Raw genomic sequence first — 144179 nt, 5'->3', positions numbered from 1 at the left:
AGTATTAGCCCTTGCTTACATATTATTTGATAACTTGATAATAATAATATTGTCATTCCAACATGTAAAGCCTAGTTAAAATGAAAAGAAGGAGCACAGAAGCTCATAGAAAATGGAAGAGTTTGATGCGTTAATTTGTAAGAGGCCTGTAGATTTATTTAGGTCTATGTTTTTGTAGGTTTTTTTCTTTCAGTCAATTTACCTGAAAGTTTTGGTCAATGACTTCTGGATCAGTGACATTTATTGAAATGATAGATGGTATTGGGAAGCCAAGGAAAATGGAATACAGCATGAAACTTAAGCAAACAGTATAGAAATCAAAGGTTTTCTTGATGCCTTTATCAGTACAGCTCACTCAAATAACAATTACAAAGCTGTAATAATGCCATGAAACAAACCCATGTTACACAAAGTGATTATAAATCACTACTTGGTACAGAGCATTATTAAGATGACTGGATAAGATGCCCATGTATTGGCTTTCATTATTGTTAGCAGCAAAGGCCTGGATCAGAATTACCCCTATTACTGTAAGTCCCACAACAATGACAGCACGTGTCAGAAGCTGTAAACACATTTCAAAAGACATGACAGTTCTTGGATACAAGAGCTAAAGGCTAAAATAATGACGGGTTTGCTCACAACTCGCCATCTAATGCAAATGCTATGTGGTACCTGGGGCCAGCCTTGGGCACTGCCCCTCCCTGACCGAGCTGCAGAAGATGGCCTCCAAGCCCACTGGTCTATCTCATCACATTTCTTTTTCTTTCCTTTTTTTTGCCTTCAAATTTCTTATTTAGCTGAGATCAAATGTCTCCTAAGAAATATTTATATAAACCTTGCCATTGTATATGACCTTTCTGTTGAATCTTTTTTCTCTTTATTTCTTACAGTTCTTTTCCTTTCTGCTAATAGCGTATCTGATCATACATTGCCCATCCTGATTCTTGATATTTCCCTTCAGATTTACTCTCATGAAAAATAAAATGCATTCCTCTTTCTGAAGCTATCTCCACCTTCTGACTCTCTCTTTGTTCAGTGCCTTCCACACAAAAATCCCTCGAGTCCTGACTCCCCCAATGTCACCTATCCTTCTATATTCTCGTTTGCAGATCTGCATGTCAGCACAGACCTGCTATTTTCCAGTTCTGTCAACTTCATAGCACATGATCTTAATTTTCTGAGCAACTTACAAACAACTACTGTTCCCTTCATCCCATTGCTCATCATGTCTGTTCACTCTCCTTCTTAGGAAACTCCTAGATAAATTAATAAAGAATTGCATCTGAGTTTGGGAACACTACAGCCTTGTTTGCACACACAAAAAAGATCTCACTCTGTATTTTAAAATCACACTGGTATATTCCTGAAGATTCCTACACAGCTCTGTTGATTGTAGTACCTCTTGAACACTACATAAATTACCACACACCTTTACTTGACTGGATGCTTACTTTACATGCGTAAATCCTAAGTACCCTGCCACACAGTATCTTCATTCACAAGCACCCCACATGACATGATAGCTCCCTCAGAGAGCCAAGCCCTCATTCACAGGTTACCTGCACTTCCGCAGAGTGTACTCCCTGCAGGAAAGGCTTTCCCGTGTGTCAGGAGCCTGCTTGGAGGGAACATTACCCTCCACCCACTGAACAGTGTCCTTCCTCAGCATCATGGCTTGCACAAATCCCAGCTGATTTGCTGCATCATTTCAATGAGCAAAGATATATGGATATATACCTTCTAGACTCCAGGTCTCTTGCCTGAGTCCATTGAGCCACCAAGGGCTGGGCTCCATCCAGTCATTTCTGAAGGCAAAAGAATGTGGACAAGAAGCCATTGGACTGGAAGGGGGTCTCATGTCCCAAAACAGAGCTATAGCATGGAGAAGTTTTAAATGTAATCAACTTAACAGTGTGACCTTGAAGGCCTTTCAGGAAAGATACAAGCTCATAGCTTTTCAGCTGTCTTTTAAGTTGGATAAATAATACGTGTTTGTTTGAAATCAGATATGAATTTTGCAATATTCAGAAAAACATGTTTAACAATGGGGTTTTTTTCAATGTTAACCATCTCTGGTTTGTTTTTCTAGGCTGTATGTTTTATTTTCCCTCTTGTCGTCTTTGTTCTACAACCACACGGTCTGTCTGTAGGGTGGACTCAGGTCTCTTTATCCCAGATGTTTAGAAAAGACACAGACTACTAATGCATTTACACATAAAGTAAGCTTAAGAAACTTCGTGGTGCATGAGCTTCACCTTTGCTATTTCAAAGCTTCTGTCATTCCCCACAGTTACACATATTTCCAGCACTTATTTGGAAACCATGAGTTCTCACACAGGGGAAACCTCCTTTCTATGCCAATTAGCAGTGATCTGTTCATCCACATTATCTATGAGCTGTTTGGACATTTAAACTCTTATTGGTTTGCAGCATTTATGACTCAGGGATTTAGAGTACATCTTTGACAATAAGCGTTGTTAAATTCATAGGCACAGCAATGACTCAAAGTAAAGCTGGAAAAAGAACATTGCAGTAACTATATATACAGAATGCAATTGAATGGGAAATAGGAGATGCTACTTTGATAATGTTAAGCACTGGAGATTTATTCATTCTGGTTTTGTACGCAACAGACTTCATCATCTTCCAGAAACATATATAAAATTAATTTTTTAATGTTGTTCAAGTCATAATCATTTTAATGGCATTTTAATGCAGAAACACATGCTGTCTTTCCCTAATGTGTCTCATGTTTTACTAAGAATTGACATTTTTCTTCTAACTTAATTGCAGGTATCTAATTAATGTACAGAAATCTTCTATGCGTGCACTTAACGGTCACTTGTACTCTTTAAATTGATAAATCCTTCACATGCTCCACTATGCTGTCAAGTACATTAAAAGCATAGAAAAAATGTCCTTTCATGCTGTGACTTTGCTTAGTCAATGCTGACTTACTTCAATAGAAGTAATGACATAAACACAGGAGGCATCCTGCTCCCAACAACCCATACAGCGAGTGCAAGAGAATTTCCATACTCTCAAATTCTTACTCATATAGAAAAATAGCAGTTACACTCTTTACAAAGCAAATGAAAAAATATTCACCCAAACTGATCTCCACCAGAGCAAAAAGAGAATTTCCACAGATGAATTTTCCCCACTGAATTGTAAAATCAGCATGTTAAGATAATTCTAAGCTGCATAGCGTTTTATGATTCCAAGAACTGCATTCTGACTTGGATTTGTTTTGAAACATTATGCCAGAATTCAGAGCCTAAAGGTTTATAAAAGGGATGAGAATGCAGTAAAACTCAACTTCATTTTATTATTTTATCAGCTTAGCTTGACCTACAGAAATCATGCAAAGGGTTTCTATTAGACAGTTCTTCACTTGCTAAATAAATTGGACCAAAGATGATTTTCTTGACTGAGAAAATTCTCTCATGTTGACTAAAGAATTTCAGCTCTGTCTATAAATATTAATGTACTTAGTAATAAATTACACACATGAATGGCACTTTATTACTTGAAACTAAACTACTAAAAGCCTTATTTAGATTGCACAGAAAAAAATATAATGTAATTAAGGTCCGCTAAGCAAGGCCAACATACTAATACTACACATACTAAGTGTGTGAGCAAAATCTGGGCTAAATCCATATCTCTGCACTCACAAACAAGTGTTTTCCCACACCAAACTGCTTCAGCTATCAACACAGTATTCCTGCTGTCTCTTTTCCTCTTAAAAGGCATTTATTTTTGCTCACTCACCTGGACCTTTCATTCCTGCTTCTGATTTACAGTTTGTGAAAGGACTGTAAGAGGGAGTGCTGAAATAAGTGTGCTGAAAAGGATTCTGGGATCCATATGAAATCCAGAGATATCCACGCTGCATGGCAGAGAACAATCCCTGAGAATCTCTGTTCAGAAGAATGGAGGAGCTGGAGGACTGATGGAGAGAAATCTTAAAAAACCTGACAATATAAGTTCACTGCTGACTTTACTGTGAATGAGGAAAGCATTTTCAGCATCATTTCCATGCCTGTGTGGAAATGTGGCACCCTAAAATCCAGCAGCACAGACGGCTCTTTAAGCTCTCTCTCCAAGTAATTAACAGAGAGGGAATGTGTCTTATAAAAAAAGAATTACATTGCTGCAAGCAGACTTCCTTACTTTGACTATTAAAGTACATTTCAGCGTAATAGTTACTAAGTAAGCACGTCACCATCTGAAGGTACTGTGCTCCTGTGTACTTTTCTAGTTTCATATGAGTGAACAACACAGACAAAAACTATTTGCAATATCTTTTTTCTTGAGCAGCACAATGAAAGGTGCTCACTCTGCTCCAGACCTAGGCCTAGGGACATTTCTGAGCCTGCAAAATCTTCCTTGCCTGTGATGGACAGAAAGGAAGAATCCAAATTCACTCTCAGACATGCAGCTGAATTTGAAAGCTGAATTTAAAACAGAGTCTTAGAAGAAGAAAATATGTTTTCATTGATCAGAATTTAATTGAAAGTAGTGAAGAGCTGGAGTGTAAACAGATGCTCAGCTGAGTTTTTTTAAAAAAAGAGTCTTAAGTGTCTCATCTAGCAGGAACTCAGTCTTATTTTTATGTACTATCAAGTACCTGTCTGCATCTTTGGGCATCAAACTGCCTTAAAACACTGTCTGTGAGACCATCACTGTGAAGCATATTCCTTCAAGATGTCTTCATGTCCCACCCTTCAGGCCACAAAACCCCTTGATGTGAACTGGACTTTCAAGCTGTGGCTGACATAAGAGTGTTAAAAAATTGTATGTAATACTTTAGGTCATAACTGCTACGAATGGCCAAATATTCTACAAATACTTATTTGGGTCTGTGATAGATTGGAAAAGTTAGTTGTTATAAACCCCTAAAATAATTATTCCACTCCAGAAAATAGGATGTATGAAAAGGTTAAACAATTTAGCGTATTTTTGCACATGATAATGTCAAATTCCAGAAGAACATTTCCTCTGTACCAAGAAGTGTGCATATACCAGGTGAGAACAATTTACATAATAATTTTCAATAAAGACCACTCAAAAAACTTTATTGGTAATTGAATTGCACTGGGGCTCACTTGTACATCAGTGGAAACACTGCATTTTTATTTGTTCCTAAATTTTCACTTTTAAAGTTTTTGAATTGCCTGAAAATGCAATTAGATGATAAAAATGTGGGCAATGAAAAATGATAAAATAAAAATGTTCAAGAAGATGATATATCTATCAATATTCCAAAACAAAAATACTCACTGAGCCTGACAGACTTAGGTCGCAGACTCAGATTTCCTGTAGTAGAAAAACTGTAAGAAGAAAAAGAAATAGCATTTTTTCTTCCTTGTTTCTGACAGTTGCTTCTGTTGAATAGGTGATTTCATCTTTTCCTTACCCTGTTTGTAATTCTCAAACAATTGCCAAAGACATATTTTCACAACTATTCAAAGGCATCATTCAAGACTTGTTTACACAAAAATTGCCAGGGAAAATATTCACCTGAAATACAGTTCCTCTTTCTCTATGGTCAGTGTTACCCATCAGAAATACTGGGATTTTTTTTTATTTTTTTTTTTCAGTAGCAATTAATAGGAAATTGCCACCATCCATCATTTTTTATACAACTGATATTCATATCCACTAGGGAAATATATGAAAGACAAATACCCGAATTGCTGAAGGTTGATCTCAAGGTCAGACAAAATGATCCACAGGAAACATTTACAGGCAGCTGAAATTGCTTATAATTTGTCAGTAATCTTTTGGAGCAGTCTATTGTAGATAAGTTGTGTCTTGATAATTTGGAGTGGCCAACATGAGTTTTGATTCAAAGAGACAGGCTTTGAGTAGGTTAAATGAAAGAGAATGCATTTATGTAATCTTAAGCCTTCCAAGGCAGGGAGATCAGTGGTAGACATCTCCCAGTGGTGCTCTCTTACGCTGTGTGGGTTGATGCAGTAGTTTGATTTAATACCAGATTACAGAGCCATAACCTTGTACTTCTTTTTTGTTTACTGAACAACAACAACAAAAAACCCTAGTGATTTTAAAATATGTCATTTTTGTGTGTTTACAGAAGTCCTGTCAATAAAGCACATTTGAAACAAATATCTCAAAACCATATCAAAACTGTAAATTGGTTGTTCAAATATTTTTAATATACACTTTGAAAATGTCACTATTCCCCTTCTCAGATATGATGACCCACCACTGCAGACGTTTTGCATGCAAGAAATAAGACACTAAGTAAAACAGAACCATTGTATTGCTATAGCATTGAAAATTCAGGAACATAAACTCCAGGAAGAAAAATAAATATGTAATTTTTGTTGGGCTCCAGAGAGAAGCGATTTATGGATCAAATCACCAAGGGAGTCAAAAGAACAGTCAGAGCAAGTATTAATGTAGTGGAGCAGTCATCCAGTGTTAAGATTAAGGGAAGAGAACTAGAGGGCATTTTCATTTTTTTAATGTTAACATTTGTCAGCTATAAAGAAGGATAATATCAGATACAGTCAAAAAGATTCTGTGATTTTGGACACTACACCCTCAGCGCTTGGAATTAACCTTTCAAAATTCAGTCCTTTGGATTTCTTGTTTTGTTTTGTTTTTCTCCCAAATGCTTTCTTTCACCTTTATCTAACTGTGCCTAAATATTAGAGTACCGGGCACTTCCAGGCAGACATAGATGGGAATATAGAGGCAGTTATAAATTAACATATTTTTTTTTAGTCAGGAGAAATCTCTGAAAAATGCTGGAATTTATTCATATTCTTCTGCATAAGTGAGGCTGCATATGCTGAAGGAAATTAATCCCTGTGCAGTTTTCCTATAGATGCTTTTTACTCTGCATCTGAGTGAATTCCATCTGAAGAAGATGAAAAGAATGTGATAAATTGCCCCATTTCTCAACACTTTAATTTTTTGTTCATCTTGCTTAAAATTCAAAATTATTTTCTTCACACAATTTTTAATGCAGCACAGCCTTCTAGGAAAAATCTATATAGTTAACTTCTGAGAAAAAATATCTGTTCCTCTCACTGCCCTGGTAGCTGTTTTCTGCACCTCTGCTAGCTTCTACTGCCTCTTCTGGGAAATGGAAAGTAAAAATTATATGCCGGGTCTGGTGCCACCAGTGTCTTGTACAGCATCATTCACAATTTTTTGTTTATGCTGGAAATACCTCTATTACTGAATGTTACAATTGCATCTGTTCTATGTATTTCATTTGTTGGTTTACGTTACGCAGTTTTGGCAACTGAGAAACATCGTCTGGTAAAGTAATTTATTCAGTCCTTCCCTCAGGCATTTCCACACGAGGACTCCTAGTTCTCAGAGCTTGAAGTGCAAAAACTACCACTTCCGATTAATGAGTTTTACCCCGTTGCTATTATTCAAATACTGGGGATCTCCTGATGCTTTCTAGCACCTCTTACCTTTGCCAGCAGATTTCATCAGCCACCTCCTAGTCTTTGTGCCAAAGCCATTAGCAAAATTTTATGTCACATTGCTCCCAACACTGAACTGGTGGGGCTCCCATTGCTAATTTCCCTCCGGCCAATGCTTGCCTTTCATCAGCAGACTCTTGTCATCATTCCTAGATAGCTCCTTAGATATCTCATGATCTTTCCACTCTGCCTGCTCCAATGTTACTTATAGTTTTCCATACTATACCACATCAAACACTTTATTGCATTGATACTGCTGAGATCTCTCTCTTGGAAAAATTTGCTGTCGCAAAAAGGGAAAGATGCCAGTTTAGTCTGACATATATTTTCAGAAAATTTGCATTTCATTATGAACACATCTCTTCTCATTGCCATGGTATTAAATGAGTGTCTTCTGCAAAACTTTTTCCACAGCTGGAATAAAGCAAATTTTGAGCTGAGAAATACATGATAAGCCAGGTCATTTTATTTTACTTCTAAGTACAAAATGTGTGTTTTGTATTCTCCAGTCATAAAAAGCATGATATACATGTAAGGATAAAGAATGTAATAAAAAATAATGATGACATTCATTTTTATTTTGAAATTAAGTTTGTAAAGGCTGAGTTGGCCACTTTCTCACAAGTATAATGCAATTTCACCTCAGTATAAGCAACAACATTTATAGCTGCCCATACACTTCAACAAGAAAACAAGTACAAATTAAATGATGGGTAGGCCTTCCCTCATTAATGGTATGATTAAATTTTTTTGTAACTTAAATATTAGAAATTTGGCATGAAGATTAACAGATCTCCCATAGACCTGGTTACTCAAGGCACGGAACAGCTTTTATTTTTTACTCGTATGCTTACTGATTTTTTTTTTTAAATTCCATTATTATTTAGATGCTAATTTGCATGCTTCATGTTTGTGTTTTTTCTCCATTATTATGAAATATTTCTAGACCAATTGTTTTGAAGCATGATACAAAAAAACTCCCTTTCCCTCTAAGAGCTACAACAAAGCTATTCATTACTTATGTACTGTTGTAGTGCATTAATTGGGTTTATATTGTATTTCATTTTTATATTGGGTTTTGTAAGGTCTCTTTTGTACCAACCTGTTCCCCTGGAAAATGTATCACGAGGTTTGTCCCTGCTCAGCCCCGCCCATCCTCCCACACCGGAATGTAACCCAACTCTGTTCCACTCCCACCTTGTCCCTGATTGGATAGAGGCTTTTCCCTGCCTCAAGCCGCTTCCCCCTGGGAAAAAGCCCTGGGTGTGGCGGAGATTGTTCTCTCTTGCTCCGGGACCAGGACGGGGATAGGCTGAGCTCCAAACTCTGCAGGCACAGGACCCCTGACCAAAGCTGTGATTCCCCCCCGTCGACAAAGAGCAGACTCTTTCCTTTTGCCATCGGCGGACGCCTGTCCTCTCTAAAGAAAAAAAGGTTTGCAGCCTCTGGGTAGCTTTTAGGACCCTGGAAGGAAGACTCCTTCTGAAGTGGTTTCTCTCTGAAGCTAGCTGAAACGGAGCACGAGCTCTGAGGGGGAGAGAGAGCTGCTTCAATGTACTCTTTGTATAGAACACAGATGAGGCTGCCACAGCTCCATCAGATCCCTCTCTTCCTCTGCCTTTAGTTCCTCCTCTAAACAGCCTACAGTACATCTTGTGCTACCCCAAAGCACTCTTCCCCAGTATCCCCCAGTGAGTCCCAAACTGCTCAGCTGTGACCCCATGAGTCAGTAAGGGGCTCCAGGGATCCACTCCCCTTGTCTCACTGTGATGGATATCACACCTGGCCCATGAGATGATCACTCTTTGACAGCGCTGTTAAAGTTTGCCCCCCTAACAGACTTGAATTTGCACCTGAGCTTGTGTAGCAATGCCCCTTTTTGCCCTCGAAGACATAGTGGTAGGAAGAAAAGAGTACCCTTTCACAGACCGTGGTAGTTTGAGGAGTAAGAAAATGTTTCACCATACTTCTTCACATTCAAAGCGTGTACTCTAGCCGTAAGTGATTGCCCTCTGAGCCTAAAAGATCAACCCCAACTGAAAATTTTAGAGTAAACCAGAGACTGGTCTGAAGATGTTCTCTGTTTCCAGGCATGAAGGGATCTGATAACCTTTTTAATACCCCATGGCTTTGTTTCTGTCCTCCTCTTCCTTTGCCAGCTTACTCTATGTCTTCCTTTTCTGAAGACGTTATTTCTATTATGAAGACCAGAAAAGCAGATCTGACTACCTTAAATAAAGAAGTACTGTTCTCCAAATAGTCTGTCTATATCCCTCTGTGAGGGTGGTGAGGCACTTGAACCGGTTGCCATGGGAAATTGTGGATGTCCCACCCCTGGAAATGTTCTGGGCCAGGTTAGATGGAGTTTGAGCAACCTGGTCTAGTGGGAGGTGTCCCTGCCAAAGCAAGGGGGGCTGGAAGTGGGTGATCTTTATAGTTCCTTTCAGCCTCAAAGATTTTGTGGTTCTATGGTCTCTGCAACTTCAAGAAGCCCTTTAGTAGTTGTTCAGTGTCTAGGACGAAGCCATGAGCTCAGTTTGCATATTAACTTGCAGAATTTCCATCTGACTTCTGTGCCTGCTCCCCTAATAAATTTGGACACAGTTACATGCATTTGGTCCCACACATTTTCAGAGACAGATTCAAGCTATTACTTTGGGCAGGACCAGGGTTGAGTAAAAGGCTGAACAATGGGTGGAGAGATCAAGAAAGAGTGAGAGGGATTCAAAAGACTTTGAAAAACATTAGGAAATCTTACAAGAAGAGAAAAATATCAACCATTTTTTTAACCTACTTTTACATTTTATTTCCATCCATTTTAACTAGAAATTCTATTTCTTGGCAGAACAATTGGACAAAAGTAGGTCTTGTGTAAGTCTCCAGTGATGTTATAGTGAGTTATTGCACATCTGATTCTAACTTGGATAAAACTCAATGAAGTGCTAAATAAATCAGTGGTTTCTACTTCTTCCTAGTAATATTGTCATGGAGTCACTTTATAATTGTGATAAGACTTCAGTGGTGCCTGTCAGTGATCAAATAACAATTTATCTGGGGAATGCAGCCAGCCATCAATGTTTAGTCTGACCCACAGCAATATAAAAAAGGAGCAAGAATACCTTAACAAATCTCACCTTGTAAGGTTTTACCATCTGCATGGAGTACATTTAAGGCATAATTTCTGAATTCAAAACAGGAGAACAAAGAAAAGAAAGCAGTGACTTGGCCTGGCAGTGTTTAGATGAGATTTCCAAGGTGAGAGACAGTGTGTTTTCGTCATTCACCTTTGACCAGGACATGGACTTAGGTTGTGCATGACCATCTCTTTCCACCACTGCCCCCATTGATAAACAGGGAAAACCACACAGAAACTCCTGGGTAATTCTGAAGCCATAAGGTACCATCTCAGTAGTGAAAGAGAAGAGGATAAAGGGTGTCTCCTGAAGATATTTCACCTTTGATCTTGATTGTCATCTCTGCTGTGAGGGCTGTGGAACTGCAGGCACATAATGAAAGACATGCACATGAGATATGGAGGTCAAAATTCATAATTAATGAATCCAGACTGACCTTTAGCGCTTCTCTAAAAATTATGTAACCCCAAATAACTGAATAATTTTGGTAGATCAGACAGCTCCTAAAAAATTCTTAGACAAAATTAAGTAGTTTCCAAATAAAGAAAAAAATATACAAGCCATCACGTGAAAACATCAGAACCATGTAGTTTTAAAAAAACCAACCAAACAAACAAAAAAACAAAAACAAAACAAAACAAACCCCAACTTCATTAAAATAAAATTTAAGTATTTCTATATCTATTTTTTACCCTTCAGAAGAAGTTTTCAGTTAAGTGGTATTACAGTTCCTATTTTCCTGTTGATCAGTCTCTAAGACATGGATCTGACTATGCCTTCAGTGTTAGTGTACTTGTGCAAACTTTTACTTATTTTGCTAGATTTAGTTCTTTGCATACAACCCCAAGTATCTCAGCATCTCTATGAATCAGGATTTTGATATAAAATGAGATTAAGAATGATTTTCCATCTCTCAAGAGGCTTGCAAGGACAGTCACTCAACATACAAAAAAGCTAAGTATTATTAATATCAGTTAAGATGGTTAGAATGAAATACTGACATGAAAGAAAATTAAAGCTTCAGCTTCCATTCTGAACTTTTTTTTTTTTCCCTGAGTATAGAATATATTACTGGAATTAAAGTAAATAACATCAGAAAGTTGAGAAACAGACTGCACCATGAATTAGGATTATAAGTGTTTAAGTGATATTTTTAAGTTTTCCCCTGTCAGCGCAAAATACTTATGACTCCTAGTTAAAGCGCACCTCACATTTTTCTTCTGCTGTCTCAAAAATAAAATTATTCTAAACACTCATGTTCCAATACAGATGAGGTTAAAAAGAATAGAATTAGTTAAAAATATCTTTGGTTTGAGCAACAAAAGTAAGAATATATACCCTGCCAATAAAAATGTCTTGGTATTCTCTTTGGCTAAACAAATGGCACATCTCTTCTGACTGACTGTTGTCAATTACTTTGCACATACCAATCCTGACAAAACATGATACACCATAACATTTTATTTCTTAAGTGCTATCCAAATTTTGAGTGTTAATTGTTGCTGCACTAGCTAGCATTTCTTCATGTATTTGAGTTAATGCATTAATATTTCAAATCATGAAATGACAGGACTCTGTTTCTGTCTTTTATAATTGGTACACTGTTGTTTCCAAACAGTGCCTTTTATATGAAGCACTATTTCATACAAACTGACAACTTGATCACTGTGATGCTGAAATATTAACTTATATTTTGGCAGGATGACATTTCTTGTGACATACATGCATTGTGTTTATTTTGATTTTATTCCTAATCCAAGAAAAGTGCAGTGCAGTTCTCTTACCAGAGGAAAAAATAATATGTTTCATTGAAAGGATGTTTCCTAGAGATTTTATTTAAGAAATAACGTACTAAAATTGCCCATTACCTCCAAGCATGAACATTTGGCTTAGAAAGATAATTTATAAAATAGCTGGAATTTCCTTTAAAATATTATTACAAGAATTATTATTATAATTATAGACAGTATTGTTTCCTTTGACTAAAGCTGACTAGAGGTAAGGTGATCAATACTGATGCTATTTTCTTTGATGCAGTTGAATATGCTGCTGAGCAAGTACTTGTACCAAGTATTGCTATGCTATTCATTCTGAAAATTATGTCTGGAGATCTGATTGCCCTTGTTGGCAGATTAACAATTCCATAGCATAACTGCAACCATCACAATCTACCTTGCCAAAACCAATGCAGGTCACCTGCTTTATTTCTTCTGTTGAGTATCTTCTGGGTATTAACTGAGGACTGTAAAGTAAGGCAAAAAATCCATAGATTGTAACTTTCCAAAGAAATTGTCCTTGCCTTAAATGAAGAATTTATTATAAAAGTTTGTTATAAAAGTTTCACGTAGACCATACACACAGTTATCTAAGATATTGTTTTTATGTTGCATTAAGGGTCTTAGTAACAACCACAAAATTAGTCTGACCAAGATAAATGTGAATCTATAGTAATTTTGTAGGCTAACAGGCTACAATCCTGAAAGCACATAGCTTCCATTAGTGCCACTCAAACTAGGACAATATTGCAAATTGAGCTATTCAATAGAGAGATAAATAGATGGGTTTATACAAGAATAAGCAGCTTCTGCCCTTCTAGTTTACAATTTGGGTAATAATACTCACAAGTAACCTTGAAGCCCATTCTAACTACCTGAGCTGACTGAGAAAATAGAGCTGTCCTTCCCAGCCCTTAACAGCAAACCCTTACCAATTGTGGCTCAGTAAATGAGAAGAATCTCCATTTTCCTCTGTGCTTTGACAATTCATAAGCAGACAACAGGTTTGCACTACTAAAATGAACCCTTAGACTATCCTATATTTTATATCAGCTATTTTATAAATTTTGTATGATTCCACAATCATTACTTTGCCTTGGTTTTAAACAAATAGATCATTTACTGAGACACTATTTAAATTACAAAATCTGTCCAAAACACACCCAATGCATAGCTCCTCCAAACAGTGCATGGCCTGCCAGTATTTGCTGAGGCAGAAAACAAGGTCCTCCTTGTGCCGTGCCTTGCTTCCAGCCACCTACAGCTGCAAATTCCCTAAAAAGAGATGTGAATACTCTAGTCCCATGGAGTGTTATACTCCCTAATAACAGGTGCTGACAAAAGAGGTTCCACTTAAACACTGCCGTGGATTACACCACCCATCCCTCCATGAAAAGCTGTTGGAAAATATGCCACAGATGCTGATAATTGTTCATTAAGCTGTCAGCTACTCCTCCTATGCAGCTATCAATTTTGCCTCTCTCGAAGAATTGAGAATGGAAAAAAGGAGGCAGTGTTAAAAGTAACAACAGGAAAAAGCAAAGCTGTATTATTGCTGAGCAAATATTTCACAAGGAATTATTTACCTGACCTGTTAACCTCCAATTCTGTTTGTGCGGTATCTGCAAGCAAACAAAAGGCTTTTTCTCAATCAACTACATTTGTTGCTCAAAATTAACCAGCCACATTTTGAGACTACATTTTGTTTAACTGCAGATCAAACACAGAAAGTCGTTTGCAATTATTCTCTGTTTAATAACCTCTATTTTGTCAATGTTGGCTAGTCATCACTTATTAAATAAATCATGTGTCATTGTCTGCTTCCCTATTACACACAGCCAAATTTGGTGCAAATATTTGCATGTGGAAATTTCAGAATTGTTTTAATTGCATTTGTGTCAGTGTTTTCTCATTAACAGGTCTAATGGAAAATCAGTGCAGAAGAGGTTCAAGAATGGCTGGTGCAAAACCCATTTAAAATGTGAAAGAAAACTTGTGGGGCAAAAGTAGCAGTCTAGTTCCACCTTCTATATTATCATGGCTAAATTTCAAAAAAATATAATAGCAAAACAGCAGACACCTGTAATTTAATGCCCAATATGTTTTAGACACACAGCAGGACATGCCAGTCCATAGTATATTCATGAGTATATTTTATGCTACAAGACTCCAGCCTTAAAATTTTTTCCTTTCTTGGAGAGAAACATCTTGCACATAGTTCAAACCTATGAAACAAGTATGCTAAAACAACCAGGCTACAGCCTTTAAGAATGTATAAAGAGGGTGCCAAAACCAGAGAGAAGGGTGAACTTGCATTGCTTTTTTAATTTTGGTTGCTTTGGAAGAGGAAGATACCTGATTTCACACACCACGTGTACACTTGAAATAATTGCTGTCCTGCTGGGGGACTTGTCTACTGCATGGTGTACATTATTTATTAAGAATGATTTCTCTCTCTCTAGTAATTATTAAAACCACAATATTTGTTACCAGAGGCTATACATTTGTCATATTTATATTAATTCATGCTTTACAAGGAAAATGTAATATCTGATACAGCATTTTAGTTCTTTATTGGCAATGGTTATCGTAAAATTATTTACACTTTCAAAGTACCTAAAAAGAACACATCATTACTGAAGTAAAACTTAAAAACAAAACACATTTAAAATATATCACAGATGAATTTCTGTGTAACACCAAAAGCAAAATGTGTTTAAGTCTTACAAGGGATGAATTTTCCTAGAAATCAAGCTGTTGGCATGAATATGCCTATGTGAAGAGGAGCAACTTGTCTTGTTTTTCGCAGTATTGCACACAAATCTGAGCCATCCTACTTGAAAGGTTTGCAAAATTTATTACCTAAAGATACTCAAAATGTTGGCAGTTCTTGAGGTGATGAATCCAAGTGTAAGAAAAGACTTTTATGGAAAAATCATTCTGGGTGACAGGGAGTGACCTCATCTCATATACACTCTGCATTTTCCATTCTGCTGAGAACAGATCATCAAGACAGGCTAACTGAAATAATCAAAGTATTAGCAGGGCTAAATATCATACCATTCCTGCTAATGCCTTCCACAGGTCAGCTCTAAACAAAGATGAGTCATGCAACCACAAGCATTTATTCTACAGTTCTGCCAAACCATAGATGGTTTTCTGTGGATGATCCTACAAAATACCCTTTTTTATTTCTTTAGTACTTCATTAGATTTGACACATTCCAGGTGATTGTCTTGCACAGAACTTAAGTTAACCTTTCTGCAACACAAGAAGGAAATTCAAGGAAAGGAAATGCATTTGGAAACGTGATGTAATTCACCCATCAAAGCGTCTGGAGCAGCTGAAATTTGCATATTCTGATGAAGAACAGGTATAACTGTTCCCTGTAGGCAATGGGGGTGCTGTCATCAATTCCTTTCACTGAAGTACTGCTGCCTGTATTTGTTGCCCTCCTTCATCCCTCCTACATGGGGTTTATGCAATGATTACTCAGCATTATAACTCAACCTGATGGTTAGTGGGAATATGCATACTGTGCAAGTGCTATGAAGCTTAGATTTGCAGATCCTGGTGAGTCAGCTGGCCCTCAGCTGGAGCTGCTGCCAGTTTAACATTATTTAGATGTATGCTTAGCAGCTTCTCCTGATGTTTCTCATAATGTATGTTTTAGCATTTTCTCATCTGTTTCTCATAATGTGAAATAATGTGTCTGACTAAACTAATAAGAGATTGTGGAGGATGCTGAACACAATCTGCCTGCCCTGACTCTCCTCCCACACATCACCATCTTTTCATTCAGCTTACTTTTGAGCAGGTGAAAAAAAAAAAAAAAAAAAAAAAAAGTATGAAATTAAAAATAAATTAAAACATTTGAATGAATGGTATGTCCAGTGTTCTTCAGTAACATTGCATATGTCTGGTAGCCAGTTATACATTTAGCTGGACTCACCAACCTATGAAATTGCTACATTTAGTGACATATATCCACTGCATCTTCCTTTTACAGTGTGTCCTCTCTGTCTCATACACCGAAATCAAATGTCTGCGCTCTGTGGGGAGCACAGCTGGCACCAGGAGACTACTGCATGGCTGCAGACTTTTCCTCATACAGCTGTAATCACACAAGTGGCCTACCCGGTGCAAATTCTTTGGTTCATGTAGTTCCTCCCCTGTCTGCCTGTACAACATCAAGCTCCTCTACTTTCCCACGTGAGTAAACCGCTACATGGAAAGAAAAGACTGAGCACTGGATGACAATACCTTCCTTTTGATTCTATATTTACTACTCAGTTGTGTTACAGGGGTCAAGGCTTGGAAATGGCACTTCAATATTTTCTTAAAGTGGTATGGTGTGATAACAACTTTTACAACACTGTGATTAAGCATTTTGATTTCAGTTGCTTGTGCTGCCTGTTCTTTCAACTTGTAAGGTGGTCAAATAGGGGGTTGTTCAGTTGTGCAATTTAATTCACTGTTCAGAAATCTCTTCCCCTGGCTGACCAAAAATAGGACACTGCCAATTCTCACTCAGGGCTGAGAAACATTGCTGAAGTCCAAATGTGATTGGACACTGGGAGTTTGAAAAAGCTGCACACTTTGCAGCATTCACATTGTTCTTAAGGTAGAAAAATACTGAAAAGACAAAAGGAGACAAAAAGACAAATGACAGAAATAATTGGGAATAGGATACAATAATTATTTGCATGCTGCAGAAAGGAAAAGAACAAAGAAAGGAAAGAAAACACCTAAGAAGAATAAACAACAACTCTGAATCTTTTGAAGATTGCCCATCACTAACTCAGGACAGATTTGTTTTTAATGACCACAACTTCAAGCAATGCCAAAAACTTTAAGGCCAGGCAAAGGTAGTCACATAAACCAGTACTGACTTTGACATTTTCATCTGTCAGAGGAGATGGCAGGGATATGGTTGTAAGTGTTCATATAAGGATATGGTTGTAAGTATTTGTATTAAGGGCACAACTTCCTTGGAAGAGGGTGATTTTAGTGCAGTGGAGTCTGCATGTGCCATCTCTACTTCTCTGGTCTTTTGTACATCTTGCATAGAAATCTTCACATAGGTTTTAAGGGTCATTTGGAGGGAAGAACCCTAACTCTGGTATCTACCTAAACTTGTGCAAAAATGCCTAAATTGCTGCATAATATGTGTTCTGCCAAGTTTTAAACCCAATGGGAACCAATGTCCCCTTTCTGAAGGAGGGTAGTAACAGGCAAAGTGGTACACAAGGTAAGGATCTGCCAGCTGGAATGTTGGTGACAGTCATCACTGTCATCATCATCACCACATTTAAAGTCCCTGATGTCTGAAGAGTGATACATAAAACCAAATTCTGTTCTATTTCTGTATCATTGGTATTACCATTAAGGAGAGTTCTTAAATGACCTGCACTTAACTGCATGATTAAAAATTATCTCCTAGCAGATAAAATGCAGGGTTTAAGTCTGGCAATACAAAGATGAGTTTTGTCCATTGAAGTGGTCAAATCTTAAATATCTATAAAACTGACAAACTTAGAGGCACTGTGAACACAAGCTTTAAAAACTAGATCAAAGTAACAAAAGTGGTTGGAAAAAGTCAGTCTTTCTCTTCTTGCAATGGTTCATCCCTAGAGTTGACAACCAGATTTCATTAATTCCTGGAGAACAAGAAACACACAGCTGGCAAAAATTCATATTTGAATCAGCCGTCAGAGACTCTTAGAAAAGTATCTTGCAGAGGTGTCCTTACTTCGGTGTTTGTAGGGCAAAGTTGTAGCTCACAAAGATTACTGGGTCTATGAGTACAGGAAAAGCACAGCAAATGTGCGAGCTGAAAAAGATTTTGTCTTCCTAAATTACGTACAGACAACAATCAAATTCTTGTTGCATAAGGTAAACCACTAGGGCTTGTGTTAGGGCTTTTTCTGTTCTAAAGGGTTTGCTTTTTTGTTAAAATAAGACTGAAAATTTTCTTTTTTTAAAGATAAGAATGACTTCCCCACTTTACATAGCATAGATTTTATAACTAGTAATCAAATGGTATTCATTTACAGTGATGGCAATATACTATGGTCCCACAAAGTATTATAATGTTGTGGTAATATTGAAACGGATTTCTACCTTGTTAAATGAAACATTTTGATTTTTCAAAACAGAATTTTGGTTCACAGAATGACTTTCTAATGAAACATTTCAAATTTCCACAGTCCATAAAAATTTGAATTAAAACCAAGTTCTGAAATTATGATCTTCTGGTGGAAGGAAATTTGTTTGGGGTTTTTTTTCTGTAAAAGGGAAAAGCCTTAATCACCACAAGTCACCAAGCAGCTGCTTAGCTTATATTAGTTTGACAGCTCAAAAAAACCCCATCTGCAGTCCCACTTCTTTCTTACACCAAAGAGGGAGCTGTGAAAGCTCATCATGTTGATAAATTTTCTGACCTGATTCTTATCCTGCCTCTGTCACTGACCCTCATATGGTAACTCGGCACTAAACCATGCACTAAAACAGGCTGCAGTCCTACAGCAAGAGGTCTCTCAAGGACTGTAGTAAGTGACAATTTGGGGCATAATTTGTATTACAGATTTGGCAACCCTTGTAGTCAGATAGATCTTGTGTGTGCAATTATGTTTGCAGTCTTGCATAATACAGTTTTCCTTGTAATTGTCAGGTTATTAGCTCAGGGTTTTAATTTTGCTTTCTCCCAATTATTTGCATGCTTCTTAATTGGAAATCATTAGCATATGTAAATACTCAATTTCCATGGTGTTTTGCAGCATGAGCTCATTGTGTTGAATTAATTTGCTAGCTAAATAGCCCTAAATGTTAAAAGAAGATAAATGTGTACATACGGTGTATGAATATACATCTAAATATACAGGAAGATTGTACACAATATCTTTTGTGCATTGTTTAAAATGAGTTAAATGGAACCTGTCTATGTTCAATACTTTGTAAATATATTAACTTTGTTATGTAATTGACTATTGGAATCCCATTCATACACACAAAGGATGATATCTAAATTGCTTCCTTTTCAACAGAACTAAATTACTTTCATATTGTAACATATATTATTGTTTGGCAGCTGAAGAAGATACTTAACAAGTCAACATTTACCAAAGGTCAACACAGATGCCTCCCATTCAGAACTGAGTGAAAAACTACTGTAAAAACATGAAATCTTGATTGAAATAGGACTTTCTAAAGGAAACCACAACAGAATGGTTTAGCTAATGCCTCTTAGAGCTGATAGATTAGTTTTATTTTCTTTTAATAGAATGTGTGATTCATTCTGGCAATTCAAAGTAACAAAAAAACCAGCTGTATTAGCCAGGTTTTTTTGGTTAAACTTGTTCCCCATCATTAGCATTACATGCAGTAGACTTTCTGGTTACAGGCTGTTTTTTACAGGTCCAGATAAGTTAGGACTCAAAGTGCTCTGTCAGTGTGTGACTTGCATGTGACACCAGAGTGCAGCTGATCTGCAGAAAGGGCATGAAAATATAAATGGAAATGTTTGAGAAATTCACTGGTTGACTTTGCATAAGGAAAATGCTGTAAGAGCTGTAAGAGCTGTAGTTTATGAGTCTTCTGGTGATGCAGATGATTAAGACTGTTACCAGAAAAGTATCGCTCACAGATGTTTACATGGACAAACGCTCCAACACATCAACGGGAGAGGAGAGGAGAGGAGAGGAGAGGAGAGGAGAGGAGAGGAGAGGAGAGGAGAGGAGAGGAGAGGAGAGGAGAGGAGAGGAGAGGAGAGGAGAGGAGAGGAGAGGAGAGGAGAGGAGAGGAGAGGAGAGGAGAGGAGAGGAGAGGAGAGGAGAGGAGAGGAGAGGAGAGGAGAGGAGAGGAGAGGAGAGGAGAGGAGAGGAGAGGGTAAAGAAATTAAGATGTCCACTCTGTTACTACTAATCCATTTGGCTTTATGGAAAAAACTGGTTTTTGAGGAGACTTTCCTCTAATCCTAGCCTCAGAAATTGTTTGGCTGTATTGGTGATTTAGAGGTAGTCTCTCTGTAATTTGTATACTCTGATGAAACTCAACTGCTCTTGGCTGAGGTTTTCATCCATCAAAATTTGTTTAGCTAGAATGGAAACTGACCGCATCATTTTTTTCCCTGTAAAACAGTGGCAGTATGATTACATTTACAGTTCATCCAGCTTCCCACACACTCTTTGAGGAGTGCAAGAAAAGCTATTGAATCCTGACATCTCTAACATTCTGGGGAATGGTACCTACTGGTTTAATACGTTAGGTTTATTTCATGATATGCTTTCTGTCGGAAGTACACCTATGCCATAACTGCTTAAAGAGCAATGGTATTTAAAGGTCTACCTCATAAAACTTCTCCATATATTTTGCATTAACCTTTAAAAGTTTCTCCTACCCACCTGAGTTATTCATCCTTGTTGCAGCCTAGTTGTTTGCCAGATCTAGTCAGACAAAAGTTTTTCACAATTCTCCTAACAGAGTCTAAGAAAAATAAAGCAAATTTAAAAAAAAAAAAAAATTAAAGATCATTTTTTATTATTTCCTGACAAAACTATCCTCATCAGGATGGTGCTGGCATGTGCTACAAAATTTAAAGCAATTGCTTTATAATAAATAGTGTAGGAAATTTGCCATGTTGTGATGTTTCAAGGTACAGAACCTCTAGTCCCTATTTGCCAACATTCCAGAAATAAGGCATGAGAAAAAAATTCTTTAATATATTTATTTATTTTTAGACAGATAAATGTCACATTGTTCTATTAATCCTTCAGAATGTGAATAAAGCATTTCCACAGGTTTTTGGTTGGCTGGTTTTTTGTTGGTTTTCGTGTGTGTGTGTGTGTTTTGTTTGTTTGTTTTTTGGTTTTTGTTTTTTGGGGGTTTTTTGTTTTGTTTTTTGCTATTTCACTAGACAATGCTTATTAACTTATGCATTTCCCTCTTGCACATTCAACTAGCTTAATTTGGTAAGATAATGTTTTAAAGATTCTTCAAAGTTTTTTACTCTTGGCCTTCTTTCCTCTGAACCACCCTTTTCTAACCTAACTAGTAACAGAACTCAACTACCAGTTCTGTAGTCCTCTGATGTCAAGTTACTGTTTTATTTCTCTTTGCCAAATCCTGTCTCTAGTCATTCACTGGAGCCTCCTTGGCTGTCTCCCCAGGCTTTCAAACTGAATATCCCAACACTATCTGAAACAGACTATATTAAAATGAAATTACTTCCCTCGCTTCACCAAAACTTAGCCTGCGCTTTCCCTTTTCTCCTATCTCCAGTACATTTGTGGTCTTGCTGCTCATTCAGCTTCACAAATAAGTTTGTGCTTGATACTTCTTTCATGCTTAATTTCAAGCCTCAGTTTTCTTCTCTCCAGTCTCTCAAAAATTTCTCTTTTATCTTCTTGCCTGAATATAAAGTTGGAGTCTTTTTCCAGAATTTGCATTACTCAAGATGAGAAACCACTGATCTCTCTTTCTTTAGCTTGTACCCTACATTCTGCTTAAGAAAGGGTTTTCTTAGTTTTATTAGTAATTAATAAATAGTAATAGTCTTCTTTAGTAAGGAAAGGCTTCTTAAGGCATCCTTACCAGCAAGACAGATTTTACCACTTTCCTCTGCTGGATTTTTGGGTCTTTAAATGTCCCCTCTACTTAATCAACATTTGTCTTCTTCATTTTCCCATTGAAACCCACTACATCACTACTTCACATTACCTTCTTGTCATTTCATTTTCCCCATGTCCTAATAACACCCCTTTCTGCAAAGACTGGGTGGCCACACTTCTCTCTTTGCACACCTCTTTTAAAAGTGTTCCAAAGTAAGCATAAGTGAATTATCATCTATCTTATCTTTCATGGCCTGATCTACAATTTTTTATTTGTATTGAAAATTTTTGGAAGGAATCAAGTTAAACATACTCCATGAGTTTAAAAGCATTTAAGATACTGGCATAGCTTGACAATCAATTAATCATTATTTATATTTCATTTCAGAAGCACCTAAATAGCTTAGTATACTTTAAACTGATGGGTGCAGTATTGAATATGTAGCAGCAAAATTTTAAAATTAGAAGATAAATAAGACTCCATTATCATCTAGATAAGCCACAAAAAAAGTAATCACACAATGACATAGCCATTCTATAGAAATGAAAAAACTTAATTTTCAGTTGTTATCAACATTGTCTTGAATTTAAACAATGCACTTCAAAATCTGTAGAACTATTTTCATTTTTAAGGGGAATTTGCCTTTTATTCCTCAATATAGTTGCATTTGGAAGATAATTTTTCTTGCATCTGCTATCCATCTTTCTTTTGATCATTACAAAAGTGTGACCTTGATCAAAATGTAGAGATTGGGCAATTGTTGCAGGAATGTGCAGTTTGAACAGTTAATATTATATTCATCTCTGTAAAAATTCCCAAATCTTTCATGCAAGTGAGGTTGCATAAGCCAAGAAATACATATCCCCACTACTTTCACTTTTATGATCTTGGAAACCCTTAAAGGGGGGGGGGGGGAGGGGGGGGGGAGGAGAGAGCATTTGAAATGCAGCCAAGTAGTCAAGAAAAGAGGACCCTGTGTCTTTAAGCTGGGGAGAAAAATAAAACCCAATCATTCCAAATGTATTGCTTTAGTCATCTGGTTTCATTCTATTAATGACCTTTAACATCTGCAAAAATATTGTGAGAAGCTAATTTTGTTTGTACTGAGGTGGTGCAGAACAGTTTCTGGCTGTCAGTCTAGGATGTGCTATAAAATAAAATTGTCTTTCTGGGAGTCTGACAAAAACCTACTGTACAGATTCAGTTTATTTACAACAGCATGAAATGAAAAGAAAACAGAATTTTACAACACGCCAACATTCAGAAAATGAATACTACTTACACATTTATATATATTTTAGTAATAAGTTTTCAAGCTATCCACTGAGATTAAGGGATCTATTTTTTTATTTTGTGGTATTCCACAAAAATTTTAACCAGAGCAAAATATTTCTCTGCAAATGCTCTTCTCTAGAATTGTAATAACCTATTACCCTGATTTTAAACAGAGCCCTCCTTAAAACCCAGAGTTAGCTCTGGCACAATAGGGCTTTAATTAAACAGAAAGCCTTGCAGAGAAAAAACGTCTGTCTCATGTCTTTGTATCACAGTCATAAAGAAAAGGTGCAGTGTGGTAGAAGGGAGGTAGTGTGAGACTGTTCTGGCAGACAGGGAGCATTCACCTCCTCTCCCTCCTTCTAAGTCCAGATAAGACTCAGGGAGGAGACAGAGGAGGGGTTGAAGAATAATCAAAAATACCTTTTTGTCATTCTCTACCTTAAAAGGGTACATTGCAACAGGTATTGCTGCAGATGGAGTGCTGGAGATTTCTTGGTGCCTACTCACTCCCTCACAAACACACCTCCCCATTGCCTTGTCCCACCAGAAAGGCTGGGGTCTCCCAGACAGGCTCAGATCCTGTCCCCATTCAGTCTGATGAAAGAAAAACATAAATATTCGTTTGACTGCAGAAAACTACATTTTTGCTGGCCTGGAAGTGAAACACAAACTCACCCACAGGAAAAACTCCTTTTATCCACTGAGAAAAAGTTAAAGCTAGTGACTTCAAGGTGAAAATAGGATTATCCCAGTAAGTCTCTAGGTCTACCCCACATCAAGCATTTTATCTGTACTAATATGGTAAAAAACGCCATTTTTATTTGTTAAGGGAAGGGTGCTCATTAAGAAAGACATCCAGATGACTATAACACTCTTTTTTCTTACTGTTTAATAATGACCATAAAATGGCAGTTTTAGAGTCAATTGAATGCATGAGTGAAGTCACTGAGAGCCACCCTGCAGAGAAGGTTTTGGGGATTCTTGTGGGTGAAATGCTGGACATGAGCCAACAGAGTGTACTCACAGCCCAGAAAGCCAATTATATCTTGGGCTGCATCAAAAGCAATGTGGCCAGCAGGTCAAGGGGGTGGATTCTGCCCCCTCTTACAGTATCCTTGTGAGATCCCACATGGAGTGCTGCACCCACCTCTGGGCTTCTCAGCACATGAAAGACATGGGTCTGTTGGAGCAGGTCCAGAGGAAGCCCACAAATGTGATTAGAGGGCTGGAGCACATCTCCTACAAAAACAGGCTGAGATATCTGGGATTGTCCAGCATGGAGAAAAGATGGCTCTGGGGAGACCTCATTGGGCCTTCCAGTAGCTTAAGAGGGCTTATAAAAAGGGAAGAGAGGTACTTTTTAAATGGGCCAATAGCAAAAAGACGAGGGGTAATAATTTTATACTGAACGAAGGAAGGTTTAGAATAGATGGTAGGAAGAAATGCTTTAGTCAGAGACACTTCCTTGGAAGTGTCCAAGGCCAGGTTGGATGGGGCCCTGGGCAACCTTATCTAGTGAGTGGCATCCCTGCCCGTGTCACGGGGATTGGTATTAAATGATCTTTAGATTTTCTTCCAACGCAAATTATTCAATGACATCTTGATGCATTATTTTCTCAAGGGCTGTCTGATGACATGTGTGAACAACATATGTCCCCTTTGTCTTTAGACCAACCCAGTTCTACTCATATTTCCTTAAATTATCCAGAAGTAAACAATAAATTTTCTTCTCAAGTTGTAGAGAATACTAAATACCAATATAATCATACCAGAATACTAAATACCAATAAAGGCAAAGAGGCACAGTAAATTGCATGATTTGGTAAATAGCAATGGCAAGGTATAATATAAAAGCAAAACCAACACTAGGCAAGGTCTTTCAGCTGAATATTATTCATCATTTGATTTTCACGCAAAGTATTAAGTCAAGAACAAATTATGTTTCTCAGTGCATAATCTGGGGATTCATGCCTAAAACTATGTTGATGTTTTCCTTACATATGACTTTGGTGAAACTTATATGGGACTCCTGTGTTGTCCACAAGTTTTGGAGAACACTGAAAAACTTGGTGAGGAAGGAGAAAATAACCACAAAAATTATTTGAAGCCTAGATAAATTGTCTAAATAAATAAGTGAATGTTTTTAAAGTCTGATTTTTAAAAAATAGTAACAATGTGGCCAATATTTCCTGACAAAGAAATTAATATTGGTAATTTTTCCAAAATATATATAGATGCTTGAAACAAGAGAAATTGCAAACTCACCATTTATTATGTCATCTATTCATCATCACAGAATTCTAAATAGGCTATTTTTGAACTATTTCTTCTAAATACCTTCACCAAAAACATCCATATTTGGCTTATTTGTTTATGACTATATTCTGCAGCTTTATATGGCCTGTACATTATACTTTGAGGAGGAATTAAGTACAGTGTCCTGTTTACTTTGGAAAAGACAGCTCTATGCACTACTAGTTAAGGTATCTTATTTTTCACCTTCCAAGATCAAAATGTCACTAATCTTTGGTGTAGCAAAACCCTTTGACACAGTAACACTTTGAATAAATGGAAGGCAAGGCCAAGGTCTGCTAATTAGAGAAGCAGATGCTTTCAATATCCTTGTGTTAGCCTGGCATCGGTTTTCCAGTATTGAATGTAGCAGCTTCTCTAATTAGTACACTGAGTTGATTATGTAGATTACATGCATCCCATCTTGTTTAAAACAAGTTGTATGGAGTCATATAATCAACGACTTAAAAAAAAAAAAAAAAAAAATCATGCTGACCCAAAAGGATGGGTGGCTAGCACATTGAATCTAACACAAACTTTTGCTGTCTAAAGCAACAAAGCACAAAACACTATAGGACATAAAAATGAGAGGTTAAAGATGGAAACCTAGAGTTAAGCAAATCAAACATAAATGTTTTAGATGTAGATCTCAAAAGATATATGATAAACAAAAGAGACTAAAATTGTAAATATATGGACCAAAATTATTATATCAGGAAGCCATCATAATTAATGGGAAAATAAAAACCTAGTCTATAAGTAGTCTCTATTATTCATTGCATTTCATTTTGTCAATAATGCCTAGGGAAAGTGCTAAGTAAGTAGTGAATTCTAGCATCCTTCCCATAGATTTTAAACTGCACCATGATATCTTCATTCCTCCATCATACTGTTTTACACAGTAACTCTGTCCATTCTGAGCTACAGAGAGTGATCCAGAGAGCTGCAATGCCTCTCTTGGTGACTTTAGTCCTGAAGAAGCCCTACAACACAGAACTGTGGGGCTTTTTTGTCTGCTGTCTAGCATAAATCTGACTTAGAGATCTAATACCTCAGTAGCATGCATAAATCTGTGAATAAAATGACACAGTAACAATGAGATCTTTAAAAAAACCTCATGATGGTATGGATTTTGATAGGTATAAGAACAGTTAGCAAAAAACTGTTCTGTTCTGATTATATTATCAGGAGATAAGACTGAAAAGTTAAACTGAGAACCAGAAGTTAATATTCTCTTTACAGCATTGGTTATTCTTTTCTACACCTTTTGCATTTGTTATTCTCACACTGCCTTCAGGACTCTAATATCAATAAAGTAGGCAAATCCTGAATGCATTTTTATTTTCTATAAACCATCTGAAATTCTGTCAGTCAAAGGATTTTTCCTTCAAACCTTCTCTGCTTTTGAAGGAAATGGGAATAAGGAAATATTACAAGGCTTAATTACTAATATTATGTTAAAGTTATATTCCAAATACATCTCTCTTGTTCCTTCTTTTGTATAATATTTAACTTTGTTTAAAATACTTGTAATGTATTTTATATAATTTTATATCAGAGGTCAGGTCTTCTGTAGTTACAAATTGAACATTATTTGATTATTTAGTGTTCATCCTGTAAATATTTTTGAAGCCTCTTTTTTCCTTCAAAGTCAATATTACAGTACATTTTAAGAACTATGCAGAAATTTTATCTGGTTCTTGTATATTTCAAGCCTTGGTCTTTTCTCCTTCCATCTTCTTTAGCACAGGACATAAACAGAACATAATTTGTTTATGAAACTGTAATGGCTGCCAAAACTGCTTTATTTCCCCTAGAATTTTTTTTTCCAGTTGAAACGCACGCTATTTTATAGCATTCTAGTCCAGTATAATTTCCTGAATAACTTTGTGTTATCTGAGCAATTAGTAAGAAACAGTTCTGTACTTTCTGCTAGTCTGCCAAATATGTACTTGCTTTGCACATTCTCTCAGTGGTTATCTCTAGTAGCTTCCTTTTTGAAGATTCCTTTACAGACTTCTTGACAGAGCTCCCAGGACTTCAAAAAACATATTAATGAGTCAGTGTGTAGGCTGAGGACAGGAGCACAACTATCCTTCTTCATGTACCCTTGCTGGTGGTTTTGGCAGCTCAGATCCATCCAGTTTCAGACAATCATACTGAAACACTAAATGATGGGAGAGAAAAGGCTACAGAAGATAACCCAGAGACAAAGGTCAGTGGGGTTGTCTTTTTAGTCATTTCCTTTACTTTTGGAGCAACACATCTACAGAAGTCTGGTTAATGCACAGATGCTTGTTGCAAGACCTAACAAAAAGAAAAAAAAAAAAAAAAAAAAAGGTGATTGAATCTAATTTTCTTGCTTCTCTAAGAGATCAATGAAGATCATTCTTTACATAAATTATGCATTACCTGCTTCAGTATTACTAATTTAAAAACAAAGTTAAACATATAAAAAAAGATGAGGGAAGGCATTCTAAATATAACCAAAACAAAATGTAGGATTAAATATCCCACCATCTAAATGCTGAAGGAAGAAAACATTTTTAAATACGTATTCTGTGATCTATATCCATGCTCACAGCCATTAACATAACTTTATGGGCTTAGCCAATTTCTCATTTCATCTCTGACATTTGGTATATTTGTGCTGAATAAGATCACATTCTTAATAGAGGCAGACTGAATGATGAGGCAGAAATCCAAATTTCTGTTCCTTTGGGACCTGTCGTCTCATCGTGTCTCCAGAGAGGCAGCATGAAATGTATAAATACCTATTATCAATCAAAAATGACTGCCATATGGCCCAGAATGTTCCTGTCCTTAACCCCATCATTTAGTACCATGCCAAGATTTGTCCCTCTTCAACCTGGCTGCTCTGTAGCCTGTAGGCAGAGATGCCTCAGTACCAGTCATCTCTCCCTTTTGCCCCTGTGAAGAGCCCACAGCAGCAGCAGTCCTGGAGCTGCTAGCTGCCAGCCTGGTGCAGTATACGATCCCTTCCCTCCCTCTTGAGTCTTGGTTGAGGAGAACATTCCAATGTCTGAGGGTTCACTGGCACCATAAACCATCTCAAAAGGTACTGATCCACTGTTTAGGAGACATGGGAAGTCATGGGAGACATCCTCCCAGTGATCTTAGGCCCCAGCTTTTGTTTCATTTCCACTGGGGAAAAACAGCTCTCAGCAAAAATGGGGACTACTTCAAGGAAATAACAAGGAAATGTAGCTCACTATCTTATTTTGTGAAAAGGGAAGCATGAGGTTTTTCAGAGAGTTGAAAACAGAAAAAGAGAAATATGCATTAATGTTAAATAAATTCACTTGTGATCTGTGTTGGCCCTTTAGTTCCCCTTTTTAGAGACACCTTTTCATTAAAGATGCAGCTTGGGTAAAGCCTTAGCACCTGGTGATAATAGAAGTGGAAATATGCAGAGTCATCAGTTTGCTCCACCCATCAGAGGATTTACACCCTTCTCAGAGTCACCAGGGATGGGGCCCTGACAAACAGAGCACAGAATGGAGGGTCCTTTAAACCAGTCTGGTTAGGCTTTGCAGATATTAACTGAAGCACCTCTCCCACCTACTCATGACTAAACAAGTTGCCAGCCTTAAGAAGAGGAGAGAGTTTTCCCATAGATTCAGATGGAAGTGATCTTAAGGTTTCTCTTCAGGGGTGCTCCTAGGATCCCTGGGGAAATTTAGCTAAAGAAAACTATCCTGGTGGGGGCATATACCACGTATTCCCTTCTGCCTTCTTCCTGAGACACAGCCATAGTTCCAGCTTTAGGTTTGCACTTGTTTTTAAAGTTGTTATAGGGTGGTTAAAAAATGGTTTCCAAACATTCCTGTGGATTCTTGACTAGGTATTTACCACTCACTCAGTACTTCCCAAAGTTTCTCTAAAGCGAACAGATCAATCCCGATTTCTTGAGGAAGTAAAAGAGGACAATACATCCAGTATGACCTTTTGGGAGGGAAAAAGTAACGTTAGATGTGCAGATACGCAATCCATATAGGTAGTAACATTTTTTTGAATATTAATATTTTTAGGAGGAAAGCATCTTCTTTCAGTCTGGTACAAAAACTAGCATTTTCAAGAAGATCCAGTAGGAGTTGGAGATGTCTTTTTTTTTTTTTTTTTTTTTAGATTATTCAGGCCAAAATAAAAGAACTTGTTATTCTTACAGGCAAACCTCTCAGGAGACCTGATGTTTAGATGTCATTTGGAGAGGGTTTTTCTCCAGTGCACCTTGTGTGTGGTGGAGACATTCAAGATAAGTGGGAAAAAGAAATAGACCAACTCTACAATGCCAATGACATTTTATACTAAAAACTAGGAGATAAGTGAAAAAAAACCTATTAAAATCCGATGCAAAACTCGAATTTTATGCCCTTTCTCAATTGCCAAAGGGGAGAGGTGGGAAAGAGATGAAAATTTTCCTCAGTAGTCTGAGAATAGCTGAGCTGGCCCACACAACCTCTGTAACCTGTGTAACCTTTCAGAGATGAGCTCTTTCTTCCAAACCCACCTCCACCCTGTAGAGAATATCGCTGTAAATCCACTTAGCTCAGTACAAGCCTCATACAGTTTCAGCTACAATTCCAAAGAAGCATATGAGGAGATTTCCCTTGGACCTCTGTGCTCTCATGTGACATTCCTATCTGTCACAGGATAGGTTGTAGATGCTGCAGGTTGTAGATCATGATGCAAGAGGATGATTCAGCCCATCTAGGCCAAGAAATCCTGGCCATTGTTAAAATGCACAAATAACCCACTGTCATAATTTATTTACTATTGGAAAAGAAATATAAACTTCCAAGGGAAAATTTATAACAAATATTTAGATTTATCAAGGATCCCCTTCACTGATAAATCATCCAAAATTTTTTTAAATAATTGTCTGGGGCCTGTAGTTAGAGCATCTGTCATGTCAGCTGGAGTGGCACACGAAATGGGTAAGTGAAAGCATTCTCCTGCCGGATAGTATTGGGAAAGGAAAAACTAATGGATTTTAACGACAGGGATGTGTGAAGAACAGGACAGGATAGGCAGGAAGATTGTTCGTGTTCTATTGATAATGTATGCCATAAGAAGGATTTTTCTGTAGGTTCATTTAAAACTATATTGACTTTGCCTATCAGGATGTTTCCTAGAGAGCCAATCAAAAATATTTATAAATCAATGGAAGAACTCTCACTGGCTTCATAAATAAGAGGTCCAGCTCTGAGGACCATAATGCAACCGATAGCAACACTTACATGATAAAAGGGAGAAGACACTTGGGTGCACTGAAGGTGCTTAGTTCATACAGAAAAGTAGACAGTGATCTGAGCAAAGCTTTATTCACTGATCTCAAGGATCAAACTCTTGTAAGGGTAGTCAGTGCTGTTACCCAGGAACTGAGTTCTCTTCTGTTTGAATGGAGCTTGACATTGTGATAATCTTTTACATAGCCTATTTCTGTTTCTTATCAATATTTTTTTAAAAAAGAAAGCTTCTACTTCTACTTTTCCCACACCAAATGAAAAATAAAAAAAAAAAAATATTGTAATTTTCACTTTTTCATACGTGCTTGATTTCCAGCAGGCAACTGAGCATTCAACATTATAACATTGATAATTTCTGACATTTTAATTATCTGTGTTAGTAATTCTAATTGTAATGCTTTGATGATTAGTATTTATTATATACAAAGACATGCTGCTTCATTAGGGACAGGAAAGGAAGAGATGTATTGGAAAAATCTAGTTGAGAGTTTAGTTTCTAAGAAAACTGATTCAATTAAGAGTAGCAAAACAGTGACAGGAGAGATTTGAGGGATGTGTATTGGGCATTTCCTCCTTCTGTGTGTTCTTCAAAGGTAAAGACACCTTTCCTGTCATCAGCATGATAAGCACAGCTGTGAGTGACAGAAATGTAGTGGATTTTACAGCCAGAAATATTGGTACCTATGGACTCCCGACAATCTAAGTTTAGACTGACTGGTAGTGAGGTGTCTAAGCACCTTGATGGATTTAGTCCTTGATCATGGAGATAATGTTTTCCTAGCAGTGTCATACAAGCTTATCCAAATGAACTCTGAGGCAGAATAGGAAAGACAAGAAGAACAGCACCCTTAATATGGTGTTCCTCCATCTCCTCCAGGTACAAGTGGACAAAGAGTAGTGTCAGTCTAAAAACTCTAATAAACTGCTCAACAATATCCTAAATCTACAGCAGATTCATCCTTGAATATGTGATATTTGGGACATATGGAAAAAGTACAAATGGTTCACAACTGATTCTCTGTGAACAAGAATCAATTCTGTGCCATGGTAGGCAGATGCACCCCTGGGGAAGGATGTAGAAACCCTTCTGTATGAAGTAACATTTTTGTTTTCAGATGTTACATGTTTATTTTGTGGGTGCAAAGTCAGAAAAAAGTTGGGTGCATAAGTCCCTGGGTAAAGTGCAAGCAAGGTAGAAATAATGATAGAGGTGTTTAGTGTCTTCAAAATTCAACTCCACACTATGAATACAGTACATATAAATACATGGCCCTAATTTATTTAAATCTTGTGCCCATAAAGTGGAAGCTGATTCTGCATCCAGAAGAGTCCTTGGGATTGTACCCAAGGTGGCCTCTAGCAGGACAAGGGCTCAGGAAAGATATTTTTTCTTCACAGTAACCCCTTTCTTGAGCCATCTTGTTTTTTCAAAGGTTATTATACCTTTGTTTGGTTTATGTGTTTCTACAATATGTGACAGAGTAAGATCAACATTGTTTTTTCAAATGCTGAAAGTAGTGGATTTCTCCCTTTATTTCAGGAATACATATCATTAGCTCTAGTTCCATTGTCCAGTTTGCAACAATATGATTTTTCAAACCACAGGATTTTTCCAGGTAAGAACCAGATGAAGGTGAACATCCTGTAAATAAAATTTAGTTATTGTACAAGTTTTTCCTATGTTCTCTGATCTTTCATATTCTGAAAATACTCTACTAGTCTAGTGCTAAAGACATCAATAACTTGCACTATTATTATGCTGCCTCTGAGGCTATCTAAATATCTATATCAAATCAACACATACAACTTAATATTAGAAAAAAAAATACAGTCTTTTTATGAGTTTGGAAACTCAACAGCAAGAAAAAAAGGCAGGTGAGTCCCCCACTGAGTTTGCTCCTAATTTAGATGTTGCAAATATGCAAAACATATTGATTAACTAGTTAATCTAATTTGTGCACTTCAAAAACAAAAGTGAAAAATACATGGAACAGAAGTGAGTAACTTGCTGTTGAAGATCTACGTCAGAACAAAAAAGTCCTGGAATAAATCCCAGTCAACCCAACTGCTAGTACAGTACTTTAAGTTAGAAGACATTTCCCTTGGATGTGCAGTGAGCACAAACACATTTGGGTATTTTGATGTACAAGGCTATAGTTTAACCTGGATTTGAGTTTCCAGAAAACGTAGTTTCCAGGCCAAGAAGTTTCGCATCCAGCTCTCCATTTGACCTAGCTTTGATGGCAGCCAAAAGTGATGGCTGTAAAAGGACCTGCATGACAGAAATTCATAGTGCTATTCTAATCTCCCGTGGATGAATATCTTCTTCACAGCTATGACAGGTGGTGTCAGCAGTTTTTACAGATGCATCAAAGATTTAATGATATGGAAGTTACACCATTGTGGTGTTCTGATGCGCTGGCTAATGAGAAATCTCTGTAGGAGCTTGAAACTAAGTGAGTCTTTAACAGGCAAAGCAACAAACAGAGAGCTTGAAAGGCAGAGTGAACGAAACATGTCTGCTCTCCTTTTTCTGGTAATGGAAGCTCTGACTCACTAGCAAGACTGTGCCAATAAAGCACTGCATAGTGTCACCCCTACTCAGACAGCCCTGAAAACTGGATTTCTTTACAGTTAATCTTTTCTCTAGGGTGGAGACATGATAAATTTTGAGTAGTCCTTGGATAGTTTGTACTCTGAAGCTCATTCCAGACATTTTCAAATGCCAATTTGAATCATCACAATAGAACAGCTTTGTTAGAAATTACCTAATGAAAATGCCATGAAAATGAAGGCTTCTTACATATACAAAAGTGGAAAGCCAAAATATTATTCATTTATAATAATTCATATTTGTCTATATTAGAATTTTAGGAACAAATATTTAACTTAATATTTTTTCCAAAATGCTTGATGTTTCACTTTTTTTTCTTTAAAAATTAATTGCAGCATAGTATTAAGCTAGTAACAGCATGAATGCACAATTGTGAATTTCTTTTTTGAATATCTGTGAGCTTGGTTTATAAATGTTTTATAAATTCTGTTTTGGAATAAACCCAGAAAAAGTTGTTATTGGAAACACTACAGCAGTCTATTTCATAAACATAGAAAGCTGAACTAAGACTTAAAATCTTTGGTCTCTGTTCATTTAATGAAGGAACTCTTAAATTTAGGAGGCGTAGAGTTATGTCTGACCTCAAGGAGCAATATTTCACAGGTTTTCCCCAATTTTTAACATCTTCTTCTTTGTATCTCTAAAATACTGCTTCTTATAGTTCTCTGACTAGTCCAGTGAAGCTTAATAGCATATAGAATCATGGAATTGATGAGGTTGAAAAAGATTTCTAAGATCATCCAGTTCAACCGCCATGTTCACCACTAAAACCTGTCCCTGCATACACGCTTTCTGAACACATAACCTTTGTATGGATATTATAAACATGTACATATATATGTCCTTGTGCTGGCTTGAAGACAAAACCAGTGAGAGACTCCAAGTCAGAAAAAACAATTTAATAGGAGAGGGAAAAAAAAGTAAAATAAAATAAAACACATGCAATGGTACAAAAGATCACTGTGACAGAGTCAGAATACAACCTGAAACCGTGGTGGCAGCAGTCCAGATGAAGTGGTCTTGTTGAAGCAGTGTTCTTGCAGAAAGGTCTGGTAGCTCTTGTCCTCTGGGAATCCAGGGGGTAAGGCTGCCTGTGCTGTCCCAAGGCCCAGATTATATCCAGGTGGGAATGCTTGGCTCCTCCCCCTGGGCGGAGCATCTCACAATGGGCTGATATCATTTTATCAGTTTTGTAATGGGTCCTTGATTGCCTATTAAACAGAGATAGCTCCTGGGGAGAGTTATCTCTGAGTCATGCAGGACGGCATTGATGGGCCATTAACAGAAGATAGTCTGGAGGGAGGGGGCACGGGAAACAGTGGTGCACAACTTAGTTTCAACATTTCATGTAGATGGTGATAGAATACATACTTTGGGCACATTTTACATTGTAACCTAGGACAGTCCTTCAGAAACCTTATGTGCTGTAAGTACTTAAAGATTGTAACTAATTGGCTGCAGAACCTTTTATGTTTATGTAGAATACTACTAAGTCTGTAGCCAGTAAAGAATGTTTCAGCTCAAAATCATGATCTGAAAAAAACCTTCAGTAAGCTACCACGTGGTATCAGCGGTGCCTAATGTTTCTCTTGGATTTAAATTCCCCTTGAAACCAGGCCATAAGTCCTGCCTTACACTGAATGGCTTCACATCTAGAATACTCTTGTTTTAGAAACCAGAGACTTCTCTAAGTGTCCTGAAAATCTTCACTCAGGAAGTATCTTCAGATTAGGAGACAGATAAAACCAAAACATGATTTCCTGATCAGTTTTGCTTTTGGTGCTTCCCACAGCACACAACACACCTGAATTTCAGCCTTTCAGCCTTGTTTAGCATGACTTATATCCGAATTCTCAACCTGGAGCACACTCTAAGTCTACCCCACCACTCACACAGGGTAAAATTGTGCCCTTCTACCACGATTCAATATTCCAACAGATGTTTCAGTTATGAAAAGATACTTTTGTTTTTGGTTGTTTTTGTTTGTTTTTTTTTTCTGTGTGTAGGCGTGCACTAAAAGATACAGAAGAGAGCATTTCCTCTGAGGTGGACTCTTACAGGAAAACTCTGCTCACACTACAGCAAATTTGTGATTAAGATGCTACAGATTCATCTTTCTCAAGAACAGGGTTCCCTTGCAATTGGAGATCCAGAGTATTCAGATACTATGAATGATACTCCAGCTAAAAACACTGTCATAATGTGTCAAAAGCCAAGTCACAGTAGTTAGAAGGGGGCTTCAAAGGAAAAAACCCCTCGTGTTATTGAGAATGGGATTTCTTGGAGCTTATTCTTGCGCAGTGTTAACTCTTAAATGTTTGTTTTTCCTGATAGCTGCAACAGTGAGGAATCTTTCTGTTGATATGTAGGATTTTTAGGTCTTATATACTAGCTTGTTGAAATGAAACTGCTGATAACATAAAACCTTAAATGTGAAACCAATTAAGGGTGACCTAAAGCCAGGATGACTCCATTGTGTTGACAAAATTCATATTCTTGTAGGGATTGTCATATGTTTGCCATGAGCATGAAGAAGATAATGACGATTTAATATCTAGAATTGTGGTACTGATCATAGAATGATAGAAAGGCCTGGGCTGAAAGGTACCTTAAAGGTTGTACAGTTCCAATCCCCTGCCGTGGGCAGGGACACCTTTCGCTAGACCTGGCTACTCAGAGTCCCACCCAGCCTGGCCTTGAACACTGACAGGGATGGGTCATCCACAGTTTCTCTGGAAAACCTGTGCCAGTGTCTCACCACCTACAGAGTAAAAAATTTCTTCCTAATATCTAATCCAAACCCACTCTCTTTCAGGTTTCAATCTGGCTTGTCTTGTAAATACCCTTGTAAACAGTCCCTCTCCATCTTTCTTGTAGGCTCCCTTCGAGTGCTGGAAGGTCCCAGTTAGGTTATCTTGAAGCCTTCTATTCTAGAACCTGAACTATCCCAGCTCTCTCAGCCTTTTCTTGTAGAAGAGGTGCTCCATCCCTCCAATCAATTTTCTAGCTTCCTCTGGACTAGCTCCAGCAGGTCAATATCCCTCCTGTGCTGGAGACCCCAGAGCTGAATGCTATAAAAGATTATTGCAGTGCTTTAAGGAGAGAAGATAGCTAGTTTAACATGATCCTGTCTCGTCCACAGAAGAGAATAGCACTGAGGAAGATCCCAAAGCCTGGCTACACAAAATAAAAAATTACAGATCTCTGAGAAGACTATAGTAGAGGAGGATTTGCTGATATTAAACTAATGGGTCCCAGGTCTGTAAGCACTTTGCTGTTTTCCAAAGGGTCATTTACCACCTAGTTAAATAACAAGTAGATGGCTAGAAAACAGGCTGTGCTTGGTTACACGTATAAAAATGTTCATTCTTTACCAGGAGCTTGGTCATAAAACCAAATGGCATTATAGCTCTAATGGCTATACTTCTTGCCTTACACTGTCTTTTTTATCAACAAGACCAATTGATATATCAAGGCCACCTTCTGTGACCTGTCTTTTAAAAAGTCAAAGATTAATAAAACAAAGGCTGATCCTGGACTAAAAAGCAACATGTAAATGTAAAAAAGAAAAAAAAAAAAAAAAAAAAAAAAAAAAAAAAGAAAGAAAAACAAACAAACAACAACAAAAAAAACCCCCTAGACCAAGAATCTAATGGACAGGAGGTTTGGTTAATATTTTTAGACTACTTCATAAATAACATTTTAAAGTCTTTAATTTTGGAGAAAGAAAATGCAAAATCTAGCCATTGAAAAGAGCAGAAATTGTAGAGAATACTTCATCCCTGCCAGACAAGTCTGAGCACAATTTTATGTGAGGGTTAGTGTAAGAAAAAACCAGGTTGAAGTTTAGATATAATTGGTAGAGAGGTAGATTGGCAAATCATGTTCCCATTGCAGCTGTGTTTGTATTAAAGCTGATTCATACTAAGATAATGGAAGAAGAGTTCTGCACTGACGATGTATTTACTAACCATATTTTCTGGTGTATTACAGCTTCTTTACAACTTTCTGTCTGAGGCCTGTGTTAGAGTTATCCCTAGCAGGTTAATGTAAAATTAACTTTTTTTCCTATATTATCATAAATTTCTGATAATTTTTCTTTAATTTGACTCTGCTATTAGTTTCATTAATAATAAAAATGCAGACTTCCTCTCTCCCACAAAATTTGCCTTATGGTCTTTTTCTCGCATGTCCACCTGTGTTTTGACCTCAGGTTTCACCTTTGTCCAGGAAAAAAATCTTTATGCTGGCTGGAATTAGCAAAATGTTTTCAACACAGTGACTCAACAGAAACTGCCTTATTCGTATGTCTTTTGTACTCTGGGTAGAAGGATAGCATAACAAAGCAGCTCAGGTTCTATAAAAATAGTTTGAGGACCTAATTTTCCTGTTTGATAGTCCAGTTTTATGCCAGTAGAATTTCAGTAGTGTACAACATGAGTGACACTATGGTGAATCAGTCTCTAAGATGATTCACTCTGTACAGATGCACTGCCTAGGAACTCTTCCATTTCCAAATCTTTTTATAATCAGGTTACCCAAGACTGTAAGTTGCAACATTTGTAATATTTCCAGTAGCCTACACATGCACAAATAGAGAGAAGAAAGCTATAAAGCACCAATAGCACCGATGCACTGCCTCAACCTTTTAAATATGTGATATTTTGCTTAGTGGCTCTCTTTTCCACAGAGTCTATATAAAAGAAGTAAGCATCCAGTAAAATCAGAGAGCTAGATGTTCAATTAATGGGATTTATCTGCAAGAAGTAAAGCAGATATTTTTCTTCCTTTTGCAACTAAATGATAGTTTAAACATTTAGCAAAAAAAAAGAAAAATTAGCACACTGTCTTTCATCCAAATCCTGATGGTGATGGGGCGTAAGAGGGTAGATGACATGCTTAGCTTTGTAAGAAGAAGAAACAGTCCCCTTTAATAAAGGATATTAATTTCACTCTTCCATTTACAAATGTTTTATAGTAGAAACACCATTATGCAAGGATTAGGAGTACTATATGTGTATTATGATAAAAAAAATTAATTAGTAAGGAAGGCCTCTTCACCTGCAGGCAAGAACTGATAGGAATCTGTGGCTGGCTCCTACCTATACCTTTCAGCTGTTACTGATATGGTAAGAGGTAGCCTAAATGTTAAATATTTATCTCCTGGCTCTGTTTTACCCCATTCAACTTATTTTCTTTATTACATGGAAGTTAATGCTTACAGAAGTGGGATTTATTTTTTGTTTGTTCTAATTTGTGGTATTTTTACTTTTTAAATGTCTGTCAGATGGAAGTTATTTACAGAGCAAAGACTGGGGAACAGTGCACTAGAGAAAACTTGGAAGCTAAAGGGAATGGGGGGTTATACTCTTTTGAAATGCATAATGAACACTGAAATTCTGATATCTCATTCTTGTGAAAAATTGCAATAGTGACCAGAAATGGTACATATATGGTAGAGCAATCAAGTGAAGCCAAAAAGTGACAACCTTCTTCCCTGGAGTGAATCAGGGATAACAACTAGAAATTATAACAAGTTTTTGATGCCAATTGTAGAATTCCAGACATCACCTGGAAAGAAAACCTGACACAGAAAAGCAGGCAGGAGGACAGAAGGAAGGCAAGCATAGCCTAAGCTTTTGTAAAACTGAATTTGCTTACAGTGGTTTGCAGTCTTTCCATCAACCAAACACTCAATTGTGTATCTGAATGAGGCAAAAATCTGTAGCCAAGCATTTCACTGAAATGCCAAAACCAGCACTTACCTGAAATGTATATGCAGAGATTTTTGTTTTTCTAGTTGCATTCCAGAGCTGCAGTTGAGCTGTTCTTAAGTTTAGAGGCTGTACTGTCACAGAGAAGTGGTTATAGGGTAATATTTTTGAGGCAGTCAGAAGAATGGTACCTCTGTGAAGTTTCAAATGTGAAATTTAAGATACAGTGATTTTACCTGGCTTGAAAAATGACAAGAAATTAAAAATACTTTCATCAATCAGGATTAAATACATATTGCATAATTATGAATGCTTGCCAACAGATAAATTATCCCATGGTGAACCACAGAATTTGTTGAAGAGGTAAACCTTACTATAGTATCAGAATGAAAAAATGGAAAAATGTTTCAGACAGCATCTGGTCTTTGAATTAATTCAATCATGGGAAAAAAAACAACTGGTTTTGTAAAAGCAATGACTTATCTCTTCTGTAATAGAAAAAATACTACCACAATATTTAAAATTAACTTGCATAAGAAGCTTTTAATTGTAACATGGTGAAATAATTGCCATTAAACAGATGAGTTTATGTCACTATCTAAACAATTCTGACATAACTTGAAAAAAAAACACAAGCATTTGGGAAACACAGGGTCAAAAAACGCTCAATGCCTCAATTCTCATTTCAGCCCATTGCTCCCCCTTACTGCTATTAGCCTTTCATAATGTAAAACATTTCATTTCCAACAGATAATACTTTCAGTCGAAAGGTAATTTTTGAAGTCTATTACTTGCATTCTTAGTGAAGAGCACAATGTAGCATTTTGTTCTAATATGCCATTGAAATTGTTTGAGTAGACACACCATGGAATCAAATACAAAATGTCAAAATGGTTTCCATTAACTATGCACATTTGCACTGCTTCAGTTAATGGGCATGTTTTTGTTCTTCTCCTTCATCTTTGCATCTATAAGACAAAATGATTCAGTTAATGTAACTGAAAAGTACATTGAAAAGGTAGAGCAAATTACAAAAGCATCAAACCACAATTCCACCCACGTACTTTATTTTATAATGAAGTTTAATAATGACTAAAATTGCCTTCAGATTTAAACATCAGTCATTTCTGCAATTGTGGTTAATGTGAAAAATCTCACCCACAGTAATGTTTTAGGAAAACATTGTAGAAATGTACATTATATTTTATACTGAAATGTCATAATGAAATCTTAACTAGATATCACTGAAATATATAGTACATTAAAAGTAATTTGCCTCCATGGGCAAGGACTGAAACAGGGACTGTGTCCCCATCAGCATGAAAACAGGTAGGGAAAGTTCTTTTTTATGATAAAAGCTCTATTGTGCTTCAGCACCATTATGGTGAGAGAGCCTTTGATACTATCTTTGATAGTAGGTATCATATAAAATACTGCTGTAATGCCTAAATTACTTGTTTTGTACTGATAGTTTCATAAAATAGTGTTTTATGAGAGTGAGCATCAATGAGAATATTATTTCCTCAGAAGGACACAAAATGGATTAATCTTCATTTTGAAACAGAAATAAGATATTTTTGAATGGTTGCCTTTCCTAGCCCTGCCTTGTGAGGCTGCAATATGCCACCAGATCCTTATGTCCTGAGTGGAGCATGTAGGAACAGGATCCCTGGGAAGGTCGCTGGGCTGTTTCCAGCACCCAGGCAAGGGTTTCAGCAGCACCAGCACCGGACGACTTCACAATTATAGAGGTTCCTGCTGCAAAGAGCAGGACAGGGGAGGAGAAATGTTCTCACACAGCTCTGTGCCTCTTTCAGATAGGGCTAAGCATTGTCCTTCTCTGGCTGAATGAATTTTTAGACGTTGAAATTTAATTTGGGTCAAAGTTGGATTAACTGCCATGGAAACTGTATTTAAGCCTCTCTTGAAAGGGAGGAAAAAAAAAAAAAAAAAAAGAGAGAGAGAGAGAGAGAAATGCTGTGCTCTGAATATTCAGTTCAGGTTCTCTTAGTGAATGAATGAATGAGCTCTCCTGATAATTAAATTTAAAGCCAACCCTGCACAGCAGCACTGTAAGGAGCTGTGGGCCAGGAGAGACAGCCCGGGCTCGGGGCTGGGAGGGAGAGGCGGCTGTGGATGTGCCCTTGCCCTGGCAGCTGCCTGCCCCTGTTCTCTCGCCCCTTCCTCACCCACTTACACGTTAAATCCTACACTTGGGATTTGGGGTTTCCTCCTCGAGGTTAAATTTTCTGGCAGTGGTCACCAGATGGCAGTATGATATCATCAACCCCTCTCCCCCACGGACCGCCCCCCTCAAATCACCAGGAGAAAAAAGGGGTTCAAATGGTCCATGGCATCCTATATATAAATTCAGACACAGCCTCACAACTGAGCTGGGGAAGAGTCAGGTTTTTTCCAAGATTGAGCAAGTGCTGCTTCCACTAAATTTGATGGTCAATGTACTGCTAAATATCAGAAAGAAATTAGATAATTTATTCTATCTTGGTTTATTTACAGTATATGTTACTTCTGCAGAAGATAACCTTCTATAGAGCTCCAAGCATCTGAATTTTGGATTACCTAAGGAACCAAACACTCAATTGTCTTGTCAGCTGTCTGCTCAGGCCCAGCCCCAATGCTCTTCAACTCCAAGTTTCTTATAATGGATTTTTTCCAGTAGGATGTATAGTTAACTTCCTAATAAATTAAAATGTACAAAGTTTAGATGTGCATAAACACTGTGTGAGTCATACACAGTCTGAGATGATGATGCAGTATCCTCTGGGGCCACGTTGCAACACAAAATATGTGCTGTCCCCTTTTAGACACATGGACACAACCAGCAGTTAGTTAGTTTGCAAACCCTCCATTTCTGTCTCTGCCTCAGTGCAGTTGCAAAAGTGTGTAAGCAAAAAAAAAAAAAAAAAAAAAAAAAAAAAAAAAACCAAACCAAACTGAAACAACAACAAAAAATAGCAGGGTTCTTTCTTTGTGTGACAAACATCAGATTTAAAGCCCTCTGTTTATTCAATTGAATGTCAGTTTTAATGGAAATGCCTGGGACTGCAAAAGCAAAGTAAAAAGACAAGCAGTCAGATGGCTGCAATCCCCCTTATGTGATTCCTCCAACACCATCACTATGGAGATATAAGTAGATCATCTGCTGCCAGCGATATTGGACCATCAATACTGACACTTATGCTTCTGTTCTGCAGGTCTGTGATCTTTTCAGGTCAGCCAATGATCAAAAAATTACAAGACCATCATTTCCAACACATCATGCTTCCTTATTGTATGCTTCCTTAAACCCTGTGGACATTAAGTTGCAAAGATGGGTAGGCATTGCCTATATTATCTGCAACACTTTGGGGTGTGAATACTGTCCTTTAAAATATTGTTTTTCCCTCTGCACAGAAGAATGTGACACCATGCTCTCTAATTATCTGGATTAATTCTCCAAGATATGGCCTGGTTCTATTAAGTCACACCCACAAGGTTTTGTCTTGTACACAGGCATGGAAAATAAGACACTGCTAGTTACTCACTGTATCCTGGAAAAATTCCTTGACACTGCAATCTGTGGGTCACAGCTATTGTACTCAGGTCACTGGTTTTGTATGCTGCTATAATAACTAAAAATACTCTATTCAGGGCTCAGTACCACATGATGAAAACTGGCCTGGGCTGTTATCGGCTTGTCCTGCTCCCCCTAGGGAGTTTGTGTCAGTTAGAAAGGTGTTATTCCATAAAAGAAAATGAAGTGATTTGTTTTTCTTAGAAGTTTAAAGGTCAAGAGAGAAAATTCAAATGCAAAGCCTCTCATCCCCATCCCCTTACTAGATGCAAACTAGTGCTAGGTATAGGTGAGAGAAGAAATAATAATGAGTGAAAGTAACACCCTTTGCAGGGGGTGGTACCTCAGGTGCCAGTCACTGAAATATGGGGCAGACCAAGATTCAGATATGCCATACACTCTACACACACACACACACACACACAAAAAAAAATTAAAAAATAAAAATTTTTTAAAAAATTCCCCAAATTGGCTCTTCTTTTCCATAGGTATGTTTTGAGCAATATCTAATCTATCAGCTATTATGAATAAGAGACTGATATTTGCCTGTATCTAACTCAGTATCTCAACATAGCTGATATCTCATTAAAAATAGGGTAAAATCGATTGCCGCTAGTGCCCCTGAGTCAAACCACTTATTATTTACTTTTTGAGCAGATCTGTATGGAACAAGAAACTTGTCTTTGCCCTGAGCAGCTTGGTATATGTTCAGCTGGAAAAGCAAGTAGTAGATCCAGGCATTATTAAAAACTATTCCCTGCAACAGCATGAAAAAATTAAGCAAACTTTGGATTCAAGATAAAGGTACTGATGACTTACTTTTTTAATGCAGTGATGCTTAGGAATCTTTGTGGGTTGGTTTGGGTTCTTTTTCTTTGGTGTACTTATTGGAGCTTTACCTTCTTTTCTTCAAAGCAGAGGAAAAAGACAGAAAAAAAGAGACAAGTGTAGTAGGATTTGTCTCTTTGATCCTGACCAACAGCTGAAATGTGACTGCACATTTCCATTGGATTTGTTTTTTCAGTGGATGAATAACAGCTCTGGTAGATAAAGATGGAGATGGGTGTTTGAAGAGGGACATGAGCAGAGAAAAGGTAATATTTTCATTAATAAATCTGGGGAACCACTTTATTAGTGATCAGAATAAATAAAAATGCATGAAAAGGAGAAGAATAAAAGTGTGTGTATACACCTAAATGTGAAGATGGAGATGGAGAGAAGCAGAGAACTGGTGACACAAGGACACAGCACTGCAGCAAAGAAAAAGAGACCTACACCTTCTGCAATGAACAGGAGCAGTGGGAAGATGTGAGAGGAGCATGGCTTCATGATGGAGAGTGGATGAATCACAAAAAAAATCCCCTCTTGCCTTTCATTAAATCTATTTGGCTGAATTAGGTTTTTGTGCTAATAGCTGTGCTATCGGAGTCTGTGGAACCTCTGTCCCCCCCATATGTTTAGAGAAGATCCACAGAGCACTTTTACAGTTTTGAAATATATTTGCCAAAACATATTTTTGCAGCGGTTTGTAAACACAGCTCAGCATAAGGAGCAAGAATTCTTCTGTATCTAAGGGTAGTCCCTTGCAAAGGTGAGCGGAAAGTTCTCATCTAACACACCACACATGCAGGCACAATCTGCATTTTGGAACCTAGGCAGACTTTACACTCCTGGGTGCTTCTTAGACTCCAAGGATTGGGCATGGAAATCAGTTAAAGTGCAGAAAGGGATCTATTTTAAACATACGTCAATCAATCCCGTTTGCTGTTCAGAGTCTGTACATGGATTTTTCATGTTATTTCTTGGCTGTTAAAGTTGGTGCCAGAGCAAAGGCATTTGTTTTTCTAACACAATGTTCTATATGCGTGAAAGAGGACTTCAAAAGTGGAACAAAGCTCCTGCTGTCAGAACAAAATCAAAACTCTGCTAAGGACATAGAAGAGAATAACAAAGATACTATTGTTACCCCTCTATATTAAATGAAAATCAAATGTGAAGAGTTCAAAGCCTTCAAACCATCCCATTATTCTATTTTTAGAAGGAAATTAGATGACATCTGCAAAGGTAAGGGGTTTGGGGTTTTTTTCTGGGTTTCCCCTGACTCATTCACAGCAAATGAAGCACATGCACACACACAAAAAATAAAATAATAATAATAATAAAAAAACTAAAACAACAACAAAAAATAAAAACACAAACCATAAAAAACCTGCTGTGTGGAAAGTGATTAATTTTAGCTTACATGGTCAGGTGACATACTCAATATCCTGTGACATCAAACACACTAAGAAAACATTTTTCTTCTGGGTTTGGGTGCTGGTGATTGTAAAAATAATATTTGAAATATTAGAATAATGTAAAAATTGACAGGATGTGTCATGTGCCAAATGAACATTAAAGAAAGATTAATAAGCCAGAAAATATGCTCCAGTCTTTTTTAATGTGACCTAATTGCATTGCCATAATGTCGCATATGAAATTTAAAAGAACTGTTAATTCAGAGGATTCTGATACTTTGGGTTTTTCTTTCTCTTTTTTTTTTTTTTTTTTTTTTTTTTTTTTTGCTTTTGCAGAACCCTTCAATACATTTATATTTTTCTCTACATTTTGCCTTTGATTCTCATGTCTCTGGAGCAATTCTCCTATCAGGCATGTTTTCCCTCCAACTGGCAAAAGAAGTTTTTCTCTCAAGTTAGTTTAAAATGCCACTAACGATACATTGACGATTCTTCACTAGTAAGAAATATGACAGGAGATTTTAAGAGATGTCGTTGTCATGTGGCTACAGCAGCATTCATATCCACTCCTGAGCTACTGTGGTAAGTGTTTTAAGAAGAGCATCTGCTAAGTGTTCCTCTACATCAACTTCTGAAGACCATTAAAATATATATACAGAACATGAGAGCTGACTCAGAGTCTGAAAGTCTGCCTGGTTAAAGTGAAAATTTTATAAGTGCTACGTTTTATATAAAGATGACTATTGAAATAGTTGTTAAGTCCCTTGCTGTACTACTGTTGATCATCCAGTGCAGGAATCTGGTTGAACATAATCATAAAGTAGACAAAAAGCCTTGGAATAATGGGAGAAGGATAAAAAACAAATTACACCTGTGTAGTGCAGTCAAAAAAAAAAAAAAAAAATCACTAATGGGTATCCTTCTTACAATACAGATTTTGTGAAATGGTGGCAATACTCCTATCCTTTATGATTTCCTGAAGAATGGACACCTATTTATAAATGAATGGCTCTGTAATAACTTGGTGACACCTTCATAAATCTCACCAATGTAGAGCAGTGTGTGACACATCTGATGAGAAATGTGTTTACTCCTTTTGGATTAAAAATAGAAAAACACTATAGAACAAGTTCATTGGCAGGTTCAGGTGGCCACTTAGTGTATAATAGAATCAGGAAATGAAAGTGCCCTGTGGCACAGAGAAAAACACCACTAGCACCCCTTTTCAGAGGACATGAACAAGCATGTTACTGTAGCTTGAGTTTTTGTTCTTGTTTTTTTCTTTTTAATTTTCAGCATTTAAATACTAGCAAATGTAACTCCTTACCATCAGCTAAATATTTATTCACTTCTTCTGCTTGTTATTTCTTCATTAACAAGGTTTTCCCTGCTGTGCAGTGGAATATAGGAGTAACTTTGCAAATGTCAGAAGCACTCAATTTGGATCAACTGGAGGAAGTGATAACAAGACTCATAATCAAGTGGAAGTACAATAGTGGCACATTTCAAGCTGAGAAATAATAGATCGATTCAGAAGGCTCTTTCTCATGGGATAATACCTCCATTTGTTCTTATTTTGAGATGTGTTTTTATTCACTATCTCAATGGAACAATATGTTTTTCTTTTAGCATCTTATTTGGAGGCGGCAATTTAAATTACACTAGACCACTAATTGTTGTTTTATAAAACAAATGCTGTATTTCAATGAAGACAAACTTAAGCTAAAGTAGGGTTTAAAAGCTTTGGATTCAGTCCTAACTTACATTTCTTACATGTCTGTGTTGTAGTGTAAGGAGTTCTAACCCCACAGTGAAAAGTATCGCTCATCCTGTTTGACAAGAGCACTGCTAAAATTTATCCTTGCAGCAAGGCAGGATCACAGAACCAAGATAAACAGAGCTCTTATGAAAACTGAGTTTTAAATTTGAAAATGAACTTTTCTTTTACCCCATAATATATCTATATAATTGTTGCAATTGCATAATTTAGTAAGAAATTCTAGAATATTTTCCTTCTGCCGGCTGAATTTCTGGATTTCTAGTCTGTGCCAACAATAAAATGTTATTAGATTAATTTCATTGATACTGCTTACTGTTCTGTCTACATCCTTTTACGGTGCCATGACAGGTTAATATTAAAGTCTGTTTCCATCATTTTTCAAAGATATTGCAGTAGAATATTGTCTCTCAAAGTTACAACTCAGAGGTCTTTCTCCATTTCCTGTTTGCTAATCAGTCTGTGGCTTCTGAATCATTCTTTTATTTAAAACTGAAATTAATTAGGTGTATTCTATTGTTCTTTCTCAATGAAAAAAAGAAAAAAAAAAAAGGCTTGCATAAATTTTATTAAACATAATAGTCTTTATCCAGTAGGCCATTTTACAGAATTCTGCAGGTTTCAGCATGTTTATTCATGTGATAAGAGGCTATGAGATTGGGTCTCTCTTTGGCTGATGTATTTTTTAATATTCTTTGACCAAAGAGATGCTTTAACATAATTTACACTCAAAAACCTAATTATGGGATAAATCAATGCCCTTGGCTTTAGGTGCCTGCTGTATCCCACAAAGCTGAGTAGGTCTGAAATCTGACAAAGGGGCAGGAGTAGGATCCATTGGGCAGAAGTTTGGCTCAGCAAGGTCAGGTTTAGATTCAGAGTCTCCCTTTAAGAGGAAGACTTTCCTTTTTCCTGGTTTGATAGCTGACTTAGACATGTGAGTTGTGGGGGGAAAAATAATTTAAATATAGCTCTAGATATTGAACCCTTAAGTACTCTAAATTTTCATTTTTTCTTTGAAGTCAATGATGCCATGCTAACTTAAACATGGGAAGAGTTGGCCTCAAAAACTTCCTCTGCACACATATATCTGGATATGGCTGAGCCTTCCAATCTTCACTTCCCTTTAGAGTAAAGGATAATCATGAATGTCTTGTCAAATGGGATCATCAAGTTGGAAAAAAATGTTTTATTTTTCTGGAAGGGCCAGGTAGAGCAAAATATCTGTCTACCAACAACACAACAGACAAGTTTTAGACATCTAACTATATCTCAATCTCTTCCCCTGTGCCATCTTGGAATGGGAACCTTACCAAACCAGAGAGAGAGATGACCTGGACCTTTTAAAGCACTCCTGTCTCTATTACCTGGTCCATGAGACCATTTTTTCACAGGAAGGATCCACATCTTAATCTGCACCGTGCTTCTGTTGGCTTTTTCCTTGCCAGAGAAATCACTGAGACCAGTGATTTAGTAGGATTTGAAAAGGATCATGCATTTATACTGGCAGTAAGTGTGCTTTAAATTCAGTTAAACAGGATTTGTTTTAAGTTAGGAAGGGATATAAACCCTGCTGCTTCCGTGATCAGCACATTTGTGGCTGCCAGAGCTAGAAAAAGCTGTTTTCTTCTGAAAAGAGATGCTGTGCCCCTGCCATGTAGGCAGCTCTGTGCTGCTAGTGCTGGTACCTACTGAGAACAATACCAAGAGCTCAGTCAAGTAACTTGGTTCAGATTCTGCCTCAGAGGACACCGAACAGGCAAACAGCACAGCACATCAGGTGTGGGCAGTACTCAGTGAGATTCAGAAGAGGCAAGAATATAGGGACCAAACCTCTGTGCACAGCCTGCATAGCTGAAGCCCTTCACCATACACAAATTTCAAGGAAAATTCCACTTATCTGTTCCTGACCTACAAGCAGTTCCTTCTGATTGTTTCCCTGACTCTACATACAGAGTATTATATTAACCTGGATGTATGATCTTCAGCATGGATAGAAGATCAAAGTAATGCTTCATGCTCCCAACATTTATCTTCCAGATGTTTTTGATACAAAATAGCTAGCTACCACATAAAAGATGACCAGAGAAAGAAAGAATAGATTGCAGCTATTAATTTAAGGGGAAAAAAAATACATACAATACATAAAAAATCATGTTCACTGTTTCATCAAGCTCATTAGCAATGTCCTACAGGGATAAACCACTTTCCTCTAGGACTGCCATCTGAAGGACAGAAGAATATGGATTTCACTTTTTTATGCTTCCTGAGAAACTGAAGAAGTGTTGAGAATACAATTTCCTTCAGACCACCATCACATGAAGGAAGTAAAGGCAGCAGATGACCCCACTTCTCATCACATCTTGGAGCTGAAGAACTATTTTAAATTTTTCTGTCCTAATCTCTTCTTCTTGAAACATAGAATCTTCTATGATGTCATAGAAGAGACATAGATTTCTTGAGGAGAATGGTGAATTAAATGCAGATTTTGTGGTTCTGCTCTGAGCTATTGTGACTGTTTTAGTATCTTTTTTTTTTTTTTTTTTTTTTTTTAATTACTAACGACATTATTCAGACTCTACATGTTGAAACAGATTATGCACTTCTGCCGCCCATGACACTGGCAATGGAAGTATAGTCTAGAAATATTAAAAATTCCTAGACAACAATATTCTCACCACTTTGGTAAAATAGAAAGTGAATTACTTTCAAGATAAGTACTCTGGTTGTGCAGCCTTGCTTTTATAATTTTTCTGTATGGTGTCATGGCATGGTCACACTCTGCTAAATATAGACCTTATATGAAGGGGAAAACCAATCTTTCTGTTTTCACTGATCTGCAATAACCCATCCACAACTGAACTCTCTATTTTGTTTGAATGTGATGACATTATTAAGCATAAATCTAGCACTACTCTGGACAGGCTAAACCAGAAAATGTGAATGTTCCTTAAACTGCCTTAGAATACCTTTATTTTAAATTCATATAAAAATGTTACACTGAAAGTGTCAGATGGAGATAGATAGATAGATAGATAGATAGATAGATAGATAGATAGATAGATAGACAACAAATTGTAACAATCAGTGCTGATATGATGCTCATGGTTTAAATTACACACAAATCACACATCTAAAAAGCAGGCTTTCAATGCAAGCTCTCAGTAGCTAGGAAATTTCAAAATTAAGATTGCCATTATGGCTGTGTGCATATATTTTTATTATTGTTTTTTACTGTTGTCTTCAACTACCAAATAATTCCTCCCATACAACCTACCTCATTCAACATGCAAAATGGTCTTAAGAATAATTTAGTTAATATTCTGGGTTTGTTTTTCCCTTTCATTCTGCAACATCTGGCCATATCTGTTGCTAAAAATTAGATTTAAAGACAGAAGAATGCATTTTTCTTTTCCGTGACACTCATTATATCCACAACTGAGCGAAGCATAAATATTAATTAATTATTTTCACCAGTCTTTTAGGAGCTGAAGAGAGGCATGAACATTATGCAATAGTCAGAGTGGTTAACACATATGGTAAAACAAATCTTTCCAGTGATTAGCAAGCAGAATTTGAGACACAGGTAAATCAGACGTCTCACAGCATTAAACACCATATAGCAGCCTACATAATCTTATTGACTTTAGCTGAAATTGCAAGTTAATAGTACTTTCTTTAGTCAGATTCCCTGGTACTATAGTAAAAATTAGTGTTGAGCTGTAAAAACTCCAATTTGAAGTGAGTTCCTAATATTTGATAGCTGTATATCCTCTTGGTTGGGATCTCGAATTCCACCAAACTGACTGGAGTTAAGTCCGTCTCTAAGAAGAGGGAGCAGAGTGTGGAACACGTGTCTCCAGCTAGCATCCACAACACCCACGGCTGGCTACAATTACAATGCTGATGCTGTGCATTTCAAAGGCAGGAAGTTTGTGGATATCTGCCTGTAAGACATCCTTGGCACACAAGCCAAGGTGTGGTAAGAGAGGGTTCTGCAGGCTGCATTCAAGGAACTTTTGACTTCATTCGATCTGCTATTTTCTTGAAGTTCTCTGTGACAGTCAGCAGACAATTGCAACTGGTGAAGATATATTCTGCCAGGGCTGCCAGAAATGGGAGAGCGTTGCAGGAGTTGAAAAGGGCAAAATGATAATAAATACTTATGTCACAATACGCATTCAAAAAGGAATGTTCAATAAGAGCTGCACAGAAAACTTTAATTTTCCAGTTTTCTCATTTCTGACAGTAGTATGTAAATGTAGGCAGAAGAGGTGGCGCTTCTTTGGGCAGTGAGGGGAGTGAGCCAGCCTCCAGCAAGACCTGGGTGACTTACCCTGTTACGGCTCATCATGTCTGGTGGCCAGCAGTGGATCTAGCATGCCTGAATTTCTGAGGTCCCCTTCAACACTTGTTTTAGAAACCACACGTTTTGTGCATGAGAAGTACACCTTTTGTGTCTTTCAAAGTCCGCTCTGACAGTTTCATTTGGTGGTATTACTTGCACTGTCAGTTGCTTTTTATTGATTATCTCAATTTTACAAATATCACTTGTGCTGTAACCTATTTTCCCGAATTATTTTTAGTTCTGTTTTTATTTTTATTTGCTTTCTGGCTATGTGAAAGACAATCCACATCTCTGCTTATTTTTGTTGTCTTTATTTGGATCTTTGGTAATTCTGTTATACCTTTTTCTTTTTCTTGGGAATTCCTAGAACCCCAGCATCCTTAAATGTAGAATAATGAAATCTTGAAATATTAATAGCTGATTAATATACACTGGGACATGATTATGTATTCTGTTATGCTCTTAATTATTTCCTAATTATTCTTCAGATTCTAGTTATATTTATAGACACTGCTGAATTCTAAGCTGGTGTTTTTAAAGAACAGTTTGCAGCTACAAAATCTCATTCTGGAATGGTAGTAATTATGCTGATGGCCAACTTTTTATTGATACTTGTAGGTTATTTCTCTTCCTAGGCTTTAAACTCCACTTCTTAACATATAATTTCATCTAACTCTTTATCATCTTCTTCTAAGTTTGAGCTCCTTGACAACTTCTCACAATCGGCTTTAGATTATCCCAAATAATTCTGGATCATTTTCAGATTTTTCTCTCCTTATCGTTCAAGCTATATCCATTTATGAATATGCCGAATGGCACATTTTTCACATGCAGAATATGTCTGAGCTCCTTTCTTTCTGAAAACCAGCTACCCACTCCTACCATCTGTTTCTTATACTTTCACCTGAACCATATGCTCAGTGGCTTCTCTGAAGATGACTGATACATGAGTCATGACTTCTCCTTTAAAGGCTAGGTTGGCTTTTTCCTACTATATCATGTTTTTCTCTTTTATTACTCCCTCAGTGAAATGGAATATTCCCACAGATTTACTCTTACAGAAATATATTTTATTGGTTTGTAGCTGTCTGAGGTAATCTAGAAAATCTTCAAAAATTTTGGTGAGATATTTGCCACTTTCTATTCTTCAGGTAATACACGTCATTTAAATGACAGACTATTATTCACGGATAGTAGTTTAGTAGTTGTTTATTTCTGTTGCTTAAGAATTCCTGAAGGGAGCAGTCCTGTGGGCTTATGTTCTGGTAAAGTGTAGCTCTGGAGCAGGAATCTCTCTGGCATCTTTTGCAATAAGTGTTGACACAAAGAATTAATTTTGAGGGTATTTTTCTCCAACAGCCTCACCTTAGTGAATTCCCCTTTTATGATTTGATTAATTGTTGGACCCACACATTTTACTGAAGACATTTCCTTCACAATTTAGGAGGAAAAATTGTTTTAATATTTTTACCCTATTAGCTTTTCTCATGTGTGTTTTTACATGTGACCTCTTGAGTGTTTTTAAAAGAAGATAGGAAAAATTCTTTCCTGTGACAAAAAATAACAGAGGTGGAGAAGAGCTTTGGAGATTTTCGCAGAGAGCCGATAGCGGCAAAGTAGTTCTTGCAGGTCAGCTGTAGAACCCTGAGATAACAGTTTGCCATTATTTTGTCATTCTTACCAGCAGGAGAATAATAGTGAGACTCAGGACACTTGTGTTCACCCAGCCATGTGCAAATTGAGCAAAGCCTTTTTATTTCTCATTCCTCCCTTCTTTGACTTCTTCTTTGCCTTGACCTTGATCCTTATATCAGCTCATTTGAAAGGTTTAGGTTGGATTTTTCCAGAAGTTGCAACCTGAAGTTAACATTGAATCTATAAAATATCAGCCCAAACAAGTTGGCAAATTTACAAGTCGGTGAAAACAGACCTTTATAACTGAAAGCATGAAAGTGGAGTAATAAGAGACATGACCTCTTCTGCCTAAAATAGCTACTGCTAAAGAAGATCACTTTCAGCTATGTGCTTTCAGGAGCATGAATAAGGGAGAACCACTGGGTGTCCATTGGTACTATGGCTTCCAAACTGTAAATGAAAAAAATATAGATTATTTCATACAAACAAAAACACTTGACAAAATTCAACATTCTCGTACCATTACTGCACAAGCATTTTCTGGAAGAAAAGTTGTTCTGTTCTAAAAGGCTTATATAACTTGCTTTCTGCCACTCCATTTCCCTCTTGCAGAGCTTTAAAGGAGCTTCACACTGGAAATCACTCCCCAACAACTTATTCATACAAATGCTATGCTGTGTGCTACAAACCCTTGCCATGGAAATTTGGGAAAGGACTGGTGCTTTCAGAGACCTAACTTTCAGGGAGGTCTTCTGCAAAACCGTGAAACTAATCTGAACCTTACACTTAGTTCAGGTTTCATTCTCTGACCTTGCATCACAAATCCTATGAATAAAACATTGTCCTTTCAGTGCAGTCTCAATAACTGGATATTTTCTGGGTCTGTGGATTTGTACAATGAGATATCTGCTCCAATCTGTGTACATAATGCTCCAATGCCTGCCAGGAATGGCTGCAATATTGACGCCTTTCAATGTAGATCACATCATTCACAGAGCAGAGTTCAATAAAATGATACTGTAGTTAACAAGTTTTATAACACAAAGTTACTTTAAAACATGGAACTAATCAGGAGGAAGCCTGTTTATGCATGTCACAGTTACATTGAATTGTCAATAAATAAACAAAGATTTGCTTCATCTATTGTCATGTAGATCAAGTAAGTCATTAATCTAAACTAATGAAGCTTAAGATATTTGACAGGCAGTTTTTATGGAGCTCTTTCTTAATGATATGTTTGCTTTTCTTTATAACACCAAGAGACCATTATCTAGAAAGCAGCACATTATCGCCCAAAAGCCTTGAATCTACTGCTTCTCTCTTTATCCCTGGCTCACATTGTGTAGCATTTACACTTACATTTTCACAGAGCTCTCCTGGATGAATAGCATTACTCAGAAATGAATAAAAAATCCAGATAAGAAATGCAACAGGAAAATAATGTATGCATTGTTTAATCTTTAGTCAGTTATATCACTAGATATCTAGTGAGTTAAATTTCATGCTACAGAGCAGAAAAATTAAAGGCAATCTGGTTTCCTTTTTCATCTGAAAATGGTAAGAAATAATGCAGGAAGGCCAACTATCAGCAGAACAGTTCCATTTCCTATTGTACGAGCTGCTCACACAAACACCTAGAGCCAATTTAGATGCCACAGGGTACGAGACACACATCCGGAACGAGCAGCTGTGTCACTGCTCTAGTGACAGACCTGCACTTGCACAGTATCTGGTAACCAGATCACATTCCCTAGAGCATCTCAGATGGCACGAGATAGTCCTGTTTGGGTTCCTGAATCAAACACAGGAAGCTTTCTGCATTCTTGTGCTTGAGTGAGGGTTCTTCCAGAGGCTGATACTAAATTTTGACTGGAAATGAACAAAATTTTCCTTAAAATTTTTCATATTTCTCCTGGTAACTTGTACCATAAATTACCTCATTGTTAAAAAAGTGCTGCTGTTTTACTACTTTTACTTAAGTTGTTTTAACTCCTAGTCATTATATTTTGCAAGGTTTTGCCAGAGTAAATACCTTCATTGTCTCTCTCTTTTCCTGAAAGTACTGAAACACTAGAATGTTTAGTACTCTGGGACCACTTCATGTCATTTCATTCAAAAGAAAATCTTGTCTGGTTTTGGAGAAAATGTTCTTTTCACATAAAATTTGTTTGGATTGATGGCATGAGTTCCATTGATCCAGGTTCAACCAAAGTCATGTGACCATTTGTGGAATACATATGTGTTAATATATATACCCCATTTTTTCTGGTAAGTTCTTGTCTAGTTTGAACCTTTAATTCAGTTTTGAGTGTTCATTTTAGAGCAAGATTTTGGCACCTTCTGAGTCACTGTTCCTGGTAAGCTCTGATGTAACTGTGCTCTGCTGATGGTTGCTAACTTTGAAGAGTTCTGTACTCAGATGACAAGAGAAAACCAAAGTATGAAATTTCTTGATGAAATTTCATCAGAACATTATAAAAATAAAAATAAAAAATTAAAAACCACCAAAATAAACAACAAAAATACAGTGTAAAACTCCCAAATGTAAACTTTCCAGTCAGTGAAAACCAATAAAATGCCACATACAATCTGATAAGACTAAAAAGACTGAGACCTGAAATGGCCATTGTAGCTCAGCTCAAAACCAAAATTTCATGGGTGACAAAAAATCTGCATTAATGATGGTGTTCAGGAATCTGATGACTTTCTATCTGCGTAACTTTCCTGCTCTTCTTCTGCTGCATACTCTCTGTGTGTGCACATTTGTATAAGTTACCCAGCTGAGATTAACTCTTTACTTTGTTGACATAATCAAGGCTACCAGAAAAAAAAAGATTTCTACAGTCAAGTGAATGGGGGACATAAATGCAGGAGAGAGAATATGCATCTGCTTTAATAGCTAGGGCAATTCTTTTCTACATCTAGACAGGTGGACTATGGTCTTCTAAAATGACTCCAAATAGCACTGGACATTGTATTAAAAAACACAGATTTTAAAAGAGTCATTCTGCAAGCCAAGGACAATTCAATGATCATGGACTCAATGTTTTGAGATGATTACAGGAGACTCTTATTCCCATGGAGGCCAGAAGGAAACAGGCTAAGTGAAAAAAAAAAAAACAGAGAAAACTTAAGTGGAAAAAAAATTAAAATAAGGTGTTTCATTCCTATCTTTCAAATTAAGAATAATTAATGAGCTCCTGTGGTTTTGGAATTTCTAGGAGAGCACAACTAAAAAGAAATCAGTTCAGAACCTGCCTCTTTAATGACTGTATAATCACATCTCTGGACAGTTGCTGATGGTACCAAATTATTGACCTGATATCAGTGGCATTCTGATTTAAGACATCAATATGTGTCTTCTTCAGAGGCCAAAAGCTGGATGAAAATATTTTGTATATTACCTGAAGTAAAGTTCCAAAGAGACCAGCACAGTTTTTTGTTTTGTTTTTTTTTCCCATCAGAACAATTTTCAGATGGATCATGCAGGTTTTTTGAATTAATATGTTTCATGGGGCTGTTTAATTAGATTTTGTCTTCCAACTCCATTGAGAATCATTGCAGATTGCTTTGCCCAGATTAAAATATTCCACTGAACTAAGGAACTTAAAACATTTTATTTGAAAAACTTCTTGAAATTGGCCTGATTTCTTTTTTACATTAAGAGTTTCTTGTGCCTGAAAGCTGGCCTCTGCAGAGCTACTTTTTTTCCAAAAGCCAGGACAACAAAGATGACGACGATGGGCAAAATCCAACCACATGATGCTGAGTGCATCATGCAAAAATCTAGTGCCTCTGCAAACTTGAGACTTTATGGTCAGCTTGAAATTTTGACTGTTGATGACTTTCAAGGACTTAGGCCACTGTCTGACAAAGTGAGAAGTATTCAGTTAACAGCAAGTGTGGGTGAATCCCATCACATTCAGTCACACGTACATTACACAGATATGTCAGGATGGATACGTGTGTTGGGGTGTTAAGGCTTTAGTACCATGGGTAACAGTACTCTTTTAGCAACCTCTTCCAGCCTGACGTAAATATGATGGTAGTCAAACACAGAATATCACAGATTTTCAGGCCTGAAGCAAGAACTCAAAAGAGGCTTCTCTAGACACTGCAAATATGTCATTACAGGAATTAGATTATATCCAAGGATCATCGTTCAGTACTAATTATTCAGGAAATATCACTTTCCAGATGCTAAGCCTGTACATTTACCATTGTTAGGAAAACAATCATTACAAAAACTCCCTGTCCTTCAAATTATCCTCTAAAATATTTTAAGGTATCTCTTCCTGTTTTGGACCATAGAGGATTCTTTACACTAGATCCTTAGCACCCATGAAAAGAAACAAAATGTTATTTATCAAGTCTCTTTTGCTAAGTAGAGAATCTGCTTCAGAACTGCTATAGGACTGATTCAAAGTAACAGAGATTTTCATTTAGTACAAGCCATCTGAACACACCATCCTACCTCAAAATGGTTCTGTGAATCTCTATAGCCAATCTGGCTGAGGTTTGTTCTCATTTGTAAATACTTGCCACTTATGTCATGCAAACTGTTGTCAAATTCCCTTATGTATAAAGTATAAATATTGGTAGATGTTCAGTATAACTGTTATCTAATAGGTACTAAAGAAAACAAACTCTAGATAGAAAGTGTTGGGTTGTTTCAAAACTTCTATAACTTTACAATAAGAGGGTTTCTTTATTTTCTGTGATTAAAAAAGAATCTGTTCTGTTTACTATACAGCCATTTACATTCTGGCTTAGGATTTTCAAGAAGAATAAAAGCCTGTTTCCATTAGCACTAAAAGCATAGAGAGACTTTCACCCTAGAAACGTCAGGCACCATTACTTTCTGTAGAGTCTGAAAGCACTGCATCTGTTGTTGTCAGAAATGGGCAACATGTCTATCCAGAGAAGAGCAATGAAGCCTGTGAAAAGAATTTGTACAAAACCAGGCAACGTTTTTATAGATGGTAAGTATCAGCAGTGGTAAGAAAAACACCAAATTTTCCTTCCTTAAGGAAGAAACGGATGATTAAAGAAGCTACTTGAGTTATTTGTTTTGCAAGAAGGAAGAGCAAATGCTTTGTACGGTTAAGGCGATGTGATTTCCAAAGTTTGTAGCAGGCTTCAGATACAATAGGTGAACACAATATTGGCATGTGGTACTGCACTTCAAGAAGCACTTCAAATAATCAATGTTGACTTGAGATAATCCTTATTGCTAGTGTTCTATACTCCAAAAAGCATATTTTTTTTTTCAAAAAGACACTATGCTTAAGAAGCAGCTGCTAAACTTAAATGTTCATGAGAAAGTACCAAATGAAATTTCCAGAATTATTAGACTGCAAAAGTAACTATATATGCTTTTTTAATATTTACACAATTCTTATTCATGTAACAGACTCACCTTAACTTGGATAGAGATATTAATGTATCTAAGGCTTTGTAAGAGCAGTCTACATGCATTTTCTCAATACACAGATGCAGCACATGTATGAAGTCTTATATACTCCATGTCTTATAATAGGCCAACGTAGACTTACCACATAAAAAATTATATGGTCCAGCAACATACACCTTTAGACCTGCCCTGATATTTAAATAGGTTTTAAAACACAGTATGTATCAATTTAATAGCATTTTCATTCTTATTTTTGTGGGTTAAAAAACCCCAGATGTACATGGGAGGGCTTTTAGTTTTTCACAGCTATTGTTATTGTTATTACTATTACTACTATAAAGTTATTGTATTCAGCAGATAAAAATGGCAGCGATTTTATATATAAAACCATGTACTGTTCCAAGTACATCTGATGACAGTAATTGCCTTCATGATCATGAGTCATATCAAAAATTAATTTTTTTCAAAACTGTGAAATTCATTCTCTTTAACTGAATTACCGATACTTCATTTTAAATATAGACTTCACTTGGAAAATTCTTGTAACACAGCTCTGACTACCCACTCAATAATTTTTATTAGTTTTGGGTTTAAAATAAACATAGTCAAATGAAATTCAGAAATTAGTAAAATGAAAGTGTAATGCTGAAAGACAAGACTCCCCTGAGAGTTAAAAAAAAGATTTAACCTACTCCTTTTTCTTAGTCTTTAAAGAGAGTATGATATAGCATACAAGACCATAGCACTGGTAATCCAGTGTCAAGGACTCTCTGGATTGTGCCAGGAACATTCCTTGACAATCGCATGAACACTTAGCACTTCACTTTATAGCCTGTTGGGGAAAGAGAACTTGAATATAGAATCATTGAATTATATAGGTTGGAAAAGTCTTTCAGGATCATCAAGTGGACATGCTCCAGCACCTCAATGTCTTTCTTGAGGAGTCCAAAGCATGGCTTCAGTGCCTCAATCACTGGTCCTGCTGGCTACACTATTTCTGGTACAGGCCAGGAAGCCCGAGGCCTTCTTGGTCCCTGGGCATACACTGGGCAATGTTCAGCTGGCTGTTGACCAGCATCTCCAGGTCCTTTTCCACAGGGCAGGTTTCCAGTCACTCTGTCCCAGCCTGTAGCACTTGGTCTTTCTGAACCTCACACAATTGGCCTTGGCCCATCTATCCAGCCTGTCCAGATCTCTCTTCAGAGCCTTCCTTGTACTCCAGAAGATCAACACTCCCATCACAGCTGGTGTTGCCTACAAACTGACTGAGAGTACACTCAATCCCCTTGTCCAAATCATTAGTAAAGACATTAAACAGGACTGGCCCCAGCACTGAGCCCTGGGAAGTGCCACTAGTGACCAGCTTCCACCTGGATTCAACTCCATTCACCACCAGTCTCTGGGCCTGAGTTTTAACATCCAGACAGATTTTTACCCAGGGAAGGTAACACCCATCCAAGCCATGGGCAGCCCGTTTCTCCAGGAAAATTCTGTGGGAGTCAGAGCAAAAGGCTTTGCAAATGTCCAGGCAGACAAAGGTCCAGTCCAACCAATATCCAATCTTTCCCTCATCTACTAGATGGGTCACACTGTCATAGAAGGCTGGTCAAACAGGACCTGACTTTCTTAAACCATGTTTTCTGGGCCTGATTCCCTGGTTGTTCTCTACATGTTGTAGGATGGCCCTCAGGATGGTCTGTTCCACCCTTCCTGACCTTACCAAGCACAGAGATCAGGCTGACAGGCCTGTAGTTCCCTGGCTACTCCTTCTGCACTTCTTGTAGATGGGCATCACATTTGCTAACCTCCTGTCACCTGGGACCTCCCTGATTAACCAGGACTGTTGGTCGATGATGGAAAGTGTCTCAGTGAGCCACCAGCTCCCTCAGTACCCCGGGGTGAATCCCACCCATTCCAATGCAGCCTTGTGGGTGTCTTAAGTGTCACAGCAAGTCTCTGACCATTTCCCCTTGGATCATGAGGGCTTCATTCTGTTCCCCATCCCTGTCTTCCAGCTCAGGGAGCTGGGCAACCAGAGAAAAACTGGTCTTAATAATTGGTCTTACTGCTGGTATTATTAAAGACTGAGGCAAAGAAACCATTAAGTATCTCAGCCTTTTTCTTATCCTTTGTCATTATGTTCCCCACCTCACATCCAAAAAAGAATGGAGATTCTCCTCAACCCTCCATTTGTTGCAGATTTATCTATACATCTATATATACATCTATATATCTATAGAAACATTTATTAGTGTCTTTTACAGCACTATGTATATTGAGTTCTAGTTGGGCTTTGGACCTTCTAATAGACTCCCTGCTAACTTCACAACCTGAGTTGCCTGCCCCTGCTTCCAAGTATCATAAACTCTCTTTTTTACTCTGAATTCTAGAGAAATCTGTTCAGCCAGGATTTCTTCTTTCCTGCCATCTCGTCTTTGGCATATGGGGACAGTGGGCTCATTCACCTTTAAGATTTCTTTCTTGGAAAATGTCCGGCCTTCCTAAACTTCTTTGTCCTTCACGACTACCTCCCAAGGGACTCTCTTAATCAGTCTCCTAAAAAGTCCAAACCCTGGACATCCAAGGGGACAGTTCTGCTGGCCCCTCTTCTTTTCCAAGAAGCAAAAACTCTATAATTTCACAATCACCATGCACCTGATGGCCTCCAACAACCACATCATGCATCAATCCTTCTCTGGTCACAAAAAGTGCCTTTCCTAGCTGGCTGCCTCAGCAGCTGTGTCAGGAAATTTTCTTCCACACACTCCAGGAACCTCCTGGACTATTTCCTCTCTCCTGTATCATATTTGCAGCAGACATCCAGTGAACCGAATATGCAGAGATTGGACCCACTAGCTACACAGCAAAAGTTTCATTTACTTCACAAGGCCTGGATTTTACTCACTGTGTCTAAAGCCACTAGTAAAAGGTATTCAGGGCCTTGGTTAAGCATTTCTAAAAGTTATGGAACCTCTCAGTAGGGTCATTTAAGAAAAAAACATGTCACAATTTCACAAGTGCATTCTGTGTTGAGTGTATTACCGTAATTGAACTGCCATCATAGTGTTGTCAGTATGCATCTGTGCCTAATTGAATTTAATTTCATTGCGGTTTTAGCCATAAACAGTACGTGAAAAGTCTTTCTTGAAGGACTAGGGGGACTGGGGGATGGTTTCTGTAGCTTTTGGAGTTTTTGGGGGGGGGTCTTGGGGAAGGGTTGGGGTATGGTTTCTTGGGGGTGGAGATGGGGAGGGTTGGTTTTTTGTTTTATTGTTTTGGTGTGAGCTGTAACCAGGAACACCAGAAATGGAAAAACAGAATATTTAATAAAATTAGCCATATAGTTATGAATTTCAAGGAACTTCAGGGTTTGGCTGAGTCTTAAATTGATTTTCCCGTCACTAATACTAGCATTGATCCAAGTAGGAAAAATTTACGTATGATTTTCCATTGTAGATAATTTTAAAAGCGTTATGTAGTTTAGGCCTGAATATCACATGCAATAATTCATAGCACAGCAATCCATATGCTACACATCTCTGTTAATCTGTCAAGTGAAAATGCTGAAGCAGGAACAGATGAGAAGGCTAGATTTATTGTGACAATGTATTTTGGATTCCTTCTTTGCTTTTCTCACCTAAAACTTCTACATTCTAGATATTATTCTTCAGTAAATACTTACTCATTACTTCCTGCTCTTTCCTGGTGAAAATTGGCCTGCTCTCACCAAGACTCTCAAATTACTCAAATTAAAAGACTGCCCAAATTACCAGTTTAGTATTCATTACAGGACATCTTTTGAGTAATGCAATACCTAGTACAATCTCTAAAGAAACATAAATTAATTGAGTAGATGGTAAATATAAAGGTAAGTCTGCCGGGGAATAGATCAGAAAGTGTTGTGAGTATTGCTTTAAACTCTTGTTATAGATTTAAGATACAGAGAGGTGGCATACCACCAGAAGAAATTTTTGGCTCACTCATGCAGCCAAAATTACTCAGCTTGTAAATCTGAGTAAAAGCATGAGTATTGGTGGATTCACATCAGTGGTTGTATCTGGCAAAAGTCGGAAAGGCACACATGCACGTGGGTCTCTATCTTGGGGACCTAACCAGAGCATTGGCTGTTGGCAGTCTATGTGTTCTTGTCCTCATCTTTGCTGAATTTAGGACATAGTCTAGACTCATCCTGGTGTTCCCAGTTTGGGTACAGAATGTGTGAATGCGTAGTCATGATCACAAGTCACAGTTGTCAAAACTTCTATTTTGTGAAGCTTATTTATTATTGTAACGTGAAGAAAAAAAACCCCACACTAATATTTTATTATCAAGCAGCTTCCTGTTCTCATGTAAAGTTAATCTTGCTACAGGTGATGTGAAACAAAAAAAGTACATCTGCCCTGGCAGCAGTTATCCAAGAGGTCTTCTCTTGCCTCTCAGAAATCTGTAATATCCTGCACTACTTCCTCTCATGTGGCCAATGTTCGGCTTATTCATTTTTGTTAAAAATGCAGTTCTTATTATTTTCAGCTTAGCCTCTGTTTAAGGAGACAGCAACATCCTAACTGAAGAGATAAATAGGGTCTTCAGTGCTGGTCTTTCTGAACTGCTTGTCACCATGCAGTGAAATTAACAAGGCACATGTTGACAATTTAGATTCCTCACTTGGCATTTCACTAAGCCGTTCACTTATCAGGTACTGATATGCCTGATTAAGACCCATTGCAGTCCCTGTGATGACTTTTAGACATACCTTCGCTTTTCCATCCATCAAGAGAGTGAAACTGTACTTCTACAACCACCACTTAGTTCTTTATCAGTCAGTCATGGCTGTGGGCTTTATTAATGCAAAATAATTCCCTCATCCTCTTGTCTCCTGACATCACTTTCCCCTCCAGTTTAATGGTGGGAAACAATGAAGTAGCAGCACAGATATAGTGTGTGTCAGATAATCGTGGTAGCTACCAGGCAGTCAGATCATCAGACCTTTCACAGAAGGAAATAGAATTACTGATATGAGAAGGCTGATATCAGATGAAGATGCTTTGTCTAGGAGAATCAAAATGAGCTTTTACAGGTTAGGAAGAAAGCTGATGAAGGTACACACTAGAGAACATCTATAAGCTCACAGGGGAATATAAATAAAAAGCAAACAAATAATGAAACCAAATGTCAAGATTTATACACAAATTGTTAGCAGCTTTATGAAGCCTACCTATGCGGTGATATTGGAATATTGCTGTATATCCATTCCACAGCCATTTTTCTTGACATCTTTTCAACTAGATAAAGCTCTTTTTCTTACTCTTAGCATTAAAGGCATACTTAAATATTGGCTGTTACTAGAAATAGATATTTCTGGATAAAAAATAAGACAACAGAATATTAAATTCCATTTCAAACACTCAGAAATTAGAACATTCTGAAATTAAGTCTACTAAGTAGTGCTTCTGGGTCCATTCATTACAATGAATCACATAAGTACATATAATATTTAATTTTAAGACTGATTTTAAGTGCATGATGTACACAAACACTTTTTAAGTTTGTGGGGTTTTTTGCTATTCATGTTTTAAGATATCAAATAAGTTTAGTATAGAGAATGTCCATATTTTCATGCATACTACAACTTTGATATTTTCATGGATATTTCAGAATCCAGGTCTTCTAGTAAGCACGTTATATCTTGCACAAGGTATTTTCATACCCCGTTTTTAATGACATGACACACTAGAGCAGTCCATGACTGAAAGGTCTTACCCAATAGAAAGGATTCATTCTGAAGCAAGTCTGAAAGGACAGAAGCACACAGAATGGACCCATACTGGAGAAGCTGGTAGAAAACTGTATCCCATTAGTGATTAGAGTCTATCCCATGGAAGGACCCTCAGGTTGGAGAAGAAAAGTATTAGAAGGAAGAGCAAAGAAGAAGATGATTTTTGAACTGATGGCAACCCCCATTCTCAATCCTCCAGTGCCACTCAGGGAGCAGAAAGATGCAGAAGAATTGGTGTGAAGTTGGGACGGGAAGGATGGTAGGGGAAGAAGGGAGGAACAGGTGAAAAGTGGGCTTAGTTTTGGTTTTATCCTGTTTTTATTAGTTGTTAATAAATCATATTATTTTGCAAAGTCAAATATGTTTTGCCCAAGACAGTAAATACAGAGTGATCTCACTCTCCTTATTGCATTCTACAGACTTTTTCTGCCACTGCTGAGGAGGGAGATGTGATCAAGAAGGCTGGCTGGCACCTGGTGGCAACAAACCAAGGGATCAGTAGATTGCTGCTCAAAATGAAAGGGCAACAGGTTGTCACTAGAAGTAAAATAAGTCAATAGATCTAACTAAGCCTGATAATCCTGCATCTAATTTGGTGAGTTCCATGAATTGATTTCCTTTAACTTTTTTTTTGGTCATGGTATAACACATAGAAAAAAACATTTATGTTTATACACTTGAAATACTAGATCACCTAACAGGATGAGCCCCAGTGCCAGCTTGGAGGAATCAGCAGAAGACATCTGTGTCAGTTCACAGGGTCTTGGGCTGCAAAAAAATGATGACAGGCTGTATAAACTTCCCTTAGGAAAGGTTTAGGACAGCTGATCCTTCTGAAGAGGTGAAAAGATCATCTCCAAAGCTTATTTTCAGCTGTGTTTCCTAAGATTTTGGGAAATCTAGTGATAACATCCATTTCTATGAAACAATGGCTTCAGAAGGTCAGTGAAAGCCTAAAAGTGAACATATCATCACTGGTGAATGATATGACTACTGAAAATCTAATCTGCAGCCAGCCTGCAACTCTCCAGCTCTTCTAAGTGAACATTTCTATTTAATTTTAGTTACATTTTACTTTCGAAACTCAATTCGCACACAGTTAAGTAGCTCACATTCTAGGTTTGTAAATAGCTTGTCTGGTAAATGCGGGAGAGAGGCTGGCAGCAAGCATCCACCTTCAATGTTTTGATTAGTTCCATTTGGCTTGTATCATCAGTTGACTGAATGTGAGATTGTGCACATTAGATGGAGTAATGTCTTTATGGTGACTTGGCAATTATTTAACCACTACGTTGTACCCCAAAGTCCATCTTTCTCAGATAAATAAAACAAATCTGTCATTATCCATCCAGAGTAGGAAGGAATGATTACCTCATACATATAATTCACAGAAACACATAATAACACACTTTTAACATGCTTCAGGTTGAACTTGTAAATGAACATCCTGCTGTGGAAAAAACTCATGCAGACATTTTGGTTTTCAGGCAGTATTGCTGTTTAAAAGTGTTCGGAGTCTGTTGGATCTCGTAGATATTCCGAGTCCCTAAATCAGGCCCCACATACTGATATCAGTAGAGGGGAGGAGGGGATGAATTCTGCGTGTTTCCCTGAAAAGCACGCAAAGCTATTCAGTTACTGGTAAAATACTGGGAGTTTTGCATAGGGTGGATAAAGTAGTTCCTCAAAATTGCTGGGCAGAGGGAGAGAGACCATGACTTCTGATATATCACAGCAATCAGAACATGACTCAGTATCCCTGTGTGCTGAAATGATGTACAAAAAAGAAACTGTGGGTAAAATATTACATTTTTATGATATTTATGTGTTGATCTAGTTGAATTTTAAAGGTCCCTTTCAACTTACCCATTCCACAATTCTATGATTTCAAAAGTGTATTCACACTTTTTTCTGAATTTCTTTGCAGATAAACCCTCAGCTTGAGCCTGGAAGGTATGTTGGTTCTAGGAAATCAGGCAAGCGGGGATAGTGACTCTGTGTCACTGAGCCAACTGATTTGTAGCTGAGCTGCAGTGCTCACCTCTGAGATATCTGCTCACCAAATGAGGAGAGGAAGGAAGCTTCTCCAAAACCAGGTGATTAATTTGGTGTATGTGGAGACTGACATCTCAGATTTGATGTTTAAGTAGGGTGGTGTCTGGTCCTCTCTCTTTCTTGCTTTCCTTCATGTTTACTTGCATTCTCAGTCATAATTAAAACATTGGTTGCAATAACTTGGGGTTAGAGTACTGCTCCAAACACAGAAACTATTTTCTGTGTGATACATCAAGTGTTCATTCTAAAGGCTGAGTGCTGAAAAGACTATTCATTCTCTACATCAGGTTAAACTTATCTGCTCCACTTTTCATCTGCTTACTGAGTTTATTAGGATTTCATAATAACTGAAAAGGAGCTTATTTAATCAATTTGGTTAGAATTGGCCACAAAATGTTTAAATTTTTCTTACCCTTCCTTTTGAGCCACTGTGACAAAACAAGACAGATGAATACTAGAAAAAACACATCAATATTTTTATTAATCTTTTAAAAGACAAGTCTTCAAAAAATCTTTGGAGTCTCTAAAGCAGTTGTAGCTATTCAGTCACTGTGTGGGTGGGCTCCCAGGCTGTGCACAGGCTTGTTGAAAAGATGCAGACATTACCTGTGCTTCACAATTCTCCTTATGTGTAGTTGCCTGGAGGATTGGCACTGTGTCTCATGTCTTTAAGAAATGCAGATGTTGGGGGGGAGGGGGAATGAATTGAAAAAAAAAAAAAGAAAAAAAAAAGCAAGGTTATATTGTTGCTTAAAATTTTGATTCTGGCAGCAATATAACAAAATATTTCCCTCTTCGTCAGTGTTCATTTTAATGTGTTTTTGGAGATGTGGCAGCAAATTAAAGTAAGAGAGATCAGCGTAGTTGGAAATATTTAATTTCCACCAAGTGGAAGTACTGGGCTCCCGTAGAGTCATAAAGCCTGAAGCTAATATATAGTCCCCAAATTTGCTTTCATTGAAGTCATTGGCAAAATTCCCATTGACTTCAAGTGAAGTAGCATTGGCCCAGTTCCAAAAAAAGAGTATTATTAGGTTTAACATTTTAAACCCACAAACATAAAGAGCAGTCCTAACATTATCATGATTGAGAATTTTATTTTCAAATGCATTTCACAGTATAGTCAAACAAAGAAATGTAGCTTATCTTTTAAACTTTCAAATTGCTGGGTTGAGCAAAATGGGAACTGCTTTCAATTAAATAATGCATTGAAAAGTATCGGGACAGAATTGCCTTTGACAAGCAAGAAATAGTGTATTTATCTCATTGTAGTCCATTCATTGGTTAATGGTTCCAGAATCCTCAAGCAAATATCATAAATCCACATGACATCCTTGTGTGTCCTAGCCGATGTTGCATTTGAGTCCCAGAATTAGCTGAAAGATGTGTTGAAACTCAAGTAACCAGGCAGCTTCCTGTCAGCCACCCATCTGAGAAATCTCAGAAGCTCTAGTAACTACAGTCAGGTTTTGGATGAAGTTACACACCAGAAAATAGCTCCAGATTTGTCCACTACAGAGGAAAAGACTATGTGAAGTACAGCTGAAATCTCCCACAACAAGCTAATCAAAAATGCTTTTGAGATTTCTGACATTACAGCTGTGGGGGAAAAAAAAAAAAAAAAAAAAGAAAAAAAGAAAAATCAGTTTTAGGGGCATGCATGCAAATACCAGAGCTAAGAGTGTTGCCAGGATTAAAGGCTGCTCTGACCAGCTCTGTCTGGCACTGTTCTCTGAGTGATGGAGTTTCTAAGGCATTGTCCTCTACCTGTGGCATCTTGGAGGGGTTGCCTACTCTTCAGTTGCTCAAGTGACAACACCTCATGGCAGACCCTGTGCTAAAAACAAAAGGGCAAAAGTGCACATGCCAGGTGCTCCTGATGACAGGGAACTAGATCCTGTTTTGAGTGTAGAGACAGTTCAGCAGGAGAGAAGAGGGAGCTGCAAGAATGCTGACTCCTGCTTGAAGGCTCTTCTGGAGGTTGTGCTTCTTTGAGGCTCAGGTGCAGACTCCAGAGACATGGGACTCCCAGCTGGGACCACAGTAGCAGCAAGCAGCAATGACTTCATCACAAGGAATGGCTTGACTAGACCAGGCTTGCCTGGCTCTCCAGTCCTTCATAAAAAGGGCTCTCAGAGGCAACTCCTTCCCCAGTCTGCCCTGGTGTCTGTTTACCTGGTGTTGCTAGCTGTAATGACTTGCTTGGGGTACAGCTGGGTTCAGAAGATGCCTTCCTCCCTACACCAGCATGCTGGAGATGGCAAGTGAATCAGCTCTGAGGAGTCAGTCAGTCAGGCTCTAACAAAAAATGCACTAATATTTGAACTGTTCTCTTCCTCTGTGCCTTAGATGTTGATTGGGTTTTGTTTGTTCAGTTGTGTATAAGATTTCTGTGGTGTGTTTGATTTCCTTTTGTGCCATTGAAATAAAGGAAACAGAAAATTCAAAGGCAGTCAAGAGTAGGAATGTTATATCCCAACTTCTTAGAGCTAAGGGATTTCAAAGAAAGTACTGTGAGAAGCTTTAGATGATGGCTTGTGTACTGCATAGGCCAAAGTGTGAGCAGGGACTTGGACTGCCAAGGGCTACAAATTTCCTCTTTGCTTTTATAGAGATGGGGGAGGAATGACTTCCCACTTTCAGAAGTGGTCAGGCACCTGGTCTGTCAGGGCCTCTAGCAGTCATAGACTGACCATGAGAATACAAGGGTATGAAAATGTTCTCAGAATTTGCTTGTTTGCCATTAGGAAGAAATAAAAAGTACTTGTCTTATAATTAGATGACCAATAAACATATTTACTGCAACATTCAAGCTTCCCAGCACTTGCAAGTGGGGTTCAAATGGATGGGATTAATGACTAGTGATAGTAACAATAACTGAAAAAGTGTATGATTGGTCAAAAAATGAACCCTAGTACACTGACAGGTGAAAGAACATGATTGTATTTACAATATGGAAGATGAATATGTTCATCCACTGCTCTCTACTACAGCAATTGCAGATGTTACAAACACTGTAACTGATGGGAAATTATTCTGCTAATTTTTATACTGACAAAGCTATTCAAAGAAACAATAACTACAATTTACCACGTATCCAGAATAATTCCTCTCAGAAGACTTCAAGAGAGAGCAGTGAATCTTTCCTTAATCCATCTGTCTTAATATTTGTTTATCATAATACAGAGTGGTCATGTGCTGAGTAAACAGATTGTTTTAGAAGGTTAATAACTCCTGAGTTATTTGTTGAGACTTGGCATCTGAACAAACACAAGACACAAAGGAGTTGGTTCCAGGATGGGACCATGACTACATAACTCAGTTTATCCACAAAAGATAAAACTCCCGTAAAGCATTATCTTTATTTCAGAGTATGATGGCAAAAAAAAATCTATTTTTCAAGGCTTGATTTTCTTCCACTAAATGGGGTGTTTTGTCACTGAACCAGATACTGAATGGTCAGAATCAGACCATTAATGAAGTCTAAAAACAGTTAATTAAGCAGGGTGAGTATTCCTCAATGTTTCTCAGCATTATACACTTTTAGAATGTATATTTTGAAGTATACCTGTGGCTTCCTAGAAATATTCAGTGCCTGTAATAAGGGGGAAAATGCCAGGGTGAGATCAACTTGGGTTTTTTTCAGTTAAAAGTGTATACCTTCTTGTTGACGCAGAGCGTAACTACTAAGAAAACTTTGACAATTGTCTCTGAGAAGATTACAGACCTTTCCTTAAAGCAGCAATTTTAAATGCTGTCTCATTATCTACAGTTGATGCTCTTACCATTCCTTTTTATAGCAACCATTTTTCAAATGGCTTTTGAGTCAGTGCCTTGCTGCAGTACCCATTGTCTCTCTGAAAACTCTATTCTGCCTGGTGTCTAAATTGCTGACTACTCCAGATCTAGAAGATTAATTACTGCAATGAAAAATATTCAAACATCAAAATGGCTGCTGTCTTTGATAGAAGCTCCATTAGATACTGGAAGTGGCCTAGGCTAGACATTCCCAGTAGCAGCAATGCATTAGAGAAATTAGAAATGCATTTTCCATTTAATATGTTAAATACTACAGAGCTGGGATAAAGTCATCAGAAAATACAGTGTGTAACTTCCTTACCTCTCTGTCTGTTCTCTTTCTCAAGAACTGTTGTTTACATTGATACTTCCTGTGTTGATACAGAAGTTATGCTACCTCTGCTGGTAAATCTGGCTATTTTAATCTGTTTGTGTGTTTATGTGTTGATACAGCAAAAAATGTGCTTGGTACATCCTCTGGTGGCAACACTTGGAAACATCAGTCGGCTGTGCAAAAAAACTGACTCCAGTTTCTGCCTTTGCGTATTAGAGCTGCTTTTTCTCTGTTTAGGCAGAGAAAATGTGGTGGGAAAGAGTGTTCAAGAGGAGCTGCTGGAGAGCAGAACACCCTCATCCCAGCTGGACTGCCCCAGGATGGGTTCACAGAGCTGTTCACCGCAAGAGTCCAGAGGGTTCACAGCAGGATCATCTTCTTTTTCACCCCTCCAAGCCATCCTGCCTCAAACTGTTGTTTTTATGGAGCCGAAGCAAAATTGTGGAAGAGGTTGGTTGTGGGGTTTTTTTCTCATGCCCAAGGAAATGGCAGCAGCCCTTTTGAAGCACTACATAGATGACAGACACAACAAAACTAAGAAAAATTTCCGTTGTAGAAAATAGTGGAGATGGGCACCAGGCTTTTTTTCAGAGGAGAGGACTGTCAACAGACGCAATACGCAGCTTTAAGGCAGGTAAAAGGCTGTTAGGCACAGAACAAATTTCTGTGTCACTGCCTGAGAGCACTGAAAGGTCTGTCCCTTCCCAGGGATGTGGCCTGATATGGGACAGTGTGCTCCGGTGCCCCTGGCTGCTCCCGGATGAGGTGGTGGGACAGGAGCACCTGCCAGGCCCAGCCCTGCCACCCCAAGGAGCCCCCAGCACTATGAACACACAAGGTTCCCTACTGCACTGCCATACCCTGAAGAACCCATGAGGGATGGGGACAAGGCAGGGGGACATAGTCACTGCAGCTGGGTGCGGTTAGCCTGGAGGAAAAGCTCTCTGAGGAGATGAGGAAGGCTCACTGGGAAGGTCTCTAAAGCAAGTTATATATATACCCATCAGCCACTCTTGCCTCAGTGCTGGGATAGGACAAGACATGGCAGCTCAACATCCCTGTGTTTTTACAGCAGCACCAGGCTCGTGTACAGTGAGGGGAGACCTCCTCTGGGAGTGCATGCTCCTGCTGAGCCTGCTTCAAGGTGCCTCGTTGAACTTCACCCAAGTAGAGCACCATAGCAGGGGAGATAAAGCTTTATTTTGGCTACCCCTTTACATCTCCCCTTCAGTTTATCAGGAAGGAATAAGCAGTTTCATTAAGTCCTTCCCGCTCAAGACCTGAGCACCTGGATCCAGCAGTGAAACTTCCAACCTGAAGCAAATGTGATCTCACTGCAGGCACCCTTGAGTCCCATCCATTTCCAGCCATACCATCAGCCCTTTTTTATGAGACTGACAACGGGGTTAGGCAGAAGCAATTCCATTTTGTAGTAACTTGCTGTGAATAATCGATATTTAGTGCCTGCAACTCTAATACTGAATTATTTATTTGAAAATTTAAGTACTTGAAAAAATATCAAAGCCAGTTGTATGTTGGGCTGAATCAAAATCATCATGGCCAGCGGGTCAAGTAAGGTGATTCTCTCTCTATGCTCCATCTTTGTGAGGCCCCACCTTGAGTACGGCTTCAAGGTCTGGGGTCCCCAGCACGGGAAGGACAATGACCTGTTGGAGTGAGTCCAGAAAAGGCCATCAAAATGATCAGAGGGGTGGAGCACCTCTCCTGTGTGGAAAGGCTGAGAGAGTTGGAATTACTTAGCCCGAAGAGAAGACTTCAGGATGACCTAATTGGCTCTTCCATGACCTGAAGAAAGCCTACAAGAAAGATGGAGAGAGACTATTTACAAGAGCATGTAGTGATAGAACAAGGCACAGTGGCTTTAAACTGACAGTAGGTTGACATTAGGTATTAGGCAGAAAATCTTTACTGTAAGGGTGGTGAGGCACTGGAACAGGCTGTCCAGGGAAGTTGTGAATGCCCCATCCTTGTAAATGTTCAACGCCAGGCTGCATGGGCCCCTTAGCCACCTGGTCAAATGAAAGCTGTTGCTGCTCATGGTAGGGAGTTGGAACAAGATGACCTTTAAGGTCCTTTCCAACTCAGGTCATTCTATGATTCTACACTTATTCAAACTGCATTATTAGAAGGTACTCTGAGTACTAGAATATCTTACTACATCCCTGGCTAGAGGGGAACTTGTGCAAGTATATAACAAACATGATAAGCAGGCAATAAATAACTTCAGGCCATCTCCTACTGCTCAGAGATGACTTGGCTGAAGTGGTATATTGGGGATAGGTCCTTAACAGAGCTTTGAAGACATGAGGTATTTGAGCCATCCCTACTGATTGTCCAGTGCCTAAAAAAATCAAAGAAAGATTTTTTTCTATAAAAAACACACCTTCTGGAGATTTGTGAGTCAGGAAAAGAGAACAAGCACATTTGGCCCACAGCTGGACCTGAAGGACTAAGAGGAGTGAAAAAAACATGAAACTTATTTCTGGGAGGTGATGTTTGAATCTGCACGATGGTAGGTTGTTTACTAGATAAAAAACATTACTGTAAACTTTGGAGAAAAGCATAAGCACTTTGGCCAAATCCAATCATTCTACCATCAGATGCAATGAATCTTATGCAATGAAGTGGGTAGAAAGTGATATTTTTTTTTCCCCAAGAAGTCCATATGCTCTATGTCTTTAGTCCTCCATATTATCTATTTATGAAAAACTTTTAAAAGTAAAAATATCTTTGTCACTCTCAGTTTGTCCATGAAGAGATTCCTGTGTCTCTGTTGGAAGTAGTCTTGTCTGGCTCTTCACTTAACAACTCTCATCTGATTTCAGTGGAAATCAGGAAAGATTCTGGATTTAGTTCCATCAATTTGTGCAACTTTCTTCCTTCTTATCTTCTCACTCAACTGCCCCCCTAATTGTATACCTGATCTGCAGGTACACAAATGAACAGGAAAACCTTTCATCTCTCAAAGTTCAGAGTTCAGTATCAGATTTCCCCTGGTAGGAATGGAGGAGCTTTTCCTTAGGCTGCCCTCTTTTGCAGCCATAGGTGCCAATGGTACTCTCTTAGACCGCATCCCCATCCTGTCTCTGTCTGAGGCACAAGCCCTGGATGTGCCAAGCCTGTAAACCCTTCTCAAGCGTGCTCTGACTCCAGTGGCTAAATGCTGATTTCAGCTGGCAGGCAGCAGTTGAAGAGTTGGCCAGTGCGGCAACCACCAGCCACAGCTGTCTCTTATCCATGGTTGGTGCCTTACTGCTCAGGGAGCCAAGCCAAGACTCAGGCTGCTTCTAAGCTAAGAGGTTTGCCAAGGTTCTGTGTGAAAGTGTGACTCTACGTACAAATCGCAGACAAGTGCTTCCCAGATGATGTGTTGATTGTATTGTCCAAACAACACTGTATTACTGGATGCTTCACATATTTTCTGCCATGGGGCTTTGATTTTACAGGATGACAGAAGGATATTGAACACCTTGTGGATTAATGAAGGAAATATTATTGTCTGGGTCACTCAAGGATCAGGTGAAATTACCCAAAGGACTCCTTCTGGTCTTAATAGCAGGAAGTTCATTACTTCACTGACATTAGTCTTACTGAGGCTGTAAATAGACAAGATGGTAAACCTGTTTTAAGATGCCTATTACAAGATCAAAAACCCTATGGCCATATGACACAAAGCGCTAAAACAACTTCAGTCTGTCAGTTCAAATTTGTTCCAAATATTTTGAATTCTTAGTACAACTTCAATCTGTTTTGACAGATCAGTTTTTAGCTCATCCTGCCCACTCTGATTTTATGCTGAATACACATCATCTGTTTACCCATAGTAGGGATAAAGCCTGGCATATATCCATATACTGTATTCTGCCTAATTCATCAGAAATATGCCTGTGCCTCATTCAGATTGGATTTGTACCACAGGCTGATCCAGGAGCACACAGATCTTATACAGTAGAAGCACAGCCCACGTGAGGCCTGTTGACAGAAATGGTATGTGACAGAAAGAATCTAGGAGGGAAGTAAAAAGTATAAAAGCTGGAGGAAAGCTGATGAGCAAAAAAAAAAAAAGAGATGTGACTTAAACGGGAAATAAATAAATAAATAAATAAATAAATAAATAAACCATAGCATGTGAAACAAAATATTTGAAAACCATGTAAACATTGCAGGTAGTCCAAATACGGCACTACACAGTGTCAGATGTAAAGCATTGAGAAAACAGATGAAAGGCAACTCAAGATGAGGCAGGAGGTCAATGCCAACTTCTCAACTTGATTAAAGAATTACTGGGTGAATTTATGTGGTCTCTTTTATAAAGACCAAGCCTAATAGAGTGAACCTTTCCACTTTAATGTTGGTTGATCATAAGTAATTGCCAATCACTGTGGTGGTGCAGTCTAGATTGCACACACAGACTTGAGTGTATTTTTGCTGCAGGTCTGATGGCAAGGCTGTAATGCTGAGTACAAACAAGAAAAATGTAACAAAAAACGGAGGACTTTGTCTGGAGAAGAAGAAAAAATTCTAATTAAAATCTAATGAAAGACAAAGAGATACAAAATACCACATGATCTCATTAAATTAGCAATTGAAAAGCCCTTGAGAGCAGATTTAGACTTGACTCTAATTTTTTCCTTGCTCTAGCCAAATGTTTTCATTTTACAGGTACAACTGCTTTGATTTGGGTGACAACAGTCCTACCCCTACATGCAGATGTACGCTACAGCTAAAATGTCAGCTGAATTTTTTTTGCTGGAAAGGACACCATGTTTTGATTGTTTTCTCTCATTTTTCTGGCTGCCAGGGAAAAGGACAGGAATAAGGAAAGTGAGGGAAGAGGGTGTCTCTTCATTGGGTCTCTTGTTGCCCAAACCTGAATATATTTTGGTTCATCCTTCTTTGAAATTGGTAGGAAAGAAGCATTACTTAAAAACATAAAATTGATCTCATCTATGCCCAGCTAAATTTCTTTCTGTATGAAAATATTCCCAAAATAATACCGGATTGCTCTTTTTTAACTGACTAATCAGCAAGAGAAGGTGTGTATTTGAGATCACAAAGTCTCTCATCTTAAGAGCCAGTAATGTAACCATATATTATCACTCTCTTCATTTACAGGACAACTGTAAAACTCAAAAAGCATTAATTTTTTATTTTCTATCTCTTTGAGAAATAAAAACAATTACACAACAAAAGAAATGTAGAATGCAGGTTGGCCTAAGCAGGAGCTGGAGGCTCAATGAAAAGAGAAATTTAGCTAATATAACAGAAACCCTAAAAAAATTAGTAAAACTGACTTAAATTTAAAATGCCTGTGCTTTGCAGCTACCGACTACTAAATGTGTTTGGGAAAGAATTCACAACAGCAAGGAAAGGTGGCAAATCAGGAGAAGCAAGAGGAAGTTGTATTTTGGAGCAACAAATAAAAGAAACATGCTAAAAGTATTAAGATGGAAGGAAGAGTTCCAGTTCAAGAGTTACAGGACACAGTTAATCTGCGTCTGTAGTGGTGCTCACTGCAGGTACTGCCTTGAGTAAACCAGTAATTTTCACAAAACTTCACAGATTTCACTTATTCCCATGAACTCAGATGAGGGGGATCTCTGAAGCTGGGTATCTAAACTCAAGCAGTATATGCTTTTCAAGCAGTAGCAAAGGCACTGAAAGTACAGGAATGTGGGGTTTTTCCCCATCCTATTGCTGGCATTTCAGAACAGGAAGCACCTAGGAAGGGCTGCTGATCACTGTGCCTTGGGGAAACCCTGTGAGAAAAGTGTTTATGCCAAACAAGTCTGTGAACAGCTGCCCATGCAGAGCATGCTTAGTCTGGGCTGTCCTACAAATCAGGAAAGATGTGTCCTTGTTTTAACACTGTTATTATAAAGCAAGCACTTGGGGGAATATCTGTGGGTTCACAGAGCTCACAGCTCACCTTACACTTCCTAACAGCTCTGATTCCATTGAAATCAGACAGATGATGCTCCATTTTGCAAATAATAAGTAACAAAAAACCAATGGGACTTCCTGAGGAACTGGAGTCAAACCAGCACTGGGACTTACAGTGATCCTAAAATCACTGGTGGCCCTGCTGTATTTAATTTCTGGTATTTGTGAATTTTATCTGAATAGATGTGATCTTGACATATAGTCTAATCTATTGTTTACTTTCCAGTTTTAATAGAAATTAGACATTTTTGTACATATAATTTTTCTTGCAGAGTATCTCTTTGCCCACAGAGCCCTCCTTGGACAAGGGGCATAGGTCAGAAAAAAACCAGATGCCAAATTACAGTACAGAGAGAGACATCTGCAGATATACATTTTCTTTGTTTGTCTTTTATGTTGGGGAAACAAATCCTGCCTGAAGCTCTAGAGTATGCAGACATCTAGTGGTTGGATAACATAATGCAATTAACATATCTTCACAAGACACCTGTAAAAATTTTGTGCCATCATATCATCATCTGAAGGCCTGATACCTTGGGTCCTGTCAAAAACAGATTCTTTGGTTTTGCAAGAATTTTTTTTCTTTCATTACAGCCTTAGTCACAGATATGTTAAGATGCTCTGGCCTCACGTGTTTCTAGGATTCCATTGTAAATTGGTTGGAATTGGGGTGGTCAAAATGTAAAATCAGGAAGATTCAAAATGTTGCAGCGCATCCACTTAATCACAGCCTATAATTTCACACTGAGACTCTTGTACTCGGTAATCATTAGCAGCTTCCCTGCCAAGAGCACACAGCTCTCAGACTCTTTTGTGTTTGTTTTTTATTTTTCTCTTGAGTAAACATCTCCTTATCTATATGAACTACTACATGTTTCTAAGCCATGAATAAATCTTTCAGCTACCTTTGGTTTGCATTTTTTTTATTTTGCTTGGCCGCACACATGATTATCCAATGAAAGAGAGCAAGCCATTGTCAACTTATGATCCAAGATAATGAAATTCACTTCGTACAGACCTATAGTGCACCAAAAAGAAAAACTCTGGTTATCTTCACAACATGAGGCTAAACACACATTTTCTAGAACTGCTTTATACCTGCTATTTAAAATATTGCTGACATGGTGTATCATATTCAGCTGTATGTGTTCACTGGCTAATCAGAGCTTTCATCTGTTTCATGCTCACCACTGTCAGATGTTTACACAGGAGGCACTTCAGAAAGCACTGTTTGTAGTGTATATTTATACTAAAGCCTAAGGGAGGAAAAGAGTTTATGTCTATGTAAGATCATGTTGCTTTTGTCTCCATCTCAGACACAAACATCACATTTAATAATAAGCACTGGAATTGCTTATGTGCTTGAAGCTCCAGTCTTCTCCGGTGCTTTACTTTATAAAAGAATGAAGTTTGTGTTCTGACTTTATTTCTTTGCTGTGTTCCATCTCAGGAGATGTGGTGGGGATGGGAAGGTAGTCCAGCACAGGGAACGTGGTGAACAGCCAGGGTTTTGGATAAGGTTTGCTGTCCAAGGACAAGCAGCCAATTCCCTGTCACTGGTGAGAAAGGTGCAGGAGAGAAGCAGTCTCAGGGAATAAGGCTGGCTGGATGTGGTTTCTGATCACTGATTTGGGAGTAGACTGTGGGTTAGTCAGCTGGTGTTACACAACCCAGAATGGATCACTTCCAACACAAGCAAGTTGAGATGGAAATAGAGAAGGAATATTTCCAACCACATCCCTGCTAGTGAAAAGGACACTTAAGGAAGTTTCTTTATGCTGTTTTTGCCTTGTTATCTTTTGTATTTTCTTTTTCTTTGTTATTCAAGGCTTAAACAGCTCATTGTGTACTTTGTAGGGCAAGTTCTTTCCAAGTTTATCAAATATTTTCCTTCTTTTACCCCATCTTCAGTTGTTTCTCTGATATTTGGGGAGGGGAGGGCCTCTTTGGATCAAGATGAGGTCAGGCTCTGGGGAAGGCCAAGCAGAAGCAAAAAGCAAAAAGCTACTGTCTCTGTAAACAGCATGGGAAGAACACGGGTGAGAAGCATTTGAAGATACTGAACAGAACCACAAAAAATTACCCAGCACTGAAAAGCAAACCTTGTATTAGAATTAATTATCCCAGCAAATCAGGGAGAAGACTTAAGAGGTGATCTGACTACTGAGTCAATGCTGGGTTTTTAATTTGCAAATAAGGCTAAGTGAAGGTATAACAAGTTCTCCTGGACAAGGACTACATGCATTGCAGATCCATACGAAGAATCTCTCTCTTACATGGCTGGTTGCTGTGTCTTTTTCTCATACCTGGCATCACACAGACAATCTGTGATCAGAGGGGAATCTTTACGTGATAGACGGGAGAAGGCATATGCAAAGTGATTGTAAAGAGAAGTTCTTTAATACATCTGGAGCATTCAAGCGAGTACTGTAAGAGAAAGGCTCATGAGAAAGTGATTAATGTCTTCAGAGCAAGTCTCAAACAGCATTCAATATAAAAGACCTGGGGCTGTGAAATGAATAACGGGGGAAAAGTAAAAGCAACGGGACTTTAACACAAATTCATTAAGCAAAGGGAGAAACCAAATCATACAAATACCAACAGGGCTGGCGAGCTGATGCTAGGCATGTAGTTTTCATACTGAAATGTATTAACTTTATTTAGAAGATCTACAATTCATTTTAAATTGCTTTTGTTTTTAATTTTTTTTTTTTTATGTGCAGCATTCTAAAGAGATAAATACACACACGTAGGTGTACTTTCAACGGCAGCTACAGTTTCATAAACAAATGTGCACATGAGCATTTCCAAACACGTCCTGCATGGTCCAGCCTCAGGAGGTGTAAGTGGGTGTCTCTCCAGCTGACATTTCAGCAGGCAGCCCTGATGTATAAAGGAAGAACACACCTCAAAGCAAACTCCATGGCTGATGATGCCACCGTGAAACCCAGCCAAGAAAGAAAAAGCAGGCCAAAATATGTGCTTCTTCCACAGTTCTCAACCCCTAGAGGGTTTTCCCCTTTTTCTCTACAGCCATCATTCCTCCTTAGACTCCCCCCATCTCTACAAGAAAGGAAGTTTCCCTTCATTCTCACTGGAGTGGATGTGACAACCAGGAAAGGAATAGTTTGCCCAAGGCCATTACTGCACCAGTGCTGTGCCCACCAGTCAAACTCAACGAAGGTGAGTCTGTGCTTATGGCAGCTGCACCCTGGCAGGGTCTGGAAAATGCTGGTTGGTGTGACTTCTTGTGAAGCTGCATGTGCACCGACCTCCTCTCCTTGTACCTTATGCAGTCTCAGCAAAACTCAGCGGAAATTTCTCAGTAATATTATTTTTTTCTTTAAGTTGCCCTGCTGTTAAGCTCTTTTATCTCCTCAGCAACAGGAGTCTTCAATTACCCTCTAAGAGTCAGGAATACAGATGAGTCAGCCTTTAGATGCAGACCAGGATGCTGGCCGGGGACCACTCTTACTTCCTCTTAGACTCATGTCCTACCTCACATCTGTTTCCATACACAGCCACTACCCCATGCCTGCCAGTGTAACGTCATGGGGTCAAGCTTTTCCTTTAACCCACAACAATTTACTCCTGTTTACCTCCCAGGTATGTTTTGGGATGAGGCCTAGAATTTATTATTGGTCCACCTACCTATTACTTCATTTTCACACAAAGGAAAGGTGGGAGCCAGGGTAAAAGGCAGCTTTAGAGAGGCACAGTGCTTTCTAAGCTTCTCTGATTTGGATAAGTGGCAGCTCAGGACCACAGCCCAACATGCAAAGCATCATACCATGGTCTGAAGTCACACTAAGAGTTTAAAGGCTCTAAATTTTTCTGAGAGCTCCAGAAAACTACAGAAACTGAAGAACACATCACCTGTAGAGGGATGATCACTGATAGCAGGCATCTGCCCCAGTACACCTTCCTTGTCTCAAGAGCCGAATTTCTTCCTATTCCCAATACCTTCCTACAGTTTATCAGAAGCCTGCAGAGCCAGCTTTTGCCTGATGGAGCACAAAGTTGCTTTTAAAGTATTGTGTCATTGATTTCATGATCAACAAGTGTGCAGCTGGATGATCCTGAAGGTCTCTTCCAACCGAGTGTTTCTGTGATTCTGTGACTCTGTAACTGCTCAACATCTCTCAGAAACATACAACTCACATTTCTAATAAATCTCTTATGTGAAGCATTATGCCCATTAACATTTACCTTTAAAAATACTTCCAGAGAGCAAACTGATTAAAAATTTTAGTAGTTGTAGGCTTGAAGAAAATATTAATTTTAATTTACAGCCTTACACTATCCTCAAAACCCCCTTATCAGTTTTTATGATTTCTTAAAAATATTAATACAAAGGCAGGCATGTGGAGATCCAATTGGAGAGCAGCAGAGCCTTGCCACACTCAATAAAACCTCTCATGGGTGCAGTGCAACTGAAATAATACACCGAGAGCCCTTCCTGAAAATTCTTCCCTGTGGATTCCTACCAAAACCTGAAAGACTAATTTAAATTTTCCCAACACACAACAAATGTGGGTTGACCATTCTGTAATTAGAATGGATGTGTTTTGTGAATGGAATTGTTGTTATAATCAGATCCAATTCTTAAGACCCAAAACTGCTATAAGCATTTTTACCAGTGGGTTTTATTTTTCTTTCAAAGCCAAACCTAGGGAAAAAAAAGTCTGACAAGTGTTGAGACAAATTTACTAACTCCAATTCCTCAGTAGTGGTATTTATATGACTAGAATTTTGCTGCACAAGGCAATGCTTGAAAGAACAGCAAACACAGGAAGGGAGCACAGGAAAGGGAAATAATGGACTTTGTGGTGGAGACATTACATCATTTGCTTTGCAATGTATCTGTATTTCACAGCCACAAGAATATCAGCCAGCGCCAAGATAAGGAACATGTTTATTTAGAGAATAAATCTAGTTCAGATTTCATCATAATGTCAATATTTGTCATATTACTACTACAGTTCCTGTCAGTTAACACTCAGTAGTTAATATGTTGTATGCAAAGGGAGAAGATCTGAGTGAGCTGTGCATGTGACCTGAGAATTGTCTAGTTTGGAACATAGTTCACTTGCCTTTTTGGAGGGTTTGTTCACTGCTGGGTGCAAGGTGACAAGAATAGACCTTCACCTGGCAAAAAACTGTTGACTTACACTTCACAGCGTTGTTGGGGTTTGTTTTGTTGGGTTCTTTCCCCAAGATTTTAGTGTCAAACCTGACAGCTAAGACAAATTATCAGGCTCCTGTCAAAAACTACAGACAGTCCAGCCAGGCCATTGCAGCAAAGACTTCTCCTGCCTGGTGGTATGGTGTGCATCAGTGGGAAGCCAGGGTCTGGTAATCAGGATTTGGGGTCGGGCTCTGGCTGCAGCTGCTTGGGGAGCAACTGCTGAAGGAAGAGGGGCAGCAGCCAGAGAAGCTGCTACATGCACGTTACAGACACTGCAGGTGGAAAGTGTGGTTTTGGCCAGCACTGAAATCTTGAACCCATTGTATAGATAATGGAGTTATACCTCATTAAATGTGGGCAGGAGATGGAGATAACCCTAAGAAATATAAGTTTCTCTAAGCCCAAGGAACAACATGCTGATTGTTACTCAGTTAAGCCCAGATGAACAGATGACCTCATGGTGGGTTGCTTGCTTTGCATTTTCTGTGCATTTATTGCAATGCATGCTACCAAGGCTTATCTCCAAAGGAAGCACGTGTTTCTGCAGTACACGTAGTTACAGACACATCAAGTGGTCAGCAATATCTGGAACCCCTCAGCCAGCTCACACACAGTGTGTGGGTTTCTCCCATTGTTTCTGCTGCCTCTAATATACACATAAAATACTCAGAGAGATTGTAACTCATTATTCAGCAGTAGCTCTCCCCATAACCCTTGACAAGGTGGATTAAGGATGCCTTCTGACTCTGCATTTACCATTGCCTGGGAATGACTTTGTGACTGATGATACATCTGCACCAAGGGAGTGGCCTTCCCTTTGTGAGCCCTCAGTTTGCATCTTCATTGTGCCCCAGACTGGAAGCTGCCATCTGTGCCTCTGGGGTTCTTCCACTGACACAAATCTCTCACCTGCCCCTCATGCTAGGCCAGGGGACCTCACTAACAGCTACAGTGATCAAAGCTATTGCCTCCCACATTAGTGACTCTGTCCTTCAAGTCTTGATGTTGCTCAGGAACTAAAAGCTATGAGGTTGACTATCTGGTTCAGACTACCCTTGCCTCATCTTCTCTGTCAGGTGAGTCACGTGTGGCCCAGCATGGCAATACCCCTGCTGTGCAGGGAGCACAGGAGATGCAGAATAAGTCCACAGACACCATCCTCAGCAATGTACAGAACAAATAGAACTGTTGTAATGCACAGGAGAACAAAGACTGAAAATTTTCTGCCTCAGCTGAACACTGTATCACAAAGTTCCATGGCTCACCAAGCAGAAAATAATCCAGACAATTCTGTTTATTGTTATATTGGTTAATTTTACTTAGTTCCAAACGGTCCTATTTTTCAGTAAGGTTCCTAGTAATACAAATGTCATTCAGCTTTATTCAGATAAACCATGTCAAGTGCATATGTTTAGCAGAGAAGTGCTCCTTTCTGCCAAAAAATTAATTCTGAATTTGTATAATACTCTTTGTGAACAAACAATGTTTTTACTACCTTTGTAGAATCCATTTCCCTTCTACAGAAAATATGATTACTGACAGCACAAGCGATGATACGGAATAAAAGTAAATCTAACATTCAAAACAATAGTAAGTATTTCTACATATTAGCATTCATACCAAGCTTAAAATCAGTACTATTTGGATCACAGATGAATGCTACAGGGAAGTAGCTACAAAAGCAATGACATCAACAATTTAAAAATAGTTAACAGTGTGAACTGGAAGATTTAATATGTTTTCTTCTTTTAATGTACAGCCCATTCCCAGAATTTCACTGGACCATGTGGACAGACCAACTGTCACAGCTGTCTATCAAGGCTGAATTAGATGAAAACAAACAATACAGGCTTTGTGGTTCAACTGGAGCAGCAGTCTCAAAAGTTTCCATTTCTCATCTGCGGGCACTGTGGGAGCATTGTCTTCCCCCTCTCTGAAAAGAGAATGGAACAATTATGTTACTGAAATTCCTCCACAGTGGGTCTGAAAGACTGTTTATGTCAAGCCAGGGAGACAGGGAAAACTAAAAGCTGGGATTTCATGACAGCAGGTGGGAGCAGTTTCAGGGTATATACTTCAGTGACATAATGGTACTGATTCTTCTCTTTTAGGGTAAAGCCAGTGCTACAAGATTAACTAGCAACGGAGGAAACGGCAGTAAAAATGCAAAGTTAAATGCAGTGGTAAAATTATTAATTTGAAACAAAGTTTTACAATTGGCTTTCTGAATCAGTCTGGTAATTGATTCTAACCTGGTGCTCATGGTAGTAAACTAGAAAGAAAAATATACTGGTCACAGAGAACTTTTTACCATTTACTATTTTAGGGGCCTTACTAAGTGAAGTGCTGAGTACCAGCTCTCATGGGAGTCAGGTAGGCTCAAGGGATAGAAAGCAATCACCCAATTTATCCTAATAGCAGTGATATTCATTAGCAGCATTAATCAATACTTAATTTCATGCAAAAACATATTCATGTGCTTTGGCATAACCTTAAGAATCCAGGTGCTCCCATTGCCCCAGTGCTCTCAGTTCAGAAGCAGTGGGTATGAGAGTGTCTGACTGCTTCATTGTGTTGTACTTTTTCTTTCCCTGAGGTTATTATAGTGCTAACAATAGTTCAGTGTGTACACACAAACAGTCTGAAAGGACTCGTGTGCACATGGTCACCTGGGGCTACAAGTGCTTGCAGGAAGAGTCAACACATTCCAGAGAGTTCCTGCTCCGGTCCTGACAGGGGAAGGGAGTGCAGAGGTTGTCAGTAACCAGCAGTGCTGCTAAGTCAGTGCCTACCCACAAGACAATCTGGGCTGTGATTTCCACATACTCCCTGGTTATCACTCAATATCCCCCAAAAGCCACCTTGTCTGGCAGCAGCACTTGAAGAGCTTTCTACCAGCTGCCTCCTAAGGCAGGCTGGAAGCAGCAGGTTTTACACTCCATGTAACTGCACTCAGAATTCCCAGTTCTTCCTGGGGCTTGATATAAAGGTGTAACATAAAAAAACCAAAACAACAACCAAGCAATAATTACAAGTTATTCTCCATCGCTGGAAAAACTCTTGGTATGTTTTTCAATAGGCTATCGATACAAGGGTGCAGGGACCAACCCCCCATCCCTGAACAGAAATTTTCCATTTTCATGGCCAGAAAGTACTGGATCAGTGACTAAGACTGAACAATCCAAGTGAGAAAGTGCAAAAGAAGCCAAAACCTTTGTGTTTTTAAGGTTCCGTTTAGGTAAAATAATGCTGTGACACAGTGACACTTCCTCAATCTCAATTAGTGCTAAACTAATTAAGAAAATTGTTTTACACACTGCAGTGAGTAGTACCTCTCTTCTTTCTTGGATAATCCCTAGTGTGATGTAAGGGTGATTGAGTATCTAATTACTCTTTAATTGAATGCACGTTTTCTACATTTTTAGATAGTTCAAGCTTAATGCTTTTAGTCCAAAAGTCAAAGTCAGTGAAATTAAGTTGAACCTTGAATTCAACAAATTCAAGTTGAATTTGGTACCTATTGTATTAACGAATTACTTTTTGAAAGGAGCCTAATTATGAGCCAGTCCGAAAAGTTCAGCTGTGTTTGTTACAGAAATACTTAATGAATTGTCTGACAAAAGGCTGATTGTATATATTGGTAGTGTTGTTATCCATGTTTACCCTTGCTTATTCTTGTTTGACAATAACTTTCCTACTTTATGGTGAAGTCCTCCACAGATCAAATAACTATTCCCAAAGAAAAACCTCCAGGATCAGTGCCATAAAGTGTAAATACCTGCAAAAAGTGAGTGATCTTCATAATATCCATGGTTTGAAGAAAAAAACTATTAACCAAGTTAATCAAAGCTCAAAAATCAACCTCAGAATGTAAAAAAAAATCATTATTTTTCCAAGAATATTTATATCTAATTCTTTCATATAAAAATTTTATGCACCTATATTCTCCACAGACAAAATTTTCTTGTACAAAACTGGGACACTATGTACTATTTCTTGTACAAATGGAACACTATAAATTTTATCTCAGAAACAAGGAGCAGAGGCAGGAGCAAAGCTGGTGTATTTCTAAGAACCAAAGGCCCCAATGTTCCTATAGCAATAGAGAGAATGTATTTAAAAGAGAAGATATGAGAAAACTTCAGAAAAAAGGACTATTTTTCAAAGTCTTCCAAAAATGTTGAGAACATGCAAATAAAGAGACTTATGGAGAAATTAAGTAGGATGGCCACGATAATATGTCTTTCCATCTGATAAGGAGGAAATAAGATGCCCCACTGCAGCAGCTTTAGGTCAAGATCAATACACAAGATCAAAACCTTTATTCTGCTGCTTAAAAGTAGGCAATCTCCTTTCTGAAGAGCTTTTTCACCTCTTTTGTCTTACCATATTCCTTACTCCCACTGTCTCACACCATGTCCTATCTTTTTCTTTATAGAAGGATCTTGCCTTCTCCTCCCTAACACCATGAGAAATCAAAAAGTTTAAGAGTTTTAAAAAAACCCAAAAGACATGGGTGACAAATCCAGTATAATACTAACAAAACATTACCTTTATCCTACACCTTCCTAAAAACATCACCTGAAAGTACAGCCGGCCGTGGATTCAGAGTGTCTCAGAAAAGAGAACTGAGTAACTTATCAAACCTTATCTTTCTTGAAACACTTTGCATTCCTTTCATGAAAAGGTTGCAATTTATTGAATCAAGATCAAGTTCTGTGGACATTCAGCTACACCTAGCTAACCAAAATACACCTCTGTTGTCTTGAGCTATGGGGATGCATGAATGTTTTTAAAGAAGGTTTTGTTGGGTAGCACTGCTCTGTCATAAACTCTGGTCTTATCCGTAAAACATTGCTAACAACAGTTAGTGCTGACATTCTGTTTCTTGAGTGGCAAGTATCAGTTGCAAAAACATTTTCAGTAATCCAAATAGCTTAGTAGTTTTCATTTGCTATTTATTTATAAAACATGTCTGTTTGCTTAACAAGAGATTGCATATTTTTCATTTCATTGTCTTTATCCATACAAAATAATCAGGATTAAAAATTCCAGTAAGAGTAAGGATCTGGGCCGCCTACCTGGATCTTCAGTTTCAATGGAGTAATAATGTTCTGCTTAAATCTGTGTGATTTCATCCAGGTAAAACAAAGTGCACTTCCAGTGCCTAACTTGTATAACATTGGTGAAGAGGGAAAGCATATTGCAGGCTCTCTTCTCTGTATTGCACAGATGTATGTACCTATATGTCCTTCCAGTATCTTTGATATTTGAGAGCCTATTACATTATATTTTATATGCATTACTCTCTTTTTCTAAAAATGGGTGTAGCTTTATCAGAGATTGAAGCTTCCTACTATTTTGACTCAGCACTAATTTGCAGCATTTTCCTCATAAGTGAAAATATCACGGCAGAGTTTCAGTGCGTGTTCAGACTCTAACTTGGGTGCTGTGATTTCTAATAAACACGTTGTGAGGGTGTTTTGTATGACAGGCACTCTGGGCTCCTGGCTACACTATCAGTTCCCAAGCAGCAGTCTACAAACCATACATGATTTAAGGTAAGCTGCTGGAAATTATACTCTCAAAACTCTTTTTATCAAAAGCTGATGATAACAGTGAATTATGAATAGGAAAGATTGTGTGATGCTGGTAGAAACTCACAGGTCACAAAATTTAGGAGCACTTGTCAGAATGAAGTATCTTATCTGAAGCATAAGCAGGGACCTGATTTCTAGACTACCTTATGACTTTTTTAGCTTTGAAAAGGAAACAGCAATCTTTTCTCCTTGCTTCTTTACATGCGAAGGGATTTTGACCATTTTCCATTCCTCCACAATTCGTGCATTTCTAACAAGAGCTCAGTAAGGAACTGAACCTGGACAATTCAATATGATACTAACTCTGAAAACTCAAAATTGTTTTCTTTCTCATTTAGGCTTGATCACCCACTATACTGATATACTCGCCCGGACAAATAAATACCTACCACAGCAAGGACCAGTCTATGACATTTGGCTGCCTCTGTCTACCAAGACCCTACATTCTGGCCCCCATGTCAGAGGCATGTCACATAAGCAACAGAAGTGTTTTTCTAGTCACTAATTTGAATTATCAGCAGTAGGAAAAAAATTATGTTGATATTACAGGGCTTACTTGCAATCTCAGTGCACACCCTACTCCCTGGTATTACAATGAAGTAGTGGAAAACAACTTTAAAAAGCACACTTTTTCAGCCATTCCTGGAGCTTTTGGTTGCCTGGAGGCTCCAAAATTTTGTTTTGTTTCCAGTAGGCCTCTGATTATGGTGTGTGGCTCACAAGCCAAAGGTGTTTGGCCCTCTGTCCTACAGTCATGTACTCAAGTGTAATCACATTCTCAAGAGCTCAGAAGTGGCAGCAGAGGGTTGGGCATTGGACATAAGACCTTAAATACAGAAGAACAATAGTAATTTTTGGTGATAACGTGAAGTTCAGTTTCTTTCAAAGACTGAAACTTAACAATTAAACCAATCGCCTTTTAAGCACAAACTCTAAATTCATAGAGACAAACAATGACCAATAAAAATATCACTCACTTAGCAGCAGCATAAATACTCATATTTCAACAAATCTAGGAAACCAGTGTTTGCATTTCTAAAGAACTAGGGTTGATAATCTTTGTGTTGGGTTGATTTGGGGTTTTTCAAACAGGAAAATGATAAGAACAGTTTTGGTAGCCTAATGATGCATGGCTGGTGACAGCTAATTCCAGCTCTGGACCTACACAACAGGAAAGGATAAAACCCCCAAGTGTTAGAACTTCTACAGAGCAACTTGTTTGTGAACTTCACGAATTGCAAGTGCTACAAGTCAACTGAGAATAAAGACACGTGGATTGCTAATGCAAATGTCATTAAAATATATATTTCATTGAGATCTGTTTCAAAATAGAAATACAGTCCATAGCATGGCATCACCCTTCCCATTTCTCGAAGGCAAGGGGCAGCTCCATGGCTCACTCTGGATTGAATATTCTTTCATATTCTACAACCTGTTATCATACAATTCACAATTCCATAAAGAGGAGAGTGCACCACCACCTGTTTAGTACTAGTTTATTCACACTGTCAACACCAGATCCTCTATTCAATATCCTGGGGAAAGGACAACATAGTTTTGCTGCCACAAAAGCTGCTCAGCAGCTTCAAAAGCAAGGAATTTGCACTGTCCATTCACAAAATGCACCAGATACATTGCTGTGAAACTAACGTTGTGCCAGTTTCTCCTTGTCTGCTGAGACCTCTCAGTATCATGCAAAGAGTCTCTGCAGCATCAGAAACACAGTCTCCGTTCCTCCCACCCTGAATGACACTTTCCTGTTCCCCAGGCCTAGCAAAACCTTGCTATTTTAATGATGTCATTTTTTTTTCCTCTATTCCTGAATTTACAATGAGGAAAGTAGTAATTATATTAAGCATGTTTTTAATCTGAATTGATTTCTGCTATCCTAATTTACTGACATCGGATAAACTTGCAGCTGCTTGCAGTCTGAGGTCTACCTAAGATGTATGTGTATGTATGAGTGTGTATATGCACTTGTGTATATAAAAAGTGATGCCTTCTCAGGAATTTCTGGATCAGTCACAAATGAAAAAATATTCAGGAGAACTAGAGTAATGTATGTATGTAGATGGAGTAGGTATAAGACATCATCACACTTGGAGGATAATTATTAATGAATACAGATTGTGTCTGAGATGGTGACTTTTGAGACAACACACTGGAGATCAAATTCTTTAGTTTATTAATTATTCTCAGAGGAAAGCAAATTAAAGTTTTTCACTCTAAAAAGAAAATATTCTTTTAGCAAATTGTTTTGTAGAACAAGCTCTTACTGTCTTCTATTAAAAGAGTCTTGTGGATTTCAATGACTTCTATAACAGGCACCTATTTGACCTCATCTTAGTAAATGGGAGGAACGCCATTTACCTGCTCCATGCATGGAATCATGTGTAAACACCCTGGTGTATAAACGGACGAAGGCATTCGGTTTGAAATCAGAATTCTTGCTCATTCACAGGTAAAGCTGTTCCACTGAGGTAAAAGAGGGAAAAGGCATGTCTATCAAATCAGCTACACGTAAAGCAACAAGATTTAAAGAGGGGGTCATAAATCCATTGGAAACCACAAATAATGCTGACTTCAGTGAAGAACGCTCTACTGGAAAAATACTTATCCATTAGAAAAGGTGGCAAGCCCCAAAATTCCAGCAAGCCTTCTGGAACAGTCACAATCCACATACTGAGAAATAGTGTGTCAGGCCTACAGCTGTTAAATAAATAGCCTTTAATGGAATGGAAGATTTGATATTATTGTTGTTTGATTTGTGAGAGTGGCCGCATTTGTTTTCCTCACTGTTAGGCTTTGCTGTATAACAACAGTAACTATAAATCTTATTCCAAGTTCATCTGAAATTATCAAGAAATAGCTCAATGCCCATAGCAAGGGTTCTAGGTCAAGCAGGAAGTAAAAAAGAAACTAGCATTAACACTGAGGAAGTCACAATGTTTTCCCTTCTCTTTTCTTTCAGGAAAGGACTTGGGAGTCCTGGCAAACATCAGGTTCAGGCTAAATCAGTAATGCACCCAAGGCAACAATGAAGTTCTGCAGCTTTCCAGGCTGCACCAGGAAAAGCGTTGCCAGCAGGTGGAGGGAAATGCTTCTACTCAGCACTGATAGAACATCTGGAGCACTGGGTCCAGTTCTAGGTTCCTCAGTTCCAAAGAAACACAGATATACTGGCGATCAGCAACAGGCTACAAGCATAGTAAGGAATTGGAGCACCTGTCATAAAAGGATGGCTGAGAGAGCTGAAACTGCCCAGCCTCCAGAAAAGATGTTTCAACAGGGATTTTATCAATGTGTATAAATACTTTATGAGAACAAGTAGAGAAGATGGCACCAGACTGCATCTTCAGCTGCATCCTGTGAAAGGAGAAGAGGCAATGGGGACAAACTGAAATACAGCTTATTTAAAATTCATTTACATCACTAAAATCCATTTACAGCTCATTTAAAATTAAGAAGAACCTTTTTCCCTGCAGGAGTACACAGGTACAATTTTCTCAAAGAGCTTAAGGAGTCTTCATCCTTATGATATTCAAAACTCAGCTGGACATGGCTCTGAGCAACCCACTGTAGCTAAAACTGCTTTGAGCAAAGGATCAAACTAATAGATCTCCAGAGGCACCTTTCAATTACAACTACTCTGTTACTCCATTGTTCTTCACTCTCTAAATCTGAACTCAATTTTTTAACCTTCCATGTCTAAAAGCAAATCTGCACTGAGCTTTTCCTCCAAACTCCTTAACAACTGACTGGTTCTTTCACTATTGGATATGATTTAAAGAGGTTAGAATTTTTTTAAACAGTTTTTTCAAAAGAAATGTGTTTGAAAACTTCAGCAACTGCAGGAGAAGAAGGATGAAAAGGTCATTCAATGGGATGTAATTTGGATGTATGCAAAAACCCCTGCCAAAATAGAATCCAGAAACTCATTAACCCCAAGCTATATGAGAGATATGTTTTCAGCAGGAAAGAAGCAGAGCCAGAAGAGGCCAACTAGATAGCAGCCAACTTATTCTAAAACCCACTGGGCTAAAAAGAGCAGAGAAGCCACAAAGTTCTATCTGTTTTGTTATCCTGAAGATCTCCTTTAGAACCTGGACAAACTTTGTCTTAGAACTGGAGAGCATTTTGAGATCTGGGCTTTTCCATGATGGAGGAACATTTTAAAAAAAAAATTAGTTCTTTCCCTGGTATTACACACCGTGATCTTCCATGTTTGTGTCAACTCTGTTTCTTACTCAACAAATTAGAACAAATTACATCAAAGATCAACATATGCCATTTGATGATAAGGCACAAAGGGTTCCGTTTTGTCAAGGTTTATATCAAGGCTGAGGAGCAGATGTTCTGAAGCTTTGGGAGCATGGTGTGCATAAAGCCTGCATTCTGATTCAGTCAAAATTAATTAGACCTTTCAAACAACCTCTTTCTACTCCTGTGGATACACTTACAGAAACATTTGTCTCCTTCTTTCCCCGACAGAGTAACAAGGTCATGGCAAACTAACATTCTTCAAGGTTCTTCAAGTGGCTGTGCCACACTGGCTTGGAATAAAAAAAAAAAATATTGAAAACTTTACTGACTGCAATTCCAGCAGCCTTGGCAGAGGGGCATTGTGTAGAAAAGAAGTCAACCAGTGTGTTCATAATTGTAATATTAAAGACATACCAGAGCTTTAAAATAAAAAGTAATCTGCTCTTTGAAAATAAGAACTGCTCCTCTTGAATCACTAGGAGGATGCTGCCCTGAAAACTATTACTTCCACATCTACTACTAAGTCTTCATAGCAATATTCAGCTGATGCCAGCAGTCCCAGCTTAAAGGACTTCCCTCATTCCTGTGAAGGAAGGAATCTTTTTGAGGATTTCTGAAGTCTGTATGAGGAGCTACTGCTCAACACCTTCCTCCTGGAGAGGTGTGAGGAAATCACTACAAAGTAGAGTAGGATTATTTCCTTCCCTTTTTACCCGTTTGCATAGAAGAAATGTGAACAAAGCCATGTGATTTCTTTTTACACTTCATTTTTTCAGCTCCCTAAACTCAATAGAAAGGATTTATAATGAAACTTTGATTAGCACAGTGCTACTTGGACTGATGCACACAAAACTGAAAAGACATGATCAAATTAATTTCTGATAAATAATTCAACCAGGTGTAGAGAAACAAGTGTCATTTCTTTCTGTGAGCTGCGTTGTGCCAGGAGTCCAAATTTTTCCTCCATGCTTGAGTGTCCATAATTAGTATGGCCCTAAAGTGAGGACTATCACTTTGCATTAAAAATTCCATCATTTGAGAATTAAAACTACAGATTATTTTGTGAAGCAAAGCTGAGATGAATCTTATTATATTGAACAAATCTTTATAAGTATTGACAAATGTAATAAAATTTCAAACATGAAAGCAAAAGGGAAATTTTTACATTTCAATTCCATCATTGTAAAGAAAATGCTTCCATGCTTACAATTCAAGCTCAGTGTGTCAAGTAATTTCGCTGTTACAGACTTGAATTACCTGCACTGGCCTCAGGGCATTATTCGCTCCCTGAGAAAAATTGTACTTTAATATTGCTATGATATTCCCAAGTAATTTTTATGCAGAAGCTGGGATGATTTTGAGACATCCATTTCAAGATTAAAGTGAGAACATTTGAGAGCTGTGTAATTGAGAACTGGTCTTAGGGATAGGCCCAAAATTAAATATGGGAATAAGAAAATAATACTTTAAAAAGGGATCAATATTTTGGTTTTCTTTTTGATTAACTTCTGGGATGCAGACATTAAATAGGGTTATAAAATATAAACCCTTACTTAAAAAAATGTTTAGAGGCATACACTATATTGAATGCTTATGCTATGTGGAAAGACCATGAAATTGTTGGTCACCGTCCTACCCAATTTAATAATTTCTACTATATGCAGGAGGGAGGATAATCTTCTCACTTAGTTTTAATAGATCTATTTTTTGGAAGCAGTGAATTATCAATCTTTTTTTATGGGTTATCTGCTGCCTGATCATTTGTTACTTCACATGAGATTGGGGACTGCACCCTGAGCACGCTCTGAATGGGCTTAACTCCACAACAGAGCCTGACATGAACTAGAGAGGGCAAAAATTTGAAGTACAAATAAATATCCTTACCCAAAACAGTTTATCAAAACTAATTTTTCCAGATGAAACCCTAGATGATTCTGTTATTTTGTGGCTTTGAAGAAATGTGAAGAGAGAAAATCTGAGGCTTTTATATGATGTATTTCAACAGTAAATAGGCTAATGGGGAACACCCAATGTTTCTATTATTTACTTAAAGCTTTCTGTGGAAAACTAGAGGAAAAATTATACTATGTTAAAAATCAGTAGTACTTATTGAAAAAAAGCAATCAGATTCTTTTTTTGAAGATTTCCCAGATTTGTTCTCCTATTATTTGCATTAAAACGGGATCACTTCATTTCAAAATCAACCATAAAGCTGGTGCCTCAACTCATTACTTTCAAGGCAACAATTTGTCTTAGAATAATAGAATTGTTTAAGTTAGAAAATACCTTCAAGATCATCATGTTCAACTATTAACCCAGCAGTGCCAGGTCCACAACTAAACCATGTCCCTAAAATCACATGTACACATCTTAAATGCCTTCAGGGATGGTGACTCAACCACTTCCCTGGACTTTAACTCTCTTTGAATCTCATTGCCAGGTTTTTCATTATAGCAAAACATCCATTAACTAAGAATAACACGGATTAGGAGTAACTGTTGAGCATTGAGTGGATTTATTTTGTGACTTACAGAGGCGGGGGGAAAAAGACATGAGAAGTTTTATTAACTGAGGCAGGATTAATGCAGGTTCAAATGTGTATTTCTCTAATGTCATCCTCAAATTCTTGCTCTGTGAGTCAATGAAGGTGGAAAAGAAGCAGCAACTACTTGAATGAATGAAATATAAAAAATTAGCCATGACAGAATTTAATTTGTTTCCTCTTATAACTTCACTGGAGTTGCCCAAAATTCAGTCTTGTTGGGAAAGAACAGCATTGATTTAAAAAAAAAAAAAAAAAAAAAAAAAAAGCCCCATTTTAAAATTAAAGGCCTCCTTCCAGAGCTACTACTGTGCTTTTTTAAAAGGGCAAAAAGATCCACCAGTAGCTGGTCTTCTAGAAACATGATAAGAAATCAACCAGTAAAACTCAGTAACTGGGGAAATATACCACAAAACCAAGGCATACTGTGCTCTTCCTCACTGCAGCAGGAGAAATTTAATGCTACAAGAAGTAATTGTGATGTAAGTGGGCACTGTGATTCACTGCCTGCATGGTGGTGAATGACTTTCTTGTTTTCTATTGCTTTGCTTGCATGCATGGCTTTTGCTTTACCTATCAAACTGTCTTCGCCTCAACCCACAAATTCTCTCACTTCTACACTTCTGATTCTCGCCCCCATCCCACCACGTGAAAGTGACTGAGCAGCTTGTGGAGGCTTGGTTGCCAACTGGAGTTAAACCATGGCATAATCAAACTATTATACACAGGATGAAATAGAAATTACAGTGTTAAAATCTACAATTGTGATAATGTATCATAACATCAGCTAAAATTAAGTGCATTTTCTTCTTTAGCTAAATTGTTTCAAAGTTTTGATTTTTCCGCTAAGTTTTGGCTTACCTGACTGAAGATTCGTCATTGTTCTTCCTCCTCTGCTACTGAAATGCAGCCCTGATGACTCTATCACTAAGTGGCTGAGTTGGTCTGAAGTTATCTCCTAGGATGCCATCAGAGCCCTCTAAAAGTTCAGCACCTTTTACATGAGTCCTCAGTCTTCGAAATTCCTCTATCTGAAAGACAGAAAAATATAAATGAAGAAGCTGAGACACATTCTTCACCATAGGACTAATGATCAAAGCCAGCCTTGTCCAGCCAATTCTGCAGCTTTGAAAATTGGAATCTTCAGGTACTACATAGTAAGGTCAATATACATTAATTACATTTTAAAATAGTTATCAGCACTGTCAAAACATTTGAGATATAGAGAAAAACAAGAACTCTTATGCATATGGTTTGGCAGACTTATCCTTTGCCTTTTCACAACTTCTTTTAGGATCTATGACCATCTTGGCCATTGCAGATTATATCCCATGAATTAGCCTTACTGTAGTGTGTTAAGAGTACTAAATCTAGTCTTCTTCAAAGAAGTGCATTTCAGGAATAACTAGCTTGACTATAAATTGTTTGGGAATTCTCCTGGTGATTTATTCACTGCTTGAAATTGTTGTTGTCGTCTAAATCAGAAGAATACTGAACAGATTCTTAGCTTTAGAGGATGTCTGTTGACATTTTATATGGAAAAATACAGTTTCTGTGATCAAAACAAAACACTGCCTCAAAAGATCTGTAGGTGTATATAGTCAGAAACTCAAATACAGTAAAAAATAAATATAAAATATTTCAATTAAGCCAAAAGAATTATGTTTATTGCTTATAGCCTCTTTTTAGCTTTTTCTAAATCTAATCTGGTGTAGAGAAGAATATGAGCAGTTTCCATCTCCATCTGGTATTAGCATCAAATGCTACATAAAACACTTTACCTTACTGTTCACCAGTGCTGTTTTTAGGAATCTGGTACTTTAAATAGTCACAATTACTAGAAAATAATGGGGTTTTTTTGACATATTCACAAGCTGTCTTAGCTGGATACAGCGGATGTACTTGATGGCTGACTCCCCTAGCCTCAACCTTTGTACTTGTACTGACCCTGTGATGCTTCACTCTGCAGTTCATCCCTAACTTGAAACTGAAGATACACAAAAAGTAAAATGAAGCCCGGAGTATACAATCAATTTAATATCTAAGACATTATAATTTCTCCATGAAAAACACCCTAGGAAATATTACAGGGAGAATGTAAGCATGATTCCAGAATTAAATTAAATGAGGTACTAAACAGCAGGTGATGGCATTTTTATTCTTATCCTGCCTGTAGAGATTACTTTCTTACTGCAAACTGGAACACAACTGCCCTCCTTGTTTTCCACTCTACAGCAGTACTGATACAGATTTATTTACTTGATTTAGAGGCTAGCTCTTCTCTGCCTAATTTTCCTCAAAAAACCTGTGTGTTTGGAAATCAACACTCAGCTTCTGGCAGGTGAGATATAAGGCGACAGCTTAGACTGCCAAAATGAAAAAAGCTCCTTGAAGGTGCTTTTAGAGGCAGAATCCTGTTATGGAAGATTTTTGTTGTTGTTTACTTAAAGCAAACTGAAAACAAACCCACTACCAGCTTGGAATTGAAAGTCGTCAGAACTCAAGGGCTGGTAAATCACTGAAGGAGTTTTGTAAAAGCATCCTCTTTCACCAACTGAATCAACTCTGGAAAGCCTGAGATAAATGCAGTTTAGGAAGGAGCACTATACAAAAATGTGGCTTTTGTTTGATCTTGTGAGAATGAGATACTTCAAACAAACACAGATGAAGGAAAGGGAAGTGCAGACTCTCTGCAAAGCTGCCATTTGTGAGCTGTCTCCTACTGTAACCACAAATGCTCTGTCCCAGTTCCCACAGTGCAATCTTTCTCCAGGAAGTACTCCTCACAAACTCCAGTTTGCTCAGTCAGGAGAGTAGAACTGACCTGATCTCTGTGCCTGCTCTTTAGTCTTTAGGGAAGTCAAGAACTGTAGCTCAGCTCCAAGGGGGAATTTCTTCTGAGATCAACAGCCTCCTTGTTTGGTGGTTCCTTTCCATGGTTCAGACTGCCGTGACAGAGACCCTGTACACAACAAGGTGCTTTGCTCTACTCGTGAGAAGTACTTATGTCAGAACAGGACACTAGCTGTTGCCAACACTACTTTCCCAATTAAACTTCCATCTGGCAAGGTAATATGCAAGTAATGAGCCCTGCTTATCCTGTTTCACTGCTTAGCACCTCCTCCCAACCCCTCATAAGTCAATGCTGTGAAGTGTACCCTGCAGGGCTGCCAATGAAACAGATGTTTTAGAGGCATATGGCTAAGCACCCTTGGATATTCACATACTTTTACCAGGAATAGCCACTTTAAAAAGTTCTCCTCCTGCCCAGAAGACATTAAGGATGAACTAAGCCTGTTAACACTGAAATTTGGGATTAAGTTCAGTACAGAGGCAAATCCACAATGTGAACAGTTGCATTTTTACTGGGTAAATTCATGTTCACATTGTGTAGAATTTTTTTACAACTTGTATTCAGATCCTGAAAACTGTGTTCTTCTGTTTCACTTATATGTTCGCTGAAGAATAGAGCACACAAAATGAAGGAATTGCATGTTTTCTATAAATATTTCTTCAATATGGAAGCATTATCCTTCTGTTTGAAAATTTCACGTCTCCATGACACCTTCCAAGAACATGGATCCACTTCCCAGCATCCAGAATACCATGAAGCTCTGAGTGCTTTACTTTACAGTTTACATAAATTTTGCACAATTTCCACTACAGCTCCATATGCTAGCTACTATTTCTGTCCTTTGGTAGTTTTTGATTCTGAATGAGGTAGACAAAAGCACTAGAGACCATGCCGTTCAATAAAAGATCAGTTAATTCTGACAATGAACACAGCAGAACGACAGCTCCCTCTGCATCATTATTTCAAATCCCTGCTCTGAGTGGCTTAGACAATGCACTTTTTCTGGGCTTCAGTGAACCACAAAGCACATTATTCACAAATGTGCCATCTTTTTTTTTTTTTTAAATATAGTGAAGAGAAGCATGACCAAGTCTTTTTCAATTATTTCCTGCTTTTTACTGGCCTAATAGGAGTTTTCACCTCCTGCATTTCAGCAGCGTACTTGCATGTGTGAGGTCATCTCACAAAAAGAATTAACACAGCTCTTCCTGGGCTGTGTATTTCAACATAAGTCAAGTGAGGATGACAAAAATCACAATAGGAAGACAGTAATACTCACAGAATGACCCATGAAGGACTTTTTGATGGACGTGGACATTTTCATGACAAAAAAATTACTTTCAGTGAAGAAACAGCATTCCTCAGGATTCCAGGAAAGCACATCCTGATGCTGCAGTCCTGAATTGCTCTTTTGCTATTCATATGACCAGCACACCCAGACCTCCTTTCACTTAACATTGATTTAGATCAGTAGCATATCAACTCATCAGCTGAACTTCACTATCTGAAAATGTCTTCAGGATAAAAAAAGGTTCTCTGCTTTGTAACGGCCAGCCTATTGTGCCTGTCAAAATAGTTACTTCATTGTTTCAAAATAACAAAATGTGAAAATATTTTATGAGTGTGACCCTGAAATAGAATGGCAATTTTATTCTTTTTTTTTTTACTTTATGACCTGCAGTTTAAGCTGATCAATATTGCTGTGCTAATTGCAGAAAATTGTCTCTAATATATGAACTAGTTAGATGGGAGGAAAGAAATAAACCCTCTTCCATATTATATTATGTAATTCTTTATTTACTTGTTATTGACACTTAGAACTTGATTATTTCATGACCTGAAAAATTAAAATAGCCTTGAATTTGTCTCTCACTGGCTATAACCACAGATGCTATTAGTATTTATATAAAGCACTTGACATTTCATTAGTATCCCAAGGAAGAAAGTTCTACAAGTTAATGACACATGTAAAAATAATGTATTTAAACCCATTAGAAATGCATTTGCACTGAAATCTATGATTTAATACTTCAAGCTGGCTTAATAAAATTAAATGCCTCTACCAGCCTTCCATGGAAGATTCAAAATGGTATAACCTATTCTACATCCTCTTATTTTCCACAGACAAAAGTCCTTGCATTTCTAATCTCTCCTTAATCTCTCCTGGGCAACCTGCTCCAGATGAACCTGCTTTAGCAGGGCATTTGGAATAGATGATCTCCAGAGTTCCCTTCCAAACCAAATCATTCTGCAGTTCTGCGATTAAATGAAATCTCTCACAGGCACTCATGCCCACATGCACAAAAGAGGACAGATATTCCATTGCAGCCAAAATGCTAATTACACTTTAAAATCTTGGAATTTTAAGAGACAGCAAAATATTCTAGAAGCAATCTTGATTTGGGCATCACTGGAGACCTCACAATACCTTTCAATTTACAAATCCCAGAATCATCTCCTCTCACCCCATACTTATTTTTCACTGATATATTTATCTTATTGGCACATTTATTTTTCATTGTGTGATATATGTCCTAAAGTTAATTCGTGTTAAATGTTATAATATGTAATTCATTCTCTGTAAGATGTAAGTTCATTTCTAATCGTGTATACCATGGGTTAACTGGGACTGAGACAGCACGAAGAGGGACGTGAGGAATTCCTTTGCTAGAAATTGCAAGGGAGGGACATGAGAAAACTATGCCAAGAATTACATGAAAAGGGACACGAGAAAACTTCTGCCGGGAATCGTTAGAGGAGAACAAAACGACGGAAGAGGGAGATGGAGAACCCGGAGAACCAAATGATTACATCAGATCGATATCTTACCTGTCCCCGCCCGACATTAACATCCCTACACTGTATCCGGACTCAGCAATCAAGACATTGTTCTCCTGAGAAGATCCTTTCAACCCCACCAGAACCCGACCATGAATGGCTGCCTCAGAAGGGGGAGTCTTGGAGTCCCGATTTTTCCTCAGCAAACCAGTGTATAAAAATGGACCGCCTCAGACTGAAAACGTGAACTTGGGGGGTGACATACTGACAGAGTGTGTTACTGTGTTCACCCAGTGCCGAAACCCCGGGGTTCGATGCTGACTTTTTAATTGTGGCTATCGGAGACTGTTATTTTGTCTCAAAATAATTCTAAAATTTGATTTATTGAATTTGGTCTATCGTATTCATTACAATTGACATCTGAAAGCAATATCTGATGAAATACAATTTTTTATCCCACCTTGGCAAAAGCCTTTCAAGTTCTTAATAATTATCTTTCCTGAACAACCTTAACTTTAATGCTGAAATTTATGCATAAATATGCATAAATATTACTGAGGTATGTTTTTCTAATCTATGCTTATCTATGGGATCATCCTGCGTAAATCTGCTCCAATCCATCACTCCACTCCAGTTCCACCTCTCACTCACATACAGTGCCAGTGGGAGGGAAAAGTTCCTCTATGACTGGCATGCCCTTCATCAATGCAATGTTTTTGGATTGGGTTTACACTTATCAAAGTAATGCAGCAACACAAACCAGCCACCCCTCACCTAAAAAAGGCCAGGGTTGTGAATCTCAGTCTTTGCCCCAAGCACTATGGGTCACTCTTTTCCCCAGGCACAATATTCTTTTCTGAAGTCTTATCCTCTTCACACAATGTTCCAACATCCCACTTTCTAGTGGTAAATTAGTATATAGTAATACTAACTAAAGTTGCATTTCTCTTCTTAATCCCTCTTTTGTTCACCCTCTTGCTATCTCCTACTACATGTGGATGGTTTAAACTCGGCTCTCCTCTGTGCACCAACTGGATTAAAAGAGAATAGAGACTACAAAATATGCAACTAGCAATATCATACTATGTCTCAGTGTAATTGTTGTGGACTTTGTACATCTGATTAAGTCCCCTTATTTATCAATATCATATCTGGACAGTTAGCTGACAAGTTACAAAATGCACTCTTTCTTTAAAAGTTATTCTGAATCAAATAACACCACCAGAATGCAGTTTACTCAGTAGTAAGTAATGCATTTATTCAGTAGTAAGCAGCCACAAGTCTTACCTTTTCATACACAAATAACAGATTCATGATGGGATACATTCAAGTTGCAGCTACCAGGCAAATCACTTATTGGGAGCTATTGCTTTTATCCTATGGTTAGACCTAGAATTAAGTTCCATTAAACAAGAAACACTGCCGATTTTAAATTGTTAAAGATGTTAATATATTGTGCTGGCATCACTAACAAAATTTTAAATTATTATAGCTGAGATAATTTAAATCTGAATTTATCACCTTTTATATTTTTTCACATGCTTCAGAGCAGGCAATGAAAATTAATGCATTCAGCTTTGGGGATTCTAGGTAGTTTCATTTAAATTAAACACACATTCCTCCAGCTGGGATTCACAGACTGTGGGAGAATATTCATCAGGTGTTTTCTTTGTTTTTACTGGGATTATTTGTAGACAAATTTGAAAAGTTTTACATAGAAAGGCTCACAAATGTTAAATTTTAATTTAAGAAAAAAACGCAAACATTTTAAAATACATATGCGTGAAATCAAATTTAAATAGGTAGTTTCCATTTGACATTTATTATAAAACTGAATTAAAAAGAGCCAGCTAAATTAAATATAGTTCAGTGCAATCTAGCCAGTCTGAACTACATTAATGTTTTTCATTCTCCAGGACATAGTGCGTCCCTGCGCTTTTTTGTTCCGTTAACATTAAAAAGCGGTGATATTTGAAAGCTTACAATTACAAAGAATTGAATTTCTTTTGCCCATTGGGTTCCTTTTTTCTTTTTAGTTCACTTAAATATGAGAATTATTTTAAATGCAGAGGATAAATGATAACAAGGTTTTTCATCTCTGACCTTTGCGTTGCTTGCAGTGACTCAAAAGGTTTAACCTTTACTTGAAAAGCCATGTACTGATCTAATGGGATCTTTAAGGAGAACAGACATAACTTTCTGATATATACATTTGCACGCTATAACCTTTAGCTCATAACCATATTCCAAGGTCACTTTAAGCACAGCTGTTACCTGCACTTGGGACACAGTCAAAGGATAGCGAAATAATATCCAGGTGACACCTTCACTGCAGGGTGGAATGGTTAGAGAGCCCTCATACACCCAGTAGTCACGCAGAAGAGGATCTGAAATCAAAAGAAACATGGAATTTTAATGACATTAAGGAAGTTAATGGTGTCTTTCAGTTCCGACAGCTTATGACAGCTGTGGGCTCACTCACATGATGAAGTTAGTAAGCAGAAGTTAAGTGAATTCGTAACCTGCCAAGCACTGCCCACTACTTCCTGATAGGAATGCATATGAGCTTGTGGTCATGTAAGTTACACTGCAGATGAGCATTTTAGACGTGAAAATGCCACTTTGTAGATGTGAAAAATAACAAGTGCTCTTTAAATTAACATGGCAAATAAGCAATGTTATGGGAATAAAAGAATTCCTGTAACGTTAAAAGCTAAGAGAGACATTGAATTTTGAAGGCAGAGGGTCTGTGGTGATCGAATTTTAACTGACTTCTACATTTAGGATACGTCTCAAGAATCATTTTATTTCACTTTTTAGAAAAAAAATCAATGAAAATTCAGCTGAAGAAAAAATTTTCACTTTGCAATTCTAGTGACATATTTTTTTGAGATTCCTACCTTAGGAATTCCTACCTTTGTGCTTCCTACCTTAGGAAAAGCGAATTGAATTTCAGAGGGGGAGAAACATCAAGGTTTACCTTATAATTACACTATTTTTTAAGTTTATATATTTATTAACAGGTTTATAAATACCTATTAGAATAAACAGTTGTCTCAGAAGAAAATGTACAATATTTTGCCCATGCAGAGTTTTAACTCTACATTCAACACATTTGATTTTATTTATTTTAATTATTTTAATTTTTCATAGATTCCAACAACAGGGCTTTCCTTTGCTGCTGTAGGTTATACAGCCTAAAAAGTACAGAGAGGAAACTGCCTGACTGTAAAAGAGGGACAAGAAACAAACCTAGAGAGAAACTGGAGACAAAGGGTGGTTAATCATGGCATAGAGAGCCAGGGGGAAGGCTGTGACTAGCGTGACAAGGACAGAATGGGAGACTGGAAACAAATAAACCTGCTTGGTTGAACTAACCTGTTACTGCCATTTCACTACTAGCTCAGAGGAATATCAGTAGAATCAAATCTTGCTAATGAAGCCTGTGATTGTCAGTAAATGGTTTTGTTTTGTTGGTATAATTTTCCTTCTTAGCTAGGAAATTATGTAGCAAATCCATTGACAGCAAGTTGCATCATCCAACACTCAAAAGTTAAGAACTGCAAGAATTAATTCAGCCCATCCTGTGCATGCATCATGATACAGTGTTGTTACATGGTCATGTGTGTCTTTTCTGGAGAGCCTTCCATTGTTTACTTGCAAAGACAGATCACTTTGTTTTGAAAAGTACATAATATTATTTAGAATTCTCAATACAATATGAGGCACTTGGTCTTCTATTTCCTATGCTATTGAAATCCTGCTTGTTAGAATATTATCTCATTTTTCACACTTCTATACACTCATTTCTCCAGTGCCTGAGAGCTTAAGTGAATTAATTTATCCTCCCATACCCCTGAGTGGTGAGGAAGGATAGATTATCCCCTCACTTTAAAGCTGGGGAACTGAGGCAGAGAAGATGAGGTCAAATGCATCTATTCATTTGAGGTGTTCAATGTGACATGCTTAGAACCTGATTTCTCAGGGTATTTAACTTTCTAGAGCACATAACACAGTCAGAGCACTGCTCCCATTGACTTCTCTTGGAGGTGTAAGCACTCAGCACTTCTGCAAATCAGACCCCATGATCTCAAGTCGGGCACCTAGAAAATGAGGAACACGTAGTTAGAGATGACTCGTGAAAATATTTGTTTATGTGACTTGATCAGCATCAAACAGGAACCGTGAGGTAGGGGTCCTGTAAAAAATAACTTATGCTCATTCAATCAGGTGATGTTTCATAATGGACATGCATGAGAGGCACAGGCTGCCTTAAGTCCTGCAATTCCTAAATGCCGAACACTTTGCAACCTAGACTATATTCCTTTGATATAATTAATATAGCTTAATGTAGATCTGGGCTACTTTGAAAATTAAACATCTTGCTGCTACGATAGAGTTTAGCTCAAATGGATTCCTTGCAGAAACATTTCTTTTTAGAAATGTTTTTTTTAAGTCACATTTCTTACTGTTACTCTTTAACATTTAGCTATGTAAGTCTGAATTTGCCTCCCTTTGTCACTTCTCTTTTTATGCTATACAACTGTCATTGCCTAATGGCACTGTCTTTTGATTCTGCCAACAAAACTACCTTGTGACGCGGGTAGCCTTACGCTTTCTATTTTATGCCCAAGTAGAGAAAGGAATACACACACACAGCTGTCCCTCTAGATGGGCAGGTAAATCCTCAAGAAAGCTAGTCAAGGTGCTGTCAGCAGTGCACAGGCTATGGTAACACATCCCACTCACATGACAAAGGTGCAGTTTACAGTAAAATCCAATGGGACTTCACCACTATCCCTGTTACGATGTGCATTACCAAAATGCATTACCACCTTATGGGACACACTCAGGCTTGCAGTTTAGGCTAGGCTTTAGATTAAGACCGTCTCAGCCTCTGCAATCAGCTACTAAACCACACACACAAAAGTAAGCAAATGCACCTACCTGGCAATAAAGAGTTGGGATTAAAACAGGGTATTGTTTTGGACTTTCCCTGAAAAAATGAATACAAATCAATCTCATCTCCAGCTTCTAATTAAAATGCTGATGAATGCCAAGGTAAAACACATTCTGTGTTCTTATAACATTAAGCTTTGAATTCCTGTGGAAAGCAACCTCATTAAGAGCCCCCATTTAATCATCATTGCATTTGTCCTTGCAGCTACACAAATGCATATTTTTATTCTAATTTTTGTTTCATTTTTAAGCTTATCCCATCAATTTGTTAACTTTCTGCCTTTAGCACCTGGACTTCTTTCAGATCCCAGCCCTGAAATTCTCTACAGGAAGTTCAGGGGTTTCATACAAAAAGAGTTAAAAAAACAAGGGCCAAAGTGAGTTTGACTTAGCTGACATGGATAACACTTAATAAAATAATGGTGGTTCCACATATTTTATGTATGCCAAAGTGTGTTTGATGCCAATCCTTTGAAAGTCACCATTATAACACAACCACACAATGGTGAGGCCTTTCATGACCTTCCTCTGCTTTGCTGTTGTTTCAGAAATGAAACAACTATTGTTTTCTCTGACACTTTCATAAAAAAAGAGTTTATAACACTAAACATCATGACTGAAGTTTACCATATATTATTTGACTAAAAGATTTTGATTCCTTTCTAATTTGTCTGCACTTCAGCATCTGCTGAAGTGAATGGTAATCTCTTCAGACTAATATAAAACATGTCATCAATACATCTCGAAATCCTTTTAAAATCAAAGGTGTGTATGATTATTTCTGTCTTACAGATCATGAAGCAAAGAAATGGAGGTAACTTGCCCAAGGTCATTTAAGATAGTGTCAACATTTTGGAGAGCACTCAAATCTCCTCAGTCCCGCTAGGATTACTATCTGTCCTTCAGGATCCCCACACATAATCCACTTGACAAGTTGGCATTGTCTTTTTGCTGATTTCCCAGCAAGTTAATATGGGTGCTCAATTCATCTGCTCTTTTTCTCTACAAATCAAAGCCAGGTAAGTTTGGAGATGTGGCTGCTAGTGTTTACTAAGCATGTTGCAGTGCTTGCACTCACATTGACTCCACGAAAATCACTGAAAAGATAGGGCTTGCCAGCAGTTACTGGTATAGATCAAACTTTCTGGCCACCAGAAAAAGAAAGAAGTACAAAAAACATATATTAGCTGAATAATATTATCTGAATAAAATGCTGAGGTTTTCATGCTGGCAACCATGCTGGTTTTACTACAGACACAACTGAAACCTTTTTTTGGCTCCATACAAACCCGTTGCTCACTGTCTCTCTGTTCATTAAAGGAAGCATTGCTTCAGACAGTGCCTTACCTTGTACTGGATGTCCTGAAGAATTTCAGTTACAGCCTTTAGGCCCACATGCTCTTTTCCTATCTGAAATACAGCAAGCAAAGGTGAGTTTCAGTATCTTGGTATTTCAGAAACTGCGAGGCAAAACACAGGTCAACCAGAACAATAAGAACTATAGCTGTTTTTAGTTTAGCTACACAGCCTTGTGTTAATCAAATACACTGATACATGACAACTCCAAAAAATTAAATCATTATAAAACCACCAGCCAAAAGTAAATAGGCCTTAAATAACTTTAAAGCAGATGCAGAAACTCACAGAACAAGAGAAAGAGTCATAATTAAGTCTGGCAGGTTTTGATTAACCCTGTTTTGCAGCACTTATTCTATGTGGAGTCAAAATGGTGCAGTATTGTGGCATATAAATGCCAAGGATACAGTTTGTCCTTACCGGTTTTCGTCAGAAAAGTACACAGAAAGGAACAAACAGAACAGACACTTTTTGAATTTGTTCCCATAGTGTTGAAAATCTGGCCCAAGGTATCTCTGAAGCTCGGGGGAGTTTTTTCCTGCCTGCAGAGCACAGAGCAGCAGATTCCCTCTCTCACAGCATCTCTGGGATCATGCCAGTGAAAGCCAGGCTCCCGGCAGGCTGCAGCACTGCCTCCACTAAACGCCTGTAAGGCATGGAAGATGGGGCTCTAAAGAAACAAACTGAGTTAAGAGATTCTAATTTTATATGGATGTTGCTCACTCTAAAGCAGCACAGTAAAGTCAGCTGCTTCTTCCTCAATCAACCATTCCAGGATCCCAGTTTTACCTTCAGAACAAAATGAGGAGGCAGAACGGCCTTCCACTGGATTTCTTTGCCAACACGTACAAATACGGGGTGAGAAAATAAGCCAGCATGAGTGAGAATGGGAGAGCTAGACCCTGAAAATTTTGTTTGCTTTTTGTTTCTCTTGGAATAGAATGACACAGTAGCCACTAGAAGGAAAGCACTGGATGTCAACAAAAGGTACTTTGTTATTTCTAGGAATTTAAGAACATTTTCTTTTGTTTCAGAATGGAATTTCAATTTCAAACCTTCAAAGTACATAAAAGATATTCAAGTTGCTTCAAAGATGCTGCTTCTAAATTAATAATACCCAAAGGCTGTCACTTAAATCAGTTAAAATATTTTCACTGACCTTAAAATAATGTATTTTGAGAACTGTGGTACAAAATTATTTTTCCATGCCTTTGCCAAGAAAAAAAATGGTCACCAAAATTCCTCTCCCTGTTCCTTTAATAAACAGCTTAAATATTATTTTTCCTTGGTCAATTGTAATTATATGACGCCTTTCTTGGCAAATGAAAAAGCCTTTTTGGAATGCTTAAGAAGACTGATGTGGGTGAGAGACCAGAAACGGAATACGTAACATTGACGTTTCAAATTTATTTAAGAACTTATATATAACTTTCTAACTAACTTGAAGGTTACCTCTGCTGGAATGAGAAGGTAACTTACATAAGCAATTATCACACAGCCCTCTAGGACACAAAGCTGAAGACTCTCTGACTTCCATTTTTAGCAGTTCTATCTGAGTGTTGAGGGGGTAACCAATGTTCCTTTAAATTCAGAGGTAAAGCTCAAAGGCACTCATAAACTCGTTATGAAATACGACAAATTAATAATATCACTGTGAAAGAAAATCCATTTGATCTAAGCGTGAACTCTAAACCTCTTCCTCCAAACCCATTTAAATAAAACAGTTCGCCATTTCTCCTGAGGAAGATGAGAATCTGGTGTTTGAGGACTAAAACTGAAAACCTTTATAAGGCGCAGACCTTGAAAAACCTTCAACAGCAATTAGATTATAGCGCTAACTTCCCAGATTTCATTACACCTTGCCCCCCGGAAGCTTTTTAAGCCTCCTCATTGCAGGCTTTTCAGAGGGTCTCTGGCAGGTCTTGTTAACAGTCTCAGTCTCTGAAGAAGTAAATACAACTCCACCTCACATTCGTCCTGTGTGAAGAAACACTCTTGTCCCTGTGTTCAGGAAAGCACAATTTTACTACCAGTTTTCAGAAGTGCCAATGGGTTTGTAGGCTTTTTTTCAATCTTTCCTTCTCACCTCTGTCTATTTCTTCAACCCCTGAACAGCACAACCAGCCAGGAATTAAAAGAAATACATCACAGAGATAGTGAAGCACTTGTCCCTCCTGACAGCCCTCAATTCTGCCCTTAGAGGAATGAAGATTGGATGTCTACTTACAGCCAGAGTCACAGAAAGATGCCTAACTATGTATTATCCCTTCTTTAACTAGCATACTTCCAATATCCTGTTTAAACAAGAATTGATTGCTTAGCACACATATAGAAGACATGACTGAAAAATATCTTTCAACTAGAATACCAGCAGTCATACATTGTTCTCTTCTATGAAATCATTAAAAATTAAATAACATGGCAAGGACCTCATTATCCTCAGACAAATGACAGTGCATTGTAACAAGTGTAACACAGGAAACTTACCTGCACAAACAAAGCAATAATAGCTATGCCGTGCTTCTTCCCTACTGCCTCATCAATGCTGCTGTACAGCGTGGAGTTCCAGTGCATTAGATGAAGCTAAAAAAAGCAGTGCAAATAGAGCGATAGAGAAATACATTTTGTAATTAAAAACACCAGTAATTAACATCAATTAACAAAGCCTCAGCACGTTGTGTGTGCGCATGCATGACTACACATATGTGCATGCTCACGGCTGTGCATGCAGGGATAAGTTGATTTACTATTGGAAATAACAGGAACAACAAGAAAAACAACAGATAAATTTGCAGATAAAGTGATGGACAGCCAGTTATCAAAAATCTGCATCAAAGGTGGGAATGACTATAGTAATGATGATTTAACAACTCCCTCAATCTGAATACTGAAATAATGTCAGCTAATGAAATCCATCAACATTGCCTCTCAGCCAGCCAGTCCTCTCCCAAGGCAGGAGAATTATTATGGACATAGGCTGTCCAAACACACGTGAGACTGACTGACTGCACTATCATAACGCCACTTGTCTCACACACTACCTCCCAAGACAAATCATTCAAATGTCAGTAGTAAGAGTAGAAGTGATTTTAGAAAAGGTTAAACACAGAGAAAGACAAGCAGAGAAAAGTGGCTTGAGGAGCACCTTAGGGATAATGCTGAAAGAAAGGGAGGGTAAAGAGCAAAGGAGCTAATGCACGGATACATGGGAGGCAGTAGACACTGGATAGTAAACACAAAGTCTGTTGTGGTGAAGTGTCACAGCATAATCTGGGAAGGGGTGTTTGAGAAAAGTGCTGGAAGACAGACTAGCAGGAAGTTGGAAAGGGAGAAAAGAAAGGAGGGGGGAGAGGAAGGGAGTTGAGGGGGAAGAGAAAAGTGCTGGAAAACAGTGACATTTGGGGAGGAAGGGAGGGAGGGAGGGAGGAAGGAAGGAAGGAAGGGAGGGAGGGAGGAAGGGAGGGAGGAAGGGAGGGAGGAAGGAAGGGAGGAAGGAAGGGAGGAAGGGAGGAAGGGAGGACGGGAGGAAGGGAGGGAGGAAGGGAGGAAGGTAGGAAGGGAGGAAGGGAGGAAGGAAGGAAGGTAGGAAGGGAGGAAGGAAGTTAGGGAGGACGGGAGGGAGGGAGGGAGGACGGGAGGAAGGGAGGAAGGGAGGAAGGGAGGAAGGGAGGAAGGGAGGAAGGGAGGAAGGGAGGAAGGAGGAAGGAAGGAAGGAAGGAAGGAAGGAAGGAAGGAAGGAAGGAAGGAAGGAAGGAAGGAAGGAAGGAAGGAAGGAAGGAAGGAAGGAAGGAAGGAAGGAAGGAAGGAAGGAAGGAAGGAAGGAAGGAAGGAAGGAAGGAAGGAAGGAAGGAAGGAAGGAAGGAAGGAAGGAAGGAAGGAAGGAAGGAAGGAAGGAAGGAAGGAAGGAAGGAAGGAAGGAAGGAAGGAAGGAAGGAAGGAAGGAAACTATCTACTCAAAGGTTATATGCATTTCAAACATGAGTTTTTCCAGAAATAAATGTAAATGTAATCTCTGTGCCTAGGTCTGATAACACTGTAAAGCTTCAACAGCCTAAGCACAGTTGCTTTGAAGTTTATCTGCCTACTCTTAGACTTAATTTCTGTTGTAAAATCATGATCAATATTTTGTTCAGTCATGTGCTAAGAAGATGTAATTTTTATAGCTAACATTGTTTCCACCTTCAGCAAAATTAGTATTTAAAACAGTGTATCTTCCTATTTTGTTTTTTATTTCTGTGCAGAAGCAGCCTCTGTGAAATGCTTATTGCCCCTTACACAACAGCAGTTCATTCAGGCATCTCAACATTTCAGAATATCAGTTCTTCACGCATTCACTCTCCATTTATTTATTTCCAATACGAATTTTAGGCACTATTCCTGATGACTGTTATTCCAAAAGTAAATAGAAACTTTTAAATGAACATATTTTAAATTGAATTAAATTCCAGATTATCACACAAATAGTTATATTCATTTTCATCGAAGGCATCTGCTGTGGCAAAAAAATGAAACGTTTTTCTTAGAAAATACAATAAATCGTTTTTACATGAGAATCCTAATATAAATAATCTACTTGCCCACAGCTACTAAACTTCTAGAATAGAAATGCTCCCTGTTAGAACTAAGCCCATGGATTTACTTGGTTGTCCGCATTTCATCACGTATGAAAAGCTTTGTAACACATTTGATTTGCCTTTGGATTTTAAAGCCAGAGGATCAAATAAAGGGATTTCAGTCTCCGGGGCTCCCGTTGGCAGACACAGAGCCAGAAGAGAAAGCCAAAAGCACAGATAAAGCCAAAGCACCGCACTTTCCCAGGGACGAGCCTGGCGCTCGCAGCAGCTCCCCGCTAGAGGGGGATCACGGAGTCCCGTGGAGCACCGAAATCCCCACGTCAGGAGGGAAATGGGAAAGAAAAAGGTTGTGGTGACTGCAGTGGGGATGGCAGTGCTACGAGGACAGTGGTGTGTGGCACCACGGTTCTCCTGGCTGGACGTGTCAAAGCAAGCTTGTCCCTTGGTGGCTGGAATTACAGCGCCGAGGACGATCCCCAAATGCACGGAGACCGTGACTTTGCCGGTGTCAGCAGCCGGTCTCGGCTAGAGCTGCTAAAGCGGCATTCGGCGTGTTACATTGCCTTGGAGGTGAACTCTAATCTGACATCTGTCTGCGCTCTGACAACAGCACCTTTTCTTTAAAGAGATCCGAAAGCAAAATGCTGAACCCCAGAAAGAGGGAAATGAACAAGAATTTCAAATTGTTCAAGCAATGACTCCGGTTTATCCAGGAACAGATTGTCCTGTCTTAGGCAGCAGATCCATCAGGGCACAGGTTTCCCTTTGATAAGGCTGCAACACTTAGAAAAATAACACCAAAACCTCTGTGTAATGCTATAAAATGTTAAGAGCTCTAGAATTAGCCTGTGCGTAGTACTATTAGTACATACATATGTAAAGGTAATGTTACATAATGTTACACGCCCAAGCTAGGCTCACGTTTAGTAATCAACATCACTAAAGATACTGAAAAATAGGCAATCAGCACTTTCTGGTCTAAAGGTTTCTGTAACTTTGAGCATCTGCTCAAGTATGTTTAAATTTCATAGTAGGGTCCTCGGAACAAGATCCATCATTTTGTACTGGCTGGCTAACAGCCAAAGAATGAACTTTCGATCTAAGATGCTACTGTTAAAGATGGCCATAATTACACTCTATTACTGATACTTTTTTTTACACAGCAGGTTGCAAACTTGCTGTCATAAACACTAAAGAAAACAGGAAAAGAAAACACTCCTAGCCCCATGACAGCTGATGACTGGGGAGTACAACAAAAAGCGGTCAGTCTCATATGCTTTTCTACTTGCATGGATACTGCTAACAACTGGATGTACTGCAGTGTATTTGTTATGTTCCTGTGTCCTGACTCAAGGTGATATTCAGAATTAGCTGTTCTACCATTAGCGATTTACAAATTGAAATTAGAAAGGCAACCTAATGGAAAGTAATATTTAATACTATGATACTTCCTAACAGCAGGCCAACATATCATTTGTTCTAACTCTTAAAGACCATGCATGCACACTCAAATAATTAAACACGTTTGGTTATGCACTTAAATAAATGGAAGTCAAATTATTTCTTCTGCAAAGCAGGAAAAATGCAGCTTAAAGCAGGGCTGGGTAAGTACATGAAAAAGTCATTCAGAAAGTGAGGTAGCAAGGAAGTAGTAAGTGTAGTAAAGCGTGTAGGTTTTTAAAATCATGTTTTATCCTGCATATTTGTTGCTCTCTGGAGCTGTTCTGACTTTTGTGTGTTCTTTTTTATTTGCAATGCAACATCAGATATAAACATCAGACAACAGTTTTCAAAACAATATGGCAACAAGTCTACAAACATTACAAAATCTGAACTCTGGAGAGTACAGATCACGAAAAACATGGCCTGTAACACTTGTTAATATTTATGGGAATCAGATGTGTACAGAGGAAAGACCACAGTGCTTTCACCAATCTTGAAACTGTCAATATGATATAATGCCCATGCACATGGACAACATCATATCCATGCCTCTGTATCTCACAACTAGGAATAATCACAGAGGCTATTAATGTTCAGTATTTTTATAATCTCCATTTTTCCATTTATTTGAGACAGCTGTTTGAAAAGTGCTCACTCACAAGGGGTGGCAGCCCCAGTATGAACATAACTATGCAGGGCTTTTTAAACAATCAGCCGCAGTGCATTGGCAGCTTCCCATTGTGTGGTTTTCATTCAAGAGTACAAAGCAGCCGCACATGTCAGTGTGGCAGGAAAGGCTCTGCTCACCTTGTTAGGTAATGTTTTGATACTTGGTAGTCGTGATGGTTCTACACAGCCAAAATGAGTCAGCTACGCTGTTACTGATTATCGGTGGCTGGCTTGACATGCCAGAAAGCTAACAGAAAACCCATTTTTCTCTTGAAAAAAACTGTAATTTTGGGCCTTTTAATACTACAGCTGTAAATGAAAGAGTTGTGACAACGACTTCTTAATATCTGATAAACTGAAAACTCATGAAGGGAAATGACAATAAAGTGCTAATAAAGTCGATTTGCTCTGTGAACAGCTGGAGAGACTCTTATACACATGGAAGATTAAGAAATCATTCCAGGTAGCAGAACAAACCCCCTGGAAGGATTATTCTGTATAGAACAAATTCTGAGAAACTTCTCAGTTTTCATCCAGTCCCCACTCAACCAAAAGGCTACTGAACCCAACCATTATTTAGGAAAAGCTGACAGACAGGGGGCCTGTCTTGAAACAAGAGTTTCTCTTAACCGAGTAAGGACCTGAGATTCTGGCTTTAAAATCAATAAACATTTATCAAATGAAAATCCTACCCCTTAAATCCATTCCTTTCTCTACCACAGAACTATCTTCTATGTCAATATGAAAAGGCCTGATGGTAGATTTTTCCACAAAATTGGAGTCCTGGGATAACAGATTCTGGCAGGAATCAGAGTCACTGTAGATAACCTATCACATTCATCACTTCTGGAAGCCAGTGTATCTCAATAAAAAACACAGTTACTAAAATGTACATTTTTCCCCTGTCTGGGGCACTGACTGCTCTGTGAAAATATGCAGGGTCTAAAGCTCACTGAGAGCAAAAATGATCTTTTAAGCTCTGTTGATGACCTTACTTTATTCCCAGCTGACACATAAGATACATAATGACAGGATAATTTATGTTGCAAGTCACCTCTTAAGTTCAACTTTTTCACAGAAGCACCAACTTCAAAGTTAGCTACTAATTCAAAGTCAGATCAGGTTGTTCAGGTCCTAGTCCAACTAAGTTTTGCATATCTCCAACGATGGAGGTCTCATAACCTCTGTAGATAACCTGTTCTGTGCTTGACCTCCCCCATAATTTATTTCTCCTTCTACATAATCAGAATCTCTCCTGTTGCAGCCTCTGTCCCTTGCCTCTTGTTCTTTTGCACTCCCCACGATTCTCTGTTTGGGAGCTCAGGCATGAATTGCCTATGACCACCAAACCAGCATCTCCTGACTGACCCCTGAATGATGCCTCCTTCTCAAACCTCCTCAGTCATCCACTCGTTTGAATGACCATGTTTCACTTAAGCTTACTTTCAACTAAGCTTGCCCAACTCTTAAAATATCAGGAAAATTGTTACTAGCTCTGTGCCTTACTGTGACCGGCTGGTGTGCATCTGTCACCCAAATGTCAGGACAAACATGACACAGGCTAAGTCCTTAGTAATTCCTTATAGGAAAATACATCCTGAAATAAATCACGACTCATCATCTGTTATGATGCATCTGATTAATGGTAAGGGCTCTGCTCCAACATTTCTGCACTCTTATATGATCCTAATGTTGCAAATTTGCTATGAACCTGCATAGTCTGCTACCATAAAAAGCAGCTCATAGGCTGTAACTCCTTTATGAATACTTACTGCTAAATGACTGAAACCCTAATTTGCTGTTCAATGTGTTGTGTTTCCACTGGCTAAGTCAGTTTGGAACAGAGCATCAAGCTCACACTCCATAGGAGTCAAAGGGAAATGTGCCAACAGCAAAAATCCTCCTGAACCCCTGGCACCAGAACCAGGCTCTACCAGGACTTGATAAAACCACTGGCAGCCCAGGCAGCAAGAGGCGACAAGAAACACCTGCCCAGTGTAGGTCCTGCTTCAACTTAATTGACAACCATAACCCATATTACAAGAGCTTGTGACACAGTGGAGTTTTCTGTTTAACAGGCTCCTGCTTGTGCTCTGTGCACAGTAGAAGGCCATAATCTTTAAATAATTCCTCTTTAGATTGATTGGAATATCTGACTGGGACACAATCGTCAGTGGGCCTGCTTGAAACTGTGCAGCCGGCACAATTGACCGGCACATTCTTTCCACTCTCTACACTCTTGATTGAGAAGCTAATTATTACAAAAGCTTCTTTCTTCAGTGCATGCTGCATCATGTGTAAATTAATCTTCTAGTAACCTTTGTTCCTTTGCTCAGAACTAGGATATACAGCTATTCCTTTTTAGCTGTGCAACCAGCTGTTACAAGCTCCAGAAAAGTCTGCTTAGTCTAATAATATTACAGGATAGAAAGCACCTCTCAACAAATCTCTCAAGGATGAGAGATTTGTTTTTGCTCTCATATCTTCCTACCTCTTATTTCAATGCATAAAAGCCGGACATCAAAATACTAATGGGGAAAACTGCATCATTATGCCCTAATCAGAGGGGCACCTAAAACATGTCAGTCTGGAAATTTTGAGCAGATTGCATTTTGTGATATTTCTGTCACTGCTGAGAAAGACTGTAGCTGAAACACTCTCTTGATTCCACAAACACCATCATCTCAGGGATAAATCTATATCTCTAAGGTAAATTAAAGCAGCTTTAGAATTCCTCTGCTAAAGATTGTAGAGATAACAAACGTTCTCCTGGACTTACCCAAGTTTGCCAGGGATCAGCATGCTCCAGTTTCATTCACAACATGCCATAAAAGTGGAGTAGAGAGCAATAAAAATGGCAAACTCTGCCTACCTAACTAGAACCAGGAGGAAGGCTTTTTCCTGGACTGAGAGAGATGAAATGAAGCTGAGGAATTCAGCTAATAATCATGGAAGGCAACACAGACTAGTTTTACAATAACGATGTGTAATTTCAACAGCACAAATATTGCGTAAGCAACATCTCAGGAGGACAAAATGTGGAAAAATTGTATCTTGCTATTTTATATGTGCAGAAGAATTTATGAGTTGATACTTGACTTGGCACTGAATTGTTTCAGGAAGCAATTGACTAAGCTGTTGGCAGTGACCATAAATATACAGTAATTAAGTTCCAAATCCTCACAAGGGGACCAAACAAGGGGACCAAACCAGGGCACACAGCATCCAGAAAAGTGACTAAAAAACCAGAAAGTTAGTTATTAACAGCCTGAAGGAGAGGTTTAGGAAAATAAAGTTAATGGAATTGATACAGAGACTGTTTGAAAATATCTTAGGAGAAGCAAAAGTACGTGTACATACTTCATTCCACAAAACAAAGAAACAAATACCCATAAAGTAACAGAGTCTTCTTGGTTAAACATTATAGTTCAGTCAACGTAAACATGCTTCCTTTGAAAATGCAAGTGCAAATAGAAGCAAATTGATCATGAACTCTGGGCAAAATAAAGAGGATGAGAACGTCATTAGGTTATAAAATAGTGCACTTGGTTTATGCTTCCAGATTTGAATTTTTCAAGGCTTCTACAGTGGATAGGTGCCAAAATGCCACTGAATTTCAGTATAATTTAAATTCTCTTTAAAATATCATACATAGATTATTGTACTGAAAAAATTACATAAAGGGAACTCTTTGCCTATCTTTGAAAGGAACACTAAGTTCGCCACTAAGACACAACTGAAAGCAGTGCCAATGAACAGATTAAACACAGCATTAAAACACAGCATTAAAAATCTCCTGGTTAATATAATGTAGGAGAAGAGAAAGCACAGTTTCTGCTGAACTTCTCCCTGTTATAATTTATTGAAAGTGTTTAAGATCAAGCATGCATTAATAGTCAGGCTCCAAGTATGCTCAGAACAAGATGACATTCCCTGAACAAAGAAGTCTGTAATCTAAGATCAGAGAAATTAGGTGCACTTAAATCAAGATGGAGCAGAGCACAAGGTATCCTGGAGATACTGTTCAAACAACTTCACAATCACAGTGTGAGATACTACATGTTTCAGGTCAAAAGCTAAATCCACAGCTAAAACATGCAAACATATGCTTGACTGGGACACCAGGGTAGTCCAGAACCTTTGCTGAGTGGTGCTCTTCTCTCCATGAATATCTTTGAAAGAAAGAAAAACAGCTGTAAAAAAAGTTTTCTTGAATCATAAAAGGTAGGACTGTATGACACCTTTCAAAATCTATTCTCTTTCCAAACAAGCCAGCCTAGTGAAAGCAGAAGTAGTCTAAGCAACTTTGTGGCCCATACCTTCAAATGTGTCACTCAAAAGGTAACGAATCGTGGGACTACTGAATTATTTGCAGCACCTCAGGAAACACCACTGCAGTTTCTTTTGGCAAATTCATTAAAGAAGTATCTACATAACAGAATAATAAAAACATTGCAACATCTAATATTAAACAGGAATCTCCGTTCCCTTTGAAAAGTCTAATCACATGCAGCATCCTTATTTCATTTTACACAAAGAACTATTGGTCCATTTAAAAAATGAAATTAACAGCAGGAAGTACTGATGTACATGGAAAAACTCAAAACACGACAGCTACAAACAGTAAGCTAAAAAGAAAAGTAATGGGAACCATAAAAATCCAACCACCACTCTTCTTTCTGTTCTGGGTAAAGAAGCCAAAAAGTCTAAAAAGGTTAAAAAAAAAAAAAAAAAAAAAAAAAAAAAAAAAAAAAAAAAAGAGGAATCTTCATGGTTAATGCAACTACAACATAGATGTTTTTACCTATCTCCTAGTCCTTGTTTGCCCAAGAGAGCTGCTGACATGTAACATTAGCTTGCCTGTTTCTTAGGAAAATCACTGGCCAAACCATCATAGAGTGTCGGGGAAACTGAGGATATATAATTTGTCATCTGCGTGTATTTATTTTTCTTCACGTTTGAAATCACAAGCACAGCTTATGTCTACAGGCACACACAGGAGATTAAAGGAAAACAGGAATTAATCAAAATTAACTGGTTTTTTAACTGCAATGTAAGTATACAGGCTAAAAAAAAAGGACTGAAAAAAGGCAAAATGTCTCTGTCGCTATGCTGCCAACTTTCAATATCAACCTAATGGTAAGAAACGAAGCAGCTACAGAGTTATTACTGTCAGATTCACAGGTCAGGCTCTTCACTGTGCCAAGTTTCTGCTCAGTGTGCAAAGCAAGGCGCACCACAGAGCAGCTTATTGTTCCCTACCATGTTTGGCCCCAGCAAACATGTAGGCTGAAGTGCCCTGGGTCTGCCTTTACCTATGCTGACAGAAACAAATATACTTGGAAGCCTTTCATTTTCCCTCCTTTGAAATACAAAATCCAGGAAGGAAAAAGCAAGGGTTTTACTGCAAGATTCTCCAGCCTACCTTCAGTCTGGGTTCTTGCCAACCCGAGAGGGTGCATGTGTGTGTCTGCATGTGGTTTTATAGCTCCACTTAGATAAGGTGAATCTTGGAAAAAAGACTAGACCTTGATGGATAGTTGATGATATTACAGACTAGCAATATCATCAAGAAGACAGAAAACACAAAGAGGTTAAGCGTTTAATTCTGGAAGAGTTACTTACATGACAAAGCATTTAATAAAAGCAAGTCCAGTTCCAAAGTGTTGCCTGCAATCTGTTGTCTCGGACTTAAAACCAGACTGTTCATATGTGGAAGGTTTTAAATCACCAATTTAATTTTCAGTGGTAGATTCTCTCATGAAGGCAGAATAGAAAACACTCCTTCCCTGTTAATTAGCCAAGTTTTGTAAATAACTGATTCTTATCCCACAGTTCTCTGTGTTTCAAACATAATGGTCTGTCTTAAGATATGAGAATCTGCAGCTGCATATTATCTTCTTAAATCATAATCTTGACTATAATCCAGCAAGCAGTTGTTCTTCCATAATACACTCCTCTAGGAAACTCAGTCAGGTTTTTGTTTTCCTGTAATGTTGGCTAAGCTTCCTTTGAAATAATAAACTTTCTTATGCTTCTCCAACAGTTTTCTCTTGAATTTCAAGTCTGCAGATTGCATAATAGTGTACCATACTTTTTTCCTCTTCCATAGTTCCATGAGCTCCACAAATTTTGCTAAATTTCAGCTTTCTTCCAGTTCAGTTCATTATCTGGCTTAATGCTGGGACAGTAAAAAGTCAGGAAGACCAGTATCCTGTTGACAACAGTGGGGCCTGTGGACTAGGGCATCAGATAGCCCTGTGGTTAAATGACTGAAACAGGATTTACAACCTAAGTTAGGTATTCCAACACTACAGTGTCTGAAACTCTTACTAGAATTTGAGCATCTAGGAATCATGAGTCAATTCTCCCCCACTTCCACAAAAGGCATCATGTGTGACCATGGCCAAACAATTTAATCTCTTTGAACTTGTGTTCTACCAGTTCCTTGGCAATAGCAGAATTCATCTCCCTTGCACTGATGTTTTAAGGATTATATTGTTTGGGCTTGTGATGCACTCAGGCATAACAGCACATACTCGTGGAAGCTGCCTCAAGTTCTCAGATCTTAGATATCTACAAGTTCCATCCTTTACCTCTTGAGGGCCATGAGTGCACCATTAGCACAGATAACACAAAATTTGGGGCTAGCATCAGAAAGCTATTTCTTCTGGTTTTTAGAGTATTTACTTATGCATAGGGGCCAGTCTTGGAACTGGTCCTGACTCAAGCATGCAGCATGGAAAACAACAAAATAAAGAATCTCCTTTCCCCTTATTCAACAAATGCTAAGTTTTAGACAGCAAAAAAGTTAGGTCTAATGGTTAGGGCAAAGTGCCAAGAAAAACCAAATAGGAAAACCAAGGCAGCAGGAAACTGAAGCAAAATGCGTGCAGAGTGCCAGCAAGGATCATGGCAGAAATTAGAAAATTATGTACAACTGAAGCAAATCACAGCAAGGGCACGCAGCCAAGAAAAATGGGAAAGACTTGAGCAGCAATCTTGTTGAGCTCCAAACTAGGTTTAAATCCTCTTCAGAAGTCCCATCTGCTAAGAGACTACGGAAGACCTTCTCCCACAGCAGATACATAAGTGGCCATTCTGTTAGAGCTGGGAACAGAGTTTTCTATAAGGGTTGTCTGACAGCGACCGCTATATCCATGAATACAAGCACTGTCAGCAAGACAATTTTGTAAGAAAGTAGAGAAAGGAGGAGGCAAAGCTGTAAATCTGCTCAAGGAATGGAAAAGAATCCCTTATTTTTATAAAGTGTCAGAAGCTATATACTTTTGCTACCACAGACAGTATGATAAGAGCTCTTCTGTCCAAGGTTACATGCCTGCCTCCACAAGGAAGCAGTGCCACCAAACAGGCTGCAACTGAACATCTTACCTTAGCCCAGCAGGGCTGCAAGAAAATTTGATGTAAAACCTCTATTACAGGCAAATCACAAAGACTGCCTGCAGTTCCTGGCAGAACTAAACCAATAGACTGAGATTAGGTGGAACGGGGAGCCCAGAGAAGAGCTCCCCTCTTCAGATGCTCCTCATTTTCTTCTCATTCTCTTTTCCTTCACTCAAACTTTCTACTCTTGCAATTTTTTTCCTGTTAGTTTGTCCTATTCTGCTCAGTCATTTTTAGTTTGAACTATTTATTTCTTCAATGAATACTGAAATTCTCCATGCTGGTGGAAGTTACTAATCACAGAAGGTTGCAACCACTGCCTCAAAAGTGGTTTAGGTGCATATGGACCACAAAGCTTCTCCACACAAAACTCAAATGACACTTAAAAAAAAGGCAAAAAGATAAAGAGACTACAGTACACAGTACTAACACCACTCCTCTTTGACCTAGTGTCTGGCAGCTCATACATCTTCCACAATCCAATAAATATATTGTAGATTTTACACATAAGGGAAATTAAATTTGCTATCTCTAAAGATGTGTACATTTTCCCACAGGGCTTAACTTAATTTTTTTTTCAGGTGTTAGGCCAGACAAAAGAAGGTTTGTGCAAGTACCTCAGCCCATTTTTGCACCTGCTTTCAGGAATTCACAACAGAAAGCACATAGGTGCATTCCTGAAAAATTAAATCTATATGTGAGTGAGCAAAACAAGGGCCAATCAAAACTCATATTGGCAAATAACCCAAAAACAAAGTATATCCCAGAGACTGCATGTGCTTACTTAGGTCAAATTAACCCTCGACAACAATAAAAACATAACACTGAAAGAATTTAAAGCACTAGCAATCTCAGGAGTCATAAGCTGAACATGTGTGCTTTTACAATGATGGTAATTTTTTCCTTATCTTGTTGCTGGTTTCATGTTTCTCTGTATATTGGGAGGAGACAAAGACCTCACAGCTTTGTCCCACCATAAAAATCCAAATAGATGTCACATCAATTAGGGGACTGTAGAGTGTATGATACATGGAAAAATGCAGAAGAAAACTTAAACACCTGCACATTTGGGACCTGCACATTAGGATCCCACATAACATGATTCGCTGACAGTCCTGGAATTGGTGCTAAGACCAATTTTGCCCACAGAGTGCTGTGTAAATCTAAGTATTATTGTTACGTTCCTAAATGGCATCTACACGACATGTAAAAAATTGCTTTTGTAGAAATCACTGAAATTAATGAACAAAACTGAAAACATCTGTTTAAATATTGGCACGATTTTCCCGTATTTTTCCACAATTCCGTCCTCAAAAATTAGACACTGTCCAATGAAAATATCTATTTTAAACAATTACTAGTCTTACAAACATCATCATTTCCTTATAAGGCACAATGTGTTTAATCACAGCTAAGAGTGTTCACCTGCAATGATTCCAAAATTTAGAAGATTGCCCAAGACTATTAGTAACAAGTTAGTATTCCACCAGAAAACCTGGACAGTGTCTGAGCAGACTTCCTGACCTCAGCACGATGCTACATAAACTCTTCTGGAATCTGTTCTTTTTGCCTCCTGTTAAATTCATATATATCCTTCATTAAAAGGTCTTGTGCTGCCAATATGAGTGAAATTGATTATTTTTTCACAAGCAGGCAATCAATGCAACCAAGGCAACAGGATTTACCCCCTGGATTACCTTTTAGAGTTTATTGCTTAGATCATAGTCCTAAGAAAGAAACTACTGTCATCATGGTTTGAATTCTGCTTGCCATTCACACCTACCCAGTCCTTCTGCAGCTTTTAAGCCTGTAAGTCAAGAATAAAGAGGGAGAGACATGCTGGCAAGCACACTGTTTCCCAGGCCTTCTATTACAATTACAAATACTCTGGTTTATTTTTTAGTCCTAATAAGCTATTAGGAAAACAATTAAAAGAGGCAGCAAGACTAAATAGCCTTGGCAAAAAATACTAAAATTTGGCAAAAAATAAATTTCTGTGTTGAAGGCATGATACTTTCTCTCCAGAAATGCCAGAAAGGGGATGCACTGTGCGCAGATAGCTGATTTCAGAGCCGGGCACAGAGAAAACCCCACACTGAAGACTGTAAAGGCTTTAGTAGGGAATTGTAATGTTAACAGCCTAACTTGAAGCCCTAAAGCTTTAACTCTGTTAGATGAGTACTTTGGGCATCATTTCTTGTTAACCAAGGAAAATGTCATGAGTTAAATCAAATCAGGGGTAGGATATGTGTTTTGCACTATGTTACTTCATTGCAGCAGGTACTTCGGTTACTCTGAAAGAGTCTACAGAATTATTTCATCTGCTCTTTGTTATGCAATGGAAAGGAACAGTTTTTATTTCCATCCAGAACTGATTTTGATCCTTCCAGCAACTGTATTTTCTTCTGTTCTACTCAAAAAATGTAGGATGGACAATAATAGTTTTTAATCTTCCTGCACGTCTTGAAAACATTTTTTAAATTATTTTCTGCCAGCCGACTTCAACTGAGAGCTTTCACATGGTTCACAGCTAATGTAATCCTACATTTTAAAGAGGATGGATTACAGAGAATTATCCTCCTGGTTATATTGCAAGTGGTGAAAGGAACCTTTTTATTTTCCCTGGTACAGTATTATTTCAGAGCAGCAGTCTGGAAACAACTGTGCCTTTATGGTCAGTTAGTGTCTTTGGCCACACCACCATCTGACCAACTAAGAGGAAGAGACAACTTTAAGGCCCCCTTATATTTTTCCCTGTTTCCTTTCATTTCAGAAGTAGTGATTTTTTTTTCCATAAACCTGTATTGATGTTTCATGTGACTTACTTTCTCCTGCTGGATTTTATTTCTATTTTGACTGTAATTTCATTCAGCCCAGCACTATTATGTGCCATATTTATACAGAGGTCAGATACAATGGGAACTCATTTTTAGCTGCTCCCTTTTCACTTTCTTAACAAAAATAAATAGCAGCAATTTGCAATTCCTGTCCTCTTCTATCTCCCTGTTATACATCAGAGGTAAGGGAAAGAGTCAGTTTCATTAGTTCTTCATTTGCTTTTCCTCCTTCTCCAACCCATACTCTTGGCTTCAGGGAGAAGTATAAAGATACCAAATAGTTCCTCTCTTTCCTACACCTAAATCAGCTTCAGGTAAATCACCTGTAAACATGGATTTCACTGCTTTGTGGAAATTTGTACTGTAAGGCACAGATATTTGGAATCCTGTTCCATTTGCTGGAAAGAAACAGTCTCAATGTTAAGACCATTACTAAACATTTAGCATATGTCATGGCCAACGTAACTTTGCTCAAAAGGCGAAGTAGCACTCTTTTACATGCAGTAGTAGTTGGTGAGAAAGATTCTAGGGAAAGCTGCACAAATGTTCCCTTCCAATTCCTGGCCAAAGGGCAAGAGCTCCCTTTATGCTCTTGTTTTCACAAAAAAAAAAAAAAAAAAAAAAAAAGGAGATACTGGTATGTGCAGACCTCTGTTTCTCCTTGGTTTAAGAAGAGGTGTCACCATATTTACTTTTGACAAATATTTTTGTTTTGCCCTGCTTTCCTGACTTATTGCAAACTCAGATTTGTCACTGAAAATGAAAACACTGGCATATCATTGTCTACATTCTGGTTTCTTCAGTCAAGGAAGGTGGAAAACACACCTTTGCTGAACCTCGTATAAGAATTTTAAAAAAAAAAAAAAAAAACCCACAAAGAACTCAGCCTCGAAGCCTCATGAGCAACATTTCTGGACAATATCTATTAGCTCAATAAGCTGTTCCAGAGGTGATACAAGCTTCATAATCTAACCAACTTCACCATGAACCTACATATCCTAACCATGTGCAAAAGCCCCAGCTGTGTAGTAAGAAATAATGGATTTTTGCACTATGAAACATGGGGTATTACCTAACTAAAACAGGATATTGCCTAACTTCTTTTATAGAAATTATGGTACCAAAGATGAAGAGACTAAGGAAGTAATAGAAGATTGGTCTTCCAAACTTTGAAAAATTAGACTCTTTTTCTAAATTGTTTACAAAGGTCATTACATGATAATCTGAAGCTGTTTCACAATTATTTTGTCCAGTGTAATAAAATAAAGCTGCATAGCCTTCAGCCCTAAAAAAAAACAGACTGCTGCTCCAGTCAATAATTAGTCTCAGGTAGTCATCTCAACTTTTGATTTTTGTGAAACTGCTCAGGTTTTAAAATAGAGTAGTAGAGTGCATAATCTAGGCCAACCTTTTGTGTTGGTAATGTACCCACCTAAACCAAGCACTTCCATTTTCATATTACTGCTTATCTCCTTGTTTTCCTCTCACAAAGAGAAGATAATCCCTATCATTTGCCATGGAAATAATTTCTAGCTCCTTAGGAAGATGACCAGCTAGATATGTTACACTGGAAAAAGACCCAAACTAATGTACTTGGTGCTGAACGTACTTCCAGGCACGCACTGATGTACGAACAACTACCAGCTTATTTTGTATGAAGGCATATGCTACACCAGATTGCTAGGCTATAGCCAAAATAGGCATCAATTTCTGTTTGTTCAGTAACCAACAAACTTAGTTCAGCTGATTAGAGCATGGTATTTACAACACCAAGATGGTGGGATCGATCCCCATATGGGCCATTTACATAAGAGCTGGACAGGATGATCCATGTGGGCCCCTTCCAAGTAAGACTTCCTGGTCCACTGATCAAAGCTATTGTAAAAAAAAAAAAAAAAAAAAAAAAAAAAAAAAAAAAAAAAAGACAAGGCTATGCCTGGAATGGAAACAGCAGATCTTCCATTCTGGAGTCTCAGGTGTGCTACATAAACATTTACAGTGGCCACAAGCACCCATTTTATTATTGCTCAAGTATAATATTTGATTTGGATAATTTGAGAGGGAATTAATTTAACAGCTCTTTGTGCACACAGCAGAAGGAAATGCAGTTCATCTGTCAAAAAAATTGCTCTGCACTTTCTCGCAACTTGGGGTGGAAGATGATGAACTGGCCATTTTCTGCCCTAAGAATTTATCTGCTTACAAAATGAAATATTCACACCGTACTTAAAGTGTATTATTGGTCAGGTTTTTCTGCTAGAGAATTTTAGCATCAGTAATTATTTCCTGGAAGTTAAAGTTTGGTTGAAAGCTGCTTAGACGCAGGAAACAGAAAAATACTGGCTTGCTCACTGCCAGGTGATGTTCTTCAACTGTGCCAGAATTCTGTTTGTGCAGCTGCTGTACTGCTTTTAAAATAGGAAAGAATGAAACCCCTTCATGACTTATTAAGTTTGTTGTTTTGTATCTCTGGGTCAAGCATATTTTTCTCTGGACTGATCTGGAGCAGATAACTCTAGGTTTTCTGCAGATTATCAATAGACTGTTCCCACATACCACCAAGACTGTTTGCAAGGGATCTTTAATACATAAAGAGACAGGAAACCCTGATAGATTCCCAAGTACAGTTCTCAGTATAGTTCATATGAATATTTCTCGATCACCACATACCGCATCAGCCTTGAAGAAAAGCACCAAGCAGAGCTATTTTATAATGAATTGGCTATTTCCTGCCTCAGGGGAGCACAGCAGTATCCTGAAGGTCTTACTGCCCATAAAAATCGTATTGTATATATTATGCCAGGTAACCAGGATGCAGAAGTCATTCCCTTGTTTTTCCTTTGGTTGATAAGTCTTATCAATTCAAGCAATTCTGCATTTCCAGGATCTGTCTGGAATCAACCTGCAGAGGCGATCTACACATAGATGTGGCACTTAGGGAGATGGTTTAGGGGAGGACTTTGGCAGCATTATGCTTATGATTGGACTTGTTGATCATAAAGGTCTTCTCCAACCTAAATGGTTCTATGATCTGACTCAATTCAACCTGAAAGCTCCCTACGAGTAAGTTTATATATGAGGGGTTGTGACAGACCAGTGCAATAGCAAATAGCAGACCAAAAGCTGACCCACAACTCTTAAAGAAAGTATTTGAACAACCCTAAGAATTAGATGGATGATGTAAGTCCACAAGATTTTTAGACTTATTTCTGCAGTAGTTGCTTTAATATTCTTTAGCATTTTTTATATTCTTCTCCATAAGACAGTTCTATTCTAATAGTCTGGCACTCACGAACACTACAATAATAAATTTCCTAGCACTGAGCACCATGGAAAAAAGAAACAGTTTCAGATTCATGAGGGATTATGATAGATAAATAAGGCCAAAATAACTTAAAGAACTCCAAAAAAATCTTGAGTCTCTTTAAAACAAATAGTGCACAACAAATGAAATAAAAGGTGCAAAGCTGAAGTCGCCAAACATCAGCGTTGTTATCTGTTAAAAGCAGTCTTGCAGCTCAGGGGCTAAGGAATACTCCAAGACATTCCTTGACAGCTGTAAGCAATGGGGCAGTGGGACGTGAAGCAATATGACAAACTGATGCTGGAGGACAGGAGAAATAGGACCAAGCATTTTGTGTTGACTATGAAACAAACCCCAGGAGGAGCTGAATTTTTTAAGACTGCACTATCACTTTGCTTTTATTTCAAAATCATGTACTTTTTTCAGATCTTTCAGAACATACAGAGGACTATCACATAATCTTCAAATTTCAAGTATGTAAAGCTGTTTTGTGAACAAATTGCTCTACACTTACTCCAAATTGACCTAAATTGTTATTACTCACCATGGAAATACTTCCAGTGGCTAGTTCTCCCCATCTATAACTATTAGTCAAGGTGACACAGGAAGTGTTGAAATGGCAGATCTTGTTAGAACACTAATAAGAAAGAAGTTAATAATTCTGCAAGTTAACTTTACGACCAATTAATCATACAGTGTGATGAGTGCTGGAGGCATTCTATTCCAGATGCATATCCTAATTCACCTGCACTAAAGCACACCTCAGGAAGACAGCTATGTGGTTGAAATATAAAGCATTCAGAGCTAAAAGTCTCTTTTGGGCTACCAAGAATTCAGGCTAGGAAATAAAATCTTTTGCATTTCACGGACGTTATACAATGCAGTGCACTCTTACCTCCATGGGAAAGGCCTTAAAATTAACTGTGTGTTCAGAACCACGCTGGTTTTCTCTCCCCCAGTGAAATCGAACATCGTGTAGTTCAAACTCGTGTCCCCGAGGTAATGGCCCCCCTATTAACACTGGGAAAGAAGATAAGTGGTAAAAAACTTGCCTTTTGAAGCAGACAAGCCACTGAATGTATCCTCCAAATACAGCAAGGAGTTTGAGGCAATCTTCAATATTACTAATGGTACCAGAGAAGGGAAGAGTTAAGTTGACAGACTTGTCACCTTTACTTCTGAAGAACCTTGCAGGTACAATTGAAACATGAACTGAGGCAGTTATGAAAAACAGTAAAAAACGGCTGTCATTCTGAACTCTTTGTTTTATGATGCAGGACACCAAATAAAAGCCAGCCAGAAGAGGGAATGTTTATTTGTCTTATCAAGACATTAACTGTGTGCTCTAAACAGATGGCAGGGGTTCTGAATTGAAATGGGAAGTTACCTCCAAGTTGTCCAAACGTTTAATCTCCATCACCTATATTTACTATGGGTCACAGAAACTGATAGAAAACTTTTGGTTGCAAACATTTTGCTAAATAAAGATGTTCAGTCATATACCACCTGTCAGGCTTCTGAGATACTGAATGCCTTCATACTGAAATGCAATCAAACCTACACACTGGAGCAAAACCAGCACACCTCATTTACTTAAAAACAGCTTCTAGGCACCCCTGAGTTTTCCTTACTTCAGTTTTTTAAACATCTGGAATTTCTTAAAAACATCTGTCCACAATCGCAACACACGCACAAGAAAAAAATGTATATAGTTGCTCAGTACTTTTGAATTAATAGAGAATTCCACCAGAAGTAGTAAAAGCAAGGAATTGTGAGGCCAAATCTGCTATGGAATTAACAGAAACAATTCACCCAGGGATTTCTGAATCTGCTTTAGATCAAATATTACACCACAAGCTGGAGGTAACTTCCCACTAAAATCACTGAATATTGGCTTCTAAACAGGGCTGAGTTTTATTTAAGGACATTCACAGTCTTCCCCAGAATCCATTAAATCCTAGCTCACATTTCATAGACTTGGAATTAATCTTTTACAATCTCTGATAATTGATAAGGATTATTTAACTGCATGAAATATAGTCTTAGGGAATTAGTTCCATAATATATAGCTATTTTGACACAAACTGAGTTTGCAGCACAAAAGGTCGTGTAATACTAAAACGTAAGTTAGCAATTGAATCATATTACCACTGTATAAACACAAAACCAAAGGTCTGGAACTGTTAAAAAAAAAAAAAAAAGCAAAGCAAAAAACCAGCTAAATTATGGTTTTCATAAGCAATTACACTGGAGAAAAAAAAAAGTCAAATATTCCAATTAATCCTCCTTTAATAATTCTTAACAACTAATCTAACAGTCATTAGAGTTTCTAAAACAAAATGTCCTAAATGTAGTTATGGATTCCAATTTGCTTCTTAACCTTGCTTTACCTATATTCTGTCTATACTTATATCCCCTGGAGGGAAAATCTACAAATCTGGTGAACACTCCGGGAAACAACCAATTGAAGTATTTAAGAAATCTGGACAAATGAAAATCACAATACTCAATTAGTGGTCAATTACGAAATAATAATCATCATCATCATCATCTCAATTAGGAAAATTGAGCCTTTTCTCTGTTTTAAAGCATTGCTCTGAGAAAAACTAGAACAAATGTTCTCTATATGATGTAGTTCTGAATCTCCAGGAGCTTCAGAGTTTCATTCCAAGGTTTCAGTTAAGACACTGATCCCATGATAAAACTATATCATAGTTGGTCATGGTTCTTCCACCTAATGCACAACACATATTCCACCACCAAAATGAAAGCAGCTGTAAAAATGTTTTCAATTAAATAATGAGAACGATTTGGGAATTCCACATGGACTGCATGTCTTGAATTAAAGGATAAAAACATTCACCAGTAATGACAAATTTATTTTTAATATGCATCTTAATCAGTTTACTTTTTTCCCACAAAGATCTTTTTCTTTGACTATTAACATTACAGTAGATGACGATCTCTTGCACATTAATCGGACAGAGTTTCAAAAGCGCTCAACAGTTCCCAACAAAATAATCTGGCTAAATGGATTTGTCATCAGAGATCTCCTGCGAGGAAAAGAAACTGCAGGAGTTTCTGCAATCCCTGAAAAATGGCCAGAATACTAGGCCAGGTTCAAACACAGCTTATTAACTCTTTTCTCCTCTTGGAAGGTTTAATAAATGTTGTCTTCTTCCTCCCAAATTATTCCCAGTTTACAAATGGAAAATGCAAAATTACATAACATTAAATCTAAGGAAAAGCTGAAATTAAACCAAGATTTCCTAAACCATAATTCAGTCAAAAACTTTTACTCTATTTCACATTTTCTTATAATTCAAGACTCATCCGTCTGGCATCACATCGCATTCAAGTATAAAAAAAGTCTTTCTCTTTTTCTAATTCTCTTTATGGTTTTGCAAAGGCATTTAGGTGCATTGGTCCCACCTTATTAATTATCACTACTAAGTTACAAACTGCCCTTGGGAAAGGTAGGATGGAAGAAGTTGCATTTTGGCAAATGATGAGGTCATTTGTGGTCACTCTCACTTCCTCCACAGGAGAATTCAAGAATTCCTGATCCTGCAGGAAGAACCTCATCCCTTGGGAAAAGAGCTCTGCTTCTGATGAAGGCAGTAAAACTAACGGGAAATACAAAATTTCTCTTTTACTGCAAATCTGCAAAATTCCATGGAAAGAAACATTCTGTACTCCAAAAATACATGGAAATTATCATAGAAAGGAGATTATAAAGGAAAGCATCATTATTAAAATAACAAACCCTTCCTTTTTAAAAGACTGTGTAAAACTGAACTGACACTTAGCACAGCTGTAGTTCCCAGTATGGCTGAGTTCTCAGAAGGAAACGAAAGTTGGAATGTCTCACGGTTTGACAATGTTCAGCTGTTTAAATGCCCCCAAAGGACTGTTAATAGCTAGGACTGGTTGGAAAAACATGGTGGCTCTTCCAAACACATGGTAAGAACTACTCTAGTGCTGGAAAGCAAAATGGACTGTTTTCCTCCCTACTTTCTTGCCTCCTTCACGCAGAATAGTTTACCCAGATGAAAGGTTGGAGAAAATGTTGCAGCTTCACTTATGTTGGAATTGTTTCTTTTATGATTTGCTTCTATCATATTTGATGAGTGGCACCAAAAATGTCATCTTTTAAGCAATTAGGACTGCCTTCTACTTGGTCCTCATCAACATTGTGAGCATACATTAATGGGTGTATCTATCTTAAGCTGTCCAATTCTGTACTTAATATTTAGAACCTGCTCAAATTAATGGGAAAAAGCACTTTTAACTTACATGGTCTTTGGACCATGAACAAATCTTGCCAGCTGTACAGAACAGTTTGGCACTACACTGTCTTAGCAATAGTCTGTACTGCTTCTGAGCGCAGACAGCTGTTAATGCCCATGAATTGGATGCCACCATCACAAAAGGAAATTCTGGACATGCTTCGAAGCAATCTCACTGACCATCCAGTCTGGCATCGAAATCCGTAACTCTCATTGCAACACTTGCTCCTCTTCCTACCAAAGTCAACAGCAACACTCTCAGCGGGCATAGTCCATGCTGAATGGGCACAACAGGTCGCTGCTGGAAAAGACTGGTTTTCCTACGCTCCGGGACATAAGCACAGTGAGTCTTCAGGCAACACAAGCTTTAGCCGGGAAAATCAAGGCCATATTTCAGCATACCTGATTTTGACTTCAGGGCAATCTGAATCGAATGCCCGTCGTTGATCACTTCACAGTCGCGACACACCACGTAGTTCGGTGACAAACGCACTTCCAGGAGCGAGGGGTCATATTTGGCTTCTCTTGAGTTCAAGTTAATGGGCGACTGGTACTCCCCGTTAGCATCGGGGAAAATCAGCCCCCACTCCACTCCTGAGGCACAAGGGAAAAGCGGTTACGGGGGCACCGCTGCGGCTCAGACGGACGCTGCCCGGCCGCTGCCCCCGCGGTATCAGGGCTGCCGGGCCGGACCCGGCGGCTCGGCGGCCGCTGCCCTCCCGCCGCGGGGACGGCGCTTCCCCGCTCCCGGCGCCTCGGGACGGCCGGGGTGCGCACCCCGCCGCGCTCCGCCGCTGAAATTCCCACACCGCCTCCTCCTCCTCCCCCGGCCGCGGACAAAGTTTCTCCCCGGCGGAGTCGCCGCCCGCTCCTCACCTTCCTCGTAGCCCCACTCGGGAGCCTCCTCCCGGCGCGGCAGGGGCTCGGCGCCCTCGATCAGGCTCCTGTCAGCCATGGGCGAGCGCCCCAGGAGCGGCCGGGCGGGGTGTGCGGAACGCGAGCGAGCGCGGGGCGAGGCGGGCTGGCGGCGCTCGGCTCCGCGCCGGGACCTCCCCCCGCCCTCCGCCCCCGCCCGCGGGTGTCGGCGGGCGCCGGGGCAGGGGCAGGGCCGGGGGCGGCCGCCGGCAGCACCGGGAGCCGGCCGCAGTCCCGGAGGCGCGGCGCCGCACGGCGAGCGAGAGGTGAGGCGGCGGCGGGCGTGCCCGGCGGGACGCTGCTTCCCCGGTCCTCCCGGCGTCTTCCTCGCCGTCCTCCGCAGGCTGCTTGCCCAGCCCGGCCGGGTGGGTGTCTCCGCAGCTACCGCTGCCCCTCCAGCTGGGCACAGGCGCTCTGTGCACCCGGGGATACCCAGGGAGAGAAACTTCAACGAGGCGAAGGGCAAAGCCCGGCCGCTGGGGGGGAACGACCCAGGCGCTGGGACAGGTGGGAGACTCCCCGACTGGAATGCAGTTTGGCATTGGGTGGATGGGTCCCACCCACCGTGGGTCCTGGTGGGCGTCAGGTCAGGCATGAGCCAGCAGCGTACTCTTGCCCCAAGGAAGGTGAACGATACCTTGGGCTACATTAGGCAAAGCAAGTCCAACAAGTCGAGGGAGGTGATTCTGCCCCTCTGCTCAGCACTGGTGAGGGCACACCTAGGGTGCTGCGTTCATATCTAGGCTGCTCCAGTGCAGGGAGATATGAACATACTGGAGAGAGCCCAACAAATGGTCATGACCGAGGTGCTGGACCACCTCTCCAATGAGGAAATGCTGAGGGAGCTGGGGCTGTTCAGCTTAAAGAAGAGCGGGCTCAATGGATCTCACAGATGTGTACAAATAACCCAAGGGAAGATGCAAAAGAAGATGGAGCCAGGCTCTTTTCAGTGGGGCCCAGTGGTGATGGGCACAAACTGAAATATGGGACAGTTTTTTTGAGCATCGGGAAACAATTTTTATGGTGAGAATGACTAAGCCCTGGCACAGGCTGCCCCAGGAGGTTGGGGAGTCTCCATCCATGAAGCTATTAATCTGAACATGGTCCTTGTTGTGGGCAGCCCTGCTTGAGCAGGTGATTTGGCCAAACTGATGTCCAGAAGTTCCATCAGCCATTCCGTGACTCTGTGTTTACTCCTCACTACTGAGCACTGTGTCCGTTCTATGGAGGAACGGAGACCATCAGTGAGGATAAAGAAGCCACTGAATAAGGAAGGGAGCCCATTTCTGCCCTTTTTCTCCTAAAGGAAGAAGTGTGGCATCAATTCCTACTGCAAATTATATTAAAATGGAGGGTTTGAGGAAATTCTCTCCCCAAGATGAAGATGCCTCAGTTCAAGGTTATGAAAGGACTCTTCATTCTCTGAAAACAGCCATGTATGGAACTAGAGAATATTCATTCTGTCAGGGGAAAAAGGACAGAAGGGACCTCTGTTATAGAGATCTCTTCTAGGCAGTGGCCCAAAAACTTGCATCAGTGACAGGAAGGGAAATGGGAATGTAGTACTGACAGTCTGGGATCCCTGACAGCAATCTGAAAAGGTAACAGAGGCAGTCAAATATCATTGCTATAATGGTAAAAAGTGCCCTTTGCTTACCATCCTAGTCCACCTAAAGACAGTGACCAGACCTCCCTGAATTCTGGTATCCCAAGATGATGACATTTTGATCCTGTCCAGTTGATCCACAGGTTTGATCTCAGTGTGGAGCTCATTGTGCTTCAGTGATCCCCAACTCAGCAGCACCTGTGATTCCTGTGCAGCACTGACAGGGGAGCAAAAATTATCATCAGTGTGAGATGAAAAAAGAAGGGCTGAGATGAAACTTCATTAATGAAGCAAGAAAGTACTTCATGAGCTGCATGCAAGGTGAAAAGAAAATAGGGCATAAGAAGTAAAGTTTACTGGATTGGGTTTTTTCAAGAGCGAAGAAACACAGATTTCCTTCTGCAGTATCATGCTACTCAAATTACAACATGGTGCAGTTTATTGAGGAAAAAAGGCAGACAGACATTTTTCATATATTGAGCACCTGACATCAGCTCAAAAGAAACCTCTGATATTTTTAACATGCATTTTAGTCACATGAGGTATCATGTATATGCATACCCATCTCCCATAGCCAACTGGCTTTAGTAAGTTGTTGACTTTTATCATCTATTCACTTCTAAACCACACACCAGCTGCTTCTATTAATGTAGATTCCTTTGAATCGTTGTTCAACCACATGGGGAAAAAGCAAACATTGCCCTAACATCATCAGTTCTGGTCCATCTAACTGGAAATTAATTTTCTTTTTCAAAAGGAGACTTATATTTTGGAAATGAACCAAACAGTCCTAGGAGGCTGGGTTCATTCCCTTAGTCTTGAAATACAGTATTTCATTCATTCATTCATGCTGTCTATTAAGTCCTTTCCTGCAGTAACCTTCCTGTGGGATATCTGTTCTAGAATTTCACGCTTATAAGGGGCAACTTTATCAGACCTGTGAGTTCCTGTCTTGCAATAAATACTTTTCATGGCTTTGCCATATATTTGTTGTCCTTCCTTTTAACCTTTCAATTCTTTCCACATCCCTCTGCAAAATTAGGCATAGCAGGTAAATCCTTACTGAATAATTGACATTTATTCCCATATGTCTGCTGAGTAGTTTTTGTGCAAATATCCTGCTTCTTCCTTAGTATCTGTCAGGCATAGCATGATCTAATCAACAGATTAGATTTCACTGAAGATTCCTGGGACTTCTTTAATGGTGAAGTATGTAAGTAACAAAGGAGTTTGCTTCTCCGCGAGGAAATGGAGTATGAGACTGAGCCCTCACATTAAACTCCAATCACAGATGCAGATATTGACCTTACCGATCTCTGCACAAATCAGCTCATTTGTTTATGGACCCAGCTTCAAGTAAAAGGTCTGAGACAAACAGATGGAGATAGTGGCATGATCTGAGATTCGTTCAAAATCACTGGGATTTGATCTCCTTTAATGATGTAGGCAAACATACAGTTGTTTAAGTTTGTGTAGAAGCTCCCAATAGTTGAATTTACAATGAAAATATGTTAGATATATAACTATAATACATATAAATGCACTCTTCATTCTGTAAAAATGCATTTCCCATGATGTTTGTTACAGTGGTTCAACACACTGAAAAATCTATAGAGAGGTAAAGTTATGGTCCCCAAGCTAATATTAAATCATTGAGCAAAAACTAGGAGAAGCTCAGCCAATGCGACCTTCATAAGCGACATAACACCTCATCAATAGGAGCAGGAGCAGGTCATCTCTCTCCTGAATCCCGGTTCACCCTTTGATTCATTGGAACATTCTGACTTCTTTAACTGGGATTAATGATCACACCCTCTGATAGTACCAGGAATAAAAACTCAGGCACAGATCCAGGGCTTAATAGTTTCTCTTTGAACCCATACAACAGTAGTTCAGGAGCAGTGTAGTCTCTGACATTCATATGTCAAACAAGAAATGTCACTTTGAAACATGGTTAGTATAATACTTAATCCTGATGAGATCCCAAGCAACTATTCTTCTGTTTTCTATATCTAGATATACTTTTTTGTTCTACATGATTTTTTTTTTTTTTTTAAGAAGATAATACATCTTCCCCAAACCCTTTAAAAAATATAGACTGGGAAAACAGGGCCTGAACCAATATTCTCCATCTGAACACCGAAAAATCTGGATGTGACAATTGCCATTAACGACAAGCAATATTTTTTAAGAGGTTACATGTCCACGACTTTACTTACTGCTTTCACCACTCTGAAAAGGGAGAGTCCAGTACAGGTTTCTAAGAAATCTATAGAAAAAAAGAAAAGCAGAATTATGTACAAATTATATTAGACTATACATTCTTACCTGCATGATTCTTTGCAGCCACAGAACTGATAGTTTTTTCCTTGGTGCAAGGCATGAGAAATCCAGACTCTATATGATCATATTTCCTGTATTATCCGCCCTTTTTCTTTATTACTTTGCTGCCAACATAGAGTAGTTGAGGGCATGCAGCATTTAATATTTTGATAAGGAGGGAATTGTTTGATGGGGTATTAAAGCATTCCATTTGGGCTAATTTATAGTTTATTTATGCTTCTGCAAGCCAGATCTCCGTTCTTGCCAAGGTGTCCTGAAAGAAACGGCAATGTCCGTACAGCAAGACAGGCAGCTGAAGGGAGCTGGAGCATCTAGTTTTTCCAGTGAATAGGGCTTCCCATTTTTCTTCCCATGTTGACTGTGAGGTTGACCAGCAAACATCTCCCACGTGGTCTTGTTTCTATCTTTACTTCTTGCCAGAATGCACTCTCAAAAAATTTGGTTCTTTTCCAAGTTTAGAAGTGTAAGCACAGAGTTTCTGCATTTTAACTTGAAAGCACGAGCTTATATGTACCAATACTGAAAATCTCTCTGCATATTTGAAAAGGAACTAGTTCATTAGAAGGAAAAATATTTCAGTATTCCTGAAATAATAATATTTGCCTATTTTTATTTTCTTCATCTGTAGTAATGTGTTACAGAACGGAAAATTTGGTTGGGTAGTTCAAACCCTCCAAGATGAAAAGGTAAAGGAAGACCATTTCTAATAAAGGAGCCATTTATAGCAAAAATAAACCATTCACACTGAAAGACACTGTATCTTTGCAAGTCAGGTTTACATTGGCAAATTCCATCCTGCAAACATTGCAAAAATTGTCATTTGAATCCCAATTTCTCCTTCCATCTACACCAAAGGGTGGTTTCCGTGGCCTTGTATGTTTTTATGGTCTGTAAGAGTAAATTTGTTCTTCCTGGTTTTGCCAGCTAATAGGACACCAGACTGGCCCTAAACACACTTCACGTGTTTCACTTCATGTGTATGCATGGTTTGGGTGGAGAATTTAAACATCAATACATTGATCTGCAAGTATGTACAGAGTTTCTCCTACAGTATGAGGTTATAAACCTTTTACAGGCACAAGAGGTGAGGGGAAAATGGGAACAAGCCACAAACCTAAGGGCATAATTGGTGTGTATGCTCCCAGGGTTCAAATGTATAAAACTATTATGGCTGCCCATGAGAATACAGACACGCAGCTTGAAGACACTAAAACTACAGAGGATAGTGTCAAGCTGCTTAATGAAAACACAAGTAATAGGAAGTCACTTTTAAGGACTGAAAAAAAACTACCATCAAAAGGGAATAGAAGAAATAATATTAAAGTACAGTGTATTTACAGGCACACAAAAAATTTAGAAAGTAATCTATGTAGTCTCCTGGAGCTTTTCTTTTCCCTAAAAGGATCTAGCCCTGGGGTAAAAAAAAGTGAAGAATTACAAAAAATGGTGGAGACAACAGGAATTGCTGATGAAGGAAGCACAAAAGTAAAGTGAATTCCTGAAGACAACTGAAGACTAGAAGGGAAGTGAGATTTTTTTTTCTGCTACCAGGCTAAAAGGAAAGGCAGTTGCAGGATGAAATAAGATGTCTCTGAAACACAGAATGCAAATGATAATCAAGGACCTTAACAAAGCAAAACTCCTATTTCTTTAAGAAGGAAGCAAAACTAAAGATACACCCAGATGCAAATTAAAGGAAGAAGATGGGAAGCTCAAGGGGGAAATCTGCAATGAGGAGATGATAAATATGTAGTTACCTAGCTGTAAAATGTTCAGATCTTTAACATTAGATGAGATTCTTGAAGGATTATGAATTTCATCTCATAGCTATTGAAAAGGAGTGGCTTTTTGTCAGTGGAGCTGATAGATGTTAAATCCACCACTTGCAAATTAAATGTTTCAAAGGGAAGCACTGAATCAGGGAAAGATATAATACCTTCTACATTTTAAAATAAAAGGAGAGGATGAGCTAAATAATGGGCCTGATCATTTTTTCACTAGAAGAGCACAAGCAGGTGTTGGCTTACAGGTGTTGGCTTTTCAGCTGGGAAGCTTGTGAGAAAGAGGAAGCACTGATCAGCGTGAAGTGGAAAGAAGATAACATATTTGAGTCTGTAAAATGATGGTGAAAGGAGTGTCAGTTCATCATTCATTCTACTAAGTTTCACTTACCAATGTGCCAACATCCATAGCTGGCAAAGTGCTCATCTGCCCTGTTCTGGAAAAGCTGTGGAATTGTACATTCTGTCTTCCTATATCACAAGTTATTACATTTCATGCAATTGCTCATGTAAGTTAATTATTTGGCTATCAATAAGTAATAATTTGTGTTTTGCCACTGCACATTTTTCAGAAATGCCTGACTTGAAGACATCAAGACATGAAGAATTCATTACTTTGAGAGCTTGTTCCAGTGGTTAATCTCTTTCAGTGTTAACTAATGGGTATTCAATTCTAATTTGAATTTTTCTAGTTTTAATTTTCAGTTCATGTTATGCTTGTCTGCCTTGACAGGAGAGCCTTTATTGCTTTATGTTATCTCTCTAATATACTCACCTGTGTTAGTCTGGCCACTTCTGTGAGGTCTAAACAAAAGGAGCTCTTTAACACTTACTAGAGGGTTAAGACCAAGGTATCTTGGGTTTAGTTTCTTTCTGCATATTTTCCCATTTTTCATATTAAAAATACAGACACTGGAATTCTCCTGTGTAGTTCATTTTACCTCTAGGTACACATTAATTTCTTTTTTATCTGCACATTTAGGATTCACACTAGGCTTTTTCTGCTGTTGAATCAAATATTGGCTCTCTTGTTTGCTGAGATTTAGTATAAACATTAAATTCTCTTTGCAAGTCAGGGTATCCAGCAGTCAGTCTAGAGAGTGTGGACAGACTGCATTATAATTTTGTTTTATGTTGACCTAAAATGCCATTCATTTGAATGAGTCCTAGTGTTCCTTTTCAATATATATATTTTTTTTTACACTACTAAATCATATGCCTCAATAAATCTGTAATCTCATTATAGGTTTCTTTGACAAGACACACTTCTTGTAAAACTATTTTCACTAGTGTAAAACCAGTTCACTAGTTCCTCTGCATCAAGTTTTTATAACTCTAGTCCTATATTTTTTGTAGTTTTTCTGCTTCTTTTGTCAAACCAGAAAGTAATTACCTAAATTATTTCATTTCTCTCTTTTTTTTCTTTAATATCTACATAATGCTAACGTTACTTATGTCTTATAATATTTTCTTGTATTTATTAAAAATTTACAGAACAGACTGAGGATCTGTTCAGCCAGTTCTTGCAAAACTCCAGGGCTCTGCCAGAACCTGGTAAGTTCCTATATAGGTACATACATTTAAATCAGTTTTTAACTTTATGTTATTGCACAATACCACTTACCTATTAATAAAATGAAAAATTCTTTAACCACTCATGATGTAATCAGATCAGACTTCTCCCCAAATATAAAACCCCTAAAATATTTATGAATATTTTATCTCTTTAACTTCATCAAAAAATGCATAGTCTCAGCCAGTAACGACTTTGAATTTCTCCTTTAATTAATATAGTTTAAAAATTGTTACAAATTTTTGTGAAACCTGGTTATTGATTTTTCCTGAAGTGTACATCAATATTTTTATAGCCTGAAATTTCTACTACATATCAATATTTGTTTAGTCTTTTTCTACTTGTTTCTACTAATTTTTTTTTTTTTTTCTAATTCACCACTCAGTCAGCACCAGATTCCAAGTATTATTGCTCTATTTTTGGTTACAGAGATGTGTCACATTTTATAGTCACTAAAGGGCTCCCTACTTTCATTGACTTTTTTTTACCTTTTTCCTTTTAAGTCATGCTGCTTGTAATCTTAGTGACAGATAACAAAGTGTGATTTCAATGTATATACAGCAGGAAACACAAGATACGGAAAGCAGTTTGCAGTTTCAAAGTCCAGTGGCCAAGTGCAGATAATAATTATGAAGGAACAAGTACTTAAAAGGGGGACAGGCAGTAAATGACAGGCAGTGTGTCACTGCAATGCCGCTAGATAAGCTCTTAGCTCACATCCTCAGTCTGGCAAGTCAAAACTGATCAACTGGAACCTTGGAAGAGGAGATATTTCCATTCAGATTTATATTTTACCAATCATTAAGCAAGTGTTCTGTAGCTAACTAGAGAAAAGCAACTGATTTTGTTCTAATTTAAATGTTTTGTATAGAAACATTGAACACTGATTTCCTGAATTAGTATTCTTCCAGGGTGATAATATCATCAAAAACAATGTAGTACTTGGCTCAGATTAGATATGTGGTAAAAAGAACCACAGCCTCAAAAAACTGAGATCTTGCAAAGACAGAGGAATGTTCATAATCAGAAATGAAAAGAAACTGGTAACTTTCCAAGCCACTAAACAATTTCAAACAGCTACCATTAAAATAAAAATACTTTCCCACACTGAATATGAAATATTTTCCAGAAATTCTCTAGATCTCTGTGCAGTAATTTAGAGACATGCAGTGGCTCTAATACTTCATCTATACCCTGCAATGCATCTGTGTACTTTAGTTTTGTATAAAAGGGGCAGGGGGGAAAGCATCAGAGAAGATTTCTTCACTAAAAAAAAGAGTTTTATATCAGACATTTTATTATTGCGATTAGATTTTGTATTACACCACCTGCACCCTCCTGTTTAAGAATCTGAAAGCAGGCACTTTCTGGTTTACATTGAAACATGGGAATTTTGAATATCTCTTCAGCTGCTTCCTAATGTTTGTTCCACAGGAAGGGAGTTAGTTCGTAGCATAGTGTGCTTTGTTGTATCTGCATCAGCAAAGCAGATAAGCTCAGCCTCTCTTCATCTGAAAAAGGAACCGAGGAGTAGCACCAGGAGACAGTGCAATACTTCAGGATGTTGTGAAGATTTCAGGCAACAAGACAACTTTCAGGTAAGTAGAAAAGGTCCTCTGCTACTTACGTTCCTGTGCTGCTTCCCAAACTGCTTATTTTGGCACTGAGAACTCTGTCTTGGGTATATTAACATACATTTATTTTAGTGCTGGGTATTCCCTTCATGCAGAAGATATATGTGATACATGTGGACGGCGTCACACGAAAGGGCCCAGCAGGGCTTTCTCCTGAAAATCTGATGCTGAGATTTGGCTACTTATGTACTTTGATTACACTACAGTTCTTTCCATAGAGCCCTTATCGCATGAAAGAGCAGGCTCCTCGTGAGTCCAGGCACGTTCTTTGCTTTGGCAGAGCCCTCCTTAGGATTCAGGGAGGCAGAAGATACTTTTCAGGTCGCAAGCATCATTTATAGCTTCTTGGGAGTTTTCCTGGACTGTCTACACTAGCACTTAGTGGAAGGCCTGCTGCAGTAGGACTGATGGCACTAAATCAAAGCACTGACAAAGCTTCTAAAGTACAATTCTTCTGTGTGCTTCCTGTGAGCACTTTCTCTCCTACCCTCTTTTACCATCTCCATTCAGGGCTGAGCTTTTGGCACAGTCATTGACACACAACTTTGTCAAGTTGCGATTTGCTTAGTAAAAGTGTGGAAATAGAGGATTAAAAACTTGTTTATCACAGAACTTCTTTGCTAGCATAGGCCATCAAAGCAAGTTGTTCTGTGGCAGTGCTTTTTCAATGTCACGGGGAAAGTGAAATCCATGCCAGGCAACACAGTGCATCAAGCCCAGGAAGCTGCAGACGTTTCTCTTGTAAACTTCTTCTTTCATAGTTAAAATCCCAGACACTGCAAAATCCCTGCAGTGTGCTGTTTCAAATGAGATACAGCAAGAGCGGCAAAAAAAGTGGGCATGATTGGCTAATGAGGGTGAATTGTGCCAGCTCTTTACAAAGAATGGTGTGTTTCCACCCACATCAACTTGATAGATGTAGAAAGAGAGGAGAGAGAGGCTGTAGAGCTGTTTATTCTTTTCTGCTCACCTACAGATTGGCATCTTGTAGAGACCATGGATCAAATTGTGTCTGATCTCGCCCTCATTAAAAAAGGACACTATTTTGTATGGAAATTGGATTGCCTAAGGGGGAAAATGGCAATAGTCAGATTCTCACCACACACCCAAACATAGTATGCTCTCAGATAACATTGCTGCTGGCTTTAACAGCAATAATTCGATTGGCAACCATCAGTTTGTGGCCTTCATTAGGCTCAGGAGTCTGGCTGTTGTAAATTGTAATATTTTACAGCTGTTATTCAGGTTATTTATATGCAGTTTCAGACTGTGCTGCAGTGTATGGAGAGCATCCATTGGGGTTTTTTCAGTTTATAACAGATTTTGTAGTTTATATAGTATTCAACTACGCCAGACATTTTTTCTAATATTAGACACTTTCTTCTTAAGTACTTTCTGTGGTAACTTAATAAATCATTCTTCATATCCTCATGTTTAAATTATATTCCCATACACACTGCACCCATCAGAGTTGATGAGAGTGCAACAGGGCATGCTCTAACTTTGAAAGAGCTGTCATCTCACACCCTCATTAGCAGGAATGTATCTAGAAGCTATAAATGCTTTCTAAAGATCCAACCAGCACAGCTCCCTGTGACTTATTCACTTCCTGCTTTCCTTCAAAAGCAGCTGAGAGGGGCACTCTGCACCTGCCTTCTCCTTGTGCTGACATCTGTTTTTAAATGAAAAGGAGGCAATGAACGTTAAGCTGAAGGGACTTACTTTATTTATGATTGCAAAGATTCTCATCTTGAAGAATCAGTTCAATTCCAGCGCCTTTCACCTTCCTCGCTACACAGGGAGACAAAGAGAGCATTCATAGACACAACACATGTGACATGGGGCAGTCTAATGGCATTAGAACAGTTCGGTGAAACATTAATGAATTTACAGTGATGACAGCACAACAGTGCCAGGATCTAATCTGCTCTGTGCTAAGTGGTTTTCATAAGTAACCTCAAACACAAAAAACCAGTCAGGACTAAAATCTTTCCTTTTCTGACAAAATACCATCAACTGTTTTTTTCTTTTGAAACCAGGAGCCATTGTTTGCCATATCACTAGTGTTTCTCCAGTCCATGTAGTTTCTCAGGTTCTTCTTGCCAAGCTCAGATAAGACTGTAGTTTTTCCAAGCACCTGATGGTTCAAATATATTTTTGCCCTTAATCTTCTGTGCTTCATGCTGCTTGCCTCAACAGCTGCTTGGACTGAGATATAGAAAAAGCTTGCACAGAAGAATAGATGGTATGATCTTGTCTATAGCACTACACCTTTAATCCAAGCTTATATTCACATACTTTTCTTCACCATTATACTTCCTTGCCATCACATATCTGTGCTTGCTTAAGTATTTGAGTAAGATGGATATGTAAGGTGTTAAGTCAGGTGTCACAAGGTTCTTGAGATGAGGAAAGATGTGAGTGCTGGCTGTTCACACAAGATTTTATTCTGCCTCATAGACATCAAAAATATTATTGTCGTTGACTCAAATAAGCAGGATGACAGACACAGAAACCTGTGCTAGAATGTCCATTTCCAGAATCCTGAAGAGGAAAGGTGTTGGGCATGAGGAGATAAACGCATGTGGGAGCCTCTTTTCACAGTCTACCCAGAACAGAAGTCATACTTCAACATCCACAAAATTATTCCCAAGATTAGTAATTTCATTGTAGATATCCCCTCATAAGGAGAGCTGTGAGTACGTACTTCAAGCAAAGCAAGGTAGTGCCAGATTTTGAAAATTTCTGGCTTTAAATATATCCCATGACATTTCTCTGAAGAAATAGGTGTTCTTCCAAATGCGTAAAGATACATATTATAAATAATATTGCCCTTTCTAAGGAAAATGGGTAATGAAACAGACAAGGAAGGGGACAAAGAAGGAAATAAGTGTCTGTCTGTATGTTTTCAGGGATCTACTAAATCAAACTGAAGCTGATTAGAGAAAGGTAGGCTGGGGTGGGAATACATTTGCTGCAGTCTGCAGTGTTCCTACAGAATGGGTAAATACAAGGAAGCTCGCCTTCCTTTAGTGTAATATCAGTGAAACCAAGCAGCGTGGGGTGCGGTGTAGACCAGCTAACTGCATACATACCCAAAGGTCTAGAGGGACTGGTACAGCACAGCAAAGGACTTTGTGATCTATACCCAAATCAGAAGAGCAAAGGCAACTTTTGTAGCAGGCAGAGTTCATTAGTAGAGCAGTAAGTTCTGAGTCTGTGCCCCAGATGCACTGGAGCAGTTTTTTTACAGAAAAATGTGACTCTAAGGACACTGTCATGAGAGAGGAACTACAGAAGCAAGGCATAGCAGAAGTGCATCCACAGAGGTCTATTTACTCCCCTGTCTGCTTATCAATTGATTTCATTGGGAGTTCTCATGTCAGGATCGATTGCTGGGAGAAGACAAATCTATCCTCTTTCTATCAGAAATGCTTTGAGAATCAGATTTACAAAAATGTATTATATAGGATTGATTGCCTTCATTAGCCTCATTTCAGTAATATTATTAGATATAAATCACAAGACAATTTCTTATGGAATTACATTCTTATTAATACCACAACATCTTCATACCCTCACCAGTTATCATATTCATCTTTCATATGCTGAAAAATTAGCTAATTGGACACTAATAGCATGGCTATATCTTTCACTCTCTCAAAGGTTGTTTTCTTGTTTTTATCTTTCTTTTTTTTTTATATGGTTGGTTTTTGGTTTGGTTTTTTTATTAGTTGTCAAATTGCAGAGCACAGAATGCTTTTCTGGTCTTTACAATGTCTCATACATTAAAAATGCTTTAGAGAGGATATCACCTACCTCAATGTGCTTTAAAATGTCTTTTCTTCATAGCTACTGAAAACAAGACTTATGAATGCATTAATCCTAAACAGAGTAAGTCGTCTAGGCCAAAATTTACTAGTAAAAAGATGGTGTGAAAAAAAAAGAAAAAGTATAGCTTTCTTCTTATGCTTGGTGTTCAAAACAGTTCATTGCTGATAATAGTCATAACTATAATAGGAACTTGGAGAAAAAATAAAATTACTTTGTCTAATTCAAACCTGAGGAGAAAATTCATTTTCCTAAACAATGAAAAAGCTGGTTTTATCTCTATGGAACTGATACAAAAGTCATGCTGTTACATGCTCCTTCTCTTCAGTATGTAGAAGGCTGGGGGAGATATTTTTTCACA

General features: G+C 38.4%; 1 protein-coding gene across 3 annotated transcripts; it reads right to left on the bottom strand.

Moving 5' to 3' along the window:
- Positions 1 to 82731: 82731 nt before the first annotated feature.
- Positions 82732 to 131117, bottom strand: CA8 (carbonic anhydrase 8). Of its 3 annotated transcripts, XR_005701096.2 has the most exons (10): positions 131012 to 131117; positions 130538 to 130729; positions 126742 to 126866; positions 108103 to 108198; positions 105607 to 105669; positions 104248 to 104296; positions 101575 to 101687; positions 94530 to 94699; positions 89234 to 89338; positions 82732 to 83196 (listed from the first exon to the last, which is right to left on the bottom strand). XR_005701096.2 is itself a non-coding variant. In XM_040065585.2 (9 exons), the coding sequence occupies exons 1-8, from the start codon at positions 131088 to 131090 to the stop codon at positions 94565 to 94567; spliced, it is 852 nt and encodes a 283-aa protein (XP_039921519.1). In that variant the 5' UTR covers positions 131091 to 131117; the 3' UTR covers positions 82732 to 83196; positions 94530 to 94564. The 3 variants fall into 3 exon arrangements, 2 of the variants coding, with proteins under 2 accessions (XP_039921519.1, XP_039921531.1); XM_040065585.2 differs by lacking the exon at positions 89234 to 89338; XM_040065597.2 differs by lacking the exon at positions 89234 to 89338 and having other exon boundaries at positions 126742 to 126857.
- Positions 131118 to 144179: the final 13062 nt, after the last annotated feature.

This window comes from Hirundo rustica, chromosome 1 (genome assembly GCF_015227805.2).
Source record: "Hirundo rustica isolate bHirRus1 chromosome 1, bHirRus1.pri.v3, whole genome shotgun sequence".
NCBI lineage: Eukaryota > Metazoa > Chordata > Aves > Passeriformes > Hirundinidae > Hirundo > Hirundo rustica.
This window is presented reverse-complemented; position numbering and strand designations above follow the sequence as displayed.

What these genes read in the sequence shown, in the direction of transcription:
- CA8 (XM_040065585.2), bottom strand. Translation starts at nt 131,090, where the DNA reads ATGGCTGACAGGAGCCTGATCGAGGGCGCCGAGCCCCTGCCGCGCCGG. An exon ending in TTATTGCTTTGTTTGTGCAG is followed by an intron (nt 105,670 to 108,102) that starts GTAAGTTTCCTG and finishes GCTGTATTTCAG; the next exon opens with ATAGGAAAAGAGCATGTGGG. An exon ending in TTCAGGACATCCAGTACAAG is followed by an intron (nt 104,297 to 105,606) that starts GTAAGGCACTGT and finishes TCATTTTTTCAG; the next exon opens with GGAAAGTCCAAAACAATACC.